The sequence below is a fragment of the Phyllobates terribilis genome, unplaced genomic scaffold, assembly GCF_046119375.1.
Source record: "Phyllobates terribilis strain yellow unplaced genomic scaffold, ASM4611937v1 Scaffold_12__6_contigs__length_324123572, whole genome shotgun sequence".
NCBI classification, from domain to species: Eukaryota; Metazoa; Chordata; class Amphibia; order Anura; family Dendrobatidae; genus Phyllobates; species Phyllobates terribilis.
In genome coordinates, this window is record NW_027362772.1 from 79358197 (window position 1) to 79502375 (window position 144179).

At 46.0% G+C, this 144179-nt stretch overlaps 1 protein-coding gene across 2 annotated transcripts; it reads right to left on the bottom strand.

The window, feature by feature from the left end:
- Positions 1-4138: 4138 nt before the first annotated feature.
- Positions 4139-91153, bottom strand: LOC141173103 (circularly permutated Ras protein 1-like). 2 transcript variants are annotated; one of them, XM_073657746.1, is made up of 24 exons: positions 91030-91153; positions 60057-60171; positions 57229-57306; positions 55141-55212; positions 46420-46557; positions 42621-42764; positions 42241-42396; positions 26877-27002; positions 21984-22058; positions 21560-21642; positions 20589-20774; positions 20349-20402; positions 15264-15353; positions 14753-14904; positions 14550-14631; positions 13284-13411; positions 12977-13061; positions 12725-12831; positions 8807-8919; positions 8609-8720; positions 8005-8148; positions 7235-7328; positions 6118-6174; positions 4139-4697 (listed from the first exon to the last, which is right to left on the bottom strand). In XM_073657746.1, exons 2-24 carry the CDS (start codon positions 60160-60162, stop codon positions 4608-4610), a joined length of 2472 nt encoding a protein of 823 aa, XP_073513847.1. In that variant the 5' UTR covers positions 60163-60171; positions 91030-91153; the 3' UTR covers positions 4139-4607. The 2 variants fall into 2 exon arrangements, with proteins under 2 accessions (XP_073513847.1, XP_073513848.1); XM_073657747.1 differs by lacking the exon at positions 26877-27002 and having other exon boundaries at positions 4141-4697.
- Between the last annotated feature and the right edge of the window lie 53026 nt (positions 91154-144179).

Sequence of the window (144179 nt, forward strand, 5' to 3'; positions counted from 1 at the left end):
TTGGTCCCCTTATAAAGCTCCATACAGGATACTGGTCCCCTTATAAAACTCCATACAGGATACTGGCCCCCATATAACGCTCCATACAGGATACCGGTCCCCTTATAACGCTCCATACAGGATACTGGCCCCCATATAATGCTCCATGCAGGCTGTTACCCCCCACATAATGCCCCATACAGGCCCCCCCCTTTTAATGCTCCATGCAGGCTGTTACCCCTCACATAATGCCCCATACAGGCTGGCCCCCCCTTATAATGCTCCATGCAGGCTGTTCCCCCCCACATAATGCCCCATACAGGCCCCCCCCTTTTAATGCTCCATGCAGGCTGTTACCCCCCACATAATGCCCCATACAGGCTGCCCCCCCTTTATAATGCCCCATGCAGGCTGTTCCCCACCTTATAATGCCCCATGCAGGCTGTCACCCCCCCTCTTTATAATGCCCCATGCAGGATGTTCCCCACCTTATAATGCCCCATGCATGCTGTCACCCCTCCTCTTTATAATGCCCCAAGCAGGTTGTCACCCCCCCTCCTCTTTATAATGCCCCATGTAGGATGTGCCCCCTTCTCTTTATACTGCCCCATGCCTCCATACATTAAAAAAAAAAAAATCAAATACTCACCTCCCTTCTCCTCACCTGCTACCTGCTGCCTGCTGCCTGCTGCCCGCTGCCCACTGCTCGGGTCCGAACTCCAGCGTTGTCGGTGTCTTCCCGCTCAGCGCTCCCTGTGACGGCTCAGGGGAGGGCGCGGTGTAAAGGCGTCACAGGGAGCGCAGAGCAGGAAGACAGCTGATCTGCGGAGGCACGGAGAGAGGTAAGTATCCAGCTGCCGGGGCCCTGAGCAAGCGGCGGAGAAGGGCGGGCGCTGACACCGCTCTCCTCCGCCCATAGCCCGGCGGGGTGCGCGACCGCTAGTGGGCCCCTCTGCCTCCTCAGGGCCCCGGCATTTGCCCGGGTGCGCCGGGTGCTGACGCCGGCCCTGGAGGTGGCCGAAGACGAGGTCCAGCAGCTGGATCAGCTACGCCCTGCAGCCACGCCCAGGGCCTTCGTTGAGGGTTTACGAACGGGTCCCTCATGTTTGTGTTTACAAGTTTGCATTTTATAGAAAGATGGACACCTGGTCGCAAAGCGCACTGTGACCAGTTAACAAAAGTTTTATATGAAGAATGTTTATAAGAAAAATGTTTTATATGTGACAGATGTGGTTATAAAAGTGAAAAGAGTTTTATAATGTTTTATATATGAGAAGAAAGTCTTATAATATTGCTGAAAGAGAAAATGTGCCAGTAACGTTAAAAGAGAAAAATTGCCTCCCATAAAGGGATGAGTAATAATGGTTTATAATATTATATATGGATGCATTCTAAAAACTTGCATGTTTTTGAATTGTCTTTTGCTCTGTTCCAGCCCGAGGACGTGCTGTGGTTTACCAGGGGGGAATGTAGCGCCCCGAGGGCTCGGTTGCTACAGGGGTATTGCACCTCACCCAGAGGTGTGATATTCCACTCCCAGGTAAGGATGGAGTGTGGACCAGAGTTCAGTTAGCAGCATGCACACACATACACACACCCCATTTCCGGGGGACAGCTCAACGGTGCTCCCAGCTGCGGGCACAACTGACCATGTCCCTGGCTGGAGTGGGGAGGGGGAAGAGAACCCAGTGGTGTAGGAGCAGAAAGGGGGCGGTTTCTGGAGCATAGGAAGGAGCTCACTGGGTGCAGGTCACCTGAGCTCAGACAGAAAAACAGATAAAAGGTGGGAGCCATCTTAAGTCGGAGAGAAGTAGGAGAAGTTCAGTCAGAGCGGAAGGGAGAGAGAGCTGACAGGGAGCCGCGGCTCAGCCTGAGCTCAGCTCCATGAGGCAGGCCTAAAGAGAAAGCCGGGGCCAGAGAGGAGAAGAGGAGAAGGAGAAGGAAGGAAGGAGAAGAGACAGAGGAGTGGAAAGGCTCCAGAAACAAGAAGGCAGAAGGGACCCTAAGAGTGCAGAACGGTCAGCAACCGTTGCATACCCCATTATACCGGGCTGTGGAAAGGTACCGGATCCCTAAGTTGGTGGAGGCGAATCTACCCTCAGCCAAGAACCGGAGGTTGTGACCATTTATTGGTGCGACCTCCCCGCTAAACCTGCTAGGAAGGCACCATATAGGATAGCGGGATGTGAAGGCCAACGCTTACCCGACACGGTCCGCGGTAGCCGGACCGAAGTCAGGACACTGGTGGGGCACGAGAGGCCAGAGAAAGGACAGAAGGGGGTCCTGTGCCATACTCTTGAATTGCCTGGGGGTTGACCGAGCTCCTCACCTGGTGGACGCAGCACGGCTCGGGCAGTCCTTGCTGACAGAAGTGACTTGGATAACAACTGTGAGTAAAAGACCCTGGACTGCATCATTGGACTCTGTGTGATTTCTGCTGAGCCGGCACCATCACCCCCAGCATCCACCTACACTGCCCTGAGGCTACACTCTTCCCGTGGGGAGTTATCCTAACCCTGTGCTGCACCCCAACACCAGCCTCAGCGGTCTGCCTCGCAGCGGCGGTTATCTCTGACTGCAATCCACGGGTGGCGTAGTCGGACATTTAAAGCACTGATTGATAGACTGCCACAATTTGGTCTGACCACCCTGAGCCACGGGATCGGGTTGCCACTACTACCCCCAGCATCGTACAGAAGCCCGGTTCCGGGTACCCCACGGCCCAGGGGGCGAGTCATAGGGATTGTTGTAGGGATGCGCAATGGCTGCCATGCCCTGTGAACATGAGTGAAGTGTTCCTGAAGAGTATTCTCTGGCCTGTGGATGAATTAGAATAAGCCTGCCATAATAACAGGTAAATGTTCAGCCAGTGGTGTCCAACACCCCCAACTTAACCCATTCTCCATATCCTTGATTAAAAAGATTAAGGCATTAGAAAAAACACATGTTAGAAACAAGCACCACACAAGTCCATGGTTGTGCCTGGTATTGCATTTCAGTTTCATTAAAGCAAATCGGAATGAGATGCAATACTACACACAACCTATGGCCAGGCGTGGCACTGTTTTAGGAAGGACACAGCCATAAATTCTAAACCTGTACAACCCTTTTATAAAGATTACCTATAAAGTTGCTACCTCATCCTTAAAGGTTGGCACCTTCAGTTATCTACAGATAACTCCAGATACGCTGATTTAATCTTTTTTTGGGAGGCAATTTGGTTACTAAAGTGAGGAGAGATACTTTGAAGATCAGAAGTTTTATAAATAGCCAGGAGTGGTGCCACTTAGGGATCTGTGAAGTAACTGCAGATACCTGATTGGTGGCTACAAAATGTGACTTTTGCTCTGGAGGACTTAAAGGGAATATGTCAGCAGGTTTTTGCTATGTAATTTGAGAGCAGCATGATGTAGAGGTGGAGACCCTGATTCCAGGGATGTATCACTTATTGGGCTGTGTGATGCTTTTTCTATAAAATCAGTGTTTTATCAGCAGGACATTATTACTACAGGACAAGCTGCCTCATGCCTCCTGGTCAACTGCTGTGTAACCCCGCCCCCACCACTGACTAGCAGCCAATCAGTGGTGTGGGCGGGGTTATACAGAGCACAGCATTCTGATGACTACTAGATCTACAGCAAATAAAACTGTGATTTTATCAAAATGACAGCATGCAGCCGAGTAACTGATACATCACTGGAATCAGGGTCTCATCCCCTACATAATGCTGCTCTCAGATTACATGGCAAAAATCTGCTGACCTATTCCCTTTAATAAATTACACGCACTGCAAGTGAGCAAAAAAACCCAAACTGGATACATGAACAGTCATAGAGGCCATAGTGAAAAACACAGAATTAACACATATGAGAAAATCGTACTTGCGAAATGGGGCTGAAGACATAGAGGAAAATATGACTTGTACTACATGGATGCCCAATGGGAATAAATCCAAATACAAAGATGTAGGGGGATAAAAAGATTTTATTTACAGATGAGGGAGCGATAAATGATAAATATACAATTTAATATTAGTCCCCATATTCCTGTTCTATATATATTAGATTATAGTTGACATTTACATATACCGCATATTGGACTTTCACACACACACACTAATTATATATAAATTAGTGTGTGTGAAAGGCCAATATGCGGTATATGTAAATGTCAACTATAATCTAAGAACAATGTGACTATTATAAAAAAAAAAAAACACTAAACAACCTTAAACTGTATTGCATACACTGTCGATGTTACAATTAATGGTGGCATATTCTACAGAAAAGGCGCATGCGATAAATATAAAGGAGAGGTGTTGACGTCGCTTTTAAAAATTGGGAAACTCATAGATCCAGGGAATCGAACCATCGATGAACTTGTCTTTCTTTTCAGAACTATTTGCTCCAGTTTCAGTAACTCAGTCCTGAGACGTCTTACATGGTCACAAGTGGGTGTCTTTGGGTGAACCAGAGGGTATATACAGCTTTCATGTGGCCTGTCTCGGTGCTATTGTAGAATATGTATATAGTATGTACATCAAAGTGTCTTATTCATGTTCTTCCGTGCTGCTGCAGAACCTCTTTATGATTTGGTGACATGTATAATATGAGGTCACTTTCCTGTTTTTATTCTGTCTGGTTTCTTATTTTTTTCAACACTTTGTTCTTGGCTCGCTTCATGTGAAATATCATTTTTGCCATTTCATCTGAAAAAGTCTAGAAAACAAAAAAAATAAAAAATCAATATCATGCCCCATTATCGCACCATTCCATACATAATACAATCTATGAATTGTAGATATTATAGAAACATTACTTCTAGGAGAATATATCTCTGTAATATGTTGTCCTATGACATTACTTGCTGTTCATTCTTTCCTCTGACATCTACTATTGGCGGAAAGTCGAAACCTCCCTCCCATACACATTAGGGTTGTACAGCTTTGGAGACGTGTTTTTTTTTTTTTTTTAAATGGAATTTTACTAAATAGAATTTTTGCAAATGAGATTCATTGAAAATGTTGCACAATTTGCCTTATTGAGCTTCTTGGGTTACATTTGTCAAATCTTGGCGGCTGAACGAGTTAACTGAAAATCCTTCAGTGAGCTCATTCTGATGTCCTTACAAGTGCTTTTGAACTCTTTTCATCTGGTCTTTTTCTCAGCTGAATGTACAGGGAAACAAAGAGCATGTAAAGGCCAAAAGGTGCAAACATTTTAAAAAAAAGCTTAATTGCAAAAATTAGTTTTAGCCCAAAATACATTAATTTATCTAAAAGATAAAATAATGTTTCCAAAGCTAGACAACCCCTTTTAATAGGCATAGACAATTTTACTTGTATATCAGATTACTGTACAAGGGAGTAGAAATGAGGGGATGATCAAACTAGGTTTCCCACAGACTATCCTTTTTTTATGGCCCCTTGTCTATTTAATGGCCAAAACTTTGCACACTTGTTTGCACTTGTCTCTACCCAATATCAAAGAGTTAATTTCCATTGCAGATATTTGGTATGTACCGCTCGTCTGATGATCCAACCGCTATACTACAGAATGCAAATCCTTGGATCAAACTCTGTGCTTAAAGGGGTACGAAACTATTGATGACCTATTTGTAGGACAGGTCATCAGTATGACAGTGCTGGGGGGTCCAACACCCGGCATCACCGATTGGATGAAATATGCTCTGGCAGTTTCCAAATGTAAGCAATTTTTCGGAGCAAAACACCACAGCGTTGTCCATACGGATTGAAAAGGGTGGTCCGAGTAGTGGACAACCCCTTTATATTGTTTAGTTACATCGACCGTTTGCCGCAGTTTACCTCCCATCCCTTTAATAGACTGGGTGAAGGCAAACCAATGTGCAGGGCGGTCCAAATGTAACTATCCAGTTGAATCAATGAAGTTCTATGAGATTTTATGACTGCACATATGCGCGGAGACACAACAAAGTGGCAGTTACATTTCAAATATTCAAATTTAAACCAAAATGTAAACAATAAATATCAGAACGGCAGTTGGAAGTAAAGAAAAAGGGGGGAAAAAACGACGCCGGTATAGTTGTATACCAGATTAGGAACATGCTTTTCTAAGTAAAGATTCGGGGAAACCTATTGGTTTTAGATCTGGGACTTACCTTTACAACATGACCCTCTGTATGGCTATCCTGATCAGATTTATGTGAAGACTTCTCCTGAAAACAATGTAGGTATTAGATATTTCAGTATAATTACTCACAATATAACCGGTATCTCAGATCACCCACTATCAGCATTGGACTGGCCCACCAGAAGATCCTCCGGTGGGCCCTGGCAGGCACTGCATTGCAGCAGCTCACTTACTGTTTACACAAAACGATATGCTGCTGAGAATGATAGATTTTAAAGCAAGTTTAAAAATTATTGCACCTGACAAATGAGCTTTTTGCTAATTTGTCAGGTGATTAATGAATTGTTTGGACGGGTTGTTAGTTGGGAACTATCATTCCTATGATTATCAGTTTGACAAGATGGGATATAACGATAAGGGCAGACTCTGCTGTCAGTACCACTTATGCATGATGGGCCCCAAGAATGATTTTGTCTGGTGGACCCAAACTAGTCCAATTTGACACTGCCTGCTACTGTAACCTGTAACGGGTGTGTCGGGTGTGACAGACAGTCATTCTGGATCTGACTGTAGAAGGTTGCTGCACTTGGCATTGCAGACACCTTCTTGATCCTTTCACCATCCCTCCCTCTCTAGGACCCAGCAGTGAGCTCCACTTTCTGCTGCTAATTAACACACCCTTGCTGGACCTTTAAATATTACCCAGTCTCTACTGAGAATAGCTGGTGATAGAAGTATTTTTTTTGTTCAGGCCTGAAGTTCTAGCAGTCGGCTAGTTTCTTCTTGGAGTTCCTTGGTGGATATTAGTCGTGATCTTTCTGGTGTCTTCTCAAAGCTAAGTGTATCCCCTTGTGTGTTTCCCTTGTTTGTCTTTAGTTGCAGTGGGGCTGACTAGTGCTCACTCTTTCACCTCCCTACCTAGGGCCTAGCTCTAGGGTCAGTCAGGGATTAGGTATCCTGCTTGGTGATAGGTGAGGAACCTATTTAGGGATGGTAGGGGAGTCAGGGTGTTGTAAGATCAGCCTATGGGGTCTCCACTCTCCCTTTCCCTAGTTGCTGGGCTTCCCCCCTTTTCCCATCATCGTACTCTGGGTCCTTCCCTCCCATACCTAGCATGACATAACCAATACCATGATGGTACAAACCTTCATATACACCTGTAGATCTTCATAGATTGGAGCCATGGAGTTCTCCCAGTCTTCATACACAACACCATGAGCCTCGTACTTCTCTTGTCTCCTGAGAAAACAACAAAGATGTCATGGGATAACTACAGAGCACAAGTCTACAAGTGACAAATTGGTTGTGTGGCATGGACAAAAAAAGTTATACACGGAAATACCTAATGGGAGGATGAATGAGAACAAGTTACACTGGTCTGGCATTTGCCATCATTTTTTGCAAGTTCATTTTTTCCAATTCCCTCTTCCAAGTTCCATGCCTTTTTTTATTTTAATACATCTACATAGTCTTTTTTTTTTTTTGGGAATGGCATAATTTATTTTACCATTCATTGTACTGGGAAATAGGAAAAAAAATCCAAGTGCAGTGAAACAGTGAAAAAAAAATGCAATTTCTACATTTAACGTTCTTTTTTCGGAAAAAAAAAAGGCAGTATGATTCTTCAGGTCAGTATGATTCTTCAGGTCAGTAAAACTTGTAACGTTTCTTTTTTCTTTAAATGGGGAAAAAATTAAAAATATTTTCCATTTTTTTGTTGTTTTCTGAGACCTGAAAAGTGTTTTTAACACAACTGGCAGCCACCAGCCCGTTACATACACCGGCACCCTATGTGTGGCATAAATGTACGCTGGGAAGTGGTGAAGTGATAAGCTGGTGTGTGCATTCACACAATACTAGAATAAGCTACTTCTTTGATTCCAGTCCTGATAATGGTAATGATGAGGATGCTTACATTATTACAAGGTCTATTAATTCTTTCAGCTCCAGGGCCACATTCCGGGCTTCATTCACATGTCCTTCCATAGCTAGTCGAGCACTAAACTGAACGCTGTGGATCTGCAGAACACTCAGATCAATGGACTCCAGAGCAGCGGCACTAGAATGGAGAACAGAAATGCTTAAAATATGTGCAATGTCTGGGAAACATAATGGTAGGTGTACAAAACAAAAATCACAAGGCAAAGAAATAATAACTGAAAAAGAAAATCATAAACATACTTAAATTCTAACCCATAGTCTGGGAGTTCTAGGATCATTACTTCCAAAATTGTTTATATACTATTGATGCCATACAGAGAACCGTAATGGGGCTCAGTGCAACCCCTATGTTCTCTGGAGCATTAATATGGCATTCACAAAAGTCTATAGTGCTCCACTGTATTTCTGTGTTCGTATAGAGGCATATCAATTTGTTTTCTGTTAGATAGTCATATTTTATTACAGAAAGATTACTTCTAGGGGGCATAGCTCTATAACACATGCCGCATGAAGACACATTAAGTACCCATATCTCCACAGAAGCTCAGTGAACACGGCTCTGGTCCGACATCTCTTACCAATCATTAGTAACCGGTTTTCTCAGGCTGAGGATCCGCCGTCTACTTCTTCCATCTGGGAGTGTATAAGATAGGTGTAATTGCATTGGTAGCTGGGAGTATCGAAGAACTTCTGTTACCAACAAAACAGATGTAGGCGTCATGAGTTATAAAGAGAGTTAAAAAGGTAAATTTAAATTTTACATTTTTTATACAAACCTTTAATCTTGGATGAATGGAAACCAAACTCAGTAGACAGAACAGTATCAGCCGTTGTGCTGCCGAATGTCCTTTCCAACACAGATTCATTATTTCCTTCATATAAGAAATACCTCAATGGAAAAATAAAAAAAACAATAAGTAACATAGTAACACATTAACTCTATCAATAGTTTCATTCTTATACTATACCCTCTAGTGATCTATTTGACCTGAATTTCATAGGTGCAAACAACTAAAATTGGACTGGAAACATTGAGATTAATGTTACTTTTATTAGTGTTATTTAGATTTGACTGCAGAACCTTTTCAAAATGCTACATAACAGATGTATTAAAACACCACTGATCCATATTAACCCCTTCACCCCCAGCCTGTTTTCACCTTCCTGACCAGGCCAAATTTTACAATTTTGACCAGTGTCACTTTATGAGGTAATAACGCTGTAACGCTTTAATGTATCCCAGTGATTCTGAGGTTGTTTTTTCGTGACCTGTTTTACTTGATGGAGTTGGTAAATTTAGGTCAATATTTTTCGCTTTTATTTGTGAAAATATCAGAATTTTTACGAAAATTTCGCAACTTTCAATTTTTATGCCCTTAAACCAGAGATTTACTGTATTTTTCAGACTATAAGATGCATCAGACCATAAGACGCACCTAGGTTTTAGAGGAGGAAAATAGAAAAAATTGAAGCAAAAAATGTGGTCATGATGCCCTGTTATGGGGGGAAGGGGGTCTGCTGCTGACACTGTTATAGAGGTAATGTCCCCCAATTCTGTACTAATATCCCCCATCCTGGTATATATGCCCCCCCTTCCTGTTATACATGACCCCCATCCTCATCCTGGTATGAATGGCACCCCTCATCCCCATCCTGGTATGCATGGCACCCACATCCTGATATGCATGGCACCCCTCATCCTTCATCCTCGAATGCATGGCACCCTTCATCCCTCATCCTGGTATGCATGGCACCCCCCATCCTGGTATGCATGGCACCCCCATCCTCATCACACTGCACACAAAAAATAAAGGATTCTACTCACCTTCTTTCCCTCTGCTCCAGCGCTGCTAGCAGCTGATCTCAGCATGTGAGCAGCGCATTACATCACTGCCATGTGCCCTCATATGGTGAGATGAGCTGCCGGAATAGTCACTGCTCTCAACTCCCGGACTATGGACGTGGGGAGCAGTGACTATTGATTCTCATTAATATCGGGCACACACTGTAGCCGCCGGCTCCTGCAGCTGCTCGGCTATCGCGCGTGCCTGCTATTAAAGAGCATGAATATTCACTACTCTCCACTCCCATGGGAGTGATGAGCAGTGAATATTCATTTTGCTTTAACAGCAGGCACAGTGTTGGCTGCAGCAGGCGTCTCCTGCGCCCCACTTCTCCGCTGCCGCTCCCCCCACACCCTCCACCATCCAGAGCAACAGTATAGTACTTCCAGACTATAAGACGCACCTCCCACTTTCCTCCAAAATCTTGGAGGAAAAAAGTGCATCTTATAGTCTGAAAAATGCGGTATAAAACACAAAATAGTTAATACATAACATTTACCACACGTCTACTTTACATTAGCGTAATTTTTTAAACAATTTTTTTTGATCGGAAGTTTAGAAGCGTTAAAACTTTAATCAGCAATTTCTAATTTTCCAATAAAATTTACAAAACCATTTTTTTAGGGACCACATCACATTTGAAGTGACTTTGAGTGGCTTATGTGACAGAAAATACCCAAAAGTGACACCATTTTAAAAACTGCACCCCTCAGAGTGCTAAAAACCACATTCAAGAAGTTTATTAACCCTTCAGGAAGTAAAGCAATGTGGAAGGAGAAAAATAAACATTTTACTTTTTCCCACAAAAATGTTGCTTTAGGCCAAAATTTTGCATTTTCACAAGGGTAATGGGAGACAGTGGACCCCAAAAATTGTTGTGCAATTTCTCCTGAGTACACAGATACCCCTTATATGGTGGACAACCACTGTTTGGGCACATGGCAAGGCTCGAAAAGGAAGGAGCGCCATTTGACTTTTAGAGCACAAAATTGGCAGGAATAGATCACGGATATCATGTTTGCAGAGCCCCTGATGTGCCTAAACAGTGTAAACCCCCCACAAGTGACCCCATTTTGGAAACTACACCTCTCAAGGAATTTATTTTCAGGTGTGGTGACCACTTTAAAGCCACAGGTGCATCACAGAATTTTATTAAGTTGAGTTGTGATAATAAAAAAATCATATGTGGGGCAAAGCAAATGTTTAGGCACATGGCAGGGCTTGGAAGGGAAGGAGTGCCATTTGCCTTTTCAAGTGCAGATTTGTCAGGAATAGACTGCAGGAGCCTTTTCTTTATTTTTTTAATTTTTCTAAAATAGTTTTGCAATTTTTTTTAATTTATTTATTTTTTTCCTTAGTCCCTATATGGGACTTTAATTTTTATTACTCTGATTGCTGGTATAATGCATTGGGTTGCCATGGCAACGATTAGCAGGCCGTGATGACATTGCAGGGGTGACAATCGTGCGGGAGATGGAGCCCCCTCCTCATCCCAGCCTCCTAAATGCTACGATCGCTATTGATCATGGCAGTTAGAGGGTTAAACAGCCTGAGGCAGTGTGGACACTGCTCCGAGCTGTGACAGCCGGGGCTCGGCTATCACTTGAGCAGCGGCAATTGTGCGGGCACAGGTATGGGTACATTATAGGTCGAGAAAGGGTTAATATAAATGATGTTATAATAAATGCATATATGACGAAACAGCTTCTTATCTTAATCAGCCAGATGTATAGATTTGTTAAGCCAAGAAAAATGCACTATTATGTTTGTGTTGACTTTTGAACTTGTGTTTCTTTGGTGGATCAAGAAGGAAAGACCAGTATTTGTATAACCCTGAATGTTGTCTTTTCTTGCTTCTGAAACAATGAAGTTTATTTACAAGAGCCACCTGCTATACCAACTATGTAAATTGAGTAAATACTCAAACAATGAGACCTGAGCCCTGTGGAATAATACCCTCCCTTACCCTTGCCCTGTGGATGTGTACGTGAAAGAACAAATGTGAACTATTTAAGGAACATATGCCTCTGTAGCAGGCAGATTTGAAACAGAGAATTGAAAGAGACTTTACAAGGAGAATCAGACTCTCTTCAGACCATCAGCTTGGTAGCATGGCTTTATCCAAAGAGACACAGATTTGTTTCTTCGTGATTCCAGCCTAAGGGTATATGGCCCTGACTTGAAAGATACGGATCTGCTCCATTGACCATCAGTAAACCCATGGATACATTTGGGGAGACCAGGTTGGGACGATGAAGTCACCTGGCCCCATGGATATGTTGTTTGGGGTTGCCAGGTGGGACCCTCCTGTCGCCTGGAACCCATGGAGACATTTGGAGAATCCAGATTGGGACCAGCCAGTCATCTATCCCCATGGAAACTCTCAGAGAGGCCAGGGTGCGACCCTCGGATCTCCTGGCCTTGTACCTTGATGGACTGTCAGCTTCCTAAGCTTGCCGCTACCTTCTCTCTGTGGGGGCCCACCAAAAGGGGGGGCCACTGGTTGAGGTGGTTGACCCTGGAAGTTCCAAAGTTGCAGTTGTTCTATCCCAGGAGGGTCAGCAGAAGGGTGAGACTATGTAATGTTGTACCATCTTGGGTATTTGCTGGGTCTGTTCTATGTGTTTATTGTCCGTTTGGTGGTTCAATAAAATATTGCCACACTGTTTTACCCTCACCCTGTGTTGTCTGAGTAGTGCCTGGTCCATATTCTAGTACATATTTGCCAAAAATGTGTTGCATGTGTCCAACTAATTTAAATTTGGAACACAATTTGTATAGCAATGTGGTACCGCCATGGGGACCAACCTTAACCTACATTTTGTTGAGTTGTAAAAATTATTGACTTACATTGTTTGAGGCAGAAAAACTTTCATTTTCACATTAGTAGCAATGATTTCTTCTTCTACGATTAACTGGAACTCATTAGCCAGCTTGAATGGATTTACAATATTCACCTAGGAGGGAGGCAGCATAAAAATAGCAAGTATTTTATAAGTTAAGAGATACGCGTTGTTGCAGTAATTTTAAAAATGTGCTTAATGGTTTAACATGCTTTATCATATTGTACCATAATGCTAAAAACAAGAATATAAATTGTACCTTGCCTCCTGTTTTGTCTGCTAGTAGTCCCAGCTCAGGCAACCGGCAGTTAGTTCCTTCTATTGTCACCACAGAGACAACGACACTGAAAGACAAAAACTCAGCTATATACAATCTTAAATAAAATAAACTACATTTCTGAACTCAAATGATTATGAGTGATGTAGATGTTAGGCTTGTATTAGGAGTTAAATGGTCTGACATGGCTCAAACAAAATCGTGCTCATCAGTAAAATAGAATACATAGACAGCAAATAGAGGCAGGAGATAACACTTTACTATAATAGTTTTGCTACATAAGACAAACCTGTGCTGAAGAGCCAAGTCTCCCAAATTACTGTAGAAAAGCTTGGACGACTGGTAGATGTACTCCTCTGATATGTCCTCCAGGTTGCCCAGGTCAGTGTTTGCTATGCCATCTGTGCAGATTATCACCTGAAGAATAGACAAACCTCATGTTAAATTCTGACATTTTATTTAGAGGTTACTGATATATTCCAGTGTACGTGACCCCTACAGTTTTATAAAAAAAAATCTACTGCCCTATTTTTGCATTGAATCATTTCAATCGAGTATATCCTAATTATGTGATGTTTCTACTAATAGATCACAATTCCAAATCTTAAAAAGCTTAATGTGCATAAGCAATTTCTGGAAGTGTCCTGAATTTTATACAGTACAGCATATTTTGAACTTCTCTGGCGATATGTCGCTCCCTCCCAAAATATTTGTTTCCTTTATCCTCAACACAGCGTGGTTACACAGTGCCAACTAGTGGGAAAAAATGCTAGTGTCACATTTATTATTTGCAGCGATCATATTGTTTAGCATCTGGCAATAATGTTTCTGGTGGTCCTGCTATGACAAATAGGGGCATTTACATTATGTTCCTAAAAGAATAGCCCCTAAGAAGCACCCTAAAATAGAGTTCGGGGAAGCTTTAAGCCACTTATCCAGAACACATAATTTGGAAGGCTAAATGGTCCAATGTATGAGGAAATCCGCCTCCCCGAGAGCCCACCTTGTGCTGCAAATTCAGTCTTTTGGTGGAAGCAACTTACAGTAATGCCAAAGTAATGTCTGGTTGGCAGAACCACCTTCCTAATCAATAGCGGGAGCCCATCTGTGTAATATAACAATCTGTTTTTTATCAAAGAGTAACTTTGAGATCCTGGGCATCTGGACCCCTACTAAATGCCATGCTAGAGTCTTTCTTTGGAGCAGAATGGCCTTTGGACCCAGGCCTGGACTGGCCCTCAGGAGAACAGGGGAATCCTCCGGTGGGCCACCACCCTCTTATATGAGCAATACTTAGCACAATATACTTGAATAGCTATGTACAGACAGAGGCAGCATCTTATTCATTTAACAATCTACCCAGTTCATTGTTATATATATTTATGATTGAGGAGAATGTCACATTTGCATGTAGCTGAAAAGTGGGGACCTGGAGTTGGTTACAGGTGGACCCTTGGCTCTGACCATTTCAGTTATCAGGACCCTCGGACCTCTGCACCTCACATCTGGAATAATACTTGCTAACTTATGACTTTGCAAGCTACAACTCACTTGCCTTGGATCCTGGACTCTTGGACGCCATCGCGATTGAAACTAGAGCTGCAGGCCCAAGTGCTGTAGCTCCCATTTCCTCCAAGCTGTAATAAAAAAAATGCAAACTAATTAATTTTAAGTAATTATTACAAATTATGGCACTGAAAGATGAAAACTACTAAACTGACACCAGATGCAAAAAGTTTCGAGAAAAGAACACTTTACCATTCAATCTTTCCTTTCAGAGCATGAAGAGTCTCCATCAGTGGATGAGGCAAGGGTTGGTCTTCACCCTGTGATTTCAGATGGTCAGGGTCTAACAGCTCGGCATCCTCAAGGATCTGTGGCTGTCTAATTCCGTCTCCATATAACTTCACCTGGATACAAACCAAGGTTATGAAAGGAAGAAGTCTTCCATAGAATCGAAGTGTCGATAGGATGTGTCTTCACACAATTTGAGATCGTCAGCATGGATACCTACCTAATGACAATGGAAATGGTACAACCAATTGTCAATGTATTCATATATTTTTCCAAGATGGCTGAATGAGGAATGGTATAATATAGAACTCTAAAAAAAAATGCTCCAGAATTTTTGGGGAGTACTGGAGGTGCAATCAGGAGTGATTGGTCCCAAAGTGGGCGCCATCAAGCTATTTTGCCTTGCCCAGGGTAATTAACTTTTGTCTTTGGTAATGAAAAGCTATGGCCTCCAGCATAGATCTAGTATTATTACCTGGTCACTGAAGGTCACAAGAGCCACTCTCTTTCCAGGATGTTGCTGATGAAGAAAATCTAGAGTTTGACCCAATGCAGATTTAACAGCCTGAAAGCAAAAAGAGAGGAAAGTTAGTTAGAACATTATTATCGTAGAGCTCGGTGAGAATGTCCCTGGGCTCCAGTAATTCACAATGCACGAGAGGAAAGTGTAAAATAACGTCCAAATTTATTGACCTCTACCATTATTATTTTAGAATAAAGACGTGATCATTGAGGTCACCAGAAGAGGATACATGGATAAAACAAAGGAAAGGGGGGATAAAACTTTAAAGAGTAACTAAACTTTTTTATAAATTATTTATTAGCAGCGAGCCCATGCGGGTGGGGGATATGCTGACACGAGCCCCAATTTCACCTGAATGTCCATCCTGCATTGCAATACATGCTGCCAGCCAATTTAGAAGCCAGCAACAGACGTCAGCATGTCCGTGACAGGAGGTACATGGCAGTGATGTCATGCACTGCCCATGCCGGCACGCCGAAATCAGCTGTTGGCTTCTGTGCCGGCTATAGAGGAGGACAATGCACGTCGTTGGAGCAGGGGAAGGTAAAAATAATCTTTGTTTCTTTATAAAATGAGCTAGAGAAGGACGGAAAGGGCGCAAGATGGGGGACATTATACCAGGAAGGGGCCTAGGATGAGGGACATTGTTATAGGATGGGGCCAGGATGGGGGGCATTATTACTGGAAATCCCAGCTATGAAGGACATTATTACTGAAAGGGGCCAGGATGGAGGACTTTATTATAGGATGGGACCTAGAATGGGAGACGTTAGTAAATAAAGGGTCCAGGACGGGGGGACATTATCATTGGAAAGGACCAGGAGGGGACATTATTACTGGAAGGGGCCCAGGATAGGTGGGCATTATTCCTGGAAGGGGTCCAGGCTGGGGGACATTATTCCTGGAAGGGGCCTAGGCTGGAGGACATTATTATTATTATTATAGCGCCATTTATTCCATGGCGCTTTACATGTGAAAAAAAGGGGTATACATAGCAAAAAACACTTACAATAATCTTAACAGAACGAGTCAGTGACTGGTACAGGAGGAGAGAGGACCCTGCCCACTAGGGCTCACAGTCTACAAAGAATGGGTGAGGATACAGTAGGTGAGGGTAGAGCTAGTCGTGCAGCGGTGTGGTGCAGCGGTGATTACTGCAGGTTGTAGGTTTGTCGGAAGAGGTAGGTCTTCAGTTTTCTTTTGAAGGTTTCCACGGTAGGCGAGAGGTAGAGAGTTCCAGAGAAGGGGGGATGCAAGGGAGAAATCTTGTATGCGATTATGGGAAGAGGAGATAAGAGGGGAGTATTGCAGGAGATCTTGTGAGGATCGGAGGTTGCGTGCAGATATGTACCGGGAGACTAGATCACAGATGAATGGGGGAGACAGGTTATGGATGGCTTTGTATGCCAGGGTTAGGGTCTTGAACTTGAGTCTCTGGGCAATGGGGAGCCAGTGAAGGGATTGACAGAGGGGAGAGGCTGGGGAATAGCGGAGGGACAGGTGGATTGGTCGGGCAGCAGAGTTTAGGATAGACTGGAGGGGGGCGAGAGTGTTAGAAGGGAGGCCACAGAGCAGGAGGTTGCAGTAGTCGAGGCGGGAGATGATTAGGGCATGCACTAGTGTTAGTCGGCAGGAAGTGAAAAGGGCTTGGATATGTGGTTTGGAGGAGAGTTCAGAGTCCAGGGTTACCCCGAGGCAGCGAGCTTGTGGGACTGGGGAGAGTTGGCAGCTGTTAACTTTGATGGATAGGTCAGATGGGGGATGGTTGAGTTAGATGGGGGAAAGATGATGAATTCAGTTTTTTCCATGTTAAGTTTTAGAAATCTATCCGAGAAGAAGGATGAAATAGTGGACAGACATTGTGGGGCTCTGGTTAGTAAGGAGTTGATATCAGGTCCAGAGAGGTAGATCTGTGTGTCATCAGCATAGAGGTGGTATTGAAAGTCATGAGACTCTATGAGCTGTCCCAGGCCAAAGATGTAGAAGGAGAAGAGTAGGGGTCCTAGGACTGAGCCTTGGGGGACACTGACAGATAGGGGGCGAGATGAGGAGGTGGTATGTGAGTGGGAGACGCTGAATGTCCGGTCCATTATTTCTGGAAGGGACTTAGGCTGGGGGACATTATTCCTGGAAGGGGCACAGGCTGGGGGACATTATTACTGGAAGGGGTCCAGGCTGGGGGACATTATTACTGGAAGAGCCCAGGAAGGGGGACATTATTACATATGTGCGAACAAGCATTTGTCTTTTTAGGATCTAGAATGCTACAAGGTCCCATACATCTGTCCAACTTCCAGGTGGGGGTCCAGGTCCAAATTTTACACTGTGGCTCAATGGACTCTAGTTACGCCATTGTTGATCAGTCTTCGCAACGTTATTAATTTTTGTGTTGTACTCCATTACCTTATTTTGCTTTCATTCTTTTTAAACTCCATGCTGAAAGGACTGTTTCACCTGCCTGGTTCATGCACTTAGTGTAGCTGTTTTCAGCTGCGGGTGTATAAGATATCTGTGGTCCTATGTGAGCTTCTCTGCTCCGATATGTCCTGCTCAGACAGGGAGAGTGGCTATAATTGGTGTCTGGTCCGGAACTTTGCAAAGACTGATCAATCATTGAAATAAAAAAATGAGTTACTCTTTAAAAATTTGTTTCCCCCTATTAATACCAAGGAAACAAAACACCTATAAGGAGTCTGCCGTAGTCGGGGTAAAACTCCTTTATGATCCCAATTGTGGCCAGACTGGTTCAATATTTAGCCATGGATTTTATGTCCTTACATAATCATTAATCACCTAAGTCTGTCTTAAGATCAATAACTAGTTTTTTTTGCTACTACTAATTTATCTGAAAAAAAAAACAGAAAAAAATTCCGTGTGGGTGAAAAAAATAACAAAATGTAACTCCTCCATTGTGTTTGGTTTGTTTTTACAGTGTTCATTGTATAGTAAAAATGACCCGGTGACCTGATTCTTCAGGTCAGTATGAATACGGCCATACCAAACTTCTATAGTTTTCTTTTATTTTAGTGGTGAAAAAAATGTCAGAAATTTGTTTACAAAAAAAAAATATATTTTTTATATGTGTTGCCATTTTCTAAGACTTGTAACTTTTTTTTAATTTCTCCATCAATGGAGCCGAGTAAGGGCTTTTTTTTGAGTGCCAAGCTGTCATATATACAATTTTGGTATATGTATGACGTTTTGATTGTTATTGCATTTTTTATCGGAGGTGTGACAACTATAAAACAGCAATTCTTGCATTTTGACTTTTTTCATTTTTTCTTTACAGCTTATATTTTGATAAATGAGACTTTTACGGATGCGGCGATACCAATTGTATTTATTTTTTTATTGTATTTATTTTTAATGAAGGAAAAAGGAAGTGATTTAAATTTTGTATAGTTTTTTACAATTTTTATTTTTACTTTTTTTTATTTTTTAAATCCCTTAGAGGTCCAATCATCTGACTTATTCTATACAGTGGCTATGGAAAGTATTCAGACTCCTTTAAATTTTTCACTCTTTGTTTCATTGCAGCCATTTGGTAAATTCTAAAAAGTTCATTTTTTTTCTGATTAAAGTACACTCTGCACCCCATCTTGACTGAGAAAAACAGAAATGTAGAAATTTTTGCACATTTATTAAAAAAAAAAACTGAAATATCACATGGTCATAAGTATTCAGACCCTTTGCTCAGTATTGAGTAGAAACACCCTTTTGAGCTAGTACAGCCATGAGTCTTCTTGGGAATGATGCAACAAGTTTTTCACACCTGGATTTGGGGATCCTCTGCCATTCTTCCTTGCAGATCCTCTCCAGTTCCGTCAGGTTGGATGGTGAACGTTGGTGGACAGAGTTGTTCTGAAGCCACTCCTTTGTTATTTTAGCTGTGTGCTTAGGGTCATTGTCTTGTTGGAAGGTGAACCTTCGACCAAGTCTGAGGTCCAGAGCCCTCTAGAAGAGGTTTTCATGCAGGATATCTCTGTACTTGGCTGCATTCATGTTTCCTTCAATTGCAACCAGTCGTCCTGTCCCTGCAGCTGAAAAACACCCCCATAGCATGATGCTGCCACCATCATGTTTCACTGCTGGGAGTCCTTCATGTGTTTTTGAGCAAACTCTATGCGGGCTTTCATATGTCTTGCACTGAGTAGAGGCTTCCGTCGGGCCACTCTGCCATAAAGGCCTGACGGGTGGAGGGCTGCAGTGATAGTTGACTTTGCGGAACTTTTTCCCATCTCCCTACTGCATCTCTGGAGCTCAGCCACAGTGATCTTGGGGTTCTCCTTTACCTCTCTCACCAAGGCTCTTCTCCCAAGATAGCTCAGTTTGGCTGGAAGGCCAGGTCTAGGAAGACTTCTGGTGGTTCCAAACTTCTTCCATTTAAGGATTATGGAGGCCACTGTGCTCTTAGGAACCTTGAGTAATGAAGAAATTCTTTTATAACCTTGGCCAGATCTGTGCCTTGCCACAATTCTGTCTCTGAGCTCCTTGGGCAGTTCCTTTGAGCTCATAATTCTCATTTGGTCTGACATGCACTGTGAGCTGTGAGGTCTTATATAGACAGGTGAGTGCATTTCCAAATCAAGTCCTATCAGTTTAATTAAACACAGCTGGACTCCAATGAAGGAGTAGAATCATCTCAAGGTGGATCACAAGGAGATGGACAAAAAGTGACTTAAATATGAGTGTCTGAGCAAAGGGTCTGAATACTTATGACCATGTGATATTTCAGTTTTTCTTTTTTAATAAATTTGCTGAAATTTCTACATTTGTATTTTTTCAGTCAAGATGGGGTGCAGAGTGTACTTTAATGAGAAAAAAATGAACTTTTTAGAATTTACCAAATGGCTGCAATGAAACAAAGAGTGAAAAATTTAAAGGGGTCTGAATACTTTCCATACCCACTGTATATTTCAATTCACCTGTATACAGCTAAAAAGTAAAAGTTTTAGCCAATATATTTGCGAAATGACACCAAAGGTGGCGCTATTCTATAAAACACACAGAATATAGATTGTTCGTGATGTTCTTTACCTCCATTCTTGATTTGTAGACTACATTATAGTCATTGCTCTGCTCTTGTGTCACCTGCAATAGAATATAAAAAAATTACATTTCCAGCACAGAAAAATTACATTTAGGAATGTATTCATGTTGTTTGCTGTATAATGCACTGCCTGTCCTTGCAACACAGACTTGTTTCAGACATCACAAATAAACATCAGGATAAAAATATAGAAGAAAAAGAAAGAAAAAATGATTCTGGCCGCTCACCTCTGAGGTCACACTCATGCTCCCCGAGATATCAATGCAGAAAATGATCATGGTTTGGTCAGCAAATGAGTACTCGTTCTCAGACCGGGGGTCTCCAGCATAGACATCATCTCCTTCTTCTCTGCTCTCAAATCTTGTATCTTCGGACAAGAGATTTTCAGCAGCACAAAAAACACAAGTCCAAGTCTTCAGGAAAAAGAATGAATATAAAACACAATAAAGTGTTAGGAGGTGAAAGTCGTCAGAACTCGGTGCTGTATAATTCTATACCGTAGAAATGTGACATTGTAATAAGCCAAATTATGGGGCACTTCTATAACAGACAGGCAATGACATTTTACATTTTCTCTTACTCTTTTTTTTCTAGTCTTCATATATTATTATCTCACTATATGGAGAAAAGTTTTAGGACACACTTCTTAATCATTGAATTCAGATTTTCCATTCGGCCCCATTGTAACAGAACGGCCGGTGGTGCAGAGCTCCCTGCTGTAATAGGAGCCACCGGGGTAACAAGTCATTCATGACATTTCCTCTTCCTAAATCTTCCCCCATCCCCTGTGAGTGATATTATTGAGAAGTGGAAGGAACCGCAGGAACTCATCCACAAAGTGGAGACCCCGTAACATTACAGAGTGGGGGGCCGAGTGCTGAGGAGCAGACGGAAGAAAAGTCACCACCGCTCTCTTGACTCCATAATTGCAGAGTCCTCTGGTATAACATCAGCACAAACACTGCGCCTCCGCCAGGAGCTTTATGCAGCCTTACATCACCAAGCACAATGCCGAGCATCGGATGGAGTGGTGTAAAGCCGCCACCACTGGACTCTGGAGGAGACGTGTTCTGTGCAGTGACGGATCACACTTCTCTATCTGCGTCTGATGGAGAAAAGCTCCTGTAGGTGTAATGTGGAGGGGAGCGATACTTTTGTCCATATAGTGTGTATTGCATATTGATTTTCTGTCACTCACCTTGGCATTATCCACATTGTTAAGACTTGAGCAGGCGGCAGAGCAGCGACTGCAGAGTAATGGGGCTTCTCGGATATGGTTATCTTAAGAAAAGAGCAAAGTATTCATAAGAGATTATTAATCTGTCAGTAAGGAGGTCTCACAGCGTCACTCATCTTGGATTTGCCTGACTGAAGCAGGACCATTTCCAAACATTGTGCAGGTTCACCCGGATTGTCAAGGCATCTGCCCAGGTTTGATTGGTACTTTTGCCAAAGTTTGCATGAAGTTTGTAAAACTTTCTCAGGTCACATGGCTTCAAACTATAACTCATGGGGTCAAAAAATGTAGTGCACGTGCCCATGTGGAGATATCCTCCTGTATTGTTCATATCATGTACTGTCCTTTTCTAGAAAATTACAGAATAAATATTCCATCCTCTCACCAGAGTCGTCCACCATCTTTCCTATGTTCAGAAGCAGGATGTTGCAGTTGGCTGGTAGCCGTTCTCTCGGAAGAACTATGGGTAATAAAGATGAAAAAACACATGTAAGCCTAAAACTGAACAGAGATGACAAAAATACAGATACGAAATATATAAAAATCTGAAAAATAAAGCTGCACTAATCAAAACTTACTGTGGGTGCAAATCTCCAGGTCCACGGACCATCGGACAGTAAAACAGAACTAAAGGAAGGCAGCACCCCATGCAATAAGGTAAAAAAGGACAATTTATTCCACACCTCAAATACAGAACTGGGCAAAGTGCAGCCCGTAAACCATGACAGATAAAGGGGATAGAGCGTCCCGAAGCACGGAGCATCTCAATTTCACCAGTATCTCTATCCTCAGGACACATACTGGGGAATACAATGATGAAGGAGGGAGCCGTAAACTCTCTGTTCCATCATTCAGCAGGATGATGTCACTAGTTTGCGCCTTCTGCGAAACGCTACAGTACACAGAGCGAAGCAGAGGGGAGTGTGGATAGGTGAGTAGTATTATTTACCTTTTACTTTAGCTATTGGTCAGTATTTGTGTAGGGAGATGTGGGGCCATCATACTGTGAGTAGGTGCCTGTGGAGCGCATCACACTGCATGTGGGGGGCTGTGGGAACATCATATTGTGTGTAGTGAGCTGTGTAGTTCATCATACTGTGTGTACGAGGGGCTATGGAGTCCATCATACTGTGTGACCAGCTGTGGAGTCCATCCTACTGTGTGTGGGGAGCTATGGGGTCCATCACACTGTGTGTGGGGACATCATATTGTGTGTGGCGAGCCCTATTGTCAATCATACTGTGTGTGTGGAGCATATGGAGACATCATACAGTGTGTAGGGAGCTGTGTTGTCCATCATATTGTGTGGTGTGGGTCTGTGGGGTCCATAATGCTGTGTGGGGGGGGGCTGTGGGGTCCATAATTCTGTGTGGGGGGGAGGCTGTGGCATCCATTATACTTCTTGGGGAGCTATGTGGTCCATCATACTGTGTGTGTGGGGAGGCTATGGAGACATCATACTGTGTGTAGGGAGCTGTGATTTCCATCATACTGTGTGTGTGGAGCTGTGTGGTCCGTCATACTGTGTGTATGGGGGCGCTATGGAGACATTATACTGTGTATAGGGAGCTGTGATTTCCATCATACTGTGTGTGTGGAGCTGTGTGGTCCGTCATACTGTGTGTATGGGGGCGCTATGGAGACATTATACTGTGTATAGGGAGCTGTGGGGTCCATCATACTGTGTGTCGGGGAGCTGTTGGTCACCTATATTTATTAAATACACTTAAGACTGAATAACAGGGTCATATTTTTCTAAACTTTATAAAAAGCAGTAAATTACATGGTTTTAATTCGCTGCTACAGGTAAGAACACAAGCTACAATAAGTTACATGGGGACATGTATCAGCAGTAAAATAAGTACTGATAGGGGGCGCTGTTAGACTATAACCTAGACCTGCAGCTGATACAAGCAGTGAACCAGAAAGGCTGCAAGGGTTAAATACAAATAAGAATAGGGTATCTGCGCTGGTCTTGGTAGGTTAGAGGTACTAAAGAGGTGATGTAGGCTAATAGATAAATAGATAAATATTTTATTAGATAATAAAAGGTATTGGCAAAAAATTTTTTGGGATAAAATTGTTTGTTAATTTAAAAAACCATGATGTTGGCTGACCATTTGCAACTAAAAACACAATGGGTAGGGATCTTGCTTGGAGCGTGCTTCAAGAGGTTAATGGGTAGATAGCTTGAGGTAGGTGTGGAGGACCTAGAAGGGAAGGAGTTAATATAGGCCCTATTACATGAGATTAATTTAGCTACACCTTAGATTTTTAGAGGAATAGTACCTGTATTGAGGTATAGGCGTATTGTGGTGGATACTTCGGATCCGTAGGGATACTATAAATGAAAGTCTGTGAAGGCAAATAAACAATGAGGGAAACTGACCTTAGAATTGGGAGCTGGGTGTCTATTAAGTCAAGGATTACCTTGATTGGTAGAAGAGGTGGGGAAGCTGGTGGAATATAGATCCAGGTAAGTGGCTGCCGGCTTTCCTGCATGTCTAGGTAGGGTTAAAAAGTGGATTTTAGAAGAAAGTATACTGTTGGGGTATACTGACAGGGTACTAAGATGGAAAATTACCCTCCGTTGGTGAGAGCACTATTTCACATGAGGAGCACCTTCTTGCTTGCTGTACTTGTATTAGCAAACTAGACTTTGTGCTGGTGCCAGGAGGAGCAAGAGAGGAATTACTCTCTCTTGCTTCGTGGTCACTGTAAATTAGTGCCAGACAGGAGTAGGTGCCAGCGTCTTGTTGCTGTCTACTTCTGAAGGTCAGCGGTGGTATACCGTATGCTGGAGACCGTACAGTTGAGGCGGCAGTTGACAGTGCAAGCACGTACCTTCTGATAGTTCAGTCCGCTGGCGGCGTTGTGAAGGTCTGTATATACTGACCTGTAGATGAGAGCTGTTGCGCTTGATTGTGTGAGGGTCACGCTACACCCGGAGTCCCGGCCGGAGGCTCCAGTAGTGGCGGGCGCTCGGAGGTAGCGATACCTTCTTCCTGTTCGCGAGGACCTGCGGGACGTCTGGTCACGTGGTGTACATGACGTAGGGTCACGTGGTGTCTCGCGGTGGATTGGGTATGGGTAGCACTGAGGATCTTTTCTACGTGTTTCTGATTGCACGGAATCCTTCGTCAGTAATTCCTCTCTTGCTCCTCCTGGCACCAGCACAAAGTCTAGTTTGCTAATACAAGTGCAGACAGCAAGAAGCACCTACTCCTGTCTGGCACCAATTTACAGCGACCACGAAGCAAGAAAGAGTATTCCTCTCTTGCTCCTCCTGGCACCAGCACAAAGTCTAGTTTGCTAATACAAGTACAGCAAGCAAGAAGGTGCTCCTCATGTGAAATAGTGCTCTCACCAACGCAGGGTAATTTTCCATCTTAGTACCCTGTCAGTATACCCCAACAGTATACTTTCTTCTAAAATCCACTTTTTAACCCTACCTAGACATGCAGGAAAGCCAGCAGCCACTTACCTGGATCTATTTTCCACCAGCTTCCCCACCTCTTCTACCAATCAAGGTAATCCTTGACTTAATAGACACCCAGCTCCCAATTCTAAGGTCAGTTTCCCTCATTGTTTATTTGCCTTCACAGACTTTCATTTATAGTATCCCTACGGATCCGAAGTATCCACCACAATACGCCTATACCTCAATACAGGTACTATTCCTCTAAAAATCTAAGGTGTAGCTAAATTAATCTCATGTAATAGGGCCTATATTAACTCCTTCCCTTCTAGGTCCTCCACACCTACCTCAAGCTATCTACCCATTAACCTCTTGAAGCACGCTCCAAGCAAGATCCCTACCCATTGTGTTTTTAGTTGCAAATGGTCAGCCAACATCATGGTTTTTTAAATTAACAAACAATTTTATCCCAAAATTTTTTTTGCCAATACCTTTTATTATCTAATAAAATATTTATCTATTTGCCTACATCACCTCTTTAGTACCTCTAACCTACCAAGACCAGCGCAGATACCCTATTCTTATATGTATCAGCAGTAGCAGCGAGTCAGCAGGCTTATTTATGCTCAATATTAATTTATAAAAATGTATTTATAATAATTATAATGAGCAGAATTAAGTTCAACCATTCACAACAGTAAATAGTCTCTCATGTGGCCGCTTGAGAAAATTAATTGCCAGCCTTAACAACACAGCTTCTAATCTTACTTACCAAGACATATAGATTTGTTAAGCCAGGAGAAATACACTATTGTCTTTGTGTTTACTTTAGAACTTGTGTGTATTTCTTTGGTGGGTCAAGAAGGACAGACCAGTGTTTGCATAACCCTGAATGTTGACTTCTATTGGTCTATGAACAATGATGTTTGTTACTATGCTAATTGCATATTGTACTAAACCAGCTAGCTGTTGATTTATAAGAGCACCAACTATGTAAACTGATTAAATGCTCAAACAATGAGACCTGAGACCTGCACCTTATCCCCCAACCTGTGACTGATGACCTTAGCCACATATGTAAATATAAAAAGGGTTTTCCATCCTTCTGCAAAGGGAATCAAGGAGAATCAGAGAATCAAAGATTCAGATAGACTCTTCTGGACCGCAAATTGGAAGCATGGCTCCATTCAGAGAGACACAGATTTGGATTCTACAGGATTCCAGCCTAAGAGTACACGGCCCTGACTGGAAGGATACAGATCTGCTCCATTGACCATCAGAGAACTCATGGATACATTTGGGGAAACCAGGTTGGGACAATAAAGTCACCTGGCCCCATGGATATGTTGTTTGGGGTTTCCAGGTGAGACTCTCCGGTCGCCTGGAACCCATGTAGACTTTCGAAGAAGCCAGATTGGGACCAGCCGGTCATCTAGCCCCATGGAAACTCTCAGAGAGGCCAGGATGGGACCCTCGGTTCTTCTGGCCTTGTACCTCGATGGACTGTAAGCTTCCTAAGCTTGCCACTACCTCATCTCTGTGGGGGCCCACCCGAAGCTGGGGCCACTGGTTGAGGTAGTTTGCCCTGGAAGTCCCAAAGTTGTAGCTGTTCTATTCCCAGACGGGCAAGCGGAAGGGTGAGACTGTGTAATGTTGCACCATGTTGTGTATTTGCTGGGACTGTTCTATGTGTTTATTGTCTGTTTGGTTGTTCAATAAAGTATTACTATGCTGGTTAACCCTCACCCTGTGTTGTATGAGTGGTATTATGCCTACGGAAGACCCCGGGTCTTCACACCCACCACTACTCAAATAGACAGACAATTTAGCCTTTTTGTTAAGGGATCAGATCCTATTTACCAGCTAAGGTTTGCATGGGCCTGTCTGTCACTGGCGTCACGTGCATTCTCACTTCTTCGGGAGTAGCCGGTAGTACGTCCAAGTAATAATGCCCATTTGGTGTTATGTTTGCACCCTGGGGCAGGTCTATAAATAAGAAAAGAGTTACACAGAATAAACTATGAGCATCTCTCACTGTGATCCAGAAAACTCTGATAAAATAGTGATTTTATTATCTCATGTAAAACATCTAACAATTTCCAAAAAGATATGAGACCGCAGAATAAAGCTCCGTCCTCTCCTTGAAGGACCCTCAAAATACGCTCGACTCCCGAGAGGGTGAAACGAGCGACTTACAAGATTACACACAAGTGTCTGTAGTGTGTAATCAATGAGTCTGCACTGGAGCTGTATACACAGAAGGGTTGAATATATTTAATGATAAGGATTTTTGGGGGGATTGGACATGTGTTCCCTTTAATTTCAATAACCCCCAGAGCAAAGTATTTTTCCATTGTAAAATAATTAGCTGAAAGCGGACCGCCGCTCCTTAAAAATAACCATTGGCCCATCGTAATGTGTAATCGCTGTAAATGGTGCTTATAAAATCTGCTTATCTCTTGTTACTTTGTAAAAGATGTGAGTAATGCTAGGAGAACGTCAATAATTACGCAACATTAATCATTAGTGATGCTCCCATGGTCAGCACGTCAGAGAGGAGGCGACCAGGTGACTGCACATGCATGGCTCTCTCCATGGTTGTACAGTGGGTACGGAAAGTATTCAGACCCCTTTAAATTTTTCACTCTTTGTTTCATTGCAGCCATTTGGTAAATTCTAAAAAGTTCATGTTTTTCTCATTAAAGTACACTCTGCACCCCATCTTGACTGAAAAAATCCAGAAATGTAGGAATTTTTGCAAATTTATTAAAAAAGAAAAACTGAAATATCACATGGTCATAAGTATTCAGACCCTTTGCTCAGTATTGAGTAGAAGCCCCCTTTTTTGCTAGTACAGCCATGAGTCTTCTTGGGAATGATGCAACAAGTTTATCACACCTGGATTTGGGGATCCTCTGCCATTCTTTCTTGCAGATCCTCTCCAGTTCTGTCAGGTTGGATGGTGAACGTTGGTGGACAGCCATTTTCAGGTCTCTCCAGAGCTGCTCAATTGGGTTTAGGTCAGGGCTCTGGCTGGGCCAGTCAAGAATGGTCACAGAGTTGTTATGAAGCCATTCCTTTGTTATTTTAGCTGTTTGCTTAGGATCATTGTCTTGTTGGAAGGTGAACCTTCGACCAAGTCTGAGGTCCAGAGCACTCTGGAAGAGGTTTTCATCCAGGATATCTCTGTACTTGGCCGCATTCATGTTTCCTTCAATTGCAACCAGTCGTCCTGTCCCTGCAGCTGAAAAACACTCCCATAGCATGATGCTGCCACCACCATGTTTCACTGTTGGAATTGTATTGGGCAGGTGATGAGCAGTGCCTGGTTTTCTCCACCCACACCACTTAGAATTATCACCAAGTTCTATCTTTGTCTCATCAGACCAGAGAATCTTATTTCTCATAGTCTGGGAGTCCTTCATGTGTTTTTGAGCAAACTCTATGCGGGCTTTCATATGTCTTATGCACTGAGGAGAGGCTTCCGTCGGGCCACTCTGCCATAAAGGCCTGACTGGTGGAGGGCTGCAGTGATAGTTGACTTTGTGGAACTTTCTCCCATCTCCCTACTGCATCTCTGGAGCTCAGCCACAGTGATCTTGGGGTTCTTCTTTACCTCTCTCATCAAGGCTCTTCTCCCACGATTGCTCAGTTTGGCTAGACGGCCAGGTCTAGGAAGACTTCTGGTGGTCCCAAACTTCTTCCATTTAAGGATTATGGAGGCCTCTGTGCTCTTAGGAACCTTGAGTAATGAAGAAATTCTTTTGTAACCTTGGCCAGATCTGTGCCTTGCCACAATTCTGTCTCTGAGCTCCTTGGGCAGTTCCTTTGAGCTCATGATTCTCGTTTGGTCTGACATGCACAGTGAGCTGTGAGGTCTTATATAGACAGGTGTGTGCCTTTCCAAATCAAGTCCTATCAGTTTAAACACTGCTGGACTCCAATGAAGGAGTAGAACCATCCCAAGGAGGATCACAAGGAAATGGACAGCATGTGACTTAAATATGAGTGTCTGAGCAAAGGGTCTGAATACTTATGACCATGTGATATTTCAGTTTTTCTTTTTTAATAAATTTGCAAAAATTTCTACATTTCTGTTTTCTTTCAGTCAAGATTGGGTGCAGAGTGTACTTTAATGAGAAAAAAATTAACTTTTTAGAATTTACCAAATGGCTGCAATGAAACAGAGTGAAGAATTTAAAGGGGTCTGAATACTTTCCGCACCCACTGTACATTGAACATTGGAAACAATAGACTGGAAATGATAATTGACATATATGGGAGAATTTTCTAGGCATGCTTTGTGACCTGTGCAGGAAGGAGGAGGAGGTGAGCTGTCATCATCATCTATTGTGAACAGTGGCTCTTGAGTTATCTATACTGAGGCATTATATTTCATCATAATCTTGTCTGCGATGATAATAAGATGACTGCAGAGAAGTGATCTCTACAGGACAGGAAGTGTCAGCAAATTACGAAACTCTGTCATGGTGAAAACTACAAGATTTCAGCTATCGTGAATAATGGATCATGTGTTATCTATATACGGAAGGTGTTATATATTTCATTATACTCCTGTCTGAGATGATAATTAGATGAATGAAGAGGAGTGATCTCTATAGAACCGGAAGTATCAGCAAATCATGAAACTTAGTCAGATTAAAAACTGCAAGATTTCAGCTAATGTTAATAGTGGATCATGTGTTATCTATATTCAGTACATGTTATATTACATAATATTCCTATCTGTGCTGATAATATTACTGCAGTGATCACTGCAGAACAGGAATTATCAGAAAATTACAAGACTCAGAGTGAAAACTGCAAGATTTCATCTATCATGTGTTATCTATTTACTGCATGTTTTATATGTTATTATACTCCTGTCTATGAGGATAATAAGCTGACTGCAGACAATTGATCTCTACAGGACAGGTGTCAACGTATTAGAAAACTCAGTAGTCCAGAGTTAAAAAACTGCAAGATTAAAGCTATTATAAATTGCGGATCATGTGTTATCTACATACATTAGGTGTTAGATTTTATTATTCTCCTGTCTGGGACGATACAACTGACTGCAGAGAAGTAATCTCTACAGAACAGGAAATGTCAGCATATTGTTAAACTCAGCAGTCCAGAGTGAAAACTGCAAGATTTCAAAATTTTTGCAAAATATAAATAGTGAAGCGGAAAATTAACATCACTAAAAGTTTATAACAATTAAGTTAAAAACATGATTTAAAAAATTATTTTTCTGATTATACATTCATTTTAGGCTGGTCATACGCATAGGATATCGTCCAGAATGTGACAATCAGTTGTATGTTGGATCGTTTGTAAGAACCATATGACTATCCACATGTCAGACTAAGGGCTCTTTCACATGTCAGTGTGTCCGGTACGTGTGTTTCCACACGTACCAGAGACACTGACACATGCAGACCCATTCGGGTCTATGCACAAGTCAGTGTGTTTCCACAGACCGCGTGTCCGTGGGCAAAACACGCTGACATGTCCTTTTTTTTCACGCTGCACGGGCTACAAAACGTCCCACACTGATGACACATGGATGACATCCATGTGTCATGAGTGTGACACGTACTGGCGCCTGGGAATAAATGTACAGTTACCACTGTTTCCAGGCACCGGGTGCTGAAGGCATCTGTCATCATTGTCCCCTGCTGGTGCTGCGATCATCGCCAGCAGAGGACAATGTTAACAGTTGTATTCAGCCCCCGCCATGTACTGCAAGTGTAAAAATAAAAATAAAATAAAAAACACTTATACTAGCCTGTCCATGATACTATCCCACGCTGTAATCCATCTGACCGACAATTCTGCATCAGCCTCTGCAGTGGCTTGAAGTGACTGCAAACACTGAGGAGCAGAAGAGAATGACTCACTGCAGTGAGCGGGCCCCTGCACTTTGCTGAGCTCAGGGAGCGGTGTTCTGTCACTCAGTGAGCTCAGCACAGTTCAAGGGCCCACTCGCTGAAGCGAGTCATTCTCCTCTGCTCCTCAGCATGTGCGGTTTCATTAAGCCACCACAGACGCTAATGCAGAATTGTCGGTCAGATGGATTACAGCCTGGGACAATATCTCGACAGGTGAGTATAAGTGTTTTTTATTTTATTCTTAGTTTTACACTTACAGGACATGGCGGGGGATGAATACAACTGCTAACATTGTCCCTTGCTGGCAGTGAACACAGCACAAGCAGGGGACAATGCTGACAGATGGACACGGATATCTCCAGTAGAGTTGAGCCACCCCCGTATTGTTCGGGTTCGATTCGTCGAACACCGGTGTGTTCGCCGAACTGTTCGTCGAACTGTTCGTCGAACACCGTTAAAACCAATGGCAGGCAAACAAAAACACATAGAAACACATAGAAAACACCTTCAAAGGTGTCCAAAAGCTGACAAACTGCTCAGAAGACACAACTAACACATGGAAAAGTGACAAGTACATATAGTCATGCGAAAAGAAAAGAGGTGGAGGAGTAAAAGGAGGGGGAGACACAGATATAGGCATGTCATGCCCTTCTAAAATCAAGAAAGGTTGGAGTAAAAATCTAAAATCAGCCTACCAACACCCAGACGTCGTGACAAGAAAATTAAAAAAAGAAATATCTTTAGGTAGAATAGCGGTTCCATTCAGAACACTTTCCTTACAAGACGTAGAGGTATCCCCGTTGTGAGTTGTGCCAAAAACGGAACCCAATACATTCGGACTAATCCACCATTTGTCATATCCAAGGGGCAGGTCAGTAAATGACAACATCGATGCGGAACCAAGTACAGTAGTATATACTGTACATCCTTTGACAAGTCAATCAGGCGGATCAAGAAGTTGGGAAGGGTCACCCTAATGGCCAAAACAGACATTGATGCGGCGTTCCGGTTACTTACTACCTGTGCCTCCGAATAGTGTCCACCTATTGGGCTGCTTCTGGGAAGGAGCATACTATATAGATCGCTGTTTGCCCATGGGGTGGTCCAGATCCTGCTCACTATTTGAGGCGTTTAGTTGCTTCCTCGAATGGGTTGTAATGGACGTTTCTAAGGGGGCACATATTATCCATTACCTCGACAACTTCTTATGCCTGGGCCCAAAAGATTCGCCACAGTGTGAATACACGCTGTAGTCCACCTGTGAGAAGGAGAGAGCTGGAGGGAGAGCAGACACCACAGAGCCGAGGGGTTGCATGGAGAACGGAAGAAGGAAAGAGGACGAGGGAGGTAAGGGAGTACAGTGGAAGGCCGACCTGAGCTCCCCCACGTTCCTGCTGGGCGGGGAACAGCCTTGGGAAGAAAAGCCGCTTGTGCATCCCTTTGAAGTAACGGGCGCGAGCGGGCAGAGGGACTACGCTGGAGTGCGAAGCCGACACGGCCAGTCCGTTCCTGCCCGTGCGACCTCCATGTCGCCGGGTTTGTGCCAGAGCCGCGGTGGACCCTGACGGCCAGCCCCCCTCTCCCGATACTGGTGCCTGTCCGCTGCTGGGTCGAGCCCCCCCGCGGTGGAGGCAGGTCTAAGCTCTGTAATTTAAATTGGCTCTGTAATTTGAACGAGTACACTTTAAATCCTTTTACAAGGATCTTTTGGAGGGCAAGTCTGATGCCAGCAGCCGCGGTAATTGCAGCTCCAGTAGCGTCCACTAAAGCTGCGGCAGTTAAAAAGCTTTTATAAGCTTATATCGAGCTTGGCGGTCCACCGCAAGGCGTGCTACCGCTAGTCCCAGCCCCTTTGCCTTGGGGCGCCTCCCCGATGCTCTTCACTGAGTGTCCCGGGGGCCCGAAGCATTTACTTTGAAAAAATTAAGTGTCCAAACCACAGGTGGTGTAGCTTGCTTAACAGCTGGGATACTCCACTGACTAGCAGACACTGCTACTAGGCCCAAAGTATTGCCTGGGCTAGATGCAGTTAAAAATTTGTAATTAGATCTACAGTTGGTGGCTACTTCGCTGACTAGCAGACACTGAAGCTTTGGAGCAGACCTCTGATTCCCAGGCTATAGTATGAGTAAACAGCTCTTCAGACTCAACCATCTGTGTTACCCCAAGCCATAGTGTATGTATTTTCTTACGGTTAAAAGGGGGGGGAGAGACCCGACCCACCTGGAATTGACGATGCCAAAGTCATGTAAAACACAGCAAGGGGACTCAAAAAAAAAGTCTCCATTTTTTCCAAAAATTGTGGCACAGACACCACTTAAGTAGCATCAATTGCCCCAGAGTTGCTTAAAACGGTTGGTGAGGTGATTTTACCAAATCCTCAAGCTTTTAGTCTCCCCAGGATGACACAGGGGTAGAAAAGTCCTTGCGGATCCATGATTTGTTCATCTTTATGAACGTGAGTCTGTCTACATTCTCAGTGGACAGCCGCGTGCGCTTATCTGTCAGCACACTACCAGCAGCGCTGAACACACGTTCAGAGAGAACGCTGGCTGCAGGGCATGACAAGATCTCCAAGGCGTGAGTGGCGAGCTCCGGTGATTTTTCAAGATTGGAAGCCCAAAATGAGCAAGGGTCCAGTGACACAGTCATGGCTTCGATGTTCACTTGGAGATACTCCTGTACCATCCTCTCTAGGCGTTGACTATGTGTCAGACTTCTTGTCTCCTGTGGCCTTGCAAAGGATGGTCTAAAAAAGTGGTGAAACGATTCCACAAAATTGCTGTTACCAGCAGATACTGTGTTACTGTTACGGTTTGAGTGATGAAGACTCGACAGTCCCACGGTTGGCAAGTTAGAACTGTGAGATTCACTACGTGAACCACTGGTGCTTTGTGGAAAAGCACATGTAAGATTCTGCAACAGCCTCAGCTGATACTCCTGCATGTGTGAATCCCTTTCTATGGCAGGAATTATTTCGGCAAATTTACTTTTGTACCGGGGATCTAAGAGTGTGGCAACCCAGTAGTCAGGATTATTTCGAATTCTGACAATTCGAGGGTCATGTTGCAGGTAGTGCAGCAAGAAGGCAATCATGTGTCTTGCGCATCCAGGAGGACCAAGTTCTTGTTGTGTTGGTAGCGAGGTAAGAATCATGCTTCCTTCCTCTGTCCTCTCCCCCCAACCTCGCACAACAGAAATGTGATCAAGGTCTCCCTCATCTGATGAGTCTTCCATGCCCATCGCCAGTTCGTCCTCCACTTCTTCCTCAGCTCCTGCACCTTCCTCAACAGTTTGGCTGCTACCATGCGCCCTGGTTAATCCCTCTCCCCCACCCTCCCATGCCTGCCGCCTTGGTGCTGCCGAGATGTTATCCCTTCCGCATACGAATCCTCCTCTACTTCCTCCCCCTCCTCTTGTCCCACCACCTGACTCCGAATTCTGTTTAACGTGTGCTCCAGCATGTAAATCACCGGAATAGTCATGCTGATAATAGCATCGTCAGCACTAAACATCTTCGTCGCCTTTTCAAAACTGTGCAGAAGGGTGCATAGGTCCCTGATCTGAGACCACTCCTGCAGCGTGATTTACCCCACCTCTGGATCTTATTGGCCCAGGCTATACGTCAGAACGTATTGCACCAGGGCTTGTCGGTGCTGCCACAGTCGCTGCAACATGTGCAGAGCTGAATTCCACCGTGTCGGCACATCGCATTTCAGCCGGTGAACTGGCAGGCCCAACGACTTCTGTAGAGATGTAATTCGTTGAGCTGCGGGATGCGAACGGCGGAAGTGAGCACACAGCGACCGTGCCCTCTGCAGAAGGCCATCTAGTCCGGGATAGTGGGCTAAAAATTGCTGGACAACCAGGTTCAACACGTGAGCCATACAAGGCACGTGTGTGACATTGCCCCGGCGAAGGGCCGCACCCAGGTTTGCAGCATTGTCGCACACGGCCTTCCCTGGTTGCAGGTCCAGTGGAGACAACCATTCATGAAACTGGGTCTCCAGAGCTGACCACAACTCCTCAGCTGTGTGACTCACATTTCCCAGACATTTCAAAGTAAACACCGCCTGATGCCATTGAGCCCTGCTGCCAGCATAGTAAGGAGGTGTGCAGGATCCCTTCTGCGCAGTTAGAAAGCTTGTGGCATTACCAGACAGGCTTTGGGTGCAGGTGGAGGACCGAGAGGAGGTTGAGGAGGCAGAAGCAGTGGAGGAACTTCTAAATAAAGAGGATTGACGCACAACTCGTGGGGACGGCAATACTTGGACAGCAGCCCCTAGTCCTGCTGTCACCATAGTTACCCAGTGCCCGGTCAGCGACATGTAACGCCCCTGTCCATGCCTACTCGTCCAAGTGTCTGTGGTGAAACGCACCCTGTCACACACAGTGTTTCTCAAAGAAGCGGTGATGTTGTGTGCGACATGCTGGTGGAGCACACCTTTCTTTGAGAAGTAGTGCCGACTGGGCATTTGGTACTGGGGCACTGCGACGGACATAAGGTCTCGAAAATCCTCTGTGTCCACCAGGTAGAAAGGCAGCATTTCTGTAGCCAAGAGCTTGCAGATGGTGAAATTCAACCTCTTAGCTTTGTCATGGCTAGGAGGAAATGGTCTTTTACTTGTCCACATCTGAGGGACCGAGGGCTGGCTGTTGTGCTTAGACAGGGTTGAGTAGGGTGTCCCCGGCAAACTGCCGGTCTGTGAGGAAGATGCAGGCGGAAAAGTTAGCTTGCCTTGATCCAAAGGTGGTGCTCTCGATGTCGGAGAGCGCTCAACACCATCTGGTGTTACCACCTCCAAAGAAAATGATGACCTGCCAATCACGCTGGCTGTTGCGGGTAAAGAGGTGGCAGGTCTGCGTCCCAAAACAGGTGTGACTGCTGTCCCCCCAGTCACAGAGGATGAAGAGGCCGCGGATGCACAATATGGGGCAGACGGTGGTTGGCCCGGCCTGCTAGGCCGCATTGTAGCACAGTGAGCTTCCCACTGCAACTTATGCTTCATATCCATGTGACGGTTCATGCATGAAGTACTCAAACTATGGATTTTTTGGCCTCTACTTAGCTTTTGGTGACAAATATTACAGATAACACGAGTTGGGTCATCCTTATCGATCTGAAAAAATGCCCAGGCTATGCAAGGCTTAGAGCCCATGCGACCTGAAGAGCCACCACGACTTGTGGTCAGAGGCAGAGTTGTGGTTAAGGATGCATTGTTGACGTGCTTCCAGTACTCCGTCTCTGTCCAGGAAGGCGCAACCTAACCTCATCGTCAATAGCATCCTCCTCCACCTCCTCTGTTGACCTCATCGACTGGCTGACTGTGGGTTGACAGTAAGTGGGATCTCCAACCTCCTCATCATCACCCTGTGTGTTCTCACACCCGTCGTCCTCAGAGCCAACCTCTTCCTGCCCTGACCGAAAAGTCAAGTTGTCGCTCCAATCAGGTATTTGAGTCTCATCATCGTCTTCATGATTGTCTCCACCAACAGGAGTTACAGTTTGGGAACGAGGGTCTACATTATGCTCAGAACCTTCTTCATCTGGTCCTGGATCCAGCTCATAAAGATTCTGGGCATCAGTGCAAATCATTTCCTCGTCTGGATTAACAGAAGCTCTGGAGCAGACCTTCGTTTCCCAGGCTATGGTATGAGTAAACAGCTCTGCAGACTCAACCATCTGTGTTGCCTCATACTCAGACGGGCAGCTGGAGACTTGGGAGCTGCGAGGAAGCAAGTGCGATTGGGGTGACACCTCTGAGGACTGGAGTATTTGTGATGTTGAAGTTGAGGTGGAGGAGAGCCCACTTGAAGGAGCACTTGATATCCGTTGAAGCACCTGCTGTTTTTGTGCCTCATCTGGAATTTGTAGTGATGGGCGTGTCCATAAGAAAGGGATCGTATCACATTGTCCATGAAAAGAAGTAGACATCTTAGTTTGGCTGGAAGATGGTCTTTCTTCTGCAGATGTTACTGCTGCTTTAACACCTACCCCACGGACACAACCTTTTTTTCCATTTCCAACACGCCTATTCCCCTTTCCACCAGCAGCAGGCCTTTTGCCACTCATTTTGGTGGTTAACTAATTGACAACTCTGTAGTTGTTTGCACAAAAAACAATGGATGGAAACCGAGCAGAGCTGAGTGGCCAAACTGTGGTACTAGCCCAAAAGGATTGGCTGGGTTAGATGCAGTAAAACAATTTTATTAGACACAAAGGTGGTGTAGCTTGGTACAAATGGGCTACTACAATGAGTAACAGACACTGCTACAGGCCCAAAAGGTTTTACTGGGCTAGATGCAGTAAAAAATTGTTATTAAATACAAAGGTGGTGTAGCTTGGTACAGATGGGCTACTACAAAGAGTAACAGACACTGCTACAGGCCCAAAAGTATTTACTGGGCTAGATGCAGTAAAAAATTGTTATTAAATACAAAGGTGGTGTAGCTTGGTAGAGATGGGCTACTCCACTGACTACCAGACACTGCTACTATGCCCAAAAGGTTTTACTTGGCTAGATGCAGTAAAAAATTGTTATTAAATACAAAGGTGATGTAGCTTGGTACAGATGGGCTACTACAATGAATAACAGACACTGCTACAGGCCCAAAAGGATTTACTGGGCTAGATGCAGTAAAAAATTGTTATTAAATACAAAGGTGGTGTAGCTTGGTACAGATGGGCTACTCCACTGACTACCAGACACTGCTACTATGCCCAAAAGGTTTTACTTGGCTAGATGCAGTAAAAAATTATTAAATACAAAGGTGGTGTAGCTTGGTACAGATGGGCTACTCCAATGAGTAACAGACACTGCTACTATGCCCAAAAGGTTTTACTTGGCTAGGTGCAGTAAAAAATTGGTATTAGATACACAGGTGGTGTAGCTTGCAACACAGATAGGCTACTCCACTGACTAACACACACTGCTAGAGGCCCAAAAGGATTTGCTTAGCTAGATTTAGCCAAATGCTGTGAAAAACACTTGCACAGCACTGGCACAGACCTGCCTGGCAAAAAGTGCTAGGAACTGCTGTAACTTAGCCCTCAAAAGGGCTGCAATTACAACTAGTCCCTACTCCCTAAACCTATCTGTCTATTTAAGAGCAAATTCGCTTGCAATTCACAGAGTTACAAAGTATAGCGCCCACAGCAGCAGCGGTGCCGTCTAACACTCAGCTGCAGCAGTGAGAAAATGGTGGCGACGGGGAAAATGGCTGGGTCTTATAGGGCAAGGACATGTGACATACACAGCCAATGACACATGCCCTTGCTTGTGTGGAAAAAAAAGCACTTCGCTGCATGTGTGCGCTGCTGATAGGCTGACAGATTGCACCTCCCCACTGTAAATGCGGGAAAGAAAAAAAAAATGGAGATCGGCATTATTTCTGCGGAGATACATCCCCTGCCCCTCCCCCCGCCCACTCTACACTGAAACTGTCTATTAACATTGATTAACAGTATTACAGTGAAAAAATCCAGTTACGATTTTGGTGCACGAATAGTTATCGAACATAACCTCGAACAGCCGGATTTTTTGCAAATCGTTCGGGTTCATCGAAAGGCTCGAACACCGCCCAAAACAGCTCGAATTTGAGATTGGCGAACAGTTCGAGTCGAACACCGCTCATCTCTAATCTCCAGTACTGTTTTTTTCAGTACCTGAAATATGCCAAATTAGTAGGAAATATCTAAAGGAGGGTGAGCGGAGTGTTTTGTCCCTCCTTGACCCTACTTAGCCGCGGAGGTTGCCACCCTAATAAATAGACATGGTGCCCCCGCTCAACGTAGGCTATCCCTACATGACCCTAATCTTTGTTTTTAAGGACCTTTGCAACTTTTAAAAGTTCTAAATCCACTAAAAAGTGATAAATTGTGCCAAATTAAAAACTCCACCAGAAACTTTACTGCAGGCAGGGACTGGAGTAAGATGGTGCAAAAAAATGAGACATTTGGTAAAAGTCACATTTCTTGAATCTGTCTAAAATACCTAGCTAGACAAAGTGTTACGTCTGTCAGAGGCCGCTGGCTCATAAATGCTACCTTGGACAGACATGGCACAGGCCACTCTGTGTGGCAGATTTCAGAAGAACACAGTCCTCAGCACTTTAACCCCTGTACAGGGATCTGGTCTCACAACAGGGTCCATTGGATTGCTTCCATGGAAGGACTGCTGTCCGGAGGAGCGAATAAGAGGCACCAAGAGAATGATCTGGTAACCGGTTCAGAAACAGGAGATCGACAAAATCGTAAACAATGAGAATAATCAAAAACGAGCCCGGGTCAAAATCAGGAATGTCCACTGGGAATCAAGTTGCACAGAAGTAAGTCAGATTCTAACTGGCAGTGGACAGCAGGATTTCAGGAGCTTAAATAGTTTGCAGCCACACCCAGACCACACAGCAGGGAGCAAACACTGACAGAAGTTAATTCCCAGAAGACACAGAACTAGAACTGTCACCCCATATCACCCACAACGCTGCCCAGCGACAGGAAGGGCAGGAACCAACACATTTGGAAAATAAAGTCGTCAAGAGACAAATAAAAAAAGAGAAACTTAAAAAAGGCGCAAAACTTATAGAGAATAAGGCGCAAATACTAAAGCCACTAATAAAGAGCAAATTACTCTAGAAAAGTGGGGAGATGATAAATCGGCGAATTAGTGTAAACGTCAACTACAAAGCCCTATATATCATGACAATCATTTATGGTCTGTCCTTACGATTAGGCTCGGAGACATCACAACTGGCATAATCATATACAAGGGCTTCAGGCTGAGTCCCATCTATGGAACAGGAAACTCTCACTGAAATTGAATGAAAAATATACAAAAAAAAAGAAATAACCCTGATAGTGAGGATCATGACAGTGAGTAGAAACTTATACGCGTAGATGACAAATTTACAGTTCTAAGGACTACTTAAACCCATTGTCCAATGACCCAAAACTTCTATGCTAGCAAAAGTTATCTAGTTACATTTAGAATGGGAATAGTTACAAGTTTCCTTCCTGTTTGTAGCATAGAAAACAAGGGTTTAATACTCCTGCAGCACCCCCGCAGGAGGAATGAGTAATTACATGGTGCAAACTGAAATCAGAGCAATTCACCTGCTATGTGAAGAGACCTATGGACCTCCTCAGGTATTAGACCCGGGTGCGACTGTTACCTTTGCACCCCCGTTGTGGAGTAGAAAAGTAAAAGAATCTTTTGTTATGGGTACAAAAGACCAGAACGTAGACCCAGAATACTACGGACATGAAATGCTGCAGAAAGTAGTAGTATGATATATACACTGCTCAAAAAAATAAAGGGAACACTTAAACAACAGAATATAACTCCAAGTAAATCAAACCTCTGCAAAATCAAACTGTCCACTTAGGAAGCAACACTGATTGACAATCAATTTCACATGCTGTTGTGCAAATGGAATAGACAATAGATGGAAATTATTGGCAATTATTAAGACACCCTCAATAAAGGAGTGGTTCTGCTGGTGGGGACCACAGACCACATCTCAGTACCAATGCTTTCTGGCTGATGTTTTGGTCTCTTTTGAATGTTGGTTGTGCTTTCACACTCATGGTAGCATGAGACGGACTCTACAACCCACAGAAGTTGCTCAGGTAGTGCAGCTCATCCATGATGGCATATCAATGCGAGCTGTGGCAAGAAGGTTTGCTGTGTCTGTCAGCGTAGTGTCCAGAGGCTGGAGGCGCTACAAGGAGACAGGCCAGTACACCAGGAGATGTGGAGGGGGCCGTAGGAGGGCAACAACCCAGCAGCAGGACCGCTACCTCCGCCTTTGTGCAAGGAGGAACAGGAGGAGCACTGCCAGAGCCCTGCAAAATGATCTCCAGCAGGCCACAAATGTGCATGTGTCTGCACAAACGGTTAGAAACCGACTCCATGAGGGTGGTATGAGGGCCCGACGTTCTCAGATGGGGGTTGTGCTCACAGCCCAACACCGTGCAGGAAACTTCGCATTTGCCACAGAACACCAGGATTGGCAAAGTTGCCACTGGTGCCCTGTGCTCTTCACAGATGAAAGCAGGTTCACACTGAGCACATGTGACAAACGTGACAGAGTCTGGAGACGCCGTGGAGAGCGATCTGCTGCCTGCAGCATCCTTCAGCATGACGGTTTGGCAGTGGGTCAGTAATGGTGTGGGGTGGCATTTCTTTGGAGGGCCGCACAGCCCTCCATGTGCTCGCCAGAGGTAGCCTGACTGCCATTAGGTACCGGGATGAGATCCTCAGACCCCTTGTGAGACCATATGCTGGCGCGGTTGGCCCTGGGTTCCTCCTAATGCAGGACAATGCCAGACCTCATGTGGCTGGAGTGTGTCAGCAGTTCCTGAAAGATGAAGGCATTGAAGCTATGGACTGGCCCGCCCATTCCCCAGACCTGAATCCGATTGAGCACATCATGTCTCGCTCCATCCACCAACGTCACGTTGCACCAGATCTGGTAGGAGATCCCACAGGAGACCATCGGCAACCTCATCAGGAGCATGCCCAGGCGTTGTAGGGAGGTCATACAGGCAAGTGGAGGCCACACACAATACTGAGCCTCATTTTGACTTGTTTTATGGACATTACATCAAAGTTGGATCAGCCTGTAGTGTGTTTTTCCACTTTAATTTTGGGGGTGACTCCAAATCCAGGCCTCGTGGTTAATACATTTGATTTCCATTGATGATTTTTGTGTGATTTTGTTGTCAGCACATTCAACTTTGTACAGAACAAAGTATTCAATGAGAATATTTCATTCATTCTGATCTAGGATGTGTTATTTGGGTGTTCCCTTTATTTTTTTGAGCAGTGTATTAAAAGCCCAATTGATCGTTTGCATCACTTTTTTTATCCTTTGATATTCTTTGATGTTTTTCGCACTAAATTTTTCAAAATAGCGCACGCGGTTCATGAATTTTGCGTAAAATAAAAGAAGTTCTTTATTTTTGTCTTTAACCTTTTTTCGACTTTTTAGCTCAAAAACTTGCATGCTAAAATGTCGCAAAATTTGCACAAAAATTCTAGGCATACAAAAAGTTACTCTAGAGAAGATGGGAGAGACTAGAGTACATTTGCGCAAAAAAAATCAAATATTTTAAAAAGTCACAATTAATAAATCAACCAAAAACATCTGGAAACCCCAAACACTGGCAAAAAGGAGAATGTAAAAAAACAACAGCAACAGGAAAACATAGAATAGATTTTAAATAAGGCACACATTAAAAGAATAAGAGAAAAACACCAAAAAACTAGACAAAAAAAGGTGCAAATGCAATAATGAATAGGTTTCTAAGTCTGCAGTCGTCAATTTACCAGATGGTTTGTATGCTGAAGGTTTCTTCTTGCGGTCTGGAATGGGCGGCGGGGTGTTTTGAGTTGTAGGAAGGATATTAATGGTTGTTTGTTGCTCAGTTTGGCGATTAATGGTTGCATAATGCGCACTATTCCTTGCAGAACTTGCCGTTATTCCTGAAATAAGAGGAATGAATGGAATAAAGGTTGCACAATATCCTGCATACGTCAAAGGAGGCCAAACTGAAAAGCATTAGCCATAGGTAAACCATGAAATAAATGGCAATTTATCAATATTGCGCAGAATTCTCCTTGACCACAGGTGGACTTCATTGCTGCTATCATGGTGGAGCTCCATTATAACCCGTGGACTTCTAACCCTGCAGATAGTATCACTGTACCTGAATCTGTACACATATTTTTGCGATATGGAGGAGGAGGAGGAGGAGGCGTCTTCCTGCCATCTAAGTTCACGGGAGATGGTGGATGCAAGCCTACGTACATGTTAGACTCTGGAGAGACTCTGCAGCGTGGCTCCTCAGGCACTAAAATGAGAACACAAGATAAACGCTCAAAAGTAATTTTATACAGAAAAAGCAATATGGTTGTGATTAAATATCCTGCAGATATGGCCACCAACCTTGACCAATGGTAATTATGTCGCCTGACAGTACAAGTGTAATGATTCAGAGAAACAGAAGGTAGAGAAGTCTAATAGTTTAGTGCAGCACGTGAGAATATTAAAGGGAATCTATCCCATTAAGGATCGAGTTATGTGGCGAATTTGTCCACTAGGTGTCGCTGCTACATCGGAAGTGGATGGGGTCACATTGTGACCCCAAGGGTACTGCAACCATGTAAAGCGAGTCACAAAAGGCCCAACTGCATTGGATATTTTTGCAAATAGCCTGTTGCAGTATCCTCGGGAGTCACAATACTACCCCATTCACTTGCGATCAAGCAGCGTCCCCTAGCAAACTTTTGTCATGCAACAGGTGTCGCTGCTAAAGTCACGTATAGCCCCAGCCTAAAAGTTAATGATGTTTAATCTTAAGGCATCATATTATAGAGCATGAGGAGCTGAGCAGATCAATATATAGTTTTGTGGTAAAAGATTCAATATAGCCTGTATTTAATCCTTTAAATTCCTGTTCTTTATATGCTTAAGAGTGCAGTGGGCAGTCAATCACTGTAACATACCTGGCGGCGTGCTGGCATGGCTTACCACCTCCCACCATGCAAGACCGCCATCTTACCTATCAATCCAGGCTGCACACTTTGCTCCAGTACCTGCTGTGTCTCTTGTCTGATTGCTTAGGGCGGCGGCGCGGCTACTGTCTGATTCTTATAGTTACTGTGTGCGCACTCCTAATGCCTCCCCAGCCTATTGCTGTGAGTCACTGGATACTTAAACCCCCTCCACCCAGTAGGGGGTGCCTGAGCAACACTTTCATTCAGTGTGTTCTGTGCAACTGAGTTGCCAGGTCCTGTCCTGTATCTTGTCTGTTCCGCCACCCTGGGGGCTGTATACCCAGGCCTGTTGCCTGTATCTGTGACTTCTAGTCTGTTTCCGCCACCCTGGGGGCTGAGTTCCCAAGCTCGTTCCTGTATCTTGTTCCTGGTTCAGTTACTGTCTGAACAGTGTCCTAGCCCGTTACCTGTTTGTCTCTATGTCCGAACCTTCCCTTTTCCTGCAGTGTCTGAACCTGCACCTAACTCCAACTCATTGTCTCTGTACTTCTGTTTGTGAGTTTTGTGTCCACTCGCTACTTCATTGCAAGTAGCTTCTGTGTATCTGGTTCTGCTTGTCCCGTTTCCCTGCCTCCGTATCTACCTCCTGTGTTCTAGCTATCTTCCTGTATTTTCCAGTCTGCTCCATGTGAACAGAGCCCTGTCCTGTCTGCCTGCACCTTCTGCTCTGTTCTGCTCTGCTTGTTCACCGCACCCGCGGGTTTTGTTCTGCTCTGCTCTGCTTGTTCACCGCACCTGCGGGTTTTGTTCTGCTCTGCTCTACTTGTTCACCGCACCTGCGGTTCCGCTCTGCTTGTTCACCGCACCTGCGGTTCCGCTCTGCTCTGCTTGTTCACCGCACCTGCGGTTCCGCTCTGCTCTGCTTGTTCACCGCACCTGCGGTTCCGCTCTGCTCAGCTTGTTCACCGCACCTGCGATTCCGCTCCGCTCTGCTTGTTCACCGCACCTGCGGTTCCGCTCTGCTCTGCTTGTACACCGCACCTGCGGTTCCGCTCTGCTTGTTCACCGCACTTGCGGTTCCACTCTGCTCTGCTTGTTCACCGCACCTGCGGTTCCACTCTGCTCTGCTTGTTCACCACACCTGCGTTTCCACTCTACTCCGCTTGTTCACCGCACCTGCGGTTACGCTCTAGTCTGCTTGTTCACCGCACCTGCGGTTACGCTCTGGTCTGCTTGTTCACCGCACCTGCGGTTACGCTCCGCTCTGCTTGTTCACCGCACCTGCGGTTTTGCTCCGCTCTGCTTGCTCACTGCACCTGCTGTTTTGCTCCGCTCTGCTTGTTCACCGCACCTACGGTTTTGCTCCGCTCTGCTTGTTCATCGCACCTGCGGTTTTGCTCCGCTCTGCTTGTTCATCGCACCTGCGGTTTTGCTCCGCTCTGCTTGTTCATCGCACCTGCGGCTCCGTTCCTGTGTCCCAGTCTGTACTGGTCCCTATCCTGCCTGTGTTCCTACCTGCCAGTACCCGCCTGTCTGCATGCCAGCCGTGCCTGTCAGTGCCCACCTGTCTGCATGCCAGCCGTGCCTGCCAGTGCCCACCTGTCTGCATGCCAGTCATGCCTGCCAATACCCACCTGTCTTCATACCAGCCGTGCCTGCCAGTACCCTCCTGTCTGTATGCCAGCCTAACCTGCCTGTTCCTGCATTCCCTGGTGTGGGTCAACAGCTGTGACCGGGGTCTGACCTGGAGTAGCACCTGGTCCCTCTGCTCGGTTCCTCCCTGGTTCACGGAGTCGACTGAGCCGCCACGTGACCTTGGTCGGACCGAGTTGATACTTAGTTACGCTCCTCCAGGCACTCCTCGGTTCATGGTCCAGTGGGATCACTAACCACACTCACAACAGTTAGTCCGGGCGTGAGCGTAACAATTACTAAGGTGGACCGCCCACTGGACTCTTAAGCATAGAAAGAACTGGGATTTAATAGATTAAATTTAAGTTATACTGAATCTTTTCCCACAACACTAAATATCAATCTGCTCAGCTTTTCCTGCCCTATAACCACAGGCAGGATGGCATCTTCCTGTGGAGGAATATAATTTGTAAAGGGGAATTTGAAATCACTAGTGGAAATTCGGTAACTGAAGGTCTCAGGGTATAGAACACTAGGAGCTGAGCTGATTGATACATAGTTTTGTGGGAAAATATTCAATATAACTTGTAATTTATCCATTTAAATATCTGCACGTTCTATACTTAGGAGTCCAGTGGGCGGTCCTAATTAGTGATTGACAGCTCTCCCTGCTAACATAGCTATCAATAATGATATACTACCGCCCACTGGACTCATACAAGGTTATAGAAATATACCAAGATATAAATAATATGTCATTAATCTAGGTGGATATTCACACTAGGTATATTGTAATCTACACATAAAGGGAGGACGTGAATAACCACAAAAAGAAATAAAAATGTCATGATAAAAGTATATATAATAAAGTTTGGGGGAGCAATACACAAAAGAAATTTTATGACAAATGTATCATATACTGTAAATAATAGTGTTGTATTCTCAAAGAAATTAGTCTGTGTATATAAGATATAGCAAAAAAATAAATATATAAAATAAGTAATTGTATAAATATATATGTAAGTAATCAATATGAATAAATGCATTGCATATATCAAGCAAAAGACATACCATGAAAAAGAGAACAACATAGAAGTTAGGACCCCAGGACTCCGACGCACGTTTCGCCCTTGGCTTTTTTAAGGAGTAATCACTATATAGGGCCGCCCACTGGACTCATACAAAGTTATACTGAATCTTTCTCCATGACACTAAATATGGATCTGCTCTATAACCACTGGTAGGATGCTATATCTTCATGTGGAGGAATATTATTTATAAATATTGTAGTGTGGTATTTTATTGATCAGCAGAGCAGAGCAATCTATCGATCTTTAGAGACATTAGTGGATGGAAATAGAAAATGATTTGCTTTACCAGGGGGTGCAAACATTAGGGAATTTGTCCTTCGTTGTGGAAGGGGTGGAGGAGTCTCCTGTCTTTCTAGCTCCATGGGAGACATTGGTTGCAAGCTTTGGTATATGTTAGATTCCGGAGTGAGCGGATGTTGTAGCCCTGGAAAGAAAACATGAATGCGTTACTCCCATCAGAGATAAATGACTTCAGCATTGGAATAACAAACATATTTTTCACATGTGTATTTCTTTTTTATTTTAAGTAGTGATAAACAGTGTACTTTTGCTAATTACACTCCGGTAACCCCTTCACCCCCGAGTCTGTTTTCACCTTCCTGACAAAGCCAAATTTTACATTTCTGACCAGTGTTACTTTATGTGGTAATAACTCTGGGACGCTTCAACATATTCCAACCAATGATTCTGAGATTGTGTTTTTTCATGACACATTGTACTTTATGGCAGTGGTAAATTTAGGTCAATTTTTTTGCATTTATTTGTGAAAATATCGGCATTTTGTTGAAAATTTTGAAAATTTAGCAATTTTCAAACTTTTAATTTGTACGCCCTTAAACCAGATAGTCATATCACACAAAATAGTTAATAAAGTTAATAAATAACATTTACTGCATGTCTACTTTACAACAGCATCATTTTTGAAACATAATTTTGTTTTTGTTATGAAGTTAGAAGGGTTCAAATTTATCAGCAATTTCTAATTTTTCCAACAAAAAAATGTTTTTAGGGACCATATCACATTTGAAGCGACATTGAGGGGCCTATATGACAGAAAATACCCATAAGTGACACCATTTTAAAAACTGCACCCCTCAAAGTCCTCAAAATCACATTCAAGAAGTTTATTAACCGGTCAGGTGTTTTATGGGAATTAAAGCACTGTAGAAGGAAACAATTTCAATGTTACTTTTTCCAAAATTTTTCCTGCAAAAATGTTTTCTCAGCCCCAAATTTTTCATTTTCACAAGGGTAACAAAAGAAAATGGACCATACAATTTGTTGTACAATTTCTCCTGAGTATGCTGATACCCCATATGTGGCGTAAATCCTCGGTAGTGCTCGGTAGGGAAGGAGCACCAATTGAATTCTGGAGCGCAATTTTGTCTGGAATAGATTGCGGATGCCATGTCACATTTGAAGAGCCCCTGACATGCCAAAACAGCAGAAACCCACACAAGTGACTCCATTTTGAAAGCTACACCTCTTGCGGAATTCATCTAGGAGTGTAGTGAGCATTTTAAAGCCTCAGGCGATTCACAGAATTGTATAACATTGGGTTGACACAATGGAAAATTACCATTTTTTCCACTAAAATATTGCTTTAGCCCCAAGTTTTTAATTTTCAAAAGAGATAATAGGAGAAATTGAATGGTACAATTTGTTACACAATATCTCCTGAGTGCGCTAATACCCCATATATATGTTAGAACCCTCCTGTTTGTTTTTTCCATCTTGTGTTTCGTGGTCACGTGACCATCTGCCTTTATATTCCAGCTCCGCCCTCCTGGCTGTGCTGGACTTCAGTGTTTGACTCTCTCTCTAGCCAGGTGCTTCGGTGCCTTTCTCTGTCAGTTCGCTTGGTCCTTCTGGGACCTCTAGTACTTTTTGTCAGTTTGTCTTTTTGTGTTCTGCAACAACTTCTCTGTTTAGTAGGTGTCCCATTTTTGTTCCAGTCCTTTGTTCTTTTAGGGACCCCTCCCTTAATGCTATAGGTCTTCGTTCAGACTAGCCGAGGACTAAGGCGGGTCTGTTCGCTAGGAACAGGCAGCCCGCTACATTGTAGGGATTCATCTTAGTCTTACTTTAGGGACAGCTTTCCCCTATCTTTCCTTAGTACATGTTGCAGATCATAACAGTAAGTCCAGCCCAAAAAACTAAAAGAAAAGAAATTTGGGGATCAGTGTGGTTTCCTTCCAGGATTTGGCTCAACGCTTGCAGGGATTGTCTCTGGAGGTGGCTGAGCTTCAGCAACACGTGAGTAGCTGTTCCGGAGTGCATTTTGTCGAACCCAAGGTGGGACTGCCTGATGTTTTTTATGGTAAACAGCAAGATTTTTTTTCCTTTAAAAATGCTTGTTTGTTATATTTTCGTTTGAGACCAAGGTCCTCTCGGAATGAATCACAGGGCATTGGTTTTATTATGTCACTTTTGCGCAATAAACCACAGGGGAGGGCCTTTTCTCTCCAACCTAATGATCCGTGTTTAAGGTCTGTTGAAGAATTTTTTTCTGCTATGGGGCTATTATATGACGATCCTGATCGAATCTCATCTGCTGAAGCAGAACTCAGGCGTTTGAATCAGGGATCAGGTGATGTTGAAAATTGTTGCACACACTTCAGAAGATGGGCCTCAGAAGTTAAATGGAATGATCCTGCGCTGAGATGTCTATTTCTTGCTGGTCTGAGTGAAAGGGTTAATGATCTGCTAATTGCATTCCCTGCACCTGAGACTCTGCAGGATGCCATGCAGTTAGCTGTTCGTGTGGACAGGAGGCTGAGGTGCAGGCTTAATGAGGTAAAGACTCCTGTAATGTCAGTTCCTAGTCCCCAGAAAATCTGATCAGACAGCGGAGAACCGATGGAGGTTTGGGCGATGTCACTCCGCTCTCAGGAAAGAGACCGGAGGTTCGCCGAGGGATTGTGTCTTTATTGTGGTAAAGCTGACCATTTGATTAAGTATTGTGAGCGTCGTTTAAGTAAAGAAAAAAAAAAGGTCAGTTACGCCCGTATAGCTTGTTTACGCTCTGCAGGAGTATTTCTTTCTGGGAGTACTACTTTGCAGGGAGATTTGTGGATTGTGGTTCAACACTTAATGTGAGTGATAAAGGGTTTTGGAAAATCTTAAATTGAAATCCAAACCTTTGTCATCACCTATTTCTGTGATTGCAATTGATAACACTCCCTTGAAATGTATTACTCATAAAGTTGCTGCATTTCCCCTCACTATCAATGGAGTTCACCAAGAAATTTTGGACTTGGTTGTTTTAGATAATTTACCCTCTCCGGTCGTTCTAGGATTGCCTTGGTTAAAACTGCACAATCCTTTGCTGGACTGGTCTACTAATGTGATTAAGTCTTGGAGTCCGAAGTGCTATGATAAATGTTGTAATGGTCGCATTGCGGCTGTGGAAAAAGGGGAATTACCTGTACCTATTCAAGATTTTTGGAGGGTTTTTTCAGAGGAGGAGTCACAAGTTTTACCGCCTCATAGGGATTATGTTGCGCCATTGAGTTTGTTCCGGGAGCTATTCTTCCCAAGAGTCGCTTGTTTAATCTGACTATCCCTGAAAGAAAGGCCTTGGAGGAGTACATACAGACTAGCCTGGCTGCTGGTCACATTAGACCTTCTAAGTCGCCTGTGGCAGTTGGATTTTTCTTTGTTATAAAAAAGGACCGGGGTTTACGCCCATGTCTGGATTTTTGTGAAATTAATAAGATTACCGTACGCAATTCCTACCCATTGCCGTTAATTCCTGACTTGTTTAACCAGTTTGTGGGGGCCAAGTGGTTCTCTAAAATTAATCTCCGGGGGGCATACAATTTGTTACGAGTGAAGGAGGGTGATGAATGGAAACCTGCTTTTAACACTCCGGTAGGTCATTTTGAGAATCTGGTGATGCCTTTTGGTCTTACCAATGCACCTGCATTTTTTCAGAACCTTATTAATGACATCCTGAGACCTTTGATTGGTAAGAATGTGGTTGTGTATTTGGATGACATTTTGATTTATTCGCCAGATCTGGAGTCCCATTGGCAGAGTGTACGTGAAGTCTTGCAGTTATTGAGTGATAATTCACTCTTTGCTAAGCTGGAGAAATGTGAGTTCGCTGTGCAGAAAATTAGTTTTTTGGGCTACATTGTCTCCAGCGAGGGCTTTGAGATGGACACTGTGAAGGTTCAGGCTGTGCAGGAATGGCCTAGGCCTATTGGTTTGAAATCTATACAGAGATTTGGGGGTTTTGCCAATTATTACAGGAAATTCATTAAGAATTTTTCTGTAATTGTTAAACCTCTAACTGATCTCACCAGGAAAGGTGCGAATACGGCCCAGTGGACTACTGAGGCCATTGAAGCGTTTGAGTATCTCAAAGAGAGGTTCAGTTCTGCCCCTATCCTTATGCAGCTTGATGAGACCAAGCCTTTTTTGGTCGAGGTCGATGCTTCATCGGTGGGGGTCGGAGCAGTTTTGTCTCAGGAGAACAAGGATGGAGTACATCTTTGAGCCTTCTTTTCGAAAAAAATTTCGGAAACCGAACTGAATTATGATGTTGGAAATCGGGAGTTGCTGGCTATTAAACTTGCTTTTGAACATTGGCGTCATTTTTTGGAAGGCGCTAGATTTCCTATTCAGGTTTTCACAGATCATAAGAATTTGATCTATCTGGATGCTGCCAAGCGCTTGAATGCCCGTCAAGCTAGGTGGGCACTTTTATTTTATCGGTTTCATTTTTCTGTTACCTATATCCCTGGTACTAAGAATGTTAAAGCCGATGCTTTATCTCGCAGCTTCTCTCCTACGGTCGGTGCCAAGGAGGAGGAGAGCATTTTACAGAAAGGAGTTGTAGTGGCGGCATTGGACTCCGTTTTGGAGAATGGGATTCTGAAAGCTCAAGATGATGCTCCATCTAACACTCCCCATGGGAGGTTGTTCGTGCCTAGAGCCTTTAGGAGAGATTTATTTGTGGAGTGTCATGAGTCTTGGTTGGCAGGTCATCCAGGAATTTCGGAGACTAAGAGACTTATCAGTCGCAGTTTTTGGTGGCCTGGATGGCAGAAGGAAGTCATCAAGTGGGTGCGTCAATGTACTGTGTGTGCTAGGTCAAAGGCTTCATATACTCCTGCTGCGGGGTTGCTTTGCCCTCTGGAGGTTCCTAGTGCGCCTTGGACGCATCTCACAATGGATTTTATTACTGATCTTCCTGTGTCCGAGGGTTTTACTGTCATATGGGTGGTCGTGGACCGTTTTAGTAAGATGTGTCATTTGGTTCCATTCATTAAGTTGCCCTGCACCAAGACACTCGCTAAGGCGCTTGTTAAGGAGATTGTCAAGCTCCATGGCGTTCCCACGGATATAGTTTCTGATAGAGGACCTCAGTTTGTGGCTCGCTTTTGGCATGCTTTTTGTGACAGGTTGGGAGTCCATTTGTCATTTTCGTCTGGGTATCATCCTGAGTCTAATGGACAGACTGAAAGAAAGAACCAGGATGTTGAACAGTCTTTGCGTTGTTTTGTGGCGGACAATCAAGAGGTGTGGTCTGAGTTTCTGCCTCTTGCAGAATTTGCTCTTAACAATCATACATCCTCCTCTACTGGGTGTTCTCCTTTTTTTTGTTGTACTGGGAGACATCCGTCTTTTGGTTTGTTCTCCAAATTGGGGTCGGCGGTGCCGGAGGAGGAAAATTTTTCCGGTGATTTGGAGAGAGTTTAGACTAATGTACGTTGCAACCTTCAAGAGGCTAACAAGAAGTCTAAGAAGTATTTTGAAAGGAAACGTAAGTAGGTTTTGTTTACTGTGGGTGACATGGTTTGGTTGTCCTCGAAGAACCTGCGGTTGAGGATTCCCTCTAAAAAACTGGGTCCTAAGTTTGTGGGGCCATTTAAAGTGCTTCAGGTTGTTAACCCATCTGCTGTTAGGTTGGATGTCCCTACTTCCTGGAAGATTAATCCTGTGTTTCATGTTTCCTTGTTGAAAAAGGCTGATGTATCTGATAGGGACGCCACTGTCACAGTTCCTCCTGTTGTGGAAGACGGCGAATATGAAATTTCTCGTATCTTGAATTCTAGATGGCATAGAGGGAGATTACAGTATCTTGTCTACTGGAAGGGTTTCGGTCCCGAAGACAACTCCTGGGTAAGGACGGATGATGTCTCTGCTCCTAGGCTTGTTAAAGCTTTCCACAGGAGGTTTCCGGATAGACCTGGGCCTGGAGGATCCGGAGGATCCTCATAAAAGAGGGGGTACTGTTAGAACCCTCCTGTTTGGTTTTTCCATCTTGTGTTTTGCGGTCACGTGACCATCTGCCTTTATATTCCAGCTCCGCCCTTCAGGCTGTGCTGGACTTCAGTGTTTGACTGTTTCTCTAGCCAGGTGCTTCTGTGCCTATCTCTGTCAGTTCGATTGGTCCTTCTGGGACCTCTAGTACTTTTTGTCAGTTTGTCTTTTTGTGTTCTGCAACAACTTCTCTGTTTAGGAGGTGTCCCATTTTTGTTCCAGTCCTTAGTTCTTTTAGGGACCCCTCCCTTAATGCTATAGGTCTTCGTTCAGACTAGCCGAGGACTAAGGCGGGACTGTTCGCTAGGACCAGGCAGCCCGCTACATCGTAGGGATTCAGTTTAGTCTTAGCTTTCCCCTATCTTTCCTTAGTACATGTAGCAGATCATAACAATATGTGTCCAAAAACTACTTTTGATGCACAGTGCAAAGCTCAGAAGGGAAGAAGCATCTTATTGGAGTGCAGATTTTTCCAGAATGGTTTGAGAGTGCCATGTCACATTTGCAGAGTCCCTGAGGTGTCAGAACAGCAGAAACCCCTCATAAGTGACCTCATTTTACAAACTACACTCCATTATTCAATTAATTCATCTAGGGGTGTAGTGAGTATATTGACATTACATTTTATACCATTGGGCGGTGAAGAAAGAATAATTACAGTTTTACTAGGGATGAGAGAGCGTGCTCGGATAAGGGGTTATCCGAGCACGCTCGGTTGCTAACTGAGTATCTTCTGCAGCTGCATGTCGCGTGTCTGTTCGACATCCGCACCAAAAGCAGGGATTGCCTGTTTGTTAGGCAATCCCTGCATGTGTTGCGGCTGTCTAACAGACAGGTGACATGTAGCTGCCGCGACTCAAACCTATTTTTCGAGTACGCCGAAGATACTCTGCTAGCACCCGAACGTTCTCGGATAACCCCTTATCTGAGCACGCTCTCTCATCACTAATTTTTACCACTAAAATGTTGTTTTAGCCCCAAATTTTTTATTTTAATAAGGGCTAATAGAAAAAACTGAAACTCACAGTTTGATGTACAATTTCTCCTGCTTGAGCGTACCAATACCCTACATGTAATCAGGAAATACTTCTCAGGCTCAGTGGTAAGCTCAGAAGGGAAGAAGCGCCATATTATATTGCAGATTTTACTGTTATGGTTTGTGGGTGCCATGACCCACTGAGAGAGCCCCTGAGGTGACAGAACAGCAGAACCCCCCATCAGTGACCCCATTTTACAAACTACACCTCTCAATGAATTCATCTAGGGCAGTGGTTCTCAACTCCAGTCCTCAGGACCCACCAACAAATCATGTTTTCAGGATTTCCTTAGTATTACACAGGTGATGGAATTATTGCCTGTGCAGGTGATGCAATTATCAGCTGTGCAATACTAAGGAAATCTTGAAAACATGACCTGTTGGTGGGTCTTGAAGACTGGTGTTGCGAACCACTGATATAGGGGATCATATTGACATCATAGAATCTTATACTATTGCGCAGTGAAAAAATAATTTTTACCACCAAAATTTTGTTTTAGCTCCAGATTTTACATTTTCACACTGGGATATTGGTAAAAAATGGCACAAAAATATGTCCCACAATTTCTGCTGAATGTGGCAATACGGTACAGTACTACTTAGCCACACTGCAAGACTCGGGAGGGACAGAGCGCTATTTGACTCTTGGAGAACAAATGATAATAGAATAGTTTACAGACTTCATATACAGAGCCCCTACCTGCTCTGAACAGCAGAATCCCCCCTCAAGTGACCCCATTTTGGAAATTATGCCCCTTTGGGAATTTATCTACAGGTGTAGTGACGATTTGACTAGATGGGTGTTTTCCAGAAGTGACCAGCAGTGGATGTTGCTGAGTGAATATTGCAAATCTGCCATTGTAGTGACCAGTACTTTGTAGTGACCAGTACATTGTAGTGACCAGTACGTTGTAGTGCCCAACCATTGTAGTTGGTGTAGAAGATAAGGGGGACTCAAAGTAAAAATTAACCTTTATTTCATATAATATTAAAAAACTCACAAAAAGTGCAAAGTGCTCAAGACAAACAAACAAAACCCCCTATTCATATATTTATCTTTGTCTTAATAGGGCGGTGTGCTTTTTTACCATACTGAGCACCTCCCTGTAACCACGTTGTATATATTCAACACAGCTGTTTTAAGAAAGGTGTACCTTCCAGCATGTAATCAAAGCACCTATTCACATTAATATACCAGGGCTGTCTAACAGTTATACATCACATGCAAGAAGTTCCTAAGTAATTGAGACAAAGATTAATATACGAATAGGGGGTTTTGGCCATTGAGGTATAAGAAGATGCAATATACACCAGTTTCCATGTTTGTTTGTCTTGAGCACTTTGCACTTTTTTTGAGTGACCTTTTTAATACTATATGAAATAAAGGTTAATTTTTACTTTGAGTCACCATTATCTGCTATACCAAATACTGATCTCCTTTGGGGTAGTGTATCTATTTCTTGATAATCGCCCTGCTTATTACGACCCAAACATTGTAGTATTACAAAGTTTCTTATTTTCATGTGTACTATTGATATATGATAAAAAAAAAATTAAATATATATATATATATATTTATGATAAAATGACGGTTACTCTTTAACTAGAAGGATAATTGTATAATCAACCTGTGTATATTCACTTTCCAACCAGTATAGATGTCACTGTGGGATACCAAGGCTGAACATACTCCCTTACCATTAACTTCTGCTTCACTCCTGGTCCCCTCTGCTCGATCCAGGTTCTCATAGAATTCTGGCTCCAGAACACCTGTAGTCAGAGCAAAAGAAGAAAGTGCCCTGATAATTATAGGAACTGGGACGCAACGTGTGATCTGTTTTAAAGAAGATCTGCTGGAAATCCTATGTTAAAGTGAAAGATTATTCAAGGTCTTATGGACGTTTCCTTCACAGTATAAAGTATTTTCATACACACAGTTTCCTTCCACTGTAGTCTACTCCAGGGCCGGTGAAGCACACTGTTTCGCCCTACTTCATCACAGCCTAGCTTGTTGCCACAGTCCTGATCAGCAGGCCTCTCTACCTGCTCAGCTCGGGATCCCCACTAGTCCCACGAGCTCAGTCCTATTTAGGCCCGTTACCTTCAGCGGTATGCAAGCTCAACGTTTCTTGTGACTTGTTGTCCTATCTAAGGTTCTCTTTTCGGTGGAAGACCACTCTGTCTCGTCTTCAGCCAGTTCAATGTCAAGTTACTCCCTTGGTCACCTTCTCTGTAGTTCACCCACAATGGCAGCACTGCTCACAGACACTATCTATCTATCAAAATGGAAAAAATCAGGTAGCACTCCAGTGCTGGAGTGCTGCCTGATTTTTTCAATTTATATATTTTGCGTTGGACAACCGCATTACTCAGGAAGCATTGCAACCAAAATCAATCAATCTATCTATTATGTATCTATTATCTATATTATTTACTTTCTCTCCCAGTGTAAATTTTTCTTTCCCTTTTTCTACAGCTACTAATTTTCATGAACAGCATAAAGGATCTATCTCAACTTCTTAAATAGGTGAAATTGCAAAGTGGCCGGTTTACTAGGAAAGAAGCGTGCACTTGCAAGCTGATGGCTATAGCGCTTGTAAGCGCTGCTCTGAAGCTTGCAGGATCACTGGGTATGACCATCTTCATCATCCTCCAATGCTGCTTGTGCAATTCAGACCAAGCCATAGGTACGAACTGTGAATCAGGAGTGCACCATCCCCGGCAAGCAGGAAGCTGTGAGGCAGAGGAGCGGTGCGCTCCTGAAGAAAGAATATTAGACAACTCCTTTAAGGATAATTTCTCTATTACTCTACTTATTGGCTCTTGTGTTTTACAGAATTTTACACTGACTTTAAGGGGTTTATAGAAAGATGGGAATTATGTCTACAAGATAAGAGATAATTTAATTATCGCTGGGGGTCCAACCGCTTCTGGTACATGTGCCCCAGTTGACTGTATGGGCTCATCAGACTTCAGTTTTTCACGTATGAGTTCTATCTGTATTTTTCATGGATAACACTTGTATCTATGTTGATCTAGTAGTACATATGTAGTACATATATGGTATACATAGGTAGCACATATGTATACCTAGTATACATAAGTAATACATATGTCTGATTTTTTTCCTCGGACCGAGAGATCATCCTTAGTACCATCAATGTGACCTTCATATAAATGGAGGATGGTAGCTGCTGTATACTGCTTTGCTGTCACACACTATGTTTAGAATTTGTTCACTGTTTTATGGTTCTCTCACTACATCTCTACGTGTAAGCTGTGAGCTGTGACGTCCTCTCCCTATCCAGATTCATCCCAAAGTGGCTGCTGCATTCCCTACCTCTGCTTTTATACTGGGTATGATTGTCCCTTCTAATGACTGTGCTATATCATGTAATATGATAGCTGCAAGGCATTATGGGTAAGCCCGTCTAGCCATGCCCGAGGTCATGTGAACCTTCATTGGTAGATACAATCTTTTCCAATGTGTAAAATGGCCATTTTTGGCAATTCTCGAGAAGCAAATCACAGATTTTTCAAATTCGCTAGGTTGAGTGAATTTCTAAAAATGTAACACATATTCAATTTGCATCAAATCAATTTGCTCAAGTTTTGGTGAAGCTAATAAAAAATAGTGGAATAAAATGGTGTAAAACATTGAAAAATTTTGCGTACATATTTATGACATGGAAATGCAGAAAACTGAGCAAAATTATGCAATTCATTCTCGACAAACCAGATGTAGGAGATCAGAGTGTCAGTGTTTGTATTTGCCGTGATTCTTACCAATTCCTCCTGCATTATTGCTGTATTTCTCTTCATGATTGAAATTGTCATAAAAACGTGATCCTCCATGGGTAATGCCTGTAAAAAAAAAACACATCAAAAGATTAATACTCTAGGAAATTGAAGCCAAACCTTAAGTTAAAGGGGTTGTCTCATCATCTTAAATGCATAGAATAGCAACATGCTTCTAAAATCAAGCAACTTTATAATGTACTATAATGTACTAGTTATTAAAAATCCTTTCCACTCTCAATAAGAGGGATTTTTAATATTATTTTTTACTGTCTCGTAGAGAAAGAGTGCAGCGCTTACAAGCTATTTGCTGTAGAGCTTGTAAGCGCTGCTCTGAAGCTAGCTGGATGGTTTGATCCGTCCGGCTTCAGGACAGCTACACTCCTATGACGCTGCAAAGGCAAAACTGCTTCTGCAACACTGGAGAGTTCACAGTTTGGGCTAGTGGAGCACCCATACCACTGGTCCAAAACAGCCATTCAATCAGAAACTTGTAAAAAAAACAAGTAACTGTGCAATTAGTTGTTAAAAATCCTCTCCATTCCCAAAATGAAAGGATTTTTAATTTTATTACTTATCGCTCGTAGCTGAGGTTGCCTAGGTCTCATAGGAAAAGAGTGCAGCGCTTACAAGCTGTTTGCTATAGAGCTTGCAAGCGCTGCTCTGAAGCTGGTAAGATTGCTGGATCCGAACAGCTTCAGTGCAACCGTGCTCCTCTGATGCTGCAAAGGCAAAGATGCCAAGAAAATGAGACAACCCCTTTAAGTCTTAAGAGCTACAACCAAAATTAGAGTTTTACACAATCATCTGCACCTAGATGGACTAGTTTAATAAACAATAAACTGTTGAGCAATGGTGGAGAAAACAAAAATTGCTCTTGAATGTCGTAAAAGTCACATGATATGGCACAAGTACGGTTCTAATTCATATAGGAGGATAATCTGCAAGTGACTCGGAACGACTGTTATAAAGAATTTGGCCATATTTTATGACTAAATGGTAATGGAAAATCTTATTATGAGCAGGGGAGTAACTATCGCAGTCGCAGAGGGTGCGACCTCGACCAAGCCTGTGCTGGAGTGGGGCCCACTGACACCTGTGTCTATTTCAGTTGGATGAGCATAAGAGGATGCACATTAAGCTAAAATGCATTGCGGCGCACAGATCCGCTGGCTACCTGCACTGCAATACATGCCGCCAATCAGAGGCCAGCACTAGTGATGAGCGAGTATGTTCTGTTAACCCTTTCGGCGAGCATGCTCGGGTGCTCGCCGAGTATCTTCAGCGTGCTAAGGTGTTATGTTTTAGTCACTCCGTGCTCATGATTTGCGACTGTTTGACAGCTTTAATACATGTGAGGAATGCCTAAGAAACAGGCATTCCTCACATGTATTAAAGCTGTCAAACAGTCGCAAATCATGAGCACGGAGTGACTGAAACATAACACTCGAGCACGGCGAAGATACTCGGAAAACACCCGAGCATGCTTGTAAATCTCGAGTAACGAGCATGCTCGCTCATCACTAGCCAGTACCTGACAGAGAAGTGCCAGTCACAGGAGGCGCATAGCACTGATGTCATTTGTTGCTCATAGTAGGCACATCAAAGTCAGCTGTCTGCCTCTATGCTGGCTATAGAAGAGGACGCTATGTGTTGTGGGAGTGGGGGAAGGTGAGAAGAATCGTCTTTTTTTTTCTTTTTTTAGTATTAGAGAACAGTGTCAGAATGGGAAATATTATTACAGAATGGGCCCAGTAACTAGGACATTATACCAGGAAGGGGCCCGGGATCAGATACATATATTAATGGAAGGGGCCTGGATGGGGACATTACACCAGGATGAGGGGCATTAATACTGGAAGGGGCCAAGGATGGGGATATTACACCAGGATGGGGGACATATATTACTGGAAGGGGCCAAGGATGGGGACATTACACCAGGATGTGGGACATTATTAATGGAAGGGGCCCAGTATGGGGATATTACACCGGGATGGGAGACATACATTACTGGAAGGGGCCAAGGATGGGGACATTACACCAGGATGTGGGACATTATTAATGGAAGGGGCCCTGGATGTGGTACATTATTACTAGGAGGGGCCCAGGATGTGGGACATATATTACTGGAAGGGGCCAAGGGTCGGGACATTACATCAGGATGTGGGACATTAAACTAGGAAGGGACCAGGATAAGGACATTATTACAGAAAGGAACTCAGGATGGGGACATTACACCAGGATGATGGACATTAATACTGGAAGGGGCCCAGGATGGGGGACATATTAATGGAAGAGGCCAAGGATGTGGATATTATACCAGGATGGGGAACATATATTACTGGAAGGGGCCAAGCATGGGGACATTATACTAGCATGTGGGACATTATTAATGGAAAGGGCCCAGGATGGGGGCATTATTACTGGGCGGGGCCCAGGATGGGGTACATATATTACTGGAAGGGGCAAGGATGGGGACATTAAACTAGGAAGGTTCCAGGATAGGGACATTACTACAGGAAGAAACTCAGGATGGGGACATTAGAGCAGGAAGAGGACCATGATGTTGGACATTATTACTGGAAGGGGCACAGGATGGGGGACATTATTACATTATGGGGGGGCAACATGCATGTCTTTATAGGATTTAGAATGCTACAATGGCCCATACATATGACAAACATGCAGGCGGGAGCCCAGGTCCAAATTTTCCACCCGGGCCTATTAGACTATTGCCACCAATTATGAGCATAGCAATACCAAAAGTCACCACAGTGACCTCACCAAAATTATGTAGGTTGTATACGTAGACATACCATACTGGGACTGCGGTACCGTCACCGGAGACTGGAGGCTTTCTGGCTCTGCCTTATTTTGACCTTTGGGATCATCTACATAAATATATCTGCAGCCAAACTCCATGTCACAAACCTGAAATCAGAGTTATGTAATAGAACAATATTAAAAATTGGTGCAAAAATTACTTTTTTATCCACATAAAAAATATCTTCACACGGAGCTCAGTTTTGTTGTGTAGACTAAATATTGACTTTCGTTCAGTGACTAGTCGGCCGCCCTATCCGTCTCTCTAAACTCGTCTGACAACTTATATTTCTCTAGAAGCAGCAAAAGATATTACACGTAAACATAACATATAAAAAAAGAAAAAGAAATGCCAAAAATATGAAAAATCTCCTAGATAACCAGGAAATAGCACAGCATTGTTTATGGTACTTCAACTAAATGAAGAAAGTTGGGAAGGTCAAAGAAGTTTTCTACCTTGGCCAATCTCTTTTTGTTATAAGGGTAAGTAGGAAAAAGCTTATGAGGGGGCTTATGATTAGCCCATAATATGCAAATTTCCCAGTTACTTCACATTTATTATCTGGGGCAGTTTTACTTTGAGAATCCTAAAAAGAATTTGGACCCAAATTGTATTTAGACCTAAGATTCCAAAACCAATTCATATTTAGCAAATCACAGTAAAAATGCAGTGCTTTTCCTGCAACTACATTAAAAATTTAAACTATTTTCAACATCCACCAATTTTCAAAAGGACAGAGAAAAGAGGAGCGGTTAACAACATGGAAAAGAACTTCTATTTTAAAGGGAATCTATCAGTAGGATCAACCCTCCTAAGCCGTCTATATGGGCATGTAGATCATAGGAAGCTGAATAAAATGACACCTTGATATCTGTGATCCGATGTCTTATTCCAGAGAAATACACATTTTTCTTAATATGTAAATGAGCTGTTATGATCTATGGGCCGGACATAGATCTCCATGAGAATCTGCCTTATAAATTTAAGGGGGTGTTATCAGTGTGAGACATGTAATGACTGACAAATGTGCTCTCCTGATCTACATGTTTCACATGTAGATTTACACCACCTTTCATTTACAATAAGCTCTGGAGGCAGATTCTCAGGGAGATCTATGTCCAGCCCATAGATCTTAACAGCTCATTTACATATTAAGAAAAATGTAGATTTCTTCAGGAATAAGACATCGGATCGCAGATATCAAGTGATGGTTTTATTCAGCTTCCTATGACCTGCATGTCCATATAGATGGCTCAGGAGGGTGGATCCTACTGACAGATTCCCTTTAAGACAAAAAAAACCTGAAAATGGCACAAATTTTGACACAAATCCACACTTGTTAATAGCATGCGTAGCTTTCACATTCTATTTGGCCAATATATCGAAAAGCATGCGTCTATAATAAATTTGATACAAATTACTTCAATCGTCTTGATTTAATAATTGTGGGCTGATAATTGGCGTTCACAAAAATGCTCGTTCCCTATTTTTGGCTCCATGTAAAAATACCACAGATCCACTGACAAGTGATCAAAGCACTTATTCATGAGCTGATTGGATCATTTATACAGGTCCTAAAACCATTATTGTCTGTCCAAGCACGTCTCCATTTGTATATTGTGGATTTCCACATATGTCCATCATGGCTTCCTACCTGTTATGTTCTGCTACCAAAGCTAAGGAAAGAGAGGAGATCTGTCCCTACTATAGGACTCAGCTGAATCCCTACAATGTAACAGGGAACCTGATCCTGCGATCAGACCTGCTAAAGTCCTAATCTAGTCTGTACGGAGACCTATAGATGTGGGGAGGGAATCCCTACAAGTACTAAGGACTGGGAGGAATATGGGACACCTCCTAACAGAAATAGTAGCAGACAGACGAACAAACAAAATAGATAGAACATAGAGGTCCGTAGACCAAGCAAACTAACAGAGTTAGATACAGAGCACAGGCTAGCTAGAAAGTAGATATACAATGAAGTCCAGCAAAGCCAGAAGGGCGGAGCAGGATTAAATAGGCCAACAAGGTCATGTGACCAGCAAAGGAAAAAAAACCTAACAGCAAGGTTCTAACAGTACCCCCCCTTCTAAGAGGATCCTCCGGATCCCCTAGGACCAGGCTTATCAGGAAATCTCCTGTGAAACGCTCTGATAAGTCTGGACGCGGAAACATCATCTGACCTCACCCAAGAGTTATCCTCGGGTCCGAAACCTTTCCAGGCCACAAGATACTGCAAACTACCTCTATACCGTCTAGAGTCAAGGATGCGAGAAATTTCATATTCCCCGTCCTCCACCACCGGAGGAACAGAGGCAGAGGCGTCACCATCCGACACAACAGCTTTTTTTAACAGAGAGACATGAAAGACCGGATTAATTCTCCAGGAGGTAGGAACCTCCAACCTAACAGCAGATTGGTTGACAACCTGAAGCACCTTAAAGGGCCCTACAAACTTGGGACCCAATTTCTTAGAAGGAATCCTCAACCGCAGATTCCTAGAGGACAACCAAACCATGTCACCAACAGCGAACAAAACCTCCTGTCGTTTCCTATCAAAGTAGTCTTTAGATTTTCTGTTGGCCTCCTGAAGATTACCACGCACATCCGTCCAAACTCTTTCCAAATCACCGGAAAAATTCTCCTCCTCAGGCACGGCAGATCCCAACTTGGAGAACGACCCAAACGACGGATGTCTCCCAGAACAACAAAAAAAAGGCGAACAACCAGCAGAAGAAGATGTATGATTGTTCAGAGCAAATTCGGCAAGTGGCAGAAACTCAGACCACCCCTCTTGATTGTCTGCCACAAAACAACGCAAGAACTGCTCAACATCCTGGTTTTTCCTTTCTGTCTGGCCATTAGATTCAGGATGATATCCGGACGAAAACGACAAATGAATTCCCAACCTGTCACAAAAGGCACGCCAAAAACGAGCCACGAACTGAGGACCCCTATCAGAAACAATGTCAGTAGGAACGCCATGAAGTCTGACAATTTCCTTGACAAAGGCCTTAGCGAGAGTTTTAGCGCAGGGCAGTTTGACGAAGGGAACCAAGTGACACATCTTGCTAAAACGGTCCACGACCACCCAGATGACAGTAAAACCCTCAGAGGGGGGAAGGTCAGTTATAAAGTCCATAGCCAAATGTGTCCAAGGAGCACTGGGGACCTCCAAAGGACAAAGCAACCCCGCAGCAGGAGTATGTGAGGACTTAGATCTAGCACATATAGTACATTGGCACACCCACTTAATGACTTCCTTCTGCCATCCAGGCCACCAAAAACTGCGACCCACCAGTCTCTTGGTCTCAGAGATTCCGGGATGACCTGCCAACCGAGATTCGTGACACTCAACAAACAAATCTCTCCTAAAGGTCCCAGGCACAAACAACCTCCCATGAGGAGTGTTAGATGGGGCATTCTCCTGAGCTATCGTGGAAGCAGCTAAAAATATACCCTTGGAATTTAAACAGGCAATACGGGCGTGACTGACCATTTTTTTTTCTTTCTTCATACGAAGCTCACAGCCTTTAATCAAATGACCAGATTTTCCGCAATAGAAACACAAGCCTTCCGAAAAACGACGGTCTTTTTCTTGAGAGCGAGGTGCCACCGATCCAATCTCCATCGGTTCACCACTGTTAGTACACACATTATCATAACCAGAAACTGACATAGCAGAGGATTTGCTCTCATTAACCCTAGCACGCAGTCTTCTATCCACCCGTATAGCTAATTGCATAGCCTGTTGCAAATCCTCAGGTGTAGGATAAGCAATTAGCAGGTCTTTAACCCTTTCACTGAGCCCAGCAAGAAATAGACTTTTCAGAGCAGAATCGTTCCACCCTGTTTGAGTGGACCAACGACGAAAATGTGTACAATATTTTTCCACATTACCTGATCCTTGTTTTAAACGTCTCAACTCAGTCTCAGCTGATGCGACACGGTCAGGATCATCATATAATAGTCCCAAAGCAGAAAAAAAACTATCCACTGATCTGAAGCATGAATCACTAGGTTGCAAAGAAAAGGCCCACTCCTGAGGCTCTTTGCGCAAAAGTGACATTATGAACCCTACGCGCTGGGATTCATCCCCAGAGGACTTAGGTCTCAAACGAAAATACAATAAGCAAGCATTTTTAAATGAAAAAAATTCTCGGTGTTCACCAAAAAATAAATCCGGCAAACATACCTTAGGCTCCAAGAAATGTGCTCCAGGACAGTTACTCACGTGCTGACGGAGCTCGGCCACCTCCAGAGAGAGTCCCTGCAGGCGATGAGCCAAATCCTGAACCGACACCATGATGGAACAGAAAAATCTTTCCTTAGAGAATTTGCTGGCTGGACTTACTGTTATGTTCTGCTACCAAAGCTAAGGAAAGAGAGGAGATCTGTCCCTACTATAGGACTCAGCTGAATCCCTACGATGTAACAGGGAACCTGATCCTGCGATCAGACCTGCTAAAGTCCTAATCTAGTCTGTATGGAGACCTATAGATGTGGGGAGGGAATCCCTACAAGTACTAAGGACTGGGAGGAATATGGGACACCTCCTAACAGAAATAGTAGCAGACAGACGAACAAACAAAATAGATAGAACATAGAGGTCCGTAGACCAAGCAAACTAACAGAGTTAGATACAGAGCACAGGCTAGCTAGAAAGTAGATATACAATGAAGTCCAGCAAAGCCAGAAGGGCGGAGCAGGATTAAATAGGCCAACAAGGTCATGTGACCAGCAAAGGAAAAAAAACCTAACAGCAAGGTTCTAACACTACCAGTGTCAGACTGAAAAACATTGGGTCAACCAGAGGATTTGATTCTGAGGTCCCACCTTTCTCCAACCTACTCAAGAGTCCCTTAGCAGCTGCAAGGTTTGCACTATGAACTATCCTGAAGGAGAAGCCAGGGCCCACCGGAGGATTCTCCGGTTCTCTGGTGGGCCAGTCCAACCCTGCTTCCTACTAACCCAACAGTGGGTTCCAGACAAGCTATTGATTATTTTACACAATAGATCTATGGACAACCAGAAATAGACATTTTTATAGGTCACTGTCATTATGGGGGTCTTTTACCATCTTTGGTAAATGAACCATATTGGATCCAATTTTTTTCCATTTTTTGGTCCTTGTGTCCATTTTTACCATCATTGCGTCAGCCATTTTTCTCCTATCTGGCTTATCGGATTATGATTCAGCTGATGTTTTTCTCGGACTCACCTCAACATTAAGCTCTTTATGTAGTAAGATATTCTGCTGAGGTCGAGCTCCGTTAGTCATCGAACTTTTTGTTGTTGTGCTGATCAGTTCAGATAATATTAGGGCTCATTCACACGTCAGTGATTTTTCTCATACGGGAAAAAAAAAACGATCCGAATTTCATCAGTGTTTTTGATCATAGTTTGGTCAACATAAGTGTTTATCGTGAGAGTTACATCAGTTTTTATCGGAGGAAAAAATGAACTGTTGGAGGTTTCTCAAACTTCTTATATCAAACATTCCGTGAAAAATACGGATATCACACAGATGGCATCCGAGTGAAATCCGATTTTTTCACGGACCCATTGGTGAGTTTGATCGAAAAGTCTTCGTGCTTTTGTGCTTTACAAAAATATGCGGACATGTTAGCTATCCCATAAACTGTAATAGGTACGAGGTTCAGATAGAACTCGTACGGGAAAAACTGACATCTGAAAAAGTCCTTAGTGGTCCCCACCAAGACATGAGATCCGTGATAAAATCGGACAGCGCTCAGATGTCTGTTTTTCACTGACTGATAGGAGAAGCTTTGGAAACTTCCATACTCTTTTTTTTTTGCATATGGAAAAAACGGAAATGTTGACCGAACTCACCTGAAATTCTGATCCAAAACGCCTGACAAAAATTGGTAAGTTTTTTTGCGTACGAGAAAAATCCTTGACATCTGAACGGGGCTTCAGACAAAATGACAAACTCAGCTCATCTACACTAATCAAGTGAACTTTCCTACATCTGCAAGGCTACATATATCATAAAGTAACCATAACATATAAATTACCATGTGGAATTTAAACATGTCCGATCCTTTCTTCCCATGGCAGATATTCAGCTGTCAATCATCTCTTACCGGTGATATAAACAGTACTCGTTCATCTGACTGTTCTATGTATATGGTCAGCTTTGCAAGTGTTTATAGAGTCCATTGTCATCTTCACAGACGTATTAGAAAATTATTTCGGCGGGATTTCCTTCCTCGTGACTGGTGTATTTTTAGTCTCAGACTTGGCGGAGAAGAAATCAGATGAGACAATGGGGTAAAAGCACGTGAGTACTATTTCACTGTAATACATTCCAACCTTTAGGTGAGGTACGTGATATAAGATTACCATTGATAGGGCAAGTTATTTAAAATGATTTTCCACTTTGTGCAATTCCTTTTTGTTAATAACTGTAAAGTTCTGAGCAACCAGGAAGCAAATGTTTAAAAAGTATCTAAACTTTTATTTTTTATTTTTTTTAACAGTTTTGTCCATCATGAAAAGTTATGAAACTTTGGAAATCACTTTATTAGGAGACTTGTCTTCAATCCTGTAAAAAAATGCATTTAAGTGGCTCCCAATCCCTGGCTTTTCCCAAGTTTATTTGATTGATATCAGAAAATCCTCTTTTGGAGTACAGATGATGGCAGTGATGGGTCAGCTCAGCGCTTGTGTGTCACTAACTCACTATAACTTTACAAATCAATTTAATCTCCATTTCCGTTGCAGAAATTAACCTTCCCCCAATAAAACCTGTATAAAACAGTATGATTTACCCAGACGGCTGAGCTCATGTGGTTTGTTAATTAATGCACATCAGTCACAGTCATTTTATATGTCGGTGCATATATGGAGAGATCTGACAAATTAATAAGGCATGCAACATAAAGGGGAGATAAAAAAATAAACCATGTTGGAACTATGGTATATGATACTTTTGACTCTTATAGGGGTTGTCCAAGATATACAATTTGTTTGGAAAGGCCAGTAATGCTTTAAATAAAATAAATTAAAAAACCCTCACCTATCAAACTCCACCACACTGCTCCGGTGGTTCCTGCTGTTTTCTATTTACTTTCTGCAACTAATCATGTGCAATCTACCAGCAGCCAATCACTCTTCTCTGCAGTGATTCTTCTGTAGCGCCCCGAGGGTTCGGTCGCTACAGGGGTATTGCACCTCAACCAGAGGTGTGATATCCCACTCCCGGGTAAGAATGGTGTGTGGACCGGGACTCAGTTAGCTGCATGCATCACACACACCCCATTTCCGGGGGACAGCTCAACGGTGCTCCCATTAGTACAGTAATGCAGGCACGACAGAACATGTCCCTGGCTGGAGTGGGGAGGGGGGAGGAAAACCCAGTGATGTAGGAGCAGGATGGGACGGTTTATGGGCATAGGTAGGAGCCCATTGGTTGCAAGTCACCTGGGCTCATACACAGACAGGGAGGTATAAGAGGTGGGCACCATCTTAGAACAGTGTTCAGTGAGAGAAGGAGTTCAGCCAGAGAGGACTGACAGGGAGCTGTGGCTCAGTCTGGGCCCAGCTCCACGAGGCAGGCCTAGGGTGAAGGCCGGAGCCAGAAGAAAGGAACAGAAACAGAAAGGAACAGAAACATAAAGGAACAGCAAAGAAAGAGAAGTACCCAAAGTGTAGAAAGGCCCAGAGACACGAAAGCAGAAGGAACCCTAAGGAACAAGGAGATTACGGGTGACGGCTTGGCAGAACAGGGTATCGGATCCCAAGTTGGTGGAGGTGACTAATCCTTAACCAAGAACCGGTGGTCTTGGTCATTTACTGGTGCGACCCCTCACTACACCTACTAGGAAGGCACACCACATAGGGTCAGGGAAGTGGACACCCAGTCCTCCCAGGAGAAGACCCGAGGCAGCTGGACAGAAGTAGTGTCACTGGTGGGGCACGGCTGACGAAAGGATAGAAGGGAGTCCTGTGCCACACTCTGGAATTGCCTGGGGGTTGATCGAGCCCCCTGCCTGGTGGACGCAGCACGGCTCGGGCAGTCCTATTTGTGCACAAGTGACCTGGATGAGAACTGTGAGTAAAGAACCTGAACTGCAACACCTTGTCTCTGTGCTTCCTCACCGCGTCAGCACTACTAGTACTGGGACGCCCCGCACCACAACCACCATCATCACTCTACACTGCCCTGAGGCTATACTCCTCCCGTGGGGAGTTGTACTACACTCTGCTGCACCCACAACACCAGCCTCAGCGGTCTGCCCTGCAGCGGCGGTTCATCCTGACCGCAATCCACGGGTGGCGTAGTCGGACATTTAAGCCATAAAAACCCCATAAATAGACTGCCACTGGTTTGACCACCCTGAGCCACGGGACCGGGTCGCCGCCTCGGTGACTACAACCTACAGCATCCCACAGAAGGCCCGGTTCCGGGTTCCCCACGCGGCCCAGGGGGCGCGTCACTTCCATCTGTCCTTGGTGTAAATATATATAATTTACTAAAGCATTTCTAGTAGGAAAGCTTCACTAATGTTCCGATTTTAACTCATGCTCTCTCACACCTTCTAATTATGAAAGACGGGAAAAAGAGGACACTATCCCAGTGCACCACAATTTTTTTTGCTAAGCCATGCCCTTAACATCACTCAGTTCTTTATTTGCACCCATATAGATATAATGCCCCTAGTGAAGCCCCTCAGTGTTCCCATTCTGTACAATACCAAAGGCAGTAGAATGCCTCTTCTAACAGTATGATGACCCCAGAGTACCCCTCTCACACACACAGTATGATGTTACAGCAGTGCCCACACACAGTATAATGCCCCCACAGTAGTCCCTATACATGGTATAAATACCCACCCAACACACAGTATAATGCCCCCACAGTAGTCCTTATACATGGTATAAATACCCACCCAACACACAGTATAATGACCCCACAGTAGCTCCTATACATGGCATAATACCCCCACAGTACCCACTATACATGGTATAAATACTACCAATGCACAGTATAATGCCCCCACTGTACCCACTATACATGGTATAAATACTACCAACACACAGTATAATGCCCCCACAGTACCCCCTATACATGGTATAAATATCCCCAACACACAGTATAATGCCCCCACAGTACCCACTATACATGGCATAACGTAGAAGGGAGGAGGGGAGAGGAATTGTAGAAAGCTTACCACGTTGTCGATTTCAAAATCATATGTCAGCCGGAATCCATCCTGAGGGTGCCGCACCCATTGGTGATCACAAGCAAATGAAAAAGAAAAGGGAAATCCACCGGCACATCCAACAGGAAATAATTAAAAATTGTTCTTTATTGAAGAAAAAACTAAAACATGCTAAAATGAAACCTCAGAAATCTGACGCGTTTCTGGTGTATACAACACCCTTATTCATAGGACGACTGAATACTATGAATAAGGGTGTTGTATACACCAGAAACGCGTCAGATTTCTGAGGTTTCATTTTAGCATGTTCTAGTTTTTTCTTCAATAAAGAACAATTTTTAATTATTTCCTGTTGGATGTGTCGGTGGATTTCCCTTTTCTTTTTCATATACATGGTATAAATATCCCCCAACACACAGTATAATGCCCCACAGTACCCCTATACATGGTATAAATACCACCAACACACAGTATAATGCCCCCACAGTACCCACTACTATACATTATATAAATACCCCACAACACACAGTATAATGCCCCACAGTACCCCCTATGCATGTGTGGCACCCCAGGGGTCTGGTTACCACAGTAATAGAAATATTACGTCTGAGAGCAAGTGGGAGGTTTCTCTGGTCCTGAGCCCAAAGCATGCAACACTGCCCGCCCAGACCTGGGAGGGGAGGAATCTGCCCTTATAAACTGTTTCTGGGGTGGGATTAGTCAGTCAGAGCCTGGAGACAGTTCCAGACACAGGGAAAGTGTCAGCAAGGAGCTCTGTAGGAGCAGGAGCGAGTGCCAGGGGCTGGAAGCTAGATAGCTCGCCCTGGCTGAAGACATTAAGACCGGACACGGAGTCCGAGGCTGTGGGGACATCCAGGTCCAGCAGCAGAATCCAACCGGCAGGGGATTCCATGTCCTCTGGCCAGAGAAGCCCGGAGGCACGGTCACAAGCAAGGGACCAGCACCGCCATTGTGAAGCGGAGGCTAACAGAAGGCCCCAAGTCACCGGCCGTACGAGTGAGCACCACACGGTATACTCAGGGACGTGGGCTACTTCTACCCGCACACAGCAAGGTAGCCAGGAAAGAGTACAGATAGACGGGGAGGCCTACAACTCCACCTGGCCAGGGGAGATCCTGCTAGCTCTCAGACTGACCAGGCCTCTACTGCTAGCCAGTACTCCCGGGAGGGTCTGCTTTATAACATCAGTAAAGACCCTGAACTGCACTGCACGGACTCTGAGTTATTCCTGCTGCGCTCGTGCACCATCACTCCCATCATCCACACTAACTGCCCTGAGGCTATACTCCTCCCGTGGGGAGTCATCCCGTTCTTAGCTGCACACACAACACCGGCCTCAGCGGTCTGCCTTGCAGCGGCGGTCCCCACTGACCGCAATCCACGGGTGGCGTAGTCGGACTATTATCTCACTAATAAGACTGCCACTGAATTGACCACCCTGGGCACGGACCGGGTCAGAGCCACGGAGACTACAACCCCCAGCGATCCGGCTCCGGGTATTCCCTGCACAACACAGGCCCAGGGGGCGCGTCAACTTTGGCGTAGTCGGCAGGATTCAAACCAACCCGCCCCAACGGGTATTGCGTGCCTGAAAAAAAAGACTTTTGCACTTACCTGAGAGAAGTTTCCCGCCGTCCGGAGTCGTTTCCCGCCATCGAACGCCATCTTGGGTCGTTTCCCGCCATCTTCTGCTGTCTTCCCGCCATCCGCAGCCGCTTCCCGCCATCGGACGCCATCTTCGGGACGCCGCGCGGGAAGAAGAGGGGCGTGGACGCCGAAAGCGCGCGAGATCCGAAGCTTAGTCCCACGCGCTGACGCTGCGCAAGGTCCTGGAAGGGAGAGGGAGCGACGCTGACGTCACAGGAGCGCGACGCAAGGTCCTCAACCCCGACGATCGACTGCGGAGCCGCGGCCTACAGAAGAGGATCATCGCAAGGTAGGCCACGGTCCACTAGGGGGGAAGGAGGATGTCGGATACAGAGGGAGGCTCCACCGCCACAGCTGCCGCCAGCGCAACTGCTGCTGCGGTCATGCCATTCACCATGCCCTATATCCCGGGGGCAACCTGGCTACCCCAGTACTCAGGGGAGTCACATACCCTAAGTGACTTTAGGGAAAGACTGGATAGCCTCTTCCAGGTATACCCCCTCACGGAAGAGCAAAAAGTGAGCATCCTGGTGGCCCAGTTAATTGGGGCAGCCCAAAGGGAGGTAAAGTCCTGGCCACCTAGGAAGAAGAGGACTGTCAGAGAAATACTAGCCCGGCTGAAAGACACATTTGATACGCGCACCTCAGCCGAAATAAAGCTCAGATTTTACGGGTGCAAACAACGGGCACTTGAAAGTATAAGAGACTATGCTCTAAACCTACAAGAGGCCCTGAGAGCCATTAAGCAGGCTGACCCTGACAGCGTGGGGAATGAAGACAAGCTGTTGACCGAACAATTTATTGAGGGTCTACTGTGCAATGCCCACCGAACCCAGTTGCGGGCAATGGCCTTACAGGACCCTGACCTGGACTTTGCACAGTTCAAGGACAGAGCCATCCGGGTGCTCCGAGAACCGGCACCAGGTGGCGCTGTGACCCACAGGCGCCCTACTATCACTTATCACCAGGACGCGGCGCCCTTGTCTGCAGGGCCTGTGGGAGCTGATGCGCAGGCTTTGAACAATAACCCAGCTACAGACCTGCACCATCAGGTCCAAGAGCTGACTAAGAGCGTTGCCGCGCTAACCAGAACTGTGCAGTCTTTACAGGTCTCTTCTCCAGAAAAGATCCAGCTGGCATCCGGACCGGAGGACGTCCCGTGGCGCCGACTGAGGAGGACCCCACCGGCCAGAGGAAGACCCAGCGACCGATACAACGAGGACGTACAACCCATCTGCTGCCGCTGCAATCAACCCGGACATATGGCAAGCTACTGTCATTTAAACGGGCACAACCTGGGGTAGAGGGCCAACCCCCAGGCATAAGATCATCAGGCCCATCGAACTGGCGTGATAAATACGTAGGGGGGCGTCCGGTCTTGCCTGTGGTACTGGATGGCATTCCTATGAGTGCCCTACTAGACACTGGGTCGCAGGTGACTACCATCCCGTACGTGCTCTTCAAGCGGTACTGGAATGACTCGGACATAACCCGCTACCCAGATGACGACCTGAGCATTATCGCCAGCAATGGTCAGCCCGTGCCACAGATAGGATTTAAAGAGGTGACCATCAAGGTCGGTAATGTTGAACTGCCGGCACAAGGACTGATCATTGTGGACATTGACCGTCGCGAGAGTCACCCAAAAATAACCCTAGGTACTAACGTAATCGAAAACTGTCTTGCAGAGGTGATTCTTATTTTGCAACAGGTTGCCAAGAGCGCCAGTTCCAGTCAGCAGCGTGTGCTCCAAAAAGAGATCCGGGCACTGATGAAACGGCAACAGGTGGAACTATCTGGTGGTGAGATTGGTAGCGTGAGAATGTGTGACCCGTTCCCTATTGCCATGCCCCCAAAAAGTGAGATGATGATTTGGTGCCGGGCAGCTATTGGTCTAAGAGGTAGAGACTACCAAGCAATGGTAGAACCCGTCTACTCAGACAGTAGGCCCACCATTTTGACAGCACGGGGGGTAGTCGATGTACGCCATGGGAGGGTGCCCGTCCGCATCATAAATATCGGGGAGAGAGAAGTATACCTGCCCCGGTATGCCATGCTAGCCAAATTGTTCACCATCAACCAGAACTCTGTAAAGGCCGTGGAACCCTTCCCTCCATCTCAACCAGAGGACGGTAACGGCTCTAAGAAACCAATGGAGGACGGGTGTCAGCAACTGCATTTGGGTACTGACTCCACTCCCTCACACCAAAAACAGGGAGTCTATCGGGTGGTTCAAGAGTACGAGAGAGTGTTTAGTAAACACCCGCTGGACTTCGGGCGAGTAAAGGGGGTAGAACATCACATCCCCACGGGAGACCATCCTCCCATAAAGGAGAGATACCGACCCGTACCCCCTGCACACTATCAACACTCCAAGGGGATGCTAAAAGACATGAAGGAGGCTGGGGTAATTAGGGACAGCTCCACTAGTTCTAGTGAAAAAGAAAGACAACACCATAAGAATATGTGTAGACTACAGGAAGGTCAACCGTATCACACACAAAGATGCGTACCCGTTACCAAGGATAGAAGAGTCCTTAGCTGCATTAAAATCTGCTAACTTCTTCTCTACTTTGGACCTCACTAGCGGGTACTGGCAGGTTCCTGTAGCAGAGGCGGACCGGGAGAAGACCGCATTCACCACCCCGATGGGACTCAGCGAATTTAACTATATGCCGTTCGCGCTCTGCAACGCACCAGAAACCTTCCAACGGTTGATGGAATGCTGTCTGGGACATCGGAACTTCGAGACGGTCCTATTATACCTGGACGATGTCATCGTCTATTCCAAGACCTATGAGGACCATCTGGAACACCTGGCAGAAGTGTTTGAAGCCCTGGCAAACTATGGGCTAAAGGTAAAACCCTCAAAGTGTCATCTACTGAAGCCAAAGGTACAGTACCTGGGACACGTGGTGAGTGCTGACGGAGTGGCCCCCGACCCTGACAAGATCACCGTGATTAAGGACTGGCCAAGACCATCCAGCATAAAGGAAGTGCGGCAGTTCCTCGGGTTGGTAGGCTACTACCGAAGATTCATTCCTGGTTTTACCAAGAAGGCAGCTCCTATGCAGGACCTCCTGATAGGCCAGTCCAGGAAGGCCAAAAACCAGAAGCCACCCTTCAAATGGGAAAAGCTGGAAGAGGAGTCATTCCGCCAGCTGAAGATGGCCCTCACGGGGGATGAAATCCTGGCGTACCCTGATTACAGCCAGCCCTTTATCCTCCACACGGACGCAAGCAACATCGGGCTAGGAGCCGTACTGTCCCAGATCCAGCAGGGGAGAGAACGGGTAATTGCTTATGCCAGCCGAAAACTGCGACCCACGGAAAGAAACCCTGAGAATTACAGCTCGTTCAAGCTAGAGTTCCTGGCAGTGGTGTGGGCGGTAACCGAACGTTTTAAGCATTACCTTGCCTCTTCCAGGTTCACCGTGTACATGGACAACAACCCGTTGACACAGCTGGACACTGCAAGACTGGGTGCCCTGGAGCAGAGATGGATGGCCCGCCTGTCCAATTATGAGTTCACGATCAAATACCGGGCAGGACGCTCCAATACCAACGCGTACGCCCTGTCCAGGATGCCAAACCTACCGGACGGAGGGGAAGATTCAGAAGAACTGGAAGAGGTCGAACTCCCTGCGTTCCACCGTCATGGGATTACCCAGTATTCCCACCGTGTGAGGGGCCAGCGATCCGCTACGTTCAACCCCTTACCCCACTACAACTGGGCGGAGACGCAAGACAGTGACCCCGCAGTCCATCTGGTGAAGGAGATGCTGACCCAGGCTGACGCCCGCCTGGACCCAGACGCTCCGGAAGAGACCAAGCAACTGTGGACGGAAAAAAGCAGACTGTTTCTCTACAAGGAGAAGTTGTGCCGCAGAATGGTCAATTCCCGGACACATGGACTGATCTGGCAGGTTGTGGTACCGAGACGGGACGCAGCTATGGTGCTGGAGTCCTACCACAATGGGGCAGGGCACTTCGGATGGAAGAAGCTGGAGTTCCTGCTGCATGAACGGTTCTACTGGATAGGCATGAGAGGAGCCATTGAGAGATGGTGTAGAGACTGTGGCCCGTGCAATCTAAGAAGGAGGGACCGTGCCAGCCAGAGGACTCCCCTGCAGCCCATCCTCACCAGGCAGCCGCTGGAACTGGTCGCTCTGGACCATGTTAAACTGGCTCCAAGCAGAAGCGGGTATGTCTACGCCCTAACCATCGTGGATCACTACTCCCGGTTCCTGGTGGTGGTCCCTGTCAAAGACTTGACGGATCAGACAGCAGCCAGAGCCTTCCAGCTGCACTTCTGCCGCCCACACGGGTACCCGGACCAAGTGCTGACGGACGAAGGACCAGCCTTCGAAGCGGAGGCCTTCCAGGAGTTCTGCAACCTGTATGGCTGCAAGAAGATAAGAACAACGCCCTATCACCCCCAAACCAATGGACTCTGCGAGAAGATGAACCAGGTGGTGACAGATCTGCTAAAAGCATTGCCCCTGGAAGAACGCAGTCTGTGGCCTGAGAAACTGCCCGATCTGGTGGACATGTATAACCACATCCCGGTAGGTTCCACCAACTGTACCCCGGCTTACCTAATGCGAGCAAGACCTGGTAAGCTGCCTGTTGACCTGGATATGGGAGTCCTGACACCCGAGGACACCTCGCCAGAGGCAGACTGGGATACAGAACGGCAGCAGCAGTACCGGAAAGTACAGGAGAGCGTCGAGCGAAGTCTCTGTCAATCAAGAGAAAGGCAGGAGAGAACTTATAACCAACATGCTCCCGCTGTTCCCCTGGTACCTGGAGAGCAGGCCTTGAAAAGAAAAAGGCGGCTCCATAAGTTGGACGACCAGTGGGAAAAGGACCCGTACACCGTACTGCCCTCAAGCCACAATAATCCAAAGGAGTACGTCATCAGCAAGGATGGAGGAGAGACCACAGCCACTGTCTCCAGAGACCACCTGAAAAAGTGCCCCGAGAAGTTGCAAAGCACGGATGAAGATCAGGAAGACCCTCAACCCATAGAGGAAAAGGAGGAAATTATCAGCACCGTACTCGGAGACTTTCCCCCGGTCTTGGACACAAGTAAACGGCGCTGTCGTGGTACCCGTCCTCACCTTTCTCCAGCCAGCCCCGCAAGTGCCTACAGAGGAACCGGTAGAGCTGGAAGAGCAGCCGGCCCAAGAGGCAGAAGAGTCCACACCAGCAGTACAGGAGGATCAACCCTCTGCTAGTAGTGAGCCTGCCGTGCCCCTAGTGAGCCAAAGAGTACGCAGACAGCTGCCCAGCTTACCCATAACACCTCCTACACCCTGTAGTGCAGGACCAGTTAGTGAGCTCCGTAGGTCCAGTAGAGTCACTAAAGGTCAGATGCCCGCTCGCTGGAGAATATAAAGTAATGCACTGTAAATTTACCTGTTTCTTGAAAATGTTTACGGTTTTTGTTGCCTGTTATTAATTATGTTTCTCAGTTACCCTGCAGATTTCTATGGACTAACAGGTTATGGACGCTGGATAACCAGAACAATCTTGTAGATAGTTGCACATTGTGCCTCTTGCGAAGACGGCCGCGGAAGAGAAAACCTGTCTGGCGTGGCCTCCTTGCGGCCCAAAGTAGCTAGCTTCAGCCTTGCAGCCACGCCCAAGGCCAACGCAAGGGGTTTTCTTTGGACAGGCCCCCTACCTCGCTTAAAACTTCACCTTGGGTGATATGGACACCCGGTTACGGAAACGCCGTGACCACAAAATGTACTTTTTCATGTTGTTTTGTTATTGTTATACCCTGCATTTATGTTTCTTTAAAAATATGTTTAGTTCCGGAGTAGTAAATTTTACTAGGGGGGAATGTGGCACCCCAGGGGTCTGGTTACCACAGTAATAGAAATATTACGTCTGAGAGCAAGTGGGAGGTTTCTCTGGTAAGGAGCCCTAAGCATGCAACACTGCCCGCCCAGACCTGGGAGGGGAGGAATCTGCCCTTATAAACTGGGTCTGGGGCGGGATTAGTCAGTCAGAGCCTGGAGACAGTTCCAGACACAGGGAAAGTGTCAGCAAGGAGCTCTGTAGGAGCAGGAGCGAGTGCCAGGGGATGGAAGCTAGATAGCTCGTCCTGGCTGACGACATTAAGACCGGACACGGAGTCCGAGGCTGTGGGGACATCCAGGTCCAGCAGCAGAATCCAACCGCCTGGGGATTCCATGTCCTCTGGCCAGAGAAGCCCGGAGGCACGGTCACAAGCAAGGGACCAGCACCGCCATCGTGAAGCGGAGGCTAACGGAGGGCCCCAAGTCACCGGCCATACGGGTGAGCACCACACGGTATACTCAGGGACGTGGGCTACTTCTACCCGCATGGAGCAAGGTAGCCAGGAAAGAGTACAGATAGACGGGGAGGCCTACAACTCCACCTGGCCAGGGGAGATCCTGCTAGCTCTCAGACTGACCAGGCCTCTACTGCTAGCCAGTACTCCCGGGAGGGTCTGCTTTATAACATCAGTAAAGACCCTGAACTGCACTGCACGGACTCTGAGTTATTCCTGCTGCGCTCGTGCACCATCACTCCCATCATCCACACTAACTGCCCTGAGGCTATACTCCTCCCGTGGGGAGTCATCCCGTTCTTAGCTGCACACATAACACCGGCCTCAGCGGTCTGCCTTGCAGCGGCGGTCCCCACTGACCGCAATCCACGGGTGGCGTAGTCGGACTATTATCTCACTAATAAGACTGCCACTGAATTGACCACCCTGGGCACGGACCGGGTCAGCGCCACGGAAACCCCCAGCGATCCGGCTCCGGGTATTCCCTGCACAACACAGGCCCAGGGGGCGCGTCACATGGTATAAATATCCCCCAACACACAGTATAATGCCCCACAGTACCCCCTATACATGGTATAAATACCACCAACACACAGTATGATGCCCCCACAGTACCCCCTACACATGGTATAAATATCCCCCAACACACAGTATAATGCCCCACAGTACCCCATATACATGGTATAAATATCCCCCAACACACAGTATAATGCCCCACAGTACCCACTATACATTGTATAAATACCACCAATACACAGTATAATGCCCCACAGTACCCCCTATACATGGTATAAATACCACCAACACACAGTATAATGCCCCCACAGTACCCAGTATACATGGTATAAATACCACCAATACACAGTATAATGCCCCCACAGTACCCACTACTATACATGATATAAATGACGCGCCCCTGGGCCTGTGTCGCGCTGCGTTGCGCACGCGGGAGCTTACCCGGAGCCGGATCTGTTTAGGGTTGTAGTCTCGTGGCGGTGACCCGGTCCGTGCCCAGGGAGTCAAACTGGACGGCAGTCTGTTAGCGGTAGAAAATGGTTGATGACTACGCCACCCGTTGAATGCAGCCAGGGGGCTGCTGCTGCAGGGCAGACCGCTGAGGCCGGTGGAAGGATGGTGCAGCGTGATAGTATAACCCCCAACGGGAGGGGTATGGCCTCAGGGCAGCCGACGTGGATGATGGGGGTAGCAGGAACCACTCAGAGACGGTATGGTAGCGTTCAGGGTCTTTACTGGTAACAACGATAGACCCTCCCGGAGTACTTGCTAGCGAACGGGGCCTGGTCAGTCCTTGAGCAGATGGGATCTCCCCTGGCCAGGCGTAGTTGTAGGCCTCCCAAGCTGACTGTACTCTTCTGGCTACCTTGCTAGAAGCTGATGTAAGTAGCCCACGTCCCTGAGTGTACCGTGTGGTGCTCACCCGTATGGCCGGTGACTCGGGCTTCTGGGCCAGGGGACCTGAAATCCCCTGCCTGACGGATTCTGCTGCTGGGTAGAAGTTAGTCCCCACAGCCTCGGACTCCGGGTCCGGTAAAGAATCTTCTTAGTCAGGGCGAGCTCTTTAGCTGCCAGCCCCTGACTCCTTGTGACTCTGCTGCTTCCTATGCTGCTCTTGTCTCTACTCTTCCTGGACTCACTAACCCTGCCTCAGCCCCGGGTTTATACAGGGGAAGTTCTTCCCCTCCCAAGGCTGGGCAGGAGGTGTGGCATGCACAGGATCCCTGACCAAAGGACCTCCCACCTGCTCTCAGACGTAATATCTCTATCACTGTGACAACCAGACCCCTGGGGTGTCACACTCCCCCCTAGTGAAATTTAGTACTCCGGGACTAAACACTTTTTGGAAAAATATAACAAGGTATATCAAAGAACAATAAAATACAATAAGGAAACACAATAAGATGGTCACGGATGTCCGCAACCGGGTGCAGTCTTTGAAGAAAAGCAAAGGTGTCCATTTCACCAACACAGGGAGACGTAACCAGGTAGGGGTCTGTCCTACCCCGAGTCCTTAACAGTCTCTAGTCCATCCTGGGTTACGCTCCAACTATATACAAAGGATTCCCGGTAAATCCACCGAAGACTCCTAAAAACAACTAGAAACACAAAATTACACACAAGCAACAATAAACAGGTAAACATTGTAAAACAACTTAAACATTTAGATCCTCCAACGTGCGGGTAACTGGCCTCTAGTGGCCCTAGTGGACCTACGGAGCTGACTGTCTGGCCCTGAACTACAGGGTGTAGGAGCTGTCAAGGGTAAACTGGGCAGCTGTCTACCGGCTCTTTGTCTCACTAGGGGTACGGCAGGCTCACTATAAGCAGAGGGTGGATTCTCCTGTTCCGCTTGGGTGGAGTCTTCTGCCTCCTGGACCGGCTGCTCTTCCAGCTCTACCCGTTGCTCCGTAGGTTCTTGGGATGATGGTTGGAGGAAGGTGAGTACGGGTACCACAACTGCACCATTGACTTGAGTCCAAGACCGAGGGAAGTCCCCGAGCACGGTACTAACCATATCTTCCCTTTCTTCCACGGGTCGATGGTCTTCCTGTTCCTCCTCAGTTGTTCCGGGCACTTCTTCAGGTGGTCCCGGGATACAATGGCTGTGGTTTCCCCTCCGTCTTTACTGATGGTACAGACCTTCGGGTTCTCGTGGCTTGAGGGCAGTACGGTGTACGGGTCCTTCTCCCACTGGTCGTCCAACTTGTGGAGCCGTCTCTTCCTCTTCAAGACCTGCTCTCCGGGTACCAGGGGAACAGCGGGAGCATACTGGTTGTAAGTCTTCTCTTGTCTTTCCCTAGCCTGACAGAGACTTCGCTCCACGCTCTCCTGTACTTTCCGGTACTGCTGCTGCCTCTCTGTGTCCCAGTCCGTTTCTGGTGAAGTGTCCTCGGGCGTCAGGACTCCCATTTCCAGGTCAACAGGTAACTTACCAGGTCTTGCCCTCATTAGGTAAGCCGGGGTACAGTTGGTGGAACCTACCGGGATGTGGTTGTATAGGTCCACCAGATCGGGCAACTTCTCAGGCCACAGACTGCGTTCTTCCAGGGGCAACGTTTTTAGAAGATCCATTACCACCTGGTTCATTTTCTCACAAAGTCCATTAGTTTGCGGATGGTAGGGTGTCGTCCTTATCTTCCGGCAGCCATACAGATTGCAGAATTCCTGGAAGACCTCCGCTTCAAAGGCAGGTCCCTGGTCCGTCAGCACTTGGTCCGGGTACCCGTGTGGACGGCAAAAGTGCTGCTGGAAGGCTCTAGCTGCTGTTCGAGCCGTTAAGTCCTTGACGGGGACGACAACCAGAAACCGGGAGTAATGATCCACGATGGTTAACGCGTAGACGTAGCCACTTCTGCTGGGGGTCAGTTTTACATGATCCAAGGCTACCAGTTCCAACGGTTGCCGGGTGACGATGGACTGCAGGGGAGTCTTCTGGCTGGCCCGGTCCTTCCTTCTCAGATTGCACGGGCCACAGTCTCTGCACCACTTCTCGATGGTTCCCCTCATGCCTACCCAGTGGAACCGCTCGCGCAGCAGGAACTCCAGCTTTTTCCACCCGAAGTGTCCAGCTCCGTCGTGGTATGCCTCCATCACCATGGCTGCGTCTCTTCGTGGCACCACTACTTGCCAGAGTAGTTCATGCGTCCTGGAGTTAACCATTCTGCGGCACAACTTCCCCTTGTAAAGGAACAGTCGACTCTTCTCTGCCCATAGTTGTTTGGCTTCCTCTGGAGCGTCTGATTCCAGGCTAGCCTCCGGGCGAGTCAGCATCTCCTTCACCAGTCGGACGGCAGGGTCGCTGTCTTGCGTTTCCGCCCAGTTGTAGTGAGGTAAGGGGTTCAACGTAGCAGCCTGCTTACTCCTTACCCGGTGGGAATACTGGATAGTCCCATGACGGTGGAACGCAGGGAGTTCAACTTCTTCCAGTCCCTCCGGATCTTCTCCTCCGTCCGGCAGGTTGGGCATCCTGGACAGGGCGTCCGCGTTGGTATTGGAGCGCCCTGCCCGGTATTTAATTGTGAACTCGTAGTTGGACAGACGGGCCATCCACCTCTGCTCCAGGGCACCGAGTCTTGCCGTGTCCAGGTGTGTCAGCGGGTTGTTATCCGTGTATACGGTGAACCGGGAAGAAGCGAGGTAATGCCTAAAGCGCTCGGTGACTGCCCATACCACGGCCAGGAACTCTAGCTTAAATGAGCTGTAATTTTCGGGGTTCCTTTCGGTGGGTCGCAGTTTTCGGCTGGCATAGGAGATTACTCGTTCTCTCCCCTGCTGAATCTGGGACAGTACGGCTCCTAGCCCGATGTTACTGGCGTCGGTGTAGAGGATAAAGGGCTGGCTATAGTCCGGGTACGCCAAGATTTCATCCCCCGTGAGGGCCATCTTCAGCTGGCGGAAGGACTCTTCTTCTAGCTTTTCCCATTTGAAGGGCGGCTTCTGGTTCTTGGCCTTCCGGGACTGGCCTATCAGGAGGTCCTGCATAGGTGCTGCCTTTTTGGTGAAACCGGGAATAAACCTTCGGTAGTAGCCTACCAACCCTAGGAACTGCCGCACTTCTTTTACGCTGGAGGGGCTTGGCCATCCCTTAATTGCGGTGATCTTATCGGGGTCGGGAGCCACTCCGTCAGCGCTCACCACGTGTCCCAGGTATTGCACCTTTGGTTTCAGGAGGTGACACTTGGAGGGTTTCACCTTTAGGCCGTAACTCGCCAGAGCTTCGAACACCTCCGCCAGGTGTTTCAGGTGGTCCTCATAAGTTTTGGAGTATACGATGACATCGTCCAGGTACAACAGGACCGTCTCGAAGTTTCTGTGGCCCAGACAGCACTCCATTAATCGTTGGAAGGTTCCTGGGGCGTTGCAGAGTCCGAACGGCATGCAGGTGAACTCGCTAAGTCCCATCGGGGTGGTGAATGCGGTCTTCTCCCGGTCCGCCTCTGCTACAGGAACCTGCCAGTACCCGCTAGTGAGATCCAAGGTAGAGAAGAAGTTAGCAGATCTTAAAGCAGCCAATGACTCCTCTATCCTTGGTAAGGGGTACGCATCCTTGTGTGTGATACGGTTGATTTTCCGGTAATCTACACACATCCTCATGGTGTTGTCTTTCTTTTTGACTAAAACTAGTGGGGCTGCCCAGGGGCTACAGCTATCCCGGATTACCCCAGCCTCCTTCATGTCTCTAAGCATCCCCTTGGCGTGTTGGTAATGTGCAGGGGGTACGGGTCGATACCTCTCTTTTATGGGAGGATGATCTCCCGTGGGGATGCGGTGTTCTACCCCCTTGACTCGCCCGAAGTCTAACGGGTGTTTACTAAACACTCTCTCATACTCTTGAACCACCCGATAGACTCCTTGTTTCTGGTGTGAGGGAGTGGAGTCAGTACCCAGATGTAGTTGCTGACACCAGTCCTCCATGTCTTTCTTAGAGCCGTTACCTTCCTCCGGGTGAGATGGAGGCAAGGGTTCCACAGATTGTATAGAATTTTGATTAGTGGTATATAATTTGGCTAGCGTGGCATACCGGGGCAGGTACACTTCCCTCTCCCCGATATTTATTATGCGAACGGGCACCCTCCCATGGCGTACATTGACCACCCCCCGTGCTGTCAAAATGGTGGGCCTACTGTCTGAGTAAACTGGTTCTACCATTGCCTGGTAATCTCTACCTCTCAGACCAATAGCTGCCCGGCACCAAATCATCATTTCACTTTTTGGGGGCATGGCAATAGGAAAAGGGTCACACATTCTTACGCTACCAATCTCACCGCCGGAGAGTTCCACTTGTTGCCGTTGCATCAGTGCCCGGATCTCTTTCTGGAGCACCCGCTGCTCGCCGGAGCTGGCATTCTTGGCAACCTGCTGTAAAAGGAAAATCACCTCTGCAAGACAATTTTCAATTACATTAGTTCCTAGAGTTATTTTTGGGTGACTCTCATGTTTGTCAATATCTACAATGATCAGTCCCTGTGCGGCCAGTTCGACTCTACCAATTTTGATGGTCACCTCTTTAAATCCGATCTGTGGCACGGGCTGACCATTGCTGGCGATGATACTCAAGTCGTCGTCAGGGTAGCGGGTAATATCCGAGTCATTCCAGTACTGCTTGAAGAGCACGTACGGGATGGTGGTGACCTGTGACCCGGTGTCCAGTAGGGCACTCATGGGAATGCCATCCAGTACCACAGGCAAGACTGGACGTCCTCCCACATATCTGTCGCGCCAGTTCGATGGGCCTGGTGATCTTTTTCCTGGGGGTTGGCCCTCTACCCCAGGTTGTGCCCGTTTAAAGAACAGTACCTTTCTATATGTCCGGGTTGATTGCAGCGGCGGCAGATGGGTCGTCCGTCCTCGCTGTATCGGTCACTGGGTCTTCCTCTGGCCGGTGGGGTCCTCCTTGGTCGACGCCACGGGATGTCCTCCGGTCCGGATGCCAGCTGGATCTTCCCTGGAGTGGAAACCTGTAAAGACTGCACAGTTCGGGTTAGCGCAGCAACGCTTTTAGCTAGCTCTTGGACCTGATGGTGTAGGTCTGGAGCCGGGTCATTGTCCAAAGCCTGCGCATCAGCTCCCACAGGCCCTGCTGACAAGGGCGCCGCCTCCTGGTAGTAAGTGGTAGTGGGGCGTCTGTGGGTCACAACGCCACCTGGTGCCGGTTCTCGGAGCACCCGGATGGCTCTGTCCTTGAACTGTGCAAATTCTAGATGAGGGTCCTGTAAGGCCATTGCCCGCAACTGGGTGCGGTGGGCATTGCAATATAAACCCTCTATAAATTGTTCGGTCAACAGCCTGTCCTCGTTTCCCACTCCATTAGGGTCGGTCTGCTTAATGGCCCTCAGGGCCTCTTGTAGGTTGAGTGCATAGTCCCTTATACTCTCATGCGCTCGCTGCTTGCACCCGTAGAATCTAAGTTTAATCTCGGCTGAGGTGCGGGTATCAAAGGTGTCCTTCAGCCGGGTTAGTATCCCTGCGACAGTCTTCCTCCCAGGTGGCCAGGATTTTACTTCCCTTTTGGCTGCCCCAGTTAGTTGGGCCACCAGGATGCCCACTTTTTGCTCTTCTGTGAGGGGGTACACCTGGAAGAGGCTATCCAGCTTTTCTCTAAAGTCATGCAGGGTATGTGACTCCCCTGAGTACTGGGGTAGCCAAGCTGCTCCCGGGATATAGGGCATGGTGAAGGGCATAACTGCAACAGCGGTAGCGCTGGCGGGGGTTGAGGCAGTGGAGCTCTCCTCCGTATCCGACATCTTCCTCCCCCCTAGTGGACCGTGGCCTACCTTGCGATGATCCTGTTCCGTAGGCCGCGGCTCCGCAGTGGATCGTCAGGGTTGAGGACCTTCCGTCGCGCTCCTGTGACGTCGGCGTCTGCTGGGCTCCTTCCAGGACCTTACGCAACGTCCGGACGTGAGGCGGGGCTTCAGTTCTCGCGCGCTTTCGGAGTCCACGCCCCTCTTCTTCCCGCGCGGCGTCCTCAAGATGGCGTCCAATGGCGGGAAAACTCCACGGATGGCGGGAAGAAGGCTGAAGATGGCGCCGGATGGCGGGAAACTTCACCGATGGCGGGAAGAAGGCTGAAGATGGCGCCGGATGGCGGGAATCTTCACCGATGGCGGGAATCTTCACCACTGGTAAGTTTGAACAGTCTTTGCTTTTCAGGCACGCAGTACCCGGTGGTTGCGGGCACGTGATCCTGCCGACTACGCCAAAGTTGACGCGCCCCTGGGCCTGTGTCGCGCTGCGTTGCGCACGCGGGAGCTTACCCGGAGCCGGATCTGTTTAGGGTTGTAGTCTCGTGGCGGTGACCCGGTCCGTGCCCAGGGAGTCAAACTGGACGGCAGTCTGTTAGCGGTAGAAAATGGTTGATGACTACGCCACCCGTTGAATGCAGCCAGGGGGCTGCTGCTGCAGGGCAGACCGCTGAGGCCGGTGGAAGGATGGTGCAGCGTGATAGTATAACCCCCAACGGGAGGGGTATGGCCTCAGGGCAGCCGACGTGGATGATGGGGGTAGCAGGAACCACTCAGAGACGGTATGGTAGCGTTCAGGGTCTTTACTGGTAACAACGATAGACCCTCCCGGAGTACTTGCTAGCGAACGGGGCCTGGTCAGTCCTTGAGCAGATGGGATCTCCCCTGGCCAGGCGTAGTTGTAGGCCTCCCAAGCTGACTGTACTCTTCTGGCTACCTTGCTAGAAGCTGATGTAAGTAGCCCACGTCCCTGAGTGTACCGTGTGGTGCTCACCCGTATGGCCGGTGACTCGGGCTTCTGGGCCAGGGGACCTGAAATCCCCTGCCTGACGGATTCTGCTGCTGGGTAGAAGTTAGTCCCCACAGCCTCGGACTCCGGGTCCGGTAAAGAATCTTCTTAGTCAGGGCGAGCTCTTTAGCTGCCAGCCCCTGACTCCTTGTGACTCTGCTGCTTCCTATGCTGCTCTTGTCTCTACTCTTCCTGGACTCACTAACCCTGCCTCAGCCCCGGGTTTATACAGGGGAAGTTCTTCCCCTCCCAAGGCTGGGCAGGAGGTGTGGCATGCACAGGATCCCTGACCAAAGGACCTCCCACCTGCTCTCAGACGTAATATCTCTATCACTGTGACAACCAGACCCCTGGGGTGTCACATAAATATCCCCCAACACACAGTATAATGCCCCCACAGTACCCCCTATACATGGTATAAATACCCCCAACACACGGTATAATGCCCCACAGTACCCACTATACATTGTATAAATACCACCAATACACAGTATGATGCCTCTACAGTACCCCTATACATTGTATAAATACCCACCACAGTGCCCCCCCAAACACAGTATTTTACTCCCAGCACACAGGATGCCCCAATCCCTTCCAAACAACATTAGTCAGGAATAGTGTTGAGCGAGTATGTTTTGTCCGAGTATGCTCGTGCCGAGCTCCGAGTATTTACAGCTGCTCGGTAATATGGTTGAATCGCTCCCGTGTGCATGATTTGCAACTGTTTGACAGTTTTATTACATGTGAGGAATGTGTAAGAAATAGACATTCCTCCCATGTAATAAAACTGTCAGTCGCAAATCATGCACACAGGAGCGATTCAACCATATCACCAAGCAGCTGTAAATACTCGGAGCTCGGCCCGAGCATACTCGGCGAAAGGGTTAACAGAACATACTCACTCAACACTAGTCAGGACCCCTCCCCATGCAGAGTGTCAAAGGGAGTGAACTCCGTACCCCCAGTACAACATGTGTAGCTGCATCAGCCATTTACTAGCCCACTGTTCTGCTGGGGACTGTTCCAGCTCCTCCAGGTTGCAGGCAGAGTCAGAGTTTTGCTTCCTCCTATCACATCTGCCTGTGAAGAGCCTGCCCCCTCTGTATTCTCTACAGGACTCTGTGCAGAGGTTTCCTTTTGCTCACAGGCTTTCCATCAGTCACACCTTCTGCTCAGCAGAGGAGATATTTCTATACATCCAAGGCCTCGTAGCAGATAAAAATGACCAGTGTCCTGCTTCCAATATAAATTAAACATTGGCACCGGGCACAGGCTGATTTGTGGAGCAGACATGCTTTCAAATCTGGGAATATCCTACTGGAACCAGGACAGTTGAGAGGTTTGGTTCACTGATGTGCTGAGCTCAGAAGGGTTTACAGATTGCAGACAGAAGCATGAATGAAGCAAGAGAGTAAGGAGTGAGTAACACTTGTCAATTAGTGTTGCACCTCAGGAAACTAATTAGTGTAAAAGAATCGCTCAATCTTGCAATGCAGTTGTAATCTGCCCAAGGAGGAAGAGATTAGCCCTCATGGATGAGAGTGCCACCATTATATAGAGAGGGCGAGGATTGCTGCCTTAAAAGTGGAACGTACTCTAGGATAGACACACAAGAAGAGATGAGGCCTGAGTGTAAAGAGAGGTATCACATCAGAGACAGTCAAAACAAGTGTAAAGAACTGTGACTCGGTAACTGAATAAGTAGGCTGTAAAAGTGTTGCGAGACAAGGATTACTGCGTGGTACCGGTGCTTAGAGAGGTAACCGTAAGAAATGTCTGTGACCAGCACTGTGGATATGAGCTGTGATCTACTGTGAAGGACAGATTGTGTTTATGAGAAGAAACTGCTGCTGAGGTGTTTGCCAGCAGATGGACACAAGTACAAGCAAAGTGTCACCAGTCCATCTACCTCTTTTCAAGCTTGTTTCTTTGTAAAGAAATTTTGTAACCATCAAGCTTCTATCTTCCCAAACCAGTCTGTCCAATGAGGTCCAATGTATCCATACTATATAAAGGGGCACAACACCCACCATATCTATTACAAACTTCTGTCTCCAGAAGAATATAAACCTGAACCCAGGACATTGTTGGATCTTTGCTATAAGTAGTAAGTTATATATAATTACACCAGGAGCACAAATATATTTTTATTGAAAGTGAATATCCCCTTTAATAAGTGATAGTTCAGAGAAACCACAAGTTGCATTTACTGAGTGCCGAATTAATAGCGTCAACAAAGGATGAAGGCAAATAACCTTGTGCAACGCTGACATTCAGGAAAGTTTGCACAGTTACCTGTCTGACTACATACCATTTTTCACATGCATGAATCTATACAAACACCAATGACTCATGAGTTATCAGCAACGCAAAGATTAATAAGAAAAGAGGAAACAAAGCAGCTTAAACAGGAACGTAAAGCTGAACTTTATCTGTTCTTATCTCCGCTTATATCTTCCCAGTTCAGAAAGTTAATAGATTGGCGTCTCATTGACAATGGAAGGGCTAGAGGAGCTGTCATGTATGTAACTGTAGGACACAGACACAGCAATTCGCTGATCTAAACGGATAGGAAGCATTGTTAATTATTAAGGATCTGCAAAGTCATTACAAAAGTTAGCGCTATATAAATATAATAAATAATGTGTCCATATTGACCATGCATAAGTAAATAGCTCTGGTCATAGGGAGCCCCAATGAATTATTGCGTTTACACCTGTTGTTTTTTTTGCCAAGTTTTTAGAGTTTTGAGACCTGTGTGATTTTATTTCTTATTTTTTAAAGTCACTTTTTTTTATGTTTTTTTCTTTTTTAGTTTTTTGAAGTATTTTTTTTTCATCTTTTTTAAAGTTACTTTTTTGTCTGTCTTTTGTTTGTTTTTTTGCCACTGTGAACGGAGTTTAGGTTTTAGTGTTTTCTCCTGATTTACCATTTGCATTTTTTTGAAACAGTCGTAAATTTTTTTTTACAAATGTACTCTTTTCCCCACCCCCCTCTGGATTGATTTAATGTATTCCTGAAATTTTGGTGCAAATTTTGCTATGTTTTAGCAGAACATTCAACTTTTTACACAAACTTTTTGCAAAACAGGTTGCGAAAAATTCATAAACCGTTTTCACCATGTTGACTCATTTGGTATAAAAAAACCATCAGACGATCATAAGACAAAACATAAATTATCAGATTGAAGGGATTCTCCATGAAAATGATACCAACACGAGGTACCCCCACCAATCATAGGAAATCACTTATGACCCGAGTTCTCTCCACGGCACAATAATAGCTATAGGAAATCTGCAGTTTCAACATCCCAACAAACAGCACCTTATATCTCAGCCACCTCTATGCAAAAAGAAAAAAAATGAGGGAAGGGGGCATTTATCTTAGTTGATGTCATGTCTAAACTTTTAGGTATTGAGTGATGTTAAACTTCAAAGGAACACTAAAAAAATGATTTCCTCTACCTTTAAATCTATTTTGTCTCAAAAATCTTCATTATGAGACTCAAAGATCAATTTTGTCCTCCTCCCTCTTCCTCTTCTCTTTATTGTGTAAACTGGCTGCAGCAGGAGCCTCTACCCTTTGTCTACAGGAGGACAAAAGAATCATTAGGCTCCACCCCTCCACTGAAAATTGTAAAGATCTGCTGGGGATTAACTCTTGCATTCGCTCAAGGATTTTTAGAATGTTGGTAGCTTTGGGAAAAACAAATAGAGGGGGGAATTGTATTTCTGGCTTACTTTTATAATTTATTTCTAGGTTTAGTGATAGTTTATAAAAAAAGAAAATGCCCCACTACTGAACCTTCCGCCTTAAAGGTGCAGAATCAAGACTTTGGCCTGAGAAGAACATTGATGACTTCATAAGAATGATGATGTAGTGCAATGTGAATGTGTCTAGTGTACAAACATTGCACTACAAGCCTTTACCTGCTACTTCATCAACTCCCAGTAGCTTTCATTACTCATGCCTGGGGTCAAAGGCTTCATAGAAAGCTGCTGCTCTTTTGAGTATACATGTATTGTATGCTAGATAGCATGGATAGAATATATACATAACCATATACATCTGGGAACTATATGAGGTACGGAATATTCTCTATGTAGATATCCCTTATCAATGGATGCAAAGTAGACAAACAAAATAGAACCATCGACCTCCAAGACTCATTCCGGAATTAGGCTTCTTAGGGTCCCCGTGTAAGACTTTGTACAACAGTCATTTCAGGCATATGGTTCAGGATCTCGTCTTGGCCTTACAGTCAGCATTATAGAACTAATCTGAACATTTAAGGTTTTTTTCCAATCTTCCTAAATGGGTATTGTCAGATAGAGATTGTAAATACAAGCAATTTTGTAATTTCCTGCTTTTAACAATTTTCAGACGTTCTTGAGATATTAACACTTTTCTTTCTTTACAGCTTATTGCATAGGAGACCGACCATCGCAGCGAGACAAGCAGAAGATGTGTAAAGTTCTTTTCTATCGAGCTTGTAAGCACTGTTTTGAAGCTGACAAGGATTGCTTGAGAAAATGTTTTTTGGGGGGTGGGCTTGACAACAGGTTAATAAAAAAAATAAATAAAAGGCCTACCCCACTCCAATCCCTTCCAAGAAACAGCAGGTGGTCTAGAATTGCATCTCACTGACTTATATAACTTACCACCCTCAGTGTGTCATGGAGGACCACCTCCAAAGCACGTTAAGGTCAACTTCACACATGGACCATGCTTGGATCACAATTCCTGACTCAACCATTGGCCGGGTCTCCTAACCTGAGCCATTTGCCTCATAGGCATATATGTGGGCGTGTGCTCAGGTTGGGCTGGGTATTGCGATCTGAGCATGTTCCATGTGTCATGGAGGACCACCTCCAAAGCACGTTAAGGTCAACTTCACAAATGAACCATGCTCGAATCACAATTCCTCACTCAACCATTGGCCGGGTCTCCTGACCTGAGCCATTTGCCTCATAGGAATATATATGTGGGCGTGTGCACAGGTTCGGCTGGGTATTGTGATCTGAGCATGTTCCATGTGTCATGGAGGACCACCTCCAAAGCACGTTAAGGTCAACTTCACAAGCGAACCATGCTCGAATCACAATTCCTCACTCAACTGTTGGCTGGGTCTCCTGACCTGAGCCATCTGCCTCATAGGCATGTATGAGGGCATACGCTCAGGTTGGGCTGAGTATTGCGATCCGAGCATGGTCCGTGTGTCATGGACTTGTCAATTTGGACTAAGAGTGAGACCACCCTACAGAATTCAAAGATTTTTCCTCAAGTCCTGATGTATACTGGTGGAGAAAATGTATATAGGGGCTGAATAATTACAAGATACAGGAACCATCTCATAAACACAGTGACCAAGGACTATGACAATGCACGGCACGCTGCAGATAATAGATCCAGAACCATACAGACTTACAAAGCTATCAGTCCTGCATTAGATTAAGTATTCTTCCACTAATGACATAGGTTACAAGGCCAGTTATATAAATTCTCACCCTTACCTGCTGCGGTGTTGTATTCCTTCTTCTTGAAAGGTTACTCAGTGTGGTGAACAGTAAATGAAACTCTTAGAATAGGCGTGGTGACACCTGATAACGCTACACATACCTGGAGCTTTAAAACAGCAAATGAACACCTGGCTGCAGTAAGGTTTATGGCCACTAGGGGACAAGAGAGACACCTAGCGTTAACCTGCAAACAAGCTGCTAAATACAAAACTAATGATTATCTTTACCATTAATACTACTGTGTCTTAAATGGGTGGTCTGAAACTAACATTTATTTTAATCCTAAATGTGTGTTAATTTAATGCAATAATATAATCTCCTTTCTAATATACTTTCATTAAAAAGTCCCTACTGTTCCCTCACCACTTTAACTGATTTTTTTTACCACTTCCTGTGTGATGACTTTTCGTTTGAGAATTCCCAGTGCATGCTGGGATACTCAAATGAGTCATCACCAGTGGGCAGAGGCTGCGGTCACATATGCAGTCTCTAATCCCACCCTGAAACAAAGCATTATCATTAATCTGCATTTCAGGGGCTGGGCTAGTCCCTGCTTTACTGACCATGCGTCAGTTATCAATTCCGACATATGCTCAGTAGGATCTATGCACAGTGACAGTGTGCTCCCTCGCCGGCTCTGATGACATATGATTCAGTGCGCATTGTAGAGAAGGACAAGTGACCAGAAACCAGTGCAGCTTCCGCAAACAACAATTTTTGGGGGATGGGGTTGGTCTCTGCTAGCTCATTCTCTCCTTACTATGTGTACTGACAGTGCACTCTCTTGCCGACTTGTCACTTCTCATCAGAGCTGGCAAAGGAGCGCACTGTCACTGTGCACAGTGACAAGATCTTACTGAGCATATGTCGGCATTGACAACCAATGCATGCTCAGTAGAGGAGGGACTAGCCCAGCCCCTGAAATGGAGATCACTGATGATGATTCATTTCAGGGAGGGGGCAGGGGCTGCAACAGTGACCACAGTCTCTGCCCCCTGATGAAGATGCGTTTGAGAGTCCCAGAATACACTGGGATTCTCAGTCAAAGCGTCATCACACAGGAAATAGTAAAAAAAAAAAAGCAGTTAGATAGAGTAGAGAGAGAGAGCGATAAGGACTTCATAATTCAAGTATTTTAGTAAGGACCACCCCTTTAACCATTTTCTACCATTTTAACACTGCAGAGTATCTGCTATTCCTTTAGCTGCCTGCTTTTGTAAAAGGATTCCAAATACGTCTAAGCTCCTGGTTCTTATGGTTCTCTCTGCCTCTGCCCCCTCCCTTCTCTGAATGTTAGATATAAATAGCAGCAGGGAGGGAGTTGACTAGAGATTTTCACAATTTGGACAGGAAATAAAGTGTGTCACCCCAGGCCTGGATGCCACAAACTGGTAAGGCTGTGTCTGAGAGCAGGAGGGAGGTTCTCTGGTCATGGACCATTTGCATGCAGCACCTCCTGTCCCGGGCCAGTAGGGGGAGCAGGCTGCCCCTATAAAAACTGGTACTGAGGGCAGGGTTAGAGAGACCAGGACCCACTTCTGAAGTATCCAGAAGGGTTCCCAGAAGCAGAGGGACAGGTCAGCCGCAGCTGAGGAGTCCAGGAGGAAAAGTAGGAGCAGAAAGCCAGGGACAGAGGCGACGAGAGCCGGTCCTGGCAGAGAGAAACTACATACCGGACACTGGGGTCCGAGGCTGTGTAAGGTGCCCCAGCGAGGTAGTCGTGGGCGAGCCATAGCCCCCTCTCGCTATGGCACCCTACAGACAATACGTGTCCTCCCTCTGAAGTGTGGCTGTGTATGTAGTGCTCTTCACTTACTTCAAGCCATCCGATCGTGGCTGTCTCCAGGCAATTTTCTTCTGGGACCAGGGCAGCAATAATTTCAGAGGACACGAGGTTCTTAAACAGAACTTGGACTTTATTTGGGGAAGAGGAATATATACAATATTTACAGTCAGATATAATGGATAAGGCCCGACAGGCAATCATCTCTCTCACAGGCGCTGTTAACTGCTTCAGCCCTGGTTCCCTCTTTAAGCGGAGCATCTGTGTGGTTATAATCCCTGGCCCAAGAGACTCCTCTGTATTGACAGTGACCTGGATCCGATATCTCTCCCCCACGTCTTAGCCTGGAGTCCTATTTTGCTTCCTCTGCTTCCTGCAGACTAGAAGTGCCCCGTGTCCTCACTACGCTCTGAAGAGTTTCTCCGGCGGGCTGACAGGACTCGTGTTCTTGTGTGGGGAGAATTGCACACTGGGATCCCACTGTCTGAGGGTACGGAGCTCCCGTCTACCCTAGCAGCCACTATAATCAGGCTGTCTGAACAACTTGCGGTCTCAACTCGTACTGAAGAATCACTTCCTGATTCTGGAAACTAAACAGAGACTTTCCTAATATGCCCACCCTCAGTGAGCTGTCATCACAGAACTTTAACCCATCACTGTCTATAACTCTGCTGGCAGACTCAACCTGACATCTGCACCCAGAACAGTGGCATCTTGTGGCTGTTTTCAGGTACTACAGCCCAGAAGGAATTATACCAGGAACAAGCTCTATATCCCTCTAGGCTTGATAAGGGCACTAAGTTTCCCCTCTACTCTACTAACTGGACCACTAAAGATAACCCCCTTAGCTTGGTCTACCACAGTTAGGGAGGTCTGACCTCAGGAACACTTCCTTTAACTATCTCAGTACCAAGGGAAGGCTACGCCCTTCCCCACTATTACAGCTGTCAGGGTTGCAAGTCCTGCAGCAGATCATTAACCCGCAAGGGATTTCAGGTCCCTTGGCCAAGAAGCCTGGAGGTTCCGCCACACAGAGGGACCGGTACAGCACGGAGAAGCTACAGGTACCTAAGGCCCGAGTCACAAGCCATACAGGCGTAGTACACGGCAAGCTCAGGAACGTGGGCTATCATGCCACTAAAGGGGGAGATAGTCAGCAAGGGCAGAAAGAGAACGGTAGGCCTACCCACTCACCCTGACCAGCGGAGCTCGCCTGAATGCCCTCAGACACCCAGGTCCATTCCTACCCTGTACTCCTGTTGGGTCTTTGATAAGATCAGTAAAAGACCCTGGACTGCATTATTGGACTCTGTGTGATTACTGCGGCGCCTGCACCATCACCTCCAACATCCTATTACACTGCCCTGAGGCTACACTCCTCTTGTGGGGAGTTGTACTATTCCCTGCTGCATCCCCAACACCAGCCTCAGCGGTCTGCCTTGCAGCGGCGGTCCTCCCTGACCGCAATCCACGGGTGGCGTAGTCGGACATTACCTAAAAACACATCATTGACTACCACTGGTCTGACCACCCTGAGCCACGGGACCGGGTCGCCACTACTACTCCCAGCATTGCCCTGAAGACCGGTCTCGAGTGCCCCACGGCCCAGGGGGCGAGTCAAAAGCATGCTGAGAATGACATGATGGGGGATAACCCCGCCCACAGCCCATCATTCACCGTGGTACGCGGAACAGGAGACCCCTTGGCTGCAGCCGCAAATAGTCGTGATGTAAGCGGAAGCAGGAGCCAGCTGCAGCCGGGGGAATTACGTGCTGGCTGTGCGTGGTCAGCGATGTTGTCACAAGCAGTATTGACAACATGACATAATTGCAAAATTCATTAGGGGCCCCCGGGGGATACATTGGGGGGTTAATTTAAAGTAGTGCACAACCCATTAAAACACTGCTTCGCTGATTAGTCGCGCCCGGTCGGCCGCATACATATTCTAGAATACCCGATGCTTTAGAATCGGGCAACCATCTAGTATATATATATATTATACAAAAAGAACAAGGAAAAGTGATTTTATGTGTGTACAGAGTTATTTTTTAATCCTATATATTTACATTTATTTTTCTTATGTGTGTAATATATATACACATATATACATAATAATACACGTATATATATAATATATATATTATACATATATCTAGAAAAATAATACACACACTTGTATATATAGATAATATACACACATATATATATATATAATCAGAAAATATATGGTTGAGAAATAATAATTATATATATATATATATATACAGTACAGACCAAAAGTTTGGACACATCTTCTCATTTAAAGATTTTTCTGTATTTTCCTGACTATGAAAGTTGTACATTCACACTGAAAGCATCAAAACTATGAATTAACACATGTGGAATTATATTCTTAACAAAAAAGTGTAAAACAACTGAAAATATGTCTTATATTCTAGGTTCTTCAAAGTAGCCACCTTTTGCTTTGATGGCTGCTTTGCACACTCTTGGTATTCTCTTGATGAGCTTCAAGAGGTAGTCAACGGAAATGGTTTTCACTTCACATGTGTGCCCTGTCAGGTTTAATAAGTGGGATTTCTTCCTTCTAAATGGGGTTGGAACCATCAGTTGCGTTGTGCAGAAGTCTGGTGGATACACAGCTGATAGTCCTGCTAAATAGACTGTTAGAATTTGTATTATGGCAAGAAAAAAGCAGCTAAGTAAAGAAAAACGAGTGGCCATCATTACTTTAAGAAATGAAGGTCAGGCAATCAGAAAAATTGGGAAAACTTTTAAAGTGTCCCCAAGTGCAGTTGCAAAAACCATCAAGCGCTACAAAGAAACTGGCTCACATGAGGACCGCCCCAGGAAAGGAAGACCAAGAGTCACCTCTACTTCTGAGGATAAGTTTATCCGAGTCACCAGCCTCAGAAATCGCAGGTTAACAGAAGCTCAGATTAGAGACCAGGTCAATGCCACACAGAGTTCTAGCAGCAGACACATCTCTTCAACAACTGTTAAGAGGAGACTTTGTGCAGCAGGCCTTCATGTTAAAATAGCTGCTAGGAAACCACTGCTAAGGACAGGCAACAAGCAGAAGAGACTTGTTTGGGCTAAAGAACATAAGCAATGGACATTAGATCAGTGGAAATCGGTGCTTTGGTCTGATGAGTCCAAATTTGAGATCTTTGGTTCCAACCACCGTGTCTTTGTGCGACACAAAAAAGGTGAACGGATGGACTCTACATGCCTGGTTCCCACCGTGAAGCATGGAGGAGGAAGTGTGATGGTGTGGGGGTGCTTTGCTGGTGACACTGTTGGGGATTTATTCAAAATTGAAGGCATACTGAATCAGCATGGCTAACACAGCATCTTGCAGCTGCATGCTATTCCATGCGGTTTGCGTTTAGTTGGACCATCATTTAATTTTCAACAGGACAATGACCCCAAACACACCTCCAGGCTGTGTATGGGCTATTTGACCAAGAAGGAGAGTGATGAGGTGCTACGCCAGATGACCTGGCCTCCACAGTCACCAGACCTGAACCCAATCGAGATGGTTTGGGGTGAGCTTGACCGCAGAGTGAAGGCAAAAGGGCCAATAAATGCTAAGCATCTCTGGGAACTCCTTCAAGATTGTTGGAAGACCATTTCCGGTGACTAACTCTTGAAGCTCATCAAGAGAATGCCAAGAGTGTGCAAAGCAGTCATCAAAGCAAAAGGTGGCTACTTTGAAGAACCTAGAATATAATACATATTTTCAGCTGTTTCACACTTTTTTGTTAAGTATATAACTCCACATGTGTTAATTCATAGTTTTGATGCCTTCAGTGTGAATGTACAATTTTCATAGTCATGAAAATAGAGAAGAATCTTTAAATGAGAAGGTGTGTCCAAACTTTTGGTCTGTACTGTATATACTGTGTATATATATATATATATATATATATATATATAAATATATATGTATGTATATTACAGTACAGACCAAAAGTTTGGACACACCTCATTTAAAGATTTTTCTGTATTTTCATGACTATGAAAATTGTACATTCACACTGAAGGCATCAAAACTATGAATTAACACATGTGGAATTATATATTTGACAAAAAAGTGTGAAACAACTGAAAATATTTTTTGCTTTGATGACTGCTTTGCACACTCTTGGCATTCTCTTGATGAGCTTCAAGAGGTAGTCACCGGAAATGGTCTTCCAACAATCTTGAAGGAGTTCCCAGAGATGCTTAGCACTTGTTGGCCCTTTTGCCTTCACTCTGCGGTCCAGCTCACCCCTAACCATCTCGATTGGGTTCAGGTCTGGTGACTGTGGAGGCTAGGTCATCTGGCGTAGCACCCCATCACTCTCCTTCTTGGTCAAATAGACCTTACACAGCCTGGAGGTGTGTTTGGGGTCATTGTCCTGTTGAAAAATAAATGATGGTCCAACTAAACGCAAACCGGATGGAATAGCATGCCGCTGCAAGATGATGTGGTAGCCATGCTGGTTCAGTATGCCTTCAATTTTGAATAAATCCCCAACAGTGTCACCAGCAAAGCACTCCCACACCATCACACCTCCTCATCCATGCTTCACGGTGCGAACCAGGCATGTAGAGTCCATCCGTTCACCTTTTCTGCGTCGCACAAAGACACGGTGGTTGGAACCAAAGATCTCAAATTTGGACTTATCAGACCAAAGCACAGATTTCCACTGGTCTAATGTCCATTCCTTGTGTTCTTTATCCCAAACAAGTCTCTTCTGCTTGTTGCCTGTCCTTAGCAGTGGTTTCCTAGCAGCTATTTTACCATGAAGGCCTGCTGCACAAAGTCTCCTCTTAACAGTTGTTGTAGAGATGTGTCTGCTGCTAGAACTCTGTGTGGCATTGACCTGGTCTCTAATCTGAGCTGCTGTTAACCTGCGATTTCTGAAGCTGGTGACTCGGATAAACTTATCCTCAGAAGCAGAGGTGACTCTTGGTCTTCCTTTCCTGGGGTGGTCCTCATGTGAGCCAGTTTCTTTGTAGTGCTTGATGGTTTTTGCAACTGCACTTGGGGACACTTTCAAAGTTTGCCCAATTTTTCGCACTGACTGACCTTCATTTCTTAAAGTAATGATGGCCACTCGTTTTTCTTTACTTAGCTGCTTTTTTCTTGCCATAATACAAATTCAAACAGTCTATTCAGTAGGACTATCAGCTGTGTATCCACCAGACTTCTACACAACACAACTGATGGTCCCAACCCCATTTATAAGGCAAGAAATCCCACTTATTAAACCTAACAGGGCACACCTGTGAAGTGAAAACCATTTCCGGTGACTACCTCTTGAAGCTCATCAAGAGAATGCCAAGAGTGTGCAAAGCAGTCGTCAAAGCAAAAGGTGGCTACTTTGAAGAACCTAGAATATAAGACATATTTTCAGTTGTTTCACACTTTTTTGTTAAGTATATAATTCCACATATGTTAATTCATAGTTTTGATGCCTTCAGTGTGAATGTAGAAAAATCTTTAAATGAGAAGGTGTGTCCAAACTTTTGGTCTGTAGTGTGTGTGTATGCATATATACAGTTAAATGAAAAAGTTTGGGCACTCCTATTGACGCACCCCCTGGGCCATATTCTTTTAGGGGGAATATCCGGAGCCGGATCAGATGGGGGTTGTAGTCTTCCGAGTGGCTGTGACCCGGTCCGTGCCCAGGGTGTCAAACTCAGTTGTATGTGGCAGTCCTACAGATGTTATTAAGTTCTTTATTGTCGACTACGCCACCCGTTGTATTGCGGTCACTATGGCCGCCGCTGCAGCAGGGTCCGCTGAGGCTGATGGTGTAGGTGCAGCTTGTGATGGTATAACCCCCAACGGGTGGGGTATAGCCTCAGGGGGTCAGGTGCAGAGGATGGGGGTTGTGGTGGTGCAGCGTAGATGTAAAATGAAGACAGAGTCGGGTTGTGCAGTTTAGGGTATTTACTCACTGCTGATGTTCCGGTCACTCCAGCTTCAAGTGACCACCCGAGCCGTGCTGCGTCCACCAGGTCCTGGATTCAGCAAACCCCCAAACAAGTCCGGAGCGTGACCCTGAGCTCTCCTTCTGTCCTTTCCTCTGGCCGTCCCCACTAGTGATCCACCTAGGTCCAGCTCCCTCGGGCCTTCTGTTGGGACACCCTTGGCCTTGGGTTCCCTGACCCTCCACGTGGTATGCCTTCGGGGTGGATGTGGTGGGTGGCCGTGGCAGACGCTGCCCACGGCCTCCGGTCTCTGGCTAGGGTGTGCTTTTGCCCCCACCAGTTTGGGATCCGGTACCCTGATGCCAACTCTTCACCCGCTGATGGACTTTGGGTTCTCAGAGTTCCTTTTCTGTTTCCCCCTCTGGGTCTTTCTTGCTTTCTCCTCTCTCTCTCTGGGGCTGCTCTGCTCCTCTGCTTCTTACTTCTCTGCAAAGACTCACAGACTGACCCTGTTCTTTGATGGTGCCCACCTTATATGCACCCTCTATGTGTGAGCTCAGGTGACCAGCACCCAATGAGCTCCTATCTTTACCCAGGCTGCTCCCCCTATCTGCCCCTACACTACTTGGGATGTTCCACCCCCCTCCCACTCCAGCCAGGAACAGACTCGGTCGTACCTGCACATTTCTAAGTGGGAGTACCGTCGGTCTGCTCCTCGGAAATGGGATGTGTGTAGTGCATGCAGCCTACCGAGCTCAGGTCCACACTCCATCCTTACCCGGGAGTGGAATATCACACCTCTGGGTTGAGGTGCAATACCCCTGTAGCAGCCGAATCCTCAGGGTGCTACATTCCCCCCTGGTAAATCACAGCACGTCCTCGGGCTGTAAGACATAAACAACACCAAAACATACAAAATTTTTTTCATATCAACCACATCGTATAAACATATAAAATAACATACATTAGCAGCAAAACATTCTCGTCGCCTCTGGCTCCTCCTCCGGTCACTGTGCAACGTGTGACCGGATAAAGTGCGACAGTCTTTGGAACTCGTGGCTTTCCTATAAAACCGGTAGGGGGCGCTTTAGGACGCGCAACTATTTACAAGGGGTATGGCCGCTCTCAGTCCTCGGCCAGGTATTAGGGAGGAATGACCGCTCTCAGTCCTCGGTCAGTGGGATTTAGGGAAATACGGGTAACAGTTCACACTTGCTGGTCCCAACGGGGACTATATTAGCAACAGTAACAATTTCAGTTCACAGTGCCCCGACGGGCAACTATATACAGCTTCTACTTCGCTGTACTTAACGACGGCGTCCTCCTGCTCTTGCTTTATGGTTACCTTTAACTCTAGTTTCAGACCCGTTCGGGCACGTATGCTGGGCAAACAGGTCTTCACCCAGATGCGGCACTCTTGGTTTTATGGGCGCGGTGGTGTTAGCGCCCGGGTTGCCCGGGCCTTGCGGCCAGGCCTGGGGTATCTGGAAGGTAAAGGGCACCGTAAGGACGGCGGCGCCCTTGGCTACTTGGCCCTGCGACCAGGCCGGGGGCTCCGCGGAGGTAGGGGGCGCTGTTGGTATTGCGGCGCCCGGGGGTACTAGGCCTTGCGACCAGGCTGGTGGTACTTCCTGCTTGGTCACGCTCGGGGTCGAGGCGTGTGACGTCACAGGGGTCGCGGCTCCCGTTTGAGGCCTAGTCTGCGGCGGTGACGTTGCAGCGACGGGCACGGCAGGATAGACTTCGGGCTCTGCGACGGGGAGCTGGGGCAGGTACGCGGTTTCCCGGTTTGGGGTAGAGACGTCCCCTTTACCTGCCTCCACTCGTTCGGCTCCCTTCTCGGCGCCGTCTCCGGCCTTCAATCCTCCCGCGCCATCCTCAGAGGCGGTCTGTTTCCTCGTCTCGGGTGGCGTGCTCCGCTGACAGGTCTCGGTCTGCTGGGCCATCTCACGGCTCCACTCTGCCAACGTCTCTCGCTGCACCCGGGCCATCCTCCTTGCGAGGCCCTCCAGAGCGGTCTGTGCACACTCCCGGTCTCGGGGGAGCTGTGCTAGGACCTCCACTAGGCCTAGTGGGGTCGTTGTTTCCAGCAGGCTCCTGACCAACGGGTCGGTGCTGCTCTGCTCTCCTACAGTCGTCTCCAGCAGGCTCCTGGCCAGCGGGCCGGTGCTGCTCTGCTCTCCCTCCTCTGTTTCTAGCAGGCTCCTGGCCAACGGGCTGGTGCTGCTCTGCTTTCTCGCCATCTCCGGGTAAGCTCCTCCGATATTCTTCTCCAGGCTTCTTGCCTCCGGGTGCGCTCTCTTTAGACTGCTCCAGGCGGCACCCATCTTTGTCCTCTCCTTTCGTCTCCTCCCCCCTCGAGGGCGGTCCCGGGGCCACTTGGTGACTGTCAGCTCCAGGGGCTGTTCTTTCACGCTGACAGACACCTCTAGCATCACAGTCTCTGTTGGTGGGGGCGGTTTCCACTTTTGGCGCCATTTTCGGTCCTGGCCCACGATGGGAGGTGGCCTCTCGCCACCCTCTGGCACGCCCATAATGGCGTCCGCTCTTCCAAGGCGGGAAACCTTTGGAAATGGCGGGAATCGCTTCCCAGTGGCGGGAAACTCTGCAGATGGCGGGAAAACGCTGTTAATGGCGGACAACCGGCTGGAATCGATCTGTGATGGAGTCCGATGGCGGGGACCCTCCGGAACCGGCAGGAGACTTCTTTTTGAGGTAAACTCGTTCTTTTCTTCAGGCACGCAGTACCCGGTTGTTGTGGGCACGTAATCCTGCCGACTACGCCAAAGTTGACGCGCCCCCTGGGCCATATTCTTTAGGGGGAATATCCGGAGCCGGATCAGATGGGAGTTGTAGTCTTCCGAGTGGCTGTGACCCGGTCCGTGCCCAGGGTGTCAAACTCAGTTGTATGTGGCAGTCCTACAGATGTTATTAAGTTCTTTATTGTCGACTACGCCACCCGTTGTATTGCGGTCACTATGGCCGCCGCTGCAGCAGGGTCCGCTGAGGCTGATGGTGTAGGTGCAGCTTGTGATGGTATAGCCCCCAACGGGTGGGCTATAGCCTCAGGGGGTCAGGTGCAGAGGATGGGGGTTGTGGTGGTGCAGCGTAGATGTAAAATGAAGACAGAGTCGGGTTGTGCAGTTTAGGGTATTTACTCACTGCTGATGTTCCGGTCACTCCAGCTTCAAGTGACCACCCGAGCCGTGCTGCGTCCACCAGGTCCTGGATTCAGCAAACCCCCAAACAAGTCCGGAGCGTGACCCTGAGCTCTCCTTCTGTCCTTTCCTCTGGCCGTCCCCACTAGTGATCCACCTAGGTCCAGCTCCCTCGGGCCTTCTGTTGGGACACCCTTGGCCTTGGGTTCCCTGACCCTCCACGTGGTATGCCTTCGGGGTGGATGTGGTGGGTGGCCGTGGCAGACGCTGCCCACGGCCTCCGGTCTCTGGCTAGGGTGTGCTTTTGCCCCCACCAGTTTGGGATCCGGTACCCTGATGCCAACTCTTCACCCGCTGATGGACTTTGGGTTCTCAGAGTTCCTTTTCTGTTTCCCCCTCTGGGTCTTTCTTGCTTTCTCCTCTCTCTCTCTGGGGCTGCTCTGCTCCTCTGCTTCTTACTTCTCTGCAAAGACTCACAGACTGACCCTGTTCTTTGATGGTGCCCACCTTATATACACCCTCTATGTGTGAGCTCAGGTGACCAGCACCCAATGAGCTCCTATCTTTACCCAGGCTGCTCCCCCTATCTGCCCCTACACTACTTGGGATGTTCCACCCCCCTCCCACTCCAGCCAGGAACAGACTCGGTCGTACCTGCACATTTCTAAGTGGGAGTACCGTCGGTCTGCTCCTCGGAAATGGGATGTGTGTAGTGCATGTGACGCGCCCCTGGGCCTGTGTCGCGCTGCGTTGCGCATGCGGGAGCCTACCCGGAGCCGGATCAGTAGAGGGTTGTAGTCTCGTGGCGGTGACCCGGTCCGTGCCCAGGGAGTCAAACTAGACGGCAGTCTATTAGTAGTAAATAGTTGATGACTACGCCACCCGTTGAGTGCAGCCAGGGAGCTGCTGCTGCAGGGCAGACCGCTGAGGCCGGTGGTAGGATTGTGCAGCGTGATAGTATAACCCCCAACGGGAGGGGTATGGCCTCAGGGCAGCCGACGTGGATGATGGGGGTAGCAGGAACCACTCAGAGACGGTACGGTGTAGTTCAGGGTCTTTACTGGTAACAACGATAGACCCTCCCGGAGTACTTGCTAGCAAACGGGGCCTGGTCAGTCTTTGAGCAGATGGGATCTCCCCTGGCCAGGCGTAGTTGTAGGCCTCACAAACTGACTGTACTCTTCTGGCTACCTTGCTAGAAGCGGATATAAGTAGCCCACGTCCCTGAGTGTACCGTGTGGTGCTCACCCGTATGGCCGGTGACTCGGGGCCTTCTAATGGCTTCCGCTCCACGATGGCGGTGCTGGTCCCACGCGTGTGACCGTGCCTTCGGGCTTCTGGGCCAGAGGACCTGAAATCCCCTGCCTGACGGATTCTGCTGCTGGGTAGAAGTTAGTCCCCACAGCCTCGGACTCCGGGTCCGGTAAAGAATCTTCTTAGTCAGGGCGAGCGCTGTAGCTGCCAGCCCCTGACTCCTTGGAACTCTGCTGTTTCCTATGCTGCTTCTTGTCTCCACTCTCCTTGTCTCACTCTCCCTGCCTCAGCCCCGGGTTTATACAGGGGAAGTTCTTCCCCTCCCAAGACTGGGCAGGAGGTGTGGCATGCACAGGATCCCTGACCAAAGGACCTCCCACCTGCTCTCAGACATAACATTACATTACTGTGGAAAACCAGACCCCTGGGGTGCCACACATGCAGCCTACCGAGCTCAGGTCCACACTCCATCCTTACCCGGGAGTGGAATATCACACCTCTGGGTTGAGGTGCAATACCCCTGTAGCAGCCGAATCCTCAGGGTGCTACACTATTAATCTTAAGCTTAATGTTTTATAAAAATTGGTGTTTTTGCAACAGCTATTTCAGTTTGATATATGTAATAACTGTTGGACACAGTAATGTTTCTGCCTTGAAATGAGGTTTATTGTACTAACAGAAAATGTGCAATCTGCATTCAAACAAAATTTGACAGGTGCATAAGTATGGGCACCTCACCAGAAAAGTGACATTAAGATTTAGTAGATCCTCCTTTTGCAAAAATAACAGCCTCTAGTCGCTTCCTGTAGCTTTTAATGATTTCCTGGATGAAGGTATTTTTGACCATTCCTCTTTACAAAACAATTCCAGTTCAGTTAAGTTTGATGGTCGCCGAGCATGGACAGCCCTCTTCAAATGATCCCACAGATGTTCAATGATATTCAGGTCTGGGGACTGGGATAGCCATTCCAGAACATTGTAATTGTTCCGCTGCATGAATACCTGAGTAGATTTGGAGCGGTGTTTTGGATCATTGTCTTGCTGAAAGATCCATCCCCTACGTAACTTCAACTTTGTCACTGATTCTTGAACATTATTGTCAAGAATCTGCTGATACTGAGTGGAATCCATGCGTCCCTCAACTTTAACAAGATTCCTGGTGTCGGCATTGGCCACACAGCCCCAAAGCATGATGGAACCTCCACCAAATTTTACTGTGGGTAGCAAGTGTTTTTCTTGGAATGCTGTGTTTTTTTGCCGCCATGCAGAACACCTTTTTGTATGACCAAACAACTCAATCTTGGTTTCATCAGTCCACAGGACCTTCTTCCAAAAAGAAATTGGCTTCTCCAAATGTGCTTTTGCATACCTGAGCCGACTCTGTTTGTGGCGTGCTTGCAGAAACGGCTTCTTTCGCATCACTCTCCCATACAGCTTCTCCTTGTGCAAAGTGCGTTGTATAGTTGACCGATGCACAGTGACACCATCTGCAGCAAGTTGATGCTGCAGCTCTCTGGAGGTGGTCTGAGGATTGTCCTTGACTGATCTCACCATTCTTCTTCTCTGCCTTTCTGATGTTTTTCTTGGCCTGCCACTTCTGGCCTTAACAAGAACTGTCCCTGTGTTCTTCCATTTCCTTACTATGTTCCTCACAGTGGAAACTGACAGGTTAAATCTCTGAGACAGCTTTTTGTATCCTTCCCCTGAACAACTATGTTGAATAATCTTTGTTTTCAGATCACTTGACAGTTGTTTTGAGGAGCCCATGATGCCACTCTTCAGAGGAGATTCAAACAGGAGAACAACTTGCAAGTGGCCCTTTAAGTAGCTTTTCTCATGATTGCATACACCTGGCTATGAAGTTCAAAGCTCAATGAGGTTACAAAACCAAAAAAAGTGCTTTAGTAAGTCAGTAAAAAGTAGGTAGGAGTATTTAAAACAAGAAAATGATAAGGGTGCCCATACTTATGCACCTGTCAAATTTTGTTTGAATGCAGATTGCACATTTTCTGTTAGTACAATAAACCTCATTTCAAGGCAGAAACATTACTGTGTCCAACAATTATTACATATATCAAACTGAAATAGCTGTTGCAAAAACACCAATTTTTATAAAACATTAAGCTTAAGATTAATAGGGGTGCCCAAACTTTTTCATATAACTGTATATATATATATACATACACACATACACACACACAGGAAAAATATACCGGTATGTGGTTAAAAAAATAATTTAGCTTTGTGTCGTTAGCGTCCGCCACTTGTTCGCTTTAAGTCGGTTTGTTTTTTTGTTTTTGGGGGATAAGAGAGGTGATTAAAACTTTTTTTTTTTTTTAATTTTGAAGGGAACCTGTCACCATGAAGATGCAGTCTAATCTGCGGGCAGCATGTTATAGAGCAGGAGGGGCTGAGCAGATGGATATATAGTTTTGTGAGGAAATATTCACTTTACCCCGTGTTTTCATCATTTAATCTTCGGCTCTTTCTGGGGTTTTGGTCCAGTGGGCTGTCCTATCGGTGGGGCGGTCCTGTCGGTGGGGCGGTCCTGTCGTATATGAATGCATACAGAGGTAGCTGTCAGTCACTGATAGGACCGTCCACTGGACCAAAACCTGTCAGAGGGAATCGATCACTCATCTCAAGTATGAGGGCCGTCATAGAGATGGATTGGGCATGTTGAATTTTGGTGCCTCATCCTTTTAGAAGCTATAGGCTGTAAATTGCTTCATCATCTTATTTTCTTCTTTGTTTTGTTTCTTAAAGAAGTGGGAGCGTTCCTCAAAAATGCCTGGAATAAAGAACCCGTTGTAACTGTGTCCGTCGGCATCGGGATTTTGGGTAAGATCTCCTGGCATAGAATTAAAAAGGCTGAGTGTATAGGGACTTGCTCTAGATAGCCCAGGTACGGTCCAAACAGTGCTGACAGTGTCTAACGACTCATCCCACCCACAAAGGGACTGGTACTCGCACATATGGACTATGGACGTGCAGGGCTTTGAAATATAAATCCATCAACACCTTTATATCTTCTATCTGTTGCTGCATTCCCGAGAAATCAGCATTCAAATGCAAATGAAGCTTTAAGTGTTCTGGGCGTGACATAGCACTCCGAGGTTGTTTTCCCATCCAGCACCAGAACCTTTAGATTGATTGATGGCTTACTGTTTGATATCACACAGACAGATGTCAGTCAAGATAAAGGAGCTTATGCTGGGGGGGGGGAACAACCTTTAGAGGCTGAGGCTCGGGAAGTGCTCTGTCACACCCTGAGCACTTAAAGACTCATTTTCATATGAATGAAAAAACGAGTTATTTGGGAATGCAGCAACAGATAGAAGATATAAAGGTGTCAATGGATTTACATTTCAAAGACCTGCATGCTCATGTATACAGTTTGGAAGGGGTGGGAGGTTCATCTTACTGACAGATTCCCTTTAAGGGTTTTTTAAATGTCGTATTGCTAAGATATCACTGGTGGGGCTGACCTCTGTGAGCGTCCCTGGCTTTTCTACCATAGATTACCAACAATAACAATGATAACCTATCCTCTTGATTTAGTCTTTTAAAGGTTTTTTTTTCCACTTATGGGGCCAATTTCTTTTATTTTTTTTACCTAAATTCATGTATTTAAGGTTAAGTCATTTTGGATTTGATTAAAAATTTTCCACCGTCCTCCTTACTGGCTCTTTTTTTTCACCACACATTGATCTCTGCTACACTCTGTGTTGATAAATCGGCTCAGAAACACACTGCCTGCAGACCATCATAGTGAGCTCACCGACAGATTCTCAGTTAACTCTTTCTGCAGCCTGTCAGACAGTGCAGTCCAGAGGCAAATGGTGCAAAATGTTGAATGCAACCCAATTGCATAAATGATTATTCGCTCCAATAATATGCATTTAATATAAAAAAAATTGGTCCCCAAAGGTAGATGGTTCCTTTTAATTTCAGATATGGGGGTTTGTCAGAGCTCCAGCATTTCCCATACTGCCCTTGTACATGAGTGTGCCGTGTTCTGATCAGACAATAATTTGTCACCTTTCTCGTTGCAGCCGCTATTGCTCCTTTCGTCAGTCCTTATACAAAATACGCCGCCATGTACAACAAAGCTGTACCCTACAGTTACCCAGGTGAGAGAGGTTTCATGTCTCTGACTGATGGACCATATTAAAGGCACAAGCACCCAAGAATGGGAGTGTACGTCTATGGGCAAGAACCTTTGCTAGCTCCTGAAAAAAATGTAAAAAAAATTCTGGCAAATACAGTATTTTCTCACTTTTCTTTATTTTTAAAGCAGGTCAGCTCAGAAACTACCGGAAAAAGTGTAGGTCGTAGACAGCTGAATAAAATGACACCTTGATATCTGCGATCCGATGTGTTATTCCAGAGAAACCCACTTTTTTTCTTAATATGTAAATGAGCTGTTAAGATCTATGGGAGGGACATAGCTCTCCCTGAGAATCTGCCTCCAGAGCTTAGTTTATCAGCATGAGACATGTAATGACTGACAGTCTGATCTCCTGATCTACATGTCTCACACTGGTAACCCCCCTTTCATTTACAATAATCTCAGGAGGCAGATTCTCATGGAGATCTATGTCCGGCCCCTAGATCTTAACAGCTCATTTACATATAAAGAATAATGTGTATTTCTCTGGAATAATACATCGGATCACAGATATCAAGGTATCATTTTATTCAGCTTCCTATGACCTACATGGCCGTATAGATGCCCAGATCCTACTGACAGATGCCCTTTAATGTGCTGCACGTATCATACACCATACAAGATGAGATTCCCTCTTTGCAGGCTGGGATGTAGTAAGATTCCAACGTACTTAATTGTTTCATTAATGTGTTTTTCTATCAGTTCTATGACGGGAACATGCCGGATATCCCCAGCCATCCCTGCGACAAAGTTGGGCCTAACTTGGATTGGCTGAAGAACCTGTAATTGTGAAGACCCCGTCTATGGACTTGTTAGGTCTGATGGTCACACATTGCACTGCGTCAGCCAGGAATGCCGAAATAGGAGTAAATTATTCTTCTGGAAGAGCGATGTGTAAAGGACGTCTGCTTCTCCAGAATTACCGCCTAGTATTGTATCATTAACACAATAAATCTACTTTCCCAATAGAACGCGCTCTACCTTTTACTGTCCCCCCTTTGAGCTAGTGGAGGGCAGAGATTGTTCCACAGATGCTCTTTGGAAACTTTCTGCATATCCCTCCATTAGAGAAAACGGGCCATTGCCTCCAAAAGGTTAAAGCACCACTCCAGAGTTTTCTTTATTTCATTGCTGGGGTGGTGCCTAAAATCCAAGTCCCCTGTCTTCTATCTGTTTTCGCGGCCTCTCCTGCAGTTTGTGACCTGCCAGTTGCTCCAGTGTTTCATGGAGCGGCGCCGAGTCTATGAAAACCTCATTCTGGCTCTCATAGACTTGTATTCAGAGCTTGTGACCATTACTTCCAGCCACTCAGAAGCTGCGCTCACAAGATGGTGCCGTTCTTCTTGCTGCAAACCCTGCGGGTGGCACATCCCGTCACAGGGTCCAATATTTGCTGTAATAAATAGATATGTGAATGATCTGCTCTGTGCAATAGTGAATTTTAAAGTGTTTTTTTTTTTTTTCATCTCTGGGAACTTTTTTTTTTCTTCCTCACTTTATTTATACTCGGGGCTAAAAATAATTTTTGCAATTGAGTTTTACTAAAAATCTTGCCCTATTTGGCTTGTATAGGCTCTTTGCACACTTTACTTTGATGTGGTCATAAATTAGTTAAGAATGTAAAAAAAAAAAAAGCGAAAAAATTCTCTGTGGACTACCAGAATGAGCTCACTGAAGGATTCTCAGTTACCTCATTCTGCAGTGAGAAATAAACAGAGACCATTTGTTACTGAAACCTAATTGCAAAAATGAATTGTAGCCTCAAATACATGCATTTAAGTAAAAGAAAATTATAGCCAGCCACGTGAGGATTTTTCATGTAGCATAGTGAATCCGATAATTTTACACTGCTCAAAAAAATAAAGGGAACACATCAAAGTTGGATCAGCCTGTAGTGTTTTTCCACTTTAATTTTGGGGGTGACTCCAAATCCAGGCCTCCATTGGTTAATACATTTGATTTCCATTGATGATTTTTCTGTGATTTTGTTGTCAGCACATTCATCTTTGTACAGAACAAAGTATTCAACGAGAATATTTCATTCATTCACATCTAGGATGTGTTATTTCAGTGTTCCCTTTAATATTTTGAGCAGTGGATTTATAACTTTTTTTACAGAAAATAAATCAAGTGTTCTTTATAGTGATGTATAGCCATCAGGAGGAAGGTTAGAAATGACCATAAAGGAGTCGCAATATACAGATTAGATGGACTCCATGAAATGCGCAGACACACGGACGCTGTACGTTTACTGCACAGAAAAACATTGCATCCACATAGGATCAGATCCTGGTTTTATACTTTTCTTTCTCATAGTATTGAAATAGCGGACAGATAAATGGCTGAAATAACGGGGCACATCAGAGGTGAAATGTCTCAGACAAACCAGTGGGGGGCAGCAGGAGACCAATCATGGAATGCAGCATAGACGTCACAGCGAGGCGCACCATCCGCACACAATCCGGGTGCAGAGACGCCGGCCGCATTCTTCCATTAAAGGCACAGCGTCTCCAGTAATCACATTTTTAGTTTTATGTTTCAATCAAAATCCGGGCTGGAAAACTTTGTGTACTGCAGGATCTTGTCTCGTGGGCTGAGAGGACGCCAGCTCAGATTAAGCTCCTCGTCTCCGTCACACAAATAATCCTCTTCAATCTTAACCTGGAACAGAGCGACAAAGATGTGAGTGATGGCGGGATGAAATACAGGAGTTACATTAATGTGCCCTATTGATTCTGCTTGGTGGGTGTACGACCACCGATCGGCAGAACGGTTGGACGTCCAACCACTGCGTTGTTCATTCCCTATGGAATGTGCTTGGCTTTTTCTGGTGGAACCAAAGAGAATGAAGGAAGCGGCAGTCGGGCGTCCAGATTTTTGCAATTGAATAATCTCATGACATTGACATAGATCCTACACCACGTCCATCCTTTTATCGTGTGATGGCGGCACTGCTGGATATATTCTTCTTGATCGAAGTGATGATCATTCAAAATATCCCTCCGCTGACTGGTACGTCCATTATTGGATCTCCGAACAATGGAGACTGGGGTAGCGGTGGGGATTCAGCGCTGGGCTTAGGGATGGTAAGAACTGTGCACATAAGGGAAAAGTTTTCTAAACGGGACAACCCGTTTTACATAAAAAAAAAAAAAATTTCAATCAACGTCATTGTCCTCGCCTGGAGTATCATGTTGACACGTTACAATGAAATGTGAAAACAATACCCCAAAAAGTAATGTCATGAGTGCAGGTTTTGGGTTCTTGTTCACAATTTTTGTAACATTTGGAATTTTTGTGGGATGTTAAAAAGTCATTCAAAACTACAACTTTGAAATCACTATTGAAGGTCTGGTCAATGAATCAACCAAAGTCAGATGGTCACTTTGAAAATAAACAAGCCCTTGTACAGCTCTGTTGTGGGAACGACATAAAAAGTTATGGCTCTTGGAAGAAGGGAAGAAAAAAATGAAAGTGCAAGAAGAAAGTTAATCCCAAAGATCTTTATAGTTGAAAGTGAGGTTGGACACTGTTGTTGAGACTGGAATGTGACTAATGTCTTATATAACATTTCAGTAAAAGTCTAAGGCCAGGGCACCACTATCAGTATTTTTTCTCAGGAGTGGGAGCCCCCAAACCAGGTGAGGAACAATCAGAGAAAAGGTAGAATAGAAACAAGTCACCAATTCTGCATTTACCACCCGCTCCTGAGAAAACATACTGACCAAATAGTGATAGTGGGGCCGTGGCCTTATAGTCCTAGTGGTCGGTGTGAAAACTGCAATTTCTTATTTTAATACAGGTTGTGATTTGTTTTGTTTTTTTTCCATAACGTAACCCCCTTCACGCCATGGTCATTTTACGTTTTGTTTTTTTTCCCTCCCCTTCTTCCAAGCAAGAGCCCTAACTTTATTTTTCCATCAATATGGCCATGTGGGGCTTGTGTTCTGCGGGACAAGTTGTACTTTACCATATAGAGTACTGGACAATGAGGGAAAAAAAATCTAAGTTCGATGAAATTGCAAAAAAAAGTGCAATTCCACAACTGTTTTTGTTTTCATTTACCATGTTCACTCTATGGTAAAACTGACCTAGCAATAATAAATCTTTATTTTTATATAGCGCTAACATATTCCGCAGCGCTTTACAGACATTATCATCACTGTTATCATCACTGTCCTCATTGGGGCTCACAATCTACATTGCCTATCAGTATGTCTTTGGAGTGTGGGAGAAAACCAGAAAACCCAGAGGAAACCCACACAAACATGGGGAGAACACACAAACTCCTTGCAGATGTTGTCCCTGGTGGGATTTGAACCCAGGACCCCCCCTCCCCACTCCAGCCAGGGACAGATGCTGTTGTAGCACCCTGAGGATTCGGCTGCTACAGGGGTATTGCACCTCAAGCCAGAGGTGTGATATTCCACTCCCGGGTAAGGATGGAGTGTGGAACTGAGCTAGTAGGCTGCATGCATGCACTACACACATCCCATTTCCGGGGAACAGACCGATGGTACTCCCACTAGAGAAATGTGCAGGTACGACAGTGTCTGTTCCTGGCTGGAGTGGGAGGGGGGTGGAACATCCCAGTAGTGTAGGGGCAGATAGGGGGAGCAGCCTGGGTAAAGTTAGGAGCTCATTGGGTGCTGGTCACCTGAGCTCACACATAGAGGGAGTATTTAAGGTGGGCACCATCTTAGATCAGGGTCAGTCAGTCAGTCAGTCAGTTGTCAGTCTGTGAGACGCCAGTCTGTCAGAGTGTAACCTGAGAAGCAGAGCAGAGGAGAAGAGAGAGACCCAGAGGCGCAGAGGGGACCCCAAGAGCCCATAAGAGAGCTAATAGGGTGAAGGGTCGGCAACAGGGTACCGGATCCCAAGCTGGCAGAGGCTACAGCACACCTTAGCCAGGAACCGGAGGTCGTGGGCAGGATCTGCCACGATCACCCACTAAATCCACCCGGAAGGCAGACCAAGAATAGGGTCAGGGAGCCCAGAGGAGGCTTGACCAACAAGAGGCCCGAAGGAGCCGGACTTAGGTGGATCCCTGGTGGGAACGGCCAGAAGAAGGGAGAGACAGAAAGGAGCTCAGGACCACACTCCGGAGTTGCCTGGGAGTTGACCGAGTCCAGGACCTGGTGGACGCAGCACGGCTTGGGTGGTCACTGCTGTACACAGTGACCCGAGCAACACCAGTAAGTAAAACCCTGGAACTGCATTATATGCCTCTGAGTCTCCTTGCTGCACCTTCACAACCACCATCCTCCACGGCTGACCCCCTGAGGCTATACCCCTCCCGTTGGGGGTTATACTACCTAAGCTGCACTCACATCATCAGCCTCAGTGGACCCTGCTGCAGCGGCGGCCGTATTGACCGCAAATCAACGGGTGGCGTAGTCGACACAAAAGAACATCTAGTAACATCATAAGGACTGCCACACACTGAGCTTGACACCCTGGGCACGGACCGGGTCACAGCCACTCGGAGACTACAACCCCCATCTGATCCGGCTCCGGGTATCCCCAACAACACTGGCCCAGGGGGCGCGTCACTGTCGTGCCTGCACTTCTGTCTAGTGGGAGCACCGTTGAGCTGTCCCTCGTAAATGGGGTGTGTGTGATGCATGCAGCTTACTGAGTCTTGGTCCACACTCCATCCTTACCCGGGAGTGGAATATCACACCTCTGGTCTGAGGTGCAATACCCCTGTAGCGGCCGAACCCTCGGGGCGCTACACTGACAGTGCAAATCAGCCAGATCGTTGGCACACACAAAATTAGGCTCCAAGTAAATGTAAGTATTTGATCTAAGAATGTACACATAATGTCACGCCAGGTGAGTGAAGGAACAAGTGTACAATGACGGGAAGGGGGGGAAGGGAGCCCAACAACTAGGGAAAGGGGAAGTGGAGAACCCTTGGCAGATCTAATATCACCTGGCCTACCCTATCATCCCTATATAGGTCCGCACCTGTTGCCAAGCAGGACCCTAAACCCTGAATGTCCCTAGAGATAGGCACTAGATATGGAGGGGATGGGGTGCACACTAGTCAGTCCCCACTATAAACTAAAGACAACAGGGTAGACAAACAAAGGGGATACATTTAGCTTGAGCAAACACCAGAGAGATAACGCCAACTGTCCCCCAAGCGCACCAAAGAAGAAACAAGCCGACTGCTAGTACTCCAAGCCTGCACAGAAGTACATAGAAGTATCACCAGTAACTCTCTGGAGACAGTTTTCAACTACCAAGCAAGGGTGTGTCAATTAGCAGAAGAAGGTGGAGGTCGCTGCTGGATCCTAAAGGGAGAAGGATATCACTACACTACAGAAATGAGAGGATCAAAAAGGCGTCTGTAATGCCAAGCGCAGCAACCATCTACAGCCAGATCCCGAGCGACTGTCTGACACACCCAGCCAAATAAGGTAGGTTGGTATTAAGGCTGGATTAACCGTAGTAATAAAGTGCTTTAGTGCATATAATGCTGAGACAATACGTTTACGGTATGTGTCAAAATCATCTAACTGAAATATGAGTATTTTTGAAAGCCTGGCCCTTTAAGGGAAGGGAATGGTAGAAAAAATATCCAAACAGTGCTCAATAATGCTTTTCACTTCCCATGGAATGTACAAGTGACTAAATCACATATACAGTGAAACAAGCATAGTTGTTTGCTAGACCCAGGGCTTCAATACCGCTCACCACAAGTATATACAATTAGAATGAACTGGCCCTTTGTGAGGATATCCCTTCCTCAGGAGGTGCTCACATATTCAATCAATAGGAACCATGTGGGGCAAGGGATAGACCCCAAGGTGTCATAGGCAATGTTAGATAGAGCGGCACATGTAAACAGCAGAAACAGATTGGAGCTATAACATCTTGTAAATCATAAGAGTTTTTACCTGTAAGACTGAGTGTTGTATGTTACCGTTACAATTGAAAAAAGCCTTGGACAGGCTGAAACGTCTTGTGAGTTGTGGAATAAACGAATTAATCATCAACACGTGAGTGCCGGGATTTGCTTTTTCTAGTAAGTTACTGTGGGGCTGGCTGGCTTGACATCTGTCAAGTCAGCAGTCTTCCCCATGATTGTGGAGCCTACTGAAACAGACTAAGGGACCTTTTTAAACGCTTCGGAAGCCTTTGCAGGTGTTTCTTGTTAGTCTAATTTACTGAGATAATGACATTTGTGTTTTCATTGGCTGTAAGACATAATCATCAACACTAACAGAAATAAACACTTGAAATAGATCACTCTGCTTGTAATGACTCTATATAATATAAGAGTTTCACTTTTTGTATTGAACTGAAATTAATTGACTTTTTGATGATATTCTAATTTAGTGAGATGCACCTGTATGCTTTTATATTTTCACCTCGAGTCACTTCTAGTTTTATCGGGTGAAACCTGTCACCTTGAAAGCTTTCTGTTGATATATGTTCATCTGGAAACGTCAATTATATAAGATTTCTAAGGACGATTTTTGACACTATATGCAGCCAGTCTTCGTTTATGCCTATGGCGGGTTGCAGGTAAGGGTGGCCATCTTGGATGACACCAGATAACCCCTTTAAAGAATGGCTTAAATAAAGAATGCATTTCATAATAAGTTATACCTCAAGTAGGAAGGTGAGCTGGCTCTGTCTGTAATCATCCCCGTAGGAGTCCAAGATTTTCATGAGACATCTGAAATATGTAAGAGAGAATGAGATCTGTGCAATACGGCCCTCCACTAATGTGCCTCCTCCTCTGTGGGTGGTCGGGATCAATAATTCCATATCCTCCTTCCATACAGCAAGTCTGTTGTTTCCCAAGTATGCTGAAAGACCGGAGTGAACCGAGATCTGCCTCACATGACCTGGGCCAGGGCTGACTCCTGCGCTTGTGCGCGGGACCTTCACCCTTCGGACGACTTCTATTCTTGGACATAAGAATACCGCGCGATGTGTACAGGGTCTACTCTATCGGTGGGATGGCAAAGTACCAATCTTCTCTCTTGTTTCAGTTTTCGTGTGATCTTCTGAACTTGGTGAAGTCTGTTAACGATTCTCTCATTGACCTATAAAACCAAACATCGTCTTATTATATAATCAGGGGGATCGCTGTGGGAATTCTAGGTCGAAAAAAGACCCTTCTCCACCACTTACACATTATTTATAACCCATAATACCATTTGTTGTGAAATGTCCTCCAGCCGTTGTATAAAGCTGTTATAGTGTCAGCCATTACTACCTCTTGTGGTCGGCATTCCACAGTCTGACTTCTCTGACTGTAAAGAACCCTTTCCTATTTAGCTGCCAGAATCGCCTTTCTTCCACCCGTAATGAGTGCCTCCTGGTCCTTAGTATGGTCTTTGGAAGGAATAAATCATGTGCTAGTCCTTTATACTGACCACACATATAAATGAGATCTCCTCCTTTTTCTACGCTAAACAAGCCCAACCTCTCATCATATGAGAGGCCTTCCATCCCTTGTAGTAATCTAGTTGCCGCCTTTGAACTGACTCTAACTTCTGAATATCCTTTTTAAAATGTGGAACCCAAAACTGGATCCCATATTCCAGATGTGGCCCCCCCAGTGATTTATAAAGGGGTAACAGTACCTTGGGATCGCGGGATTTTATTTCTCATTTTATACATCCTAAAATCTTGTTTGCTTTTGCAGCTGCTGCCTGACATTGAGTACTGCTGCTCAGCTTACTTGTAACCAGAATACCCAAGTCTTTCTCCTGTTCTGTAGTCCTGAGTATACTCCCATTTAATGTGCATGCAGCAACAGGATTACTCCATCCTAGGTGCATTATTCTACATTTATCTCCATTAAACCTTATCTGCCAAGTGTTTGCCCATTCAGTCATCTTACCCAGATTGTTCTGCAATATCGTAATGTCAAGCTCAAATTTTTATTATCCTACATAAAGTCATGGCTGAAAGTGTTGGCACCTTTGAAATTGTTCAAGAAAATGAAGTATTTCTCACAGAAAATTATTGCAATTACATATGTTTATTTCTTTTGAGTCTGTGTGTATTGGAACAACACAAAAGAGAGAAAAAAGGGCAAATTGGACATAATTTCAGACAAAATCCCAAAAATGGGCAGGAACAAAATTGTTGACACCCACAACTTATTTGGTTGCACACCCTTTGGAATAAATAACTGCAATCAATCGCTTCCTATAACCATCAACAAGCTTCTTACATCTCTCAACTGGAATTTTGGACCCCTCTTCTTTTGCAAACTGCTCCAGGTCTCTCATATGTGAAGGCGTCTCCTCCCAACAGAAATTGTAAGATCTCTCCACAGGTGATCAATGGGATTTAGATCCGGGCTCATTGCTGCCACTTCAGAACTCTCCAGTGCTTTGTTTCCAACCACTTCTTGAAGTATGTTTGGGGTCATTGTCCTGCTGGATGACCCATGACTTAGAACACAAACCCAGCTTTCTGACACTGGGCACTACATTGCGACCCAAATTCCTTTGGTAATCTTCAGGTTTTATGATGCTTCAGTGAAGGCACCCAGTGCCAGAGGCAGCAAAACACCCCCTAAATATCTTTGAACCTCCACCATATTTGACTGTAGGTATTGTGTTCTTTTCTTTCTAGATCTCATTCCCTTTTCAGCAAACATCAAAATGATGTGCTTTACCAAAAAGCTCTATTTTGGTCTCATCTGTCCACAAGATGCTTTTCCAGAAGGATTTAGCTTACTCAAGTACATTTTAGCCAACTGCAGTCTAGCTTTTTATGTCTCTGTGTCAGCACTGAGGTCCTCCTGGGTCTCCTGCCATAGCATTTACTTCATTCAAATGTGGATGGATAGTTTGTGCTGTCCCTTTCCCCCCATATAATGCCCCATGCAGGATGTCCCTTTCCCCCCATATAATGCCCCATGCAGAACGCCACCTCCCCTCCCCCTTATAATGCCCCATGCAGGATGTCCCTTTCCTCCACCATATAATACCCCATGCAGGATATCACCCCCTCTCTTTAAAATGCCCCATGCAGGATGTCACCCACCCATATAATGCCTCATGAAGAATGTCACCCCCCCATATAATGCCCCATGCAGGATGTCAGCTCCCACCCATATAATGCCCCATGCATGATGTCACCTCCACCCCATATAATGCCCCATGTAGGATGTCACCCCCCATATAATGCTCCATGCAGGATGTCACCCCCCATATAATGCCCCATGCAGGATGTCACCCCCATATAATGCCCCATGCAGGATGTCACCTCCCACCCATATAATGCCCCATGCAGGATGTCACCCCCCCATAAAATGCCCCATGCAGGATGTCACCCCTCATATAATGCCCCATGCAGGATGTCACCCCCCATATAATGCCCCACGCAGGATGTCACCCCCCAAATAATGCCCATGCATGATGTCCCCTCCACCCCATATAATGCCAAATGTAGGATGTTCCTTTCCCCCCCATATAATGCCCCATGCAGGATGTCACCTCTCCCCCCCATATAATGCCCCATGCAGGATGTCCCTTTCCCCTACTATATAATGTGCCATGCAGGATATCACCCCCCTCTCTTGAAAATGCCCCATGCAGGATGTCACCCCCCATATAATGCCCCATGCAGAATGTCACCCCCCATATAATGCCCCATGCAGGATGTCACCTCCCACCCATGTAATGCCCCATGCAGGATGTCACCTCCCCCCATATAATGCCCCATGCAGTATGTCACCCCCCAATATAATGCCCCATGCAGGATGTCAACCCCCATATAATGCCCCATGCAGGATGTCACCCCCCATATAATGCCCCATGCAGGATGTCATCTCCCCCCATATAATGCCCCATGCAGTATGTCACCTCCAATATAATCAACCATGCAGGATGTCACCCCCCATATAATGCCCCATGCAGGATGTCACCCCCCATATAATGCCCCATGCAGAATGTCACCCCCCCATATAATGCCCCATGCAGGATGTCACCTCCCACCCATGTAATGCCCCATAGAGGATGTCACCTCCCCCCCATATAATGCCCCATGCAGTATGTCACCCCCCAATATAATGCCCCATGCAGGATGTCAACCCCCATATAATGCCCCATGCAGGATGTCACCCCCCCATATAATGCCCCATTCAGGATGTCAACTCCCACCCATATAATGCCCCATGCAGGATGTCACCCCCCCATAAAATGCCCCATGCAGGATGTCACCCCTCATATAATGCTCCATGCAGGATGTCACCCCCATATAATGCTCTACGCAGGATGTCACCCCCAAATAATGCCCCATGCAGGATGTCACCCCCCCATATAATGCCCCATGCAAGATGTCTCCTCTCCCCCCTATATAATGCCCCATGCAGGATGTCTCCTCTCCTCCCCATATAATGCCCCATTCAGGATGTCACCCCCCCATATAATGCCCCATGCAGGATGTCACCCCCCCATATAATGCCCCATGCAGGATGTCTCCTCTCCCCCCCATATAATTCCCCAATCAGGATGTCACCCCCCCTATTTAATGCCCCATTCAGGATGTCACCCCCCCACGATATAATGCCCCATGCAGGATGTCACGCCCCATAAAATGCCCCATGCAGGATGTCACCCCTCATATAATGCCCCATGCAGGATGTCACCCCCCTGATAATGCCCCATGCCTCCATACATTAAAAAAAAAAATCAAATACTCACCTCACTCCTCCTCACCTGCTGCCGCTGCTCAGGTCCGAACTCCAGCGTCGCTGGCATTGTCCCGCTCTGCGCTGCCTGTGGTGGCTCAGGGGAGGGCGCAGTGGAAAGACGTCACCGCACTCTCTGATCTTAGACGTCACAGGGAGCGCACAGCAGGAAGACAGAGGATCTGCGGAGGCACGGGGAGAGGTAAGTATCCGGCTGCCGGGGCCCTGAGCAAGTGGGGGAGAAGGACGGGTGCTGGCTCCACTCTCCTCTGCCCATAGCCCGGCGGGGTACCCGAACGTGAGTGGGCCCCCCCGCTTGCTCAGGGCCCCGGCACTTGCCCAGGTGCGCCGGGTGCTGACGCCGGCCCTGTGTGGATTACTTGTAATTACTTATAAGTCTCTTTACCTCAATCTCATGTTTAAAGCTGTTTACCACTTCTTTAAGATTTGATTCAACATGAAAATAATTTGTTATTTGTTATCTCTTATTCTCAATAAATAAAACATTGAAAACAAAACAAGACAACGTCCATCCTCATGTGACCAGAGTGTGTGGACAGCTCCTGGATGATGAAGGCATTTATGCCACTAACTGGTTTCCCAGACCTGAATCCTATTGAAAACCTCAGGTTTGTAAAGCATCAGCGCATCCAACGCCGCCAAGTAACAGGCTGCGCAAGAGCTCACCGATGCCCCGATACCCCAGAATACCACCCATTATCTCATCAGGAGCATGCCCAGACATTGTCAGGAGGCTACAGACACGTGGGGCCAGACATTTATCTTTCACCTCACTGTAAACATTTCTATAACATCATTTGTTATTATTCTCTACTTCAAAATCCATTCTGAAAAGTCCTATAAATACCAAAATGCGCAAACAAAAGATATCATAGGCAGAAAATGGGAAGATAAACAGCAAAAGAAGTAATTGTTAGGCTGTGTGCCCACGTAGCGTTTTTCAAGCGTATATGCTGCGGAATTTCCGCAGCGTAAACGCTTGAAAAACGCATGTATATCCGCACCCCATGGTCCCCAATTGCATTCCGCAATGTCAATGCCCATGCTGCGGATTTTTCCGCAGCGTATATGCTGCAGTCAAAAATCCGCAGCATGTTCATTAATTTTGCGGAAGCGCAGCGGAATCAATGTGCGGATGGTACCCAAGTCTGGAGGAGAGGAGACTCTCATCCAGACCTGGGTACCAAAGAACCTGTAAAAAAAAGAATAAAATAAAGTTTATACTTATCTTCTGATGTTTTCCCTCCGTCGCGCTGTTGTCTGAAGGACCTGCCACGTCATTGAGTCATGTGACCCACCACATGACTCAATGACGTCACCGCAGGTCCTGCACACAACAGCGTGAGCCGCTCAAGCCTCCGGACGGGGCAGAGAATGCATCAGAAGGTGAGTATAAAGTTTATTTTTTTATTTTTTACCATTCTGAACAAGTTGTCAAGCACTTTTCCAAGTGATGCTTGGAGAAGTGCTTGATAACCCGCATGCGGAAATGCATGCAAAGACGCCTCACAAACGCTTCTACCTGGCGGGAAAACCGCATGTAATATCCGCATGCGATTTTCCCGCCAGGGAGAAGCGTAAAAAATATGCTTCAGGTCCGCAACGTGGGCACATAGCCTTAAAACAAATCTAATAGAAATGTTAATTATTATTTTTTTTTAGTTCTTCAAACCCCATTGGCTTCTTTCTGGCGTCGCTTTATAAAGAGAAAGTTTTGCAAGAAGAAGCAGATGTTCCCCAGGTAAGTCCTTACTGATACAACGCTGTTACATTGCCTTATACCAATGTTCCCAGCCGGCAGCTCTATGCTGGTGTCAGAACTGCAACTCCCAGAATGGCATAAAGAGCCGTATATTGGGGAGAAGTGCCCGACACAATCAGTGGTAAAACTCCAGAATAGTAATTTACAGGACCGACATGAATGATACAAGGATACTGGTAGATGATGGAGGAGGAACTTTCTGAAGTGACATGTAAGATGGACACTTCAAAGGGCATTTAAATATTTTTGTCACATTTTTCACAAAATGCAGAACGCTTATATCCACAATATACTTTCCTCACTCTTTCATACCTGTTGGGCAACAATATTACTTGTTTTTTTAGGAATCATTTATTGATCATTTGTTCACATATGTAACTAAAACAACCTACAAATGGTTGATGAACTTGATGAAGAAAATTATAATATTATAATCAATTATCTTTTGATTTTCAGTCTTGGGACGTCTGGCTAAAGTGACATCGAAAGTTCTTTATTACATCATTAGTCATACATAAAGTGTGATGAAAAGACTCTGCAGTACAGCCCTCTATGTCTCCGCCGTACAGCCCTCTATGTCTCCGCCGTACAGCCCTCTATGTCTCCTCCGTACAGTCCTCTATGTCTCCGCCGTACAGCCCTCTATGTCTCCGCCGTACAGCCCTCTATGTCTCCTCCGTACAGTCCTCTATGTCTCCGCTGTACAGCCCTCTATGTCTCCACCGTTCAGCCCTCTATGTCTCCTCCGCACAGTCCTCTATGTCTCCTCCGTACAGCCCTCTATATCTCCACCGTACAGCCCTCTATGTCTCCTCCGTACAGCCCTCTATGTCTCCTTCATACCGCCCTCTATGTCTCCTCCGTACAGCCCTCTATGTCTCCTTCATACTGCCCTCTATGTCTCCGCTGTACAGTCCTCTATGTCTCCTCCATACCACTCTCAATGTTTCCGCCATACAGCCCTCTATGTCTCCTCCGTACAGTCCTCTATGTCTCCGCTGTACAGCCCTCTATGTCTCCGCCGTACAGCCCTCTATGTCTCCGCCGTACAGCCCTCTATGTCTCCACCGTACAGCCCTCTATGTCTCCTCCGTTCAGTCCTCTATGTCTCCGCCGTACAGTTCTCTATGTCTCCTCCATACCGCCTTCTATGTCTCCGACATACAGCCCTCTATGTCTCCTCCATACAGCCCTCTATGTCTCCGCTGTACAGCCCTCTATGTCTCCTCCATACCACCCTCTATGTCTCCACCATACAGCCCTCTATGTCTCCTCCGTACAGCCCTCTATGTCTCCTCCGTACAGTCCTCTATGTCTCCTAATGGGACTACGCCCCACCACCCCTGGACGTCCACAAAGAGAGACTTGCTTTCGACCTCCCCCACTGGAATTGGGACTGATCATCCCCCACAAAAGCCACGGTAAGTGCACGAGTTCTTTACTAGTGATACTGACCGTTTGGCATGGTTTCCACGTGGTGCGTGGTTGTTTGCAGTATCTCCGGACGTCCTGGTTGGATATAGTCAGAGGTGAGACTATAGGGGTGTAGTCCCATTAGGGGTCTGATATTGATAACTTTTAAAACAATACCACCTCGGATTGACAAGTGAATATTGTATGAAACTTCCTTAACTTCTGACAAAGATCCTTAGGAGACTGAACACTGTTAGGTTCAGTTGCGGCAGGTGATCGAAGATTGGGTAGGACACACACACAGATATAACTATATCTAGTGTCCGGAGAGCTGTGGACGAGAGCTCTCCTCCTTTCACCTGGGCCGTATGTGACTCCCCCAACGGGAGGGGTGAAGTCAGTGAAACAGCAGCTGAGGCCGGCCGGACTCGTACTGTGCACAAATCAAGGATCTTTTGTCAGTTGAAGGGCAGCAGTGCAGTGATTAATCAATGTTTCCGTGGAGCAGAAAGAGAGTGTCTCTCCCGCAGGAGGGAGAGGATGTGATGACCATCATGGTCGGACGAGAGGGGAAAAGGTCATTTAAGAATGCACCAAAAGTGTTTAAGGTGTTAAACTTTCCCGTGGAAGGGAAACTTCATCCTACATTGTGGGATGAAGGCATCTGGCAGAAAAGCGGTAGATTAGTTGACTGTGGATTATTGGAAGACGCTGAAAAGTTTAGGAAAGTTGCACATGAGATTTGTGATGAAGGATATGTTGAAATAGAGGAGGAGATGAAGCCTGGTTATTTCAATTATCTTTATGTAAAGAAGGGAAAATTATCTAGCACTGTAACGATGACTGGCTGTTTTGTGCTACAAAATGAAGCTGATGGGGACAAGATAGAGGAGGAAGTAGGTTCCCCTTCCCGACTTAGGTGCCCACAAACCGAATCTGAAGCCCCTAAAGAAGCATCCCATACCCCCACAAATGTAGCCATACCCCAGCCCCTCAATCCGGAAACTGAGCAATTTTTACCTAAGGAGATTAAATACCCTGCACTTCCCACTGGTGGCCAGCCACCATCATATAACCCAGATGGCTGGCTTTGTAATGTGTGTTGGGCCACTAATCCAGGATGGCGCGAGACGTGCTATAATTTTGGAACACGCAGACCCGATGCTGCAGCACCAGCCTTCCCATTACTTAATGATGACGGTGGGTATTATAAACCATTGCCCCCACCTGCCCCCGCCATGGTCCACACTCTATTCGGGGAGACCCAGGGTCCTCCGAATTCTACCCTATTCACCCTCTCCCAAACTGGGGAAATAGAACATGGACACAAGTACCAGGAGGTGGCGTCTGTTTTACTGAATGGTCCTTCCGAATTTTCCACTATACTGAGAATAGGCATAGGGAGCATACCGCAACAGCAAGTTGGGATCATTGTAAATGCAGCAAATACGAGACTACAGCGTGGGGGGGGGGGCTAACTGCAGAAATATGTCGTCTTGGGGGACCTGTAATACAGATTGCATGCAACGATCACATCCGTGTCAACGGTCCGTTAAGAGAAGGAAAGGTAATGGCTACAAGAGCCGAACAGCTATCATGTCAGTATGTTATACATGCGGTGGGACCAAGATATGATCCCCTAGATGTACCCAGGTCACAACACCTGCTTACAGAAACAGTTCAGAACACCATAGCATACGCATCACAGCTTCATGCGGTCCCAACCCTAGCCCTGCCATTTATTTCCACTGGTATCTTTGGATATCCAAAACAGGATGCGGCCAAAAAAAAATCGAGACTATAAAGCAATACATTGCCACGCATCCAACTAAATTGAGAGAGAGAAGACTCTTGGCCATCGACAGGGATCTAGTCGATTATGCCGCTCAACTAATCAAACCCACGATCAGATCCGATATCTGGTCTCCCCCAGCGCTTCCCTACCTCCGAGATCTCCCATCAATCAGTACTCATGCTGATCTCCCCCCTCCCCCTGATTTCCCTCCACCCCCTCTCACAAAGTTGGAGGAAATGGAGGAAGCGGACCAGAAAACCAGCCCACCCAAATATACCCCGTTTACCCCAGCACAGACGGATACTTTGTGTAATCGTCTCCCGGATCCCGAACATTCCCCCATGGCTTTTTACAGGGGCATGGCCACAAATAGAGAGATATATTCAACAACAAGGCAAGATCTTTTACACCTGCTTCGTGTAAAAGCCGGTGAAGGATATTATCTGATGATAGAGACTGCTATCCCATATAACAGAGCATTAGACTCCAATACGTATGAGAGTGGGATTGACTTCTGTCGAGCCCTTAAAATATGGGCTCAGGATAAGCTGGCTGATCAATCCACCACCCTCACAGATGTTACTCAAGAGAAGGGAGAGTCGGTTGAGAAGTTTTATGAGCGCCTTTTGCAGGTCTATAAGGACCTTGGGTTCTCCTTACATACTAAAACTCATTGCCAGCTGTTAGTGTCCACCTTTATCCAGGGTTTACGTACTGAAATCAAGGACACGATATTGGCTGTACGGCCAGATGTTGAGTCAGCCACCCCAGGAGATGCCCTAAAACTAGCAAAAAGCTTCCAGAAGAGTGTCGCCCGGACCGCTTCTGCGGTTAAGCCTAAATCCAAACCCGCTGCAGTGGCAGTTGCGGCACCCACAATACCCGTAGCACAGTATCCCCCCTTGTCTCCCCAGTATCCTCCCTTACAGCCCCATGACAGTACCTGATCAGCGAGTAATGTATCCCGGGAGAAGACCAGTAACGAATTCCTGTCTTCTGTGTTGGAGGTGTGACCGGGCAGGACACTTCCAAAGGGACTGTCACACCCCTGCCAGCCAGTGCACCACCCAAGCCCCCCTATCTAGAAATAGGAAGCCCGGCCCACGAGACTCACGAGAAAATGTCCCCCAGGACCGTCCATTCTGAAATGGAGGCCAACCAGAGTCTGCCATCGTGATGCCCGTAACCACCCCCGGGCTCTGTTCATCTGTAGTTCTCCCAGTAGGAGGGAATCCGGTGAAGTTCATGGTAGACACTGGGGGGGCCAACTCCATTTTAAAATCCACTGAACTGCCCCAGGGTCTCCCAGTCCAATTTTCTAATGACAATCTAATATTGATCGGTGTAGATGGCAGACCTAACAAACACACTCTTACCAAACCTATTCCGATTGGCCCATTTCCAGAAGTAATGGCACAATTTGTCATATCCCCGACCTGCCCGTTAAATCTTTTAGGGGCAGACCTCTTGTCTAAATTCCGATCCCGAATCCAATACCAGGACAATGGTCAGATGATCCTTACTTTAAAGGATCCAAACTCTGATGCACACATAGAGGAGGTCTGCATTTTACGGGCGCTACCCACGGTTATGATTAACATATCAGATACGAGTGGAAATCTCCCAAAAGATCCCAGGTTAGCTCCATACATAGAGGAAATCCCTTCTCATCTGTGGTCACAAGGCCCAGATGACATTAGGAGATTGCCGGTAGAACCAATACAGGTGTACCTCAAGCCTGAAGCGCCCTTTCCCAAGGTTCGCCAGTACCCGCTCACACATGCACAAGAACAAGGTCTACACCAGCAAATCCAGACCTTGTTAGAGAAAAGGGCACTAATCCCCTGGGTCTCCCCGTGCAATACGCCGTTGTTCCCCGTAAAGAAAAGATCCCAACCGGGGCAGCCGCCCGCTTATCGATTGGTGCAGGATTTGAGGGCAGTAAATTCAGCGAAAGTCTTAGAAACTCCTGTGGTGCCTAACCCACATACACTTCTCTCACAAATACCATCTACCACAGCCTGGTTTACAGTAATTGATTTAGCAAATGCCTTTTTTAGCATTCCATTACACAAAGACTGTCAGTTTCTGTTTGCATTTACATATCAGGGCAGGCAATTGACTTGGACGGTGATGCCGCAGGGTGCGCAGAATAGCCCTAATCAGTTTGCAAAGAACATGTCTAGCTGTCTGCTGCCGTGGCAGCTGGACAACTCTGAGGTAGTACTATTACAATACGTGGATGATCTTCTCTTGTGTGCCCCCACGGAGCAAATGTCCATCAGGGCCAGTGTTAGCCTCCTTAAGCATCTGGCAAAGCTGAATTTTCGAGACTCAGCCTCGAAACTCCAGTTTTGCCTCGGTCAAGTGGTTTTCTTAGGCCACTGCCTTACTCGGGGTGCCAGACATCTCACAGAAGAAAGAAAGATGGCCATCTACCTGCTACCATTCCCAAAAGATCCCATAGAGCTGCAACGGTTCCTTGGACTATGCACATACTGCAGACAATGGATCCCAGACGCCTCACGTCTGATGCAACCCCTATATGATGCATTAAAAGAAGACACTCTGGCTGATGTAAACAACAAGGACCACCAAGAACTGCTGCAACAAGCCTTTGAGCAACTAAAATCAAGGATGACAGCCCCTGCCCTTGGAAATCCGGACTATGCTCAACCTTTCCATTTGTATGTCTCTGAGATGGGAGAGCATGCAGCCGGGGTACTCACGCAGAAACACTGTACAAACCAGCGCCCAGTCGGTTATTACTCAGCACATCTGGACCCGGTAGCCAGGGCCTCCCCCAGCTGTCTACGAGCGGATCACGCCACACAGCAGTTACTTGAGAAGACGGCGGACATCATCCTTGGACATGAGACTCACATTTATGCTCCACACCATATTGCGGCTGTTTTGGCTTTACAGCAAACTAAACATCTGTCCACACAGAGACACCTGCGGCTGCAGTGTTCGTTGATTTTGCCAGAAAATGTAAAGTTACACCGGTGCACCACCATCAACCCGGCCACCCTGCTACCAGCACCTGAAGGAGAGGGGAAAGAGTCAACTCCAATTGTTTTAGTGGGGGAAGTACCCTTGGATGATCCAGAACTTACGTTATATACGGATGGATCCAGATATGTTGACACCTCTGGCAGGCTTCATACTGGATATGCTGTCACAACTGAAGATACATTGGTAGAGGCTGCAGCCTTACCACCGCCAAGAAGCTGGTCTCTGAAGTTGTTTGCCGGTATGGAGTCCCAGAAGTTATCGAAAGTGATCAGGGACCAGCCTTTTCCTCATGCGTATATCAAGAAATACTTACCATGATCAGATCAACAGTGGCGTTACATACTCCTTACCATCCACAGTCAAGTGGCAAGGTGGAGAGATTGAATGGCACACTGAAAAGGCAATTGACCAAAATGATGCAGGAGACTACGGCCCAGTGGCCTGAGCTCCTTCCCATTGCACTATTTCACACACGCACCACCCCCATAGGGAAACACAAACTGTCACCCTATGAGATACTATTTGGGTCGCAACCAGCTATAGCTCGATTTACTCCACAACAATTATCAAAAGAAACAGATCATGTTGTGCAATATGTGATTCAGCTTGCCAAAGCCTTAACTAACACCCATGCGTTAGTATCATCTTGTATTCCAGATCCAGCTGATGCAGAAGGTTGTCATACCCTCAAACCCGGAGATTACGTGTATGTGAAGAAGCATGTTCGGAAACACGGACTAGAACCATTGTATGATGGACCATACCAAATGCTCCTTACAACCCCAACAGCAGTAAAACTTGAAGGGAAGTCAGCATGGATCCATGCTTCACACTGCAAACGCCAACCATCCTGAGATGTTTTATGATAATATGTATGGTTAGATTAGTCAATACCTGGAATAGCCTACAACAGAATACTGACCCTTTTAATAATAAGTTCATTACTCACCACCAGATTTTGGTACAAGAATTGAGTCAATTAGAGAACAACCACATCAGTGACTGTTGGATATGTACTCACTCACCAGTTTCAGCCACTAGTATGCCTTTTCTGGCGGTCCCAGTCACTCTGGAGGAATTACTAAACTGGCCCAATTGTAGCGATGCCCTTGCTAATAACGCTACTAAGTTTAGTAGATTATGGAACACCACTGTAGGTATACCAGTAGTTGGGTGGGTGGATCTCCCTTGGTGGCAAGGAAATCTTACTGCCACTAGTAAACACCTACAATTTCTTGCCCTTAACGGAAACAAGTGGGTGGCCAGAAACAAGTCTTCCTTGACTAATTTAGGCTTCATACCAACTGAAGGTCTACAAATCAGTTTTAATGCTACCTCTAGTACGGCAGATGCTTTTAAACCGTCATTGTTGGAAAGATATATTCATAATCACTCATGGGTACATGCAAATCTGTTTATAAAAGGTACCAATGACACATGTTATAAAATATCTGGTAACATCCCTTGCAATGAATTTTCTGAATACAAGCCTAGTGATCCAACATGTAGCAATCTGGATGTTGGATATTGTAGCCCCCTGGGACAAATGCCTTCATGGTGTATGTTATCAAATAACACAGTTTTTATCGATTTGGTACATAAATTAGTATTACAGCACTCTATTTTATGGGATCTGCCATCAGCCACATATTGGGTATGTGGGAATAAAGCGTACAAATGGCTCCCAGTCGCAGTAGGGGGGATTTGTACGTTGGCCCGACTAACTCCAGCCACTTATCTTATTCCCCATGGTAAAGTAGATATGAGAGCCATCCCTCTTCATACCATCTATAAACGTGCTAAGGACAACACCCCGCGCCCATCAGGAAGACCTCATTTAGTACAAATGAGTATACCAATAAGATAGCCAGTATTGTCTTCCTCTACCCTATGGTTACACAAATGTGGGACAAATTAGTGGAAGTCACTGACTACTTAGATGACCAGATTTGGAGTATATTGGAAGTAATTAATACTACTGTTGCGGTGCAGAATCAACTTATTATAGTAGCTAATCAACATACTTTAGTGCTGGACTATTTAACAGCAGCTCAAGGAGGGATGTGTCAGGTTATAGGCCCAGCCTGTTGTCACTATATTGACCCCGACTCTACCATACGGTTAAAGACTAAAATGGAAGACATTAGGAAACTCAGGGAAGAATATAACAAACATAATGAATTGACCAAAGACAGTTGGTGGTCTGATACGTTTTCCTTTTTAAATCCTGCTAATTGGTTTAAAGGGATTGGTGGATGGATTGCTGGAATATTACAAGGAGTGTTGCATATTGCTGCTTGCATCTTGTTAATATATGTTTTACTAAAACTAGTCTTTTATTGTATCCCAATTTGCATGAGGAAAACCTGCCAGTCATCAGAGAGCAAGGAGGACGCTGTCAACCAACATCCAGTGCTACTATACACGGACCTCCCAGATGTAACCAGCATTGAGGACCTGGACGGCAAGGGAATGATGACCTTCACCCGCACGCCCCGACCAACCTCACGTCTGAAGATCAGAGCTTTATGATTATTTCAACGGACAAGGGGGGTGGACATGCCGCAACTGCCTCAATTGGTAACAAGGGCACTAATTGATTGAAGACCAATATTCCTCAGGCTCAAACCATGACCCTGGAAAAGCACCTCTATTGTTGATAATAACATAATTTTTAGGGGGGAAATGTAAAGGACATATTGATACTATTCATGCTATGGCAACTCCATTTTGTCTGCTTGCTTCAAAATCATGTTATTATACTCTTTGCATAACATATGTAGCACCCTAAGGATTCGGCTGCTCCAGGGGTATTGCACCTCAACCCAGAGGTGTGATATTCCACTCCCGGGTAAGGATGGAATGTGGAACTGAGCTCAGTCGGCTGCATGCACTACACACATCCCATTTCCGAGGAACAGACCGATAGTACTCCCACTAGAGAAATGTGCAGGTACAACAGTGTCTGTTCCTGGCTGGAGTGGGAGGGGGGTGGAATATCCCAGTAGTGTAGGGGCAGATAGGGGGAGCAGCCTGGGTAAAGCTAGGAGCTCATTGGGTGCTGGTCACCTGAGCTCACACATAGAGGGAGTATATAAGGTGGGCACCATCTTAGATCAGGGTCAGTCAGTAAGTCTTTGCAGAGGAGTCTTTAGTAGAAGGCTGGTCAGTCTGTCAGTCTTTTGCAGAGCAGTGGAGAGGAGCAGAGCAGCTCCAAGCCCCAGAGAGAGTGAGAGTGGAGCAAGAAAGACCCAGAGGGGGAAACAGAAGGAACTCTGAGAACCCACATACAAACACAGGGTGAAGAGTTGGCAAAAGGGTACCGGATCCCAAACTGGTGGGGGCTAAAGCATACCTCAGCCAGAGACCGGAGGCCGTGGGCAGGATCTGCCACGGCCACCCACCACATCCACCCTGAAGGCAAACCACGTGTAGGGTCAGGGAACCCAAGGCCAAGGGTCTCCCAACAGAAGGCCCGAGGGAGCTGGACCTAGGTGGATCCCTGGTGGGGACGGCCAGAAGAAAGGACAAGAAGGAGGGCTCAGGGACACGCTCCGGACTTGCTTGGGGGTTGGCTGAATCCAGGCCCTGGTGGACGCAGCACGGCTCGGGTGGTCACTCAAGGCCGGAGTGACCGGAATATCTGCAGTAAGTAAACACCCTGAACTGCACAACCCGACTCTGTCTTTACTTATCATCTACGCTGCACCACCACAACCCCCATCCTCTGCACCTGACCCCCTGAGGCCATACCCCTCCCGTTGGGGGTTATACTATCTAAAGCTGCACCAACACCATCAGCCTCAGCGGACCCTGCTGCAGCGGCGGCCGTAGTGACCGCAATCCAACGGGTGGCGTAGTCGACATAAAGAACTTTGTAACATCTGTAGGACTGCCACATACTCTGAGCTTGACACCCTGGGCACGGACCGGGTCACAGCCACTCGGAGACTACAACCCCCATCTGATCCGGCTCCGGGTATTCCCCTAAAGAATATGGCCCAGGGGGTGCGTCAATTTTGGCGTAGTCGGCAGGATTACGTGCCCGCAACACCCGGGTACTGCGTGCCTGAAGAAAAGAACAAGTTTACCTCAAAAAGAAGTCTCCTGCCGGTTCCGGAGGGTCCCCGCCATCGGACCCCATCACAGGTCGTTTCCCGCCGGTTGTCCGCCATTAACAGCTTTTTCCCGCCATCTGCAGAGTTTCCCGCCACTGGGAGACGATTCCCGCCATTTCCAAAGGTTTCCCGCCTTGTCAGAGCGGACGCCATTATGGGCGTACCAGAGGATGGCAAGAGGCCGCCTCCCATCGTGGGCCAGGACCAAAAATGGCGCCAAAAGTGGAAACCGCCCCCACCAACAGAGACTGTGATGCTAGAGGTGTCTGTCAGCGTGAAAGAACTGCCCCTGGAGCTGACAATCACCAAGTGGCCCCGGGACCGCCCTCGAAGTGGGAGGACTGAGAACAAGAGAGCAAAGATGGGTGTCGCCTGGAGCAGTTTGGAGAGAGCGCACCCGGAGACAAGAAGCCTAGAGCTGAGTCCAGAAGAAGCTTACCCGGAGATGGAAGAAGAGCAGAGCAGCACCGGCCCGCTGGCCAGGAGCCTGCTGGAGACAACGGAAGGAGAGCAGAGCAGCACCGACCCGTTGGTCAGGAGCCTGCTAGAAGCAACGACCCCACTAGGCTTAGTGGAGGTCCTGGCACAGCTCCCCCGAGATCGGGAGTGTGCACAGACTGCGCTGGAGGGCCTCGCACGGAGGATGGCCCGGGTGCAGCGAGAGACGTTGGCGGAGTGGAGCCGTGAGATGGCCCAGCAGACAAGAACCCGTCAGCGGAGCACGCCACCCGAGACGAGGAGACAGACCGCCTCTGGGGATGGCGTAGGAGGACTGAAGGCCGGAGACGGCGCCGAGAAGGGAGCCGAACGAAAGGAGGCAGGTAAAGGGGACGTCTCTACCCCAAACCGGGAAACCGCGTACCTGCCCCAGCTCCCCGTCGCAGAGCCCGAAGTATCCCCTGCCGTGCCCGTCGCTGCAACGTCACCGCCGCAGACTAGGCCTCAAACGGGAGCCGCGACCCCTGTGACGTCACACGCCTCGACCCCGAGCGTGACCAAGCAGGAAGTACCACCAGCCTGGTCGCAAGGCCTAGTACCCCCGGGCGCCGCAATACCAACAGCGCCCCCTACCTCCGCGGAGCCACCGGCCTGGTCGCAGGGCCAAGTAGCCCAGGGCGCCGCCGTCCTTACGGTGCCCTTCACTTTCCAGGTGCCCCAGGCCTGGCCGCAAGGCCTGGGCAACCCGGGCGCCACCACCACCGCGCCCATGAAACCAAGAGTGCCGCATCTGGGAGAAGATCTGTTCGCCCAACATACGTGCCCGGATGGGCAGCCCTTTATATGGCCACCGGAGTTTCACCATCCCCGACTCCGGAAAGAGAGACCCCTAGACGAACCCCTGATCCCGGCTCCAAAGCCCGTAACGAGGACCTCGCCCCCGCTAGAGGAGGCACAGTTTGAGTGGGACCCCACCGGAGAAGACCTCATGGGGTTCACTCAGGAGACCCGGGCAGCTGCAGCGGAGCGTGCAGAGTGCTGCCGGCAGCAGCTCGAGGTCTTTGAGAGGGAGCGGAGAGAGAGGCGGGTCCGGGAACAACAAGCCCAAATAAAGAGCGCGGAGCAGAAGAGCCGGGCCAGGAGGAATCCCCGTGCAGCTCATGGTCCCCCTTCCACCGGGACTGTGATCAAGTTTAATATGCAGCACGGGTGGGGCTTCATCCGAGATCACCGCACCCCAGGCGACGTCTTCGTGACAAGAAGAGACGTTGAGTCCCACCTACCGGAGGGACACAGAGGACGTGACCTGTATATAGGGGACGAGGTCACCTTCACCCGGCACAAGTGTGCCAAAGGACCCTACGCCCTCAATGTGCATCGCCTGACGGAGGAGGAGCTGCGGTGTGAGGAGGAGCAAGAGGACCCGGACGGGTCTGAAGCTAAAGTGAATCACAAAGAAAGAGCAGGAGGACGTCGTCGTTGAGTACAGCGGAGTAGAAGCTGTATATAGTTGCCCGTCGGGGCACAGTGAACCGTTGCTGCTATTATAGTCCCCGTTGGGACCAGAGAATTGAACTGTTACCCGTATTTCCCTTAATCCCACTGACCGAGGACTGAGAGCGGTCATCCCTTTCCTAAATACCTGGCCGAGGACTGAGAGCGGCCATATCCCCTTTTGTATATAGTTGCGCTTCCTAAAGCGCCCCCTACCGGTTTTTTTAGGAAAACCATTTTTCTTCAAGAGACTGTCGCACATTACCCGGTCACAAGTCGCACAGTGACCGGAGGAGCTAGAAGCGAGGAAAAGTCTACAAGAATGTTTTATATGAAAAGTTTTATTGATATATATATATATAATGTTTTATATGATGTTTTATATGTTTATGCAAAAATTGTATGTTTGTGGTGTTTATTCTTTTACAGCCCGAGGACGTGCTGTGATTTACCAGGGGGGAATGTAGCACCCTAAGGATTCGGCTGCTACAGGGGTATTGCACCTCAACCCAGAGGTGTGATATTCCACTCCCGGGTAAGGATGGAGTGTGGAACTGAGCTCAGTCGGCTGCATGCACTACACACATCCCATTTCCGAGGAACAGACCGATAGTACTCCCACTAGAGAAATGCGCAGGTACAACAGTGTCTGTTCCTGGCTGGAGTGGGAGGGGGGTGCAATATCCCAGTAGTGTAGGGGCAGATAGGGGGAGCAGCCTGGGTAAAGCTAGGAGCTCATTGGGTGCTGGTCACCTGAGCTCACACATAGAGGGAGTATATAAGGTGGGCACCATCTTAGATCAGGGTCAGTCAGTAAGTCTTTGCAGAGGAGTCTTTAGTAGAAGGCTGGTCAGTCTGTCAGTCTTTTGCAGAGCAGTGGAGAGGAGCAGAGCAGCTCCAAGCCCCAGAGAGAGTGAGAGTGGAGCAAGAAAGACCCAGAGGGGGAAACAGAAGGAACTCTGAGAACCCACATACAAACACAGGGTGAAGAGTTGGCAAAAGGGTACCGGATCCCAAACTGGTGGGGGCTAAAGCATACCTCAGCCAGAGACCGGAGGCCGTGGGCAGGATCTGCCACGGCCACCCACCACATCCACCCTGAAGGCAAACCACGTGTAGGGTCAGGGAACCCAAGGCCAAGGGTCTCCCAACAGAAGGCCCGAGGGAGCTGGACCTAGGTGGATCCCTGGTGGGGACGGCCAGAAGAAAGGACAAGAAGGAGGGCTCAGGGACACGCTCCGGACTTGCTTGGGGGTTGGCTGAATCCAGGCCCTGGTGGACGCAGCACGGCTCGGGTGGTCACTCAAGGCCGGAGTGACCGGAATATCTGCAGTAAGTAAACACCCTGAACTGCACAACCCAACTCTGTCTTTACTTATCATCTACGCTGCACCACCACAACCCCCATCCTCTGCACCTGACCCCCTGAGGCCATACCCCTCCCATTGGGGGTTATACTATCTAAAGCTGCACCAACACCATCAGCCTCAGCGGACCCTGCTGCAGCGGCGGCCGTAGTGACCGCAATCCAACGGGTGGCGTAGTCGACATAAAGAACTTTGTAACATCTGTAGGACTGCCACATACTCTGAGCTTGACACCCTGGGCACGGACCGGGTCACAGCCACTCGGAGACTACAACCCCCATCTGATCCGGCTCCGGGTATTCCCCTAAAGAATATGGCCCAGGGGGTGCGTCACATACATTCTTTCCTTCTTTCCTCTTGATTCACATGCAACTTTCCCACACTAACCTTTTCTCTCAGGAACATTCTATGAGACACCCTGCTCCTGTTATCTAGCTAGTCTGAGCCGGGATGTACGACCTTGTAACTTTCCACCATGCACCGAACTAACGATAATATGACCATTTGTGTATTTCCGTAATAATTGTACTAACATTGGTTCAAGCTTGTAGTATGGGTGTAGGTGATTGGATATTAATAAACTCAAAACAATATAAAATGGTAAGTAGAAATAAACGGGGTTAGAGATTCTTGAATCCCCCCATACAGAGCTTTGCCTCCATCTGGTTTTCTATTGGATTGCAATCAACCTTGTAACATAATAATTTGACACTCACTTGGTTAACCATGAAGGGTCATTACTGCCCTCCCTCAACACGTACAGTCCTCTATGTCTCCTCCGTACAGTCCTCTATGTCTCTGCCGTACAGCCCTCTATGTCTATGCTGTACAGCCCTCTATGTCTCCGCTGTACAGCCCTCTATGTCTCCACCGTACAGCCCTCTATGTCTCCACCGTACAGCCCTCAATGTCTCCACCATACAGTCCTATAAGTCTCCTCCATACAGCCCTCTATGTCTCCGTCACACAGCCCTCTATGTCTCTGCCATACAGCCCTCTGTCTCCACCGTACAGCCCTCTGTCTCCACCATACAGCCCTCTATGTCTCCACCGTACAGCCCTCTATGTCTCCACCATACAGTCCTATATGTCTCCTCCATACAGCCCTCTATGTCTCCGCCGTACAACCCTCTATGTCTCCGTCGTGCACACGTCTATGTCTCCGCCATACAGCCTTCTGTCTCCACCGTACAGCCCTCTATGTCTCTGCCATACTGCCCTCTTTGTCTCAGCTGTTTAATAGTGATTCTTGATTTCTTGTTGCTTTATGTTTTGGCAACTTTCATGACTATTTTTAGATTTCTGATATTGAAAATGTTGTTTTTTTAGTACTGGGGTAATATTCAATATCATGTTGTAAATGTCCACATTTTAGTGTAATTTTGTCATTTGTTTCAACATTTTAAGCTGAATTATTTTAGCACAATCAATATATTTCATTCTTTATAGCCTATCAGTCTCACGCTCATGTCTCATGCATCTTTACAGCATCTCCAAAGTTTGCCCTTTATTTCTTGAATCTGAAAAACTTTTAGATCCCAATTTATGAAAGTGTCATTACCAGAAAACTGGCATAAAACACTTTCAAAAGTTTCAAATTAATGCTCAAGGCAAAGATGCGCCAAACAATTGGGATTTTTTTGCATTTCCACAACACTTTCAGGTAGCTTTGCCAAAATAGGAGGAGTTGGGGAAGAGCCAGTGTAGAACGGGGCGGTGCTGTAGGACGGGGCAGTGCTGTAGGACGGGGCGGTGCTGTAGGACGGGGCAGTGCTGTAGGACAGGGCGGTGCTGTAGGACGAAGCAGTGCTGTAGGACGGGGCGGTGCTGTAGGACGGGGCGACGCTGTAGAATAGAGCGGTGCTGTAGGACAGGGCGGTGCTGTAGGACGAAGCGGTACTGTAGGACGGGGCGGTGCTGTAGGACGGGGCAGCGCTGTAGGACAAGGCGGTGCTGTAGGACTGGGCGTTGCTGTAGGACGGGGCGGTGCTGTAGGATGGGGCGGCGCTGTAGGATAGGGCAGTGCTGTAGGACTGGGCGGTGCTGTAGAAAGGAGCGGTGCTGTAGGACGGAGCGGTACTGTAGGACGGGGCGGTGCTGTAGGACGGGGCGATGCTGTGCCCGCCATCAAATTCTTCAAAATAGGAACCATTTCTTCTCCAGAAATTTGACTCCAGTTCCTGTAGTCCCTGACTGGAGTAACATTTCTGAAGAGGCAGATGGAGACGCACACCACTGATCAGATAAATCATTAGGTGCTGTGCGCCTCTTAAATAAATCAGCGAATCTTATTCATGCATGCTTTTCATTAAGAGTGGTGACTGAGAAAGCGCTCACAAAATGATTAAAATAATTGTCTTAGTCATTTCTATGCATAGATTATCTATGCGCCTAAAGTGGCATAATCCTTTATGAATCCCCCCCCCCCCGGGTTTCCACAAGCTTCCACAAGCCCAGTGGTGCCTTAGCTTTGCAGCTTTTGATGGATCTAGTCAGGAGTGGAGTAAAAATGCTAAAAGTCACAACATTTTTGTGCTACTTCGAATTGCGCCAAAATTTTGTAACTTTTCAAAGTGTTTAACACTAGAAAACTGTCAAAAAATGTGATGAATCGGGCCCTATATCTCTAGCAGTACCAATAAATGAATGGGGCAATGAATGGAGTCAATGAATGGAGTAATGAGGCTTGTGCAGCACTATCCCTCCATTCAAATGGGACACTAGAACCCTATATATGGGCAATTTTTGGAGTGTGGAGGTCCCAGTGTGGGATACCCAGTGGTCAGCAAGTATTTACTCTTCTGGTGGAAAGGTGATCACTTGTAATCTTTGTAGCACACCTTTAAGGGGTTATTCTCAGCTCTTCTTCAGGAGCGCGCTGCTCCCCTGTCTTCCAGCTTCCTGCTCGGCAGGGAGAAGCGTGCTCCTGACTGACAGTTTGGAGAAGTATTATGGTTCCGCTATATGTTCAAATTTTGCTCCCATGCCGCTATATGAGGCACCTTTGCCTCTGCAGCATTGGAGGATCAAAGAAGCACTGAAGATGGTTGGATCCACTGATCTGGCCAACTTCAGAGCAGCACTTGTAAGCTCTATAGCAAAGAGGACAAAAAATTCAATAATGTTCAATAATTATCTCCGATCTATATACATCATTTTCTGGGATTGATTAGATCGTGTATGTCTTCTGCCATCTTAACAGTCTGCAGGAGCACTTTTGTTTTCTTGGATTTTGGGCAATCATGTAACACTTGTAATTAATTATTATTTATCTGGGTCATCTTAGCACAGTAATTTCTCTGTATTCATTTCCATTTATTATATCTGTATGTTTTTTTAATATTGATATTAATTATTGAACATTATTGAATTTTATCATTTGGGCTTAGTACTTCTTTTTTTTGTAGGCTTTTGTAATTTTTTGAAGTGCCCCTTACCCTTTGTCCAAAATCATAGGAATCTATAGCAAAGAGCTTGTAACTGCTGTGCGTCTTACCTTGGAGAATGATCATCGAAATGAAATGTAAAAGACATAGAAAACCGTATCTCCAAGTAATGCAGTAATGTATGTTTTTCTTTATATACAAACATGTTTAAAATTCCATATATTCAGTATAATTAAATCTCATTCTGCCTCTATGAATGTACATGAGCAGAAAAAAGAATAAAACGCTCTTCTTTATTAATCTCTGCATCTATTTGATGGTCTATGTATGAAAATAGAATAATTACAACTCTGAGAGTAATTTATCATTAGTATAACAGTACAAGATAACAACATAAGACTTATGCAGAAGACGACCAGTCCAGTGGGAACAGATATTACAATTGTATCCAAATTTATACAATATATTCTTATTCATAAAAACACAGATGTCTCTGCCGGGTTCTCAAAATACTATTAATTGATTTACAAAGTTCTGTTTCTAACAATCCAAACGATACAATAGCTGCAAATATACAGCAGGTGAAATAAGTATTGAACACGTCACCAATTTTCTAAGTAAATCTGTTTCTAAAGGTGCTACTGACATGAAATCCTCACCAGCTGTTAGTAACAGCCCATCCAATCCAAACAGGCAAAGAAATCATACCATAGATGTACATATATTAAAATATGTGTAATTAAGAAAAAATACAGAGGGAAAAAGTATTGAACACGCTTACTGAAATCTATTTAATACTTCATACAAAAGTCTTTGCTGGTGATGAAGTTTCAAGACGCCTCCCATATGGAGAAACTAGTCGCAGGCATTGCTCAGGTGTGAGTTTGACCAATTCTTACACAAACACTCTTCACATCCTGAAGGTCCCGTGGGTTCCTTCTATGAACTCTGAGCTTTAGTTCCTTCCATAACTTATGCAATTTTTACTGAACATGGCAGTATATATAATATAACATTTTGTTAGTAAAAATTAGCGGCAAAAGTTTCAGTTACACGAGTGTAAATAGGTGGAACTGGACCCCAAAATTTATTGTGCATTTCTCCTAAATGCGGTGATGGCCCATATGTCGTCAGAAATTACTGTTAGCCAACATGTCAGGGCTGGGAAGGAAGGGGCACTATTTGGGGTTTAGATCACAGATTTTGCTAGAATAGTGTTCGGGCGCCCAAAGGTGCCAGAACAGCAGAAAAACCCCAAAAGTGACCCCATTGTAGAAATTGCACCTCTCAATGGATTCATCTACGGCTCAATGACTATTTTATAACATCCACGCTGTGCTTTATTCTGGAGAATTGCAAATCTGCCAGTTTAGTGCCCATACATTGTGCACCTATAATTGTCGTGCCCCCATATATTGTAGTGCCCCCATACATTGTGCCCAGCTTGTTCTATTGGGGACACCCCGTAAATTGTTAAGTGCGCTCTCCCCGCTACAATAATGCCAAACATGTGGCCGCTTACTACGGTTTAGGCACAAGGATGGGGCTTTTGGATTTAGGGGCACAGATTTCATTGGATTTTATTTGAGGGGGGAGCCGTTGCATTTCCATAGTCTTTGTTCTACCAGTAACGTGGGACCCCCTATAGTTCCACTGACAGATGACGGACCTGAGTGGGGGATGGTATTGTGTAGGATAAGTTAGGGTTTATTGGTAACATTTTGGGGTACATGATATTTTTTGATTGCTTATGTTCTACGCTGAGCGCTTAAATTGGGATTTCCGTGTAAATCCCACAAAAATGTGATTCAGATGAAACCCCTGCTGGTACTACTCACTATAGTAACACCTTGGCTCCGTTTGCTGTCTTTTCCGGTGGTATCCATCTTTTTAGGTCTTTACAGAACTGTGGTCACCCACACTTGTGCGCTAAAAAAACACCTAAAATAATGTGACACTGCCGGAACACAGACCAAATGGGGTCCACAGTGCCCCCATCTGCCTCTTTATAGTGAGTGGTTCCATTGGGTTTTTGCCTGAATCGCGGTTTTTCTGGTTTACATGGAAACCACGATGTAAGCGCTTAGCGGAGAGCACAGGATAAATGTGACCTGAGCCTTATTCCGATTTTTGGGAGGTAGAATGAGCAAATAGACAGAAGTACAAGAACAGTTTGTATTATTATTTTTGCGCAGTTAACCGTGCGGTACAAGTGATACCTGATTTTATATAGTTTTTTTATATTTTGCTACTATCACACACTAAAATGCTTTTTTTTATAAAAAATTTGTTTTTTTGTCACCAAATTGTGAGAGCTATAACTTTTTTATTTTTTTTTGCCAACAAAGCTGAATAAGGGCTTCATTTTTTCATGACGATTTGAATATTTTTTTGGACCATTTTGGGGTATATAACATTTTCTGATTGCGTTTTATTCAGATTTTTCAGACACAGAATGATCAAAAACCAGCAATTCAGTTATTGTTATATTTTTTTTTGCAGGTAAAAGTGATGACAGATTTATTCTTCGGGTCGGTACAATTACAGCGATACCAGATTTATACAGTTTTTTGAATGATTTGCTACTTTTATATACTAAAAACAATATTTCACAAACATGAATTTGTTTTTGCATCACCATATTCTGAGAGCTGTAACTTTTTTTATTTTTTTGCTTGTTTTTTGCAGGACTATTTGGCGTTTTCATTTATACCCTTATTTTACATATGACTTTTTTATCGCTTTTTATTCAATTTTTTGTCAGTATGATAAAAACGTGACATTTTTGGCGTGTGTATTCTCCGTATTGAATAAATAACCTGACAGTTTTATAATTCGGGTTGTTCCGGACGCGGTGATACCAATTATGTGTACGCCAATTGTTTATTTTCATTTTAACACAAAGGCTGCGTTTCTAGTAGTGAAAATGAATTTTGTAATTTGTGTGATCTCTTTTGTGTGTTTTTTTTATTTTTTCTGCATTTTATTTAACTTTTTTTTTACTTTTTCACTTCGTCCCACTGTGGGACATGTATATTTTGTACTTTGATCACTGGTCTCATACATTGTGATACTTGTGTACTGCAGGCCCTGAGACCTGTCAGTGTCTCACTGACTCAGCCCGTTAGACTCTGCTTCAATCGGCCCCGGTTAGTTCCAAAACCGGTCATGGCCGATGCCGTAGGGTCATATACAGCTGTCAGTCGGATTGTCCTCATTGCTGTTTTAAAACGGCGGTTTGGAATAGGGCCCCTTTACGGCTGCCATTACAATGCGTATTGATGGTCATTAAGCAAATTCATGACTGCATTTCGAGTTTAGTTTTTGCGGCGTTTATTGTGTGTAATAATGACCCGACAATATGTTTCTCCAGGTCAGTACGATTACACCAATACTGTAAGGATTTTACTGGAAAAATAAGAAAAAATTAGAACTTTGTAAAAATTAATTGGTTTGTGTTGCAATTTTTTTTTTCTTTTTTTTTCCGTCAGAGCCATGTGACCGCTTATTTTCTTGTGCACTCCTGTAGTTTCACACCCTCTTGATCACTTTTTTTGGGGGTGGAGACAAAAAAACGTCAATTCTAAAATTTAATGTATGGGTCGAGTAGCCTTAGATTTTGATTTTGCTTCTTTTTGGGACATGATAATAAAAAAAAAATGATAAAAAAATTAGTCTTTAGGATTTTTCTTACACTTTTTATTAAATTTACGTTATTTTTGTTGCCCCCTCAGTACCTGAACCTGTGATCATTTGGGCTGGGGTGCAAAAGTGATTGCGCCATGAAAGTTATATTTTAGCTGTGTGAGAGTGCCAGCGGCATTTAGATGGTTAAATCAGCAGCAATCTAAGCTAGTTCTGATTGCTGCTCTTCGCACAGGCGCTGACTGTATAACACAGACGACACCTGCAGAGTACGGAGCAGGTTCAACTCCTGAGCCCGCTCCCAACATATGTCACCACTACATCCAATGGTGGGAAAGGATCAATGGTGTTTGGCCATTCACTCACTGTTATATCTGTTTCCTAGGAGGGATGAAGGTGACCATACAAAGATTGATAGATGTGAACTATTAATTCACAAATTACATACCAAGCTCTTGTAGCAACATCTCATGATGCCATTTGCAAGTAATGGTCAGGAAGCCTCTCTCCGATAGGAACATTTGCAAGTATTGGAATATTTAGAAGAAACATCCAAAAAATGGTAGTAAATACAGGTTTACCCTGCACCAAAATAAGAAGAACCATTGCTCAGGTGATGTGTATTTGTGTAATGAGGGGGGTGCGGACTAAGGATGTGAGGCTCTTTACCAAGGTGTGAAGAATTATTAGGCGCTTGTTTTTCTCAGACAAAATGGCCAAAAACGAGACTTACAGAGGATGCAGCACTCCTGAAATTGCTAAGATATTGGGGCGCGATCACAGAACCAGCAAAAGTTTTGGTGCAAATAGTCGACGGGATCACAAAAATGATGTTGAGAAAAAAAGACTCACATTAACTGTTAAAGATTTGAGAAGAATCAAACGTGAATCGTCCAGGGCCCCATTATCCTCCAGTGCTGTCATATTCCAGATCTGCAGTCTCCTGGAGGCCCAGAAGTACAAAGTGCTCAGTGTTTAGAGACACGGCCGAGGTAAGGAAGCTGAAACCCGACCACCACTGAACAAGACACAGAAAGGGAAACATCAAGACTGGGCCGAGAAATATCTGAAGACGGATTGTTCAAAGGTTTTATGGACTAATGAGATGAGAGGGACTCTTGATGGACCAGATGGATGAACCCATGGCTGGATTAATAACGGACACAGACCTCCACTTTATAACTCAGGTGCCAGCGAGGAGGAGGTGGGCACTGATCTGGGCTGGTATTATTAAAGAGGAGCTAGTTAAACCTTTCCAGGTAGAAGACAGACTCAAAATAATCTCTCAGTTTTTAGAAGACACTTTCTTCAAGCAGTGGTACAGGAAAAAGTCTGCATCTTTCAAGAAAATCATAATTCTTCTACAGGACAATGCTCCATCACAGCACTGAAGTCTCCTTTGCTTGGTGCCACTAAATGCCTTAAAGAATAATGACACGGCCCCTTCTTCACCTGACCTAAACCCTATTGAGAACTTGTGTGCCCTTCTGAAATGGGAGATGTACAGGAAGGAAAAACTCTCCCCTGTCTTATAAGTGTCTGGGAGGTTGGTGCCGCCCATGAAGTTGATCGGCAACAGATTAAGAAACTGACTGACTCCAAGGATCTTATGGCTCTTATTGCAAAGAATGACAGCTATATTACTATATAGGTTACTGATATCATTTTTGAAATGTCAAATATATGTTGTACATTTTGAGTTGTTTGGTTATTATTCTTACTTTATCAGATGAAAAAAAATGAGATGGAAAACATATATTTTTATTTAGTTGCCCAATAATTCTGCACACATTGTTATTCTCTTAAGACAAAACCCTCACTTTTACATTCTTAAATATTCAGGTTTTAGGTTTAGTAACCTTTTGCACTGACCAACAGCCCTGCAGTTGTTTAATTAAATTAATCATCAAAAATACAAATTGTCTAATAGTTAAGTAAGTTGAAGATGAAATGGTCTAAAAAAAAACAATAGTTAAAGATGACACATTTCCTTTGCATTTTTGGCTATATATATATATATATATATATATATATATATATATATATATATTGTAATTTTTTTAATTTTAAAAATTACAAAAAGGGAAATGTGTTGATGAAAGTTTGGGCACCCTTGGAGATCTGTGTGCTCAGATAACTTTGACAAAGGTTTCAGACCTTAATTGGCCTGTTAGGGTTATGGCTTGTTCACTATCATCGTTAGGAAATTTCAGGTGATGCAAATTTCCCAGCTTTATAAAACCCAGCCTCCTCTAACCTTGTGCCAAAAACAGCAGCCGTGGGTTCTTCTAAGCTGCTGCCTAGCACTCTAAAAATGAAAATAGTGGAGGCCCACAAAGCAGTAGAAGGCTATAAGAAGATAGCAAAACATTTTCAAGTTGCCCTTTTCTCAGTTCGAAATGTAATTAAGAAATGGCAGTTAGCAGGAACTGTGTAGGTCAAGATAAGGTCTGGAAGACCAAGCAAAATTTCAGTGAGAGTTGTTCGTAGGATTGCTAGAGAGGCAAATCAGAACCCCCTCTTGACTGCAAAAGACCTTCAGAAAGATTTAGCAGACTCTGGAGTTGTGGTACATTGTTCTTTTGTTTAGAGACACCTGCACAAATATGGCCTTCATGGAAGAGTCATCAGAAGAAAACCTCTTCTGTGTCCTCACAATAAAAGTCAGTAAGCAAAAGAACATCTAAACAAGTGTGATGCATTTTGGAAACAAGTCCTGTGGACCGAAGAG

Coding starts and splice junctions, on each gene's coding strand:
- LOC141173103 (XM_073657746.1), bottom strand. CDS start 60,162: ATGGAGTTTGGCTGCAGATATATTTATGTAGATGATCCCAAAGGTCAA. Junction 42,765..46,419: donor CCTAATGTTTGCACCCCCTG/GTAAAGCAAATC, acceptor TTCTCATTTTAG/TGCCTGAGGAGCCACGCTGC. Junction 14,905..15,263: donor TTGTGACCTTCAGTGACCAG/GTAATAATACTA, acceptor GTTTGTATCCAG/GTGAAGTTATATGGAGACGG.